This window comes from Lissotriton helveticus, chromosome 7, assembly GCF_964261635.1.
Source record: "Lissotriton helveticus chromosome 7, aLisHel1.1, whole genome shotgun sequence".
Classification (NCBI taxonomy): Eukaryota; Metazoa; Chordata; class Amphibia; order Caudata; family Salamandridae; genus Lissotriton; species Lissotriton helveticus.
In genome coordinates this window covers 1,922,503,484-1,922,625,379 of record NC_136068.1, presented here as the reverse complement: position 1 = coordinate 1,922,625,379, position 121,896 = coordinate 1,922,503,484, and the positions used below count along the sequence as shown (strand labels likewise).

The window sequence follows — 121,896 nt, the reverse complement described above, 5'->3', positions numbered from 1 at the left end:
GGCTCTCGGGTTCCTCCGAGCCCTCCCTGTCGACAACAAGCTGTTCCCGGGCCTTCCGCAGCCTCCAAGGCCCGGGAACCAATCAGGATGCGGCTGTAGGGCGGGCTTGGCCTTAGCGGCCAATAGCAGCGCAGCTCCTGAGGGCGCGGCAATGGCAGCCAATGGCTGCGCGGCGCTGGACGGGGGCACAGCCGATGACACGGCTGGCGTCCCCCGTCACGTGATGGGGGTATTCTTGTCTCAGGGCCTAGCGCGGCCCTCTCACACTTCGCGGCGGCCCTCTCCTGGCACCGGGGGCCGCCGCAGGGACTCTCCACGTTCGGGCTGGGCTTGCGGCGGTGACTTCGGCCCACAAGTGCCCTGAATGGCAGCGCCTCTTGCGATCGCCCACCTAGGCCGGGCGCGGCCTACAGCCTCTCGGCGGCGGCCCTCTCGTGGCGCCGGGGGCCGCCGGACAGACTATGGCGGGGCAGGAAGGCTCCGCGGGCTCCCACTCTGCCGGGGTAAGTCGGGCAGCCGCTTTCAGGGCGGAACGGCGCAGGGCAACGATAGTGCCTCAGGGCTCACAGCAGGATTGTGTAGGGTAGCGCTTTGCAGGGGCAGCACTTTGGGGCAGTCTCGGTATCAGCACTTCAGGGCAGCAATCCTCTCCCGAATTCCAGCGCTTATCAAGGGGCAATGACAGCAGTAGCGTCTCAGGAGTATAGCGCTTCAGGAACACCACAGCGCTTGGGTGAAACACGATGTGGGGGCACACCCAGCAGTTCGGGGGGCTAGCGCTACGCAGAGATAGCGCTTAGCAGACACTTCAGTGAGGGCACTTTCCTCAGGTAAGGCCACACAACAGTGGCAAAATAGCACAGGGACCCAGGTGAAGTCAGGGGGGTGGCGCAGGTGCAGCACAGTCCAGTACCTGGTCAGCGCAGTTAAACTTCTTCTTCTTGGCGCTTGATGGTTCCTGCGCCCTTGTAAATATCAGTTCCTTGTTTCTTGATTATTGAAGGGGGGGGGGGTTGAGTTGGGGGCTGCAGGCAGGCTTCCTCTGCAGGTCACTGTAGATGGTCCCTGGGTTCCCCTCTCGCCGGGCCATATCAGTGGGTAGTCCAGGGTACCTCACTCAACTTAAGAGGCAGCACCTAGGCCCTGTCACTCTCAGTGGCATAAGTCCCTGACTAGGCCCTACCGCCTAAAACTCCAGCGTGGGTTCCCCAGGTCAGTGATGCCCCAACTGACTGTAAAGTTTTCCCTCCCTTGCTTATATATGCCCAGGTCAGGTGGCCACCCTCTGAGGCGGCAAAACGAAGCTCCGCCCTTATTCTAGAAGGTGCCAGGAGCTTCCCTACTCTAACTGTGGGCAGGCTGGACTGGCAACAATATATGGGGACTCGGCTAGCTCCTGGCAGCTAGAATGCGCCTTACCAAGACCATGCTCCAGTAACAGGGGTCAGTGGCAGCCATGTTGAAGGTAGTGCACCTGTACCTAACATTGATTTTAATAATAGACAGGGCATTACAACCTCGCAGGGCCTATACAAGTACATTACAGGGGGGGACTTCCAGAATTAGGGGAAGCAAAAAAACAAAAAATGTCTGTGAAAAGGGCCAAGTCCAACACCTACCCACTGCCGTGGCCATCTTCTGGACCCGATATTTGTGAATTGGGAGATGCTGCACATTGAACCCCCTACACCCGTGGTATGGTCCGACCACTTTCTGATCTCATTTAAGGCGGCGGTACCCACAATCCCAACACAGGTCAAGCTGGGAACCAAGGATAGACGCAGGAAATGGGCAAACTGCTCCACAGAGGTATTTAACAAGGCCCTAAGCCAGGGTGGACCCCTGGGGGTCGGGGGATTGAATCCGCTTATGAGGCGCTGGATAAGTGCATAACAGAGGCACTGGACAGTACGGCGCCGTGGTCGAACAATGCACCCAGGAGACAGACTAAGTCTGCCCCATGGTTCGGGGTCGAACTCCGGGGTAAGAAAGTGGAATGTAAACGTCTGGAGAGACAATGGAGGAGAGGTTTTTCTGAGAAAGATAGGAAGGATTATAAAACCGTGCTTAAGGAATACCATGCCTTAATCAGGAAAACATGGAAATCCTACTACAGTAGTAGAATAGAGGGAGCAGATAACCTGGTGAAGGAACTGTTCTCCGTCTACAAAGAGAGCTCCATTCTCTCTAGCACCGCGGCCCCTAGGACCTGGTTAGCGGAATCCTGCAATTTGATGGCAGAGTTCTTTTTGCACAAGGTAGAGAGGATCTACTCCTCGTTCCTGGAAGTGGCCAGAGAGGGCCACACAGGAGCGGATACCTCCACTAATGTTAAGAGCACGGAATACCTCAATTTTCAGTGTCCCATCCCAGGAGATGCTTTGCACTACAGCTGGCAGTATTAATTCAGGCTCCCCTAAAGATCCTGTGTCACCAAAAACACTGAGAGGTAGTGTGGAGACTCTAGAGCCCTATATTAGACATCTACTAGAGCTCTCCTTTGAGTTAGGATAGGTACCAAAAACTTGGAAGGAGGCTGTGGTGCGCCATCTGGAGAAAAAAAACTAATATTTGTATGGAGCATCTTGAGAACTTGCGCCCCATCTTACTCCTGCCGTACTTCGCCAAAATTGCGGAGAAGGCCATCAATATTCAGATGACAGCCCACAATGAGGCTAATAGATTGCTCCATCCCACTCAATCGGGATTCTGTGCTCTCCATTCGACCGAGTCAGGACTGTTGTTAGCCACAGAAACCTTACGGAAACATGCGGATGAAGGCCATACGGCGGCTCTGATCCTGCTGGATCTTAGTGCCGCATTCGACAATGTGGCCCATCACATGCTGTTACGTTGTTTAAGAAGGGGAGGAGTGGTGGAAAAGGCATGGGAATGGTTGGAGTCTTTTCTGTCGGATCGCAGTTTCCAAGTGGCACAGGGAACTTTCTGGTCCAAAGACATCATATGTAGGCACTGGCTTCCAATTAAGGAACGTGTGGCATTGAAAGCCCTCTGTGTTGGCCACCGTATCCTACAGGGGAAAGGACCCACTTATTTTCACAACCTGCTTACGCCGTACCACCCGACCCTTCAATTGAGATCTAGCGGGACAGGGATGGTGCAGGCTCCTAAATTTAGCAGAGTAAGAATGGGAGGTCATTCATTTCGTGTCCTGGTAGCTCAACAATGGAACAGACTCCATCTGGGGCTCCGGCTGGAGAAGTCAGAGCTGGCATTCCGCAATGAGCTGAAAACATACCTGTTTCCTAAAGACTAGGGCTGGGCTGTGATATGGCCGGGGGGCAGAATTAGCAGCTGAGTGGCTCTACTCTGCCGTCCTTCAGCGCGGGGACACACTAGTACAGTGTAACCAGGCGCTTTACGAACTTAATTATTATTATTACATGGCTTTTAACGTGGTAATGCCTACCCTGCATACATTATACCTGGCACAGGAATAATGTGACACTGGCCTCTGCAAACTGAATTATTGGGCCCAATGAGTCAGTTTGTAGATGAGGAGCACTGATCGCGCTGCCGCTGCATCATACAAATGACACTGCGGTGCCGCTAGCTCCTTGTAAATATGCACCAGTGTGTGCTCATGAGTATGCAGGAGAGGGGATGTGGAATTTAAAGAGATTGTAATCACTTTTGCAACTTTTGTAGGTTGTGAATAGTAACAACAAAACAGCACACCCATCAACCCATGGTTCAGCACATCAAATCCCAAGTTTTCATAAACATTAAGGGTCTTGTGCAACCACTTCCAGAGCTTGCCGCAGTCAAGCTCTACTGGAAACCAGATATGCAATATTTGTACTAAAGGGCAGGTGCACCAAAAGTAGAGGAAATTTCCTCCAAATGTATCCAAAAAATATCTCGTTATTGTTCTTGATAGTGAAACATGGACATCAGCCAACGTGTTTCGTTCCACTGAGGGAACTTCATCAGGGCTCATTGGACAATAAGAGGGATAATATGTTTGCGCTCTAAGTCAAAGTGCATCCAAATAGGAGTAAGTAAAAATTATCCGAATTCCTGACACGTAGGTAACAAACTGTATATTCAGTGTGTGTAGTTCTTCACGAATACACCCCACAATAGGGGCGGCAAGTTTACCAGCCAGTATTCTTGATACGATACATCCACCAGCAACAGCAGTACTCTCTCTTTTGCGGATTTTACTTACTCCTCTTTGGATACACTTGGACTTAGAGCACAGACATATTATCCCTCTTGTCATATGAGACCTGATGAAGTTCCCTCAGTGGAACGAAACTCGTTGGCTGATGTCCATGAGGTTGTGTATAGTACCTACTGCTATACGTTTATGCCCAAGAAATACAATAACTATTGCTAGAGCAATCACATTTGGCTACCTTAGCAGACCAGAGCAAATATCAAATATGGGCCTCTTCCAATCCCTGGCTGCCCGCTGTGCCAACAGTACAGCTTCCTGAGGGGACAGCCGGACTTTAAATTTGGCGGTTAGTTTCTGAACCGGTTTGTGACTGCCAGTTCCTTGGGCAGAATGTATTTTAGGAGAAGATTTGATTGCCAGCAGAATGTATTTTATGCAAAACACACAGGAAACCTCCAGCTTATGTGAATTCTTCAAAATTGAACTCTTCTAATTTGTGACTGGCAGGGTCCCTTCTCTTTCCTGTTCTCTAACTTTCTGACACTGGTATCTCTGATTCCCATCACCCTCCCTACCCATCACTCTTCCTTCGGTTACATCCAGAATTGATTACGGCAACACCCTATGTTTTGGCCTACCAGAGTACCTGATGGACAAATTCAGAATGTGGCGGCTCGACTTCTGTTAAATGTTCCTAGGAGAACACGAATGTCGCCGCCTTTGCGGACACTTCACTGGTTGCCCATCAGGTGAAGTGTTACATTTAAGGCCCTTGTATTAGTGCATGTGCATTATATGGTCCAGGCCCACCCTATCTGAATGTCCGGTTCTATTTTCACAATCCTACAAGACAGCTAAGATCAGCCAATACACTTTTAGCAGAGATACCGAGGATCCAGCGTGTATGAATAGGCGGAAGGTCCCTGGTGCCCTGGCTCGGCTGTTAGGAATCTGCTCCAGTTAGAACCAAGGACTACGAGGGATGCGCAAACCTTTAGGAAGAAGCATAAAACATAGCTTTGGTATAAGTCTGAACCTCATCTCCCATTCTTTCATCACATCGCGGAGTAGCCGCGCGTGCTATAAAATGCGATCATCGTTCTACCACTCCCCTCTTAACAGTGCTTCTCTTCGCTCCCACCCCCACCTTATTAGTGGAGTGGTGTGGCTCACTGGTTAGAGGCGGCAGACCTGTAAGCAGAGAACGGCCCGGGACCAGGGTTCAATTCCCGACGTGGCAGGGTCTTGGACCAGGGTCAACGGACTCGATAATTCTCGCCTCAGTGCCTACTCTAACCAGGGAACACTCTGGGCATTAAGCTTGCCTCATCTCTACAACGGCCCCCCACAGACGCCGGGGATGCCTGGTTTCACACTGGAGATACCCAGAAAGGGAAAACCAGGACGGGTTCCCCAGCGGTCTACAGCGCCAGGACACTCGGGTAGAGTAACAGTGCGCTTTACAAGTATCCCACATTTACATTTGCTCTTCACCCTCCTCTCTGAGCCCCTTCGTCCCTCACCATCCTCCAGGGTCCTCACTTATTCCTCTACTCTCACCACCCTACCCTTGGCACCACCCTACCCTTGGCACATTCCCCCCAGTCTCCCTTCTCCATCACCAGGTTTCATCATAGTGCTCCTCCTTTCATTCTCGGTCCTCAGACCTTGTGGGTTGGACTCCTTCACTAATGTAACGAGAGAGCAAGTAGACTCCATACTAAGCCGTGTAAAATCAGGCTCGCCACTAGACTCGGCAGACCCAGCGATTATGGCGACTCTTAGTACAGTCCTAGCAGACGTTCTTGTCAAGATATATAACATCTCATTGGAGACGGCTATTTTCCCGAAAAGTGCCGGGTAAAGCCACTCCTAAAGAAGGTGGCAGCAGACCCGAATGCCTTACAGAACTATAGGTCGATCTCACTTCTCCCCTGCTGCTCGAAGGTCCTGGAAACTTTGGTGAACAAACGGCTATCCAACTACCTGGAACAACACAGCCTTCTGGAATACGGAGGCCGCATTGTTAGAGGTGACGGACACCTCAACATTTCTGCTCGCTCAACAGCTGTCAATAGCTGTCTTCTCTTCCTGCCCAGTCACCGATACTCATTCCATCCACCTTTCTTGACCACTTTCGTCTTTTCTTTTTCCTTACCCTCCTCTTTTTTTAATCCTTACGCCCTCCACTGCCCCCCTCAGTTTCTCTTGTCTGCACCCCCTCACCGTGTCCTCTTGTGACATTTCTAGAGTTCTTGACCATGTCTGCGTCTCCCCCTGGGTTTCCAGGACTTCTGATGAAAGGACGCGCTCACCCCCGCAGCTGTGAGTCCCTGGAAGCCTCGCAGCCTCCGTTGCCCGAGTGACGTGAGTGATGCGCTCTACCTTTCAACATGCTACAAAGCATCACGGTCATTGGGGGCTCGATTAACTGTGTATCCAGATCAGGGACCCCCAGCAGCTCAGGATGTTTATACTGAGGGCAGGGGGTGCTGTCCCGCACTTGTCCGGGATGAAAGGCTGAGCAACAAGATGCGAGATTATGAAGCTAGATTAGAAGAAGATCTTGGCAGCAAGTGCATTAGCCCGCTGGGTTATCTGGTCTGTTTAGGGTCTGACCTGCTCATGGGGCATACAAAGAGCCTCGCTTGGGTCCGAGTGAATGCAGTCCCCGCCGGCCCCAAGTGCGGTGTTTGTTCCTGAAGCCCCTGGTGGTTGCATTGGCAGACCCTGCCTTCGGATGGCACCTCTGGGGGTGAGTTGGCATGGCAGTGGTGGCACGTGGCCAGCACTGCCACAGGACAGCGCCAACCCTGGTCAAAGTGTGATGGTAACTTGCACTGCTCCAGCCCAGGCTGTGTCTGTGTTAGTAAACTTGGCAAAAGTCTTCACTTCAGAAAAGTCAAAACACGTGGCTTTGCCAGTTGTTTTTTTTTTTTACATACTGTCGCAAGTCAAGAATAGCTTTAATGAAGGCGGAAAATAAACCAACTACTATTGAGATATGAATCTTTACTCCACCGTTTCAATGATTGTCCTTAAGATGGCAAACTCCTCTCAAGTTGGTTGTTCCATCTGTAGGGTCTGAAGTGCTGTGATGGGGGCTCCCTGGTCCCTTTGAGAAACCGTCCCCACTGACGTCACACCTCTCCCCAGGCACTTCAAGTAGCCCAGGGCTTCGGTGTTTTTGGTGAAAGTTCAACAGAGAAGGCGCGGCTAAGACCCACAGGCATCACTGAGAAAAAGAGCAAAATCTGTTTTCCTATGTTTGACTGGCCCTGGTCCACCAGCCCCGCCCCCCAAGCGGGCCTTGTTCTGGACATCTGTGAACCCTGTTGCCATGGTGACACCACATCCACAGACCCCCAGCCCTCCCTTCTCGTTCTCAGTCCTGTCTGCACCGCCTCGAGGAGAGACCCCCCCACTGACATCCACATGGGATCCTATTGGTTCACCTGCGTGCCCTCCCGCTGCCAGGCAGCCCCACTCAGAAGCAAGGCTTGGGCTACACCAACACACGGTGAGGTGGAGAGAAGGAGGTTTCAACCAGGACACCCCTGCACGAGGGTCTGGGTGGTGATCTCCGCTCCCAGGAGGTCTCTGTGGTCCCCAGAGTCAACTGGATGTAATGATGTCCACAAGTGACCACAGATGTAGGGCACTAGGACCAGCCCGAGGGTGGACGAGGGCGGGCGAAAAGGGAGGAGCTGGGGCTAGGGACGACAGTTAGCCGTTAGACCACGACGAGGAAGGACAGGAATAAAGACGCTGTGACCGATCACCCTGTGTCTGTGTGTATATATGTTCAGCAAGACACTACATCTGGCAACGAAGGTGGGATGCGGCTAACTCGGTGCACGTCCCCGTAGAAGAGGCGTCCACCCCAGCAACCCGGCGGTAATCGACCTGCTCGGGGCTCGGCCCACGTGTAGAGGGCTCGAGCGTGCTGCACAAGCGCCCACCGGAAGCGGAAGGAGCGAAGCTCGCCCCACGTGTGGAGGGCTCGAGAGCATCACCAAAAGTGCCCTCGGGAGCCCACCCCGGCGGCGGAATATAACGGAGGAGCTCGCCCCACGTGGAGAGGCTGCAGCGCCCCATCCAAAGTGCCCACCGGGAGCTCACCCCGACGGCAAAAGTAAAAGAAAGCTGCCCCACCTGATCGTTGACTCCAGCGGTGGATCCTGGCTGCAAGCGGTGAGTGGAAACGCCGAGTAAATGTGACTCCGGTGAAGAAAGAAAGAAAAACGCCCAAAATCTCGCCAGAAACGAGATTCCCGCGTGGCCATCTTGAAGTCAGGCAGCAGTGTCCAATCCCCTGCGAGGGACCATTGGCGGCCATCTTTAAGTCAGGCAGAGGAGGCAAACTGCAAATAAGCATTGGTAAATGCAACAGATGTAACAAAGAAACATTGGTAAATGCAACAGAAGTAACTAACAAGCACTGGCGAGTGCAACACATAGTGTAAAAGAACACTGGCAAGCGCAACGAAAGCAACAAACAAGCACTGGCGAGTGCAACGGAGATAGCAAACAAGCAGAAGCAAATACAAGAGTCAACACAAACGAGCACGAGCAAATGCAAGGGGTACAAGAAAACCAGCACAAGCAAATACAAGACATAAATGAAGACAACGGTAAATAACGACGAGCAAGCAATAAAGAAACGTAACAAGCACAAGACAGTGTAAATCTCGAATGCGACAAACACAAGCAAATGCAGGTCTGGACCACAACAAGCACGAGCAAAGGCAAGGACCAAAAGTAAACCTTTAACGCTACGCGAAGAGAAATAAATAAAATAAAGAAGGTGAGAAAATAAATGATCCAGAATCATACCGAGATAGCGGTGGATCTTATCAACCTGGAAGGAAATGACTAGACCAAGGATCGCGGCCGAAGAGGGTCAGCAAAGGAGACTGGAAGCAAAGGAAACAGTCCTGTGACCGTAGCAGATCAAAATCTTCCTCCCTCATGGCGGTGGAAAAAGCAACACAACGATCCAATCCCTACATTGAAGTGCCACCCTCAGTGACACAGACTGACAGTCAGAGTTTGGGTCCTAAATGGAACCGGTGGCTGGAATCACTGGACGATTTTCTTGACACCACCGGTGAGCGAAGAGATGGAAAATGTCTGATACTACTGCTCCAGCTGGTGGGTCATGAGGGCCGATGCTTAATCAGAACATTTTCTGAAAAGGACACAGAGACCTATGAAAGACTCCAAGAGACGCTACACACGCATTTCAACGCAAAGGAAGATGTGGATCATGAACGCATCGCCTTCAACACAGCACGGCAGGAACCAAGAGAATCATTGCCGAACTTCATCACCCGGTTGCAAAGTCTGGTACAATGCTGCCACTTCAACACATTTACAAATGAGGACGCAGTTTGACTCCGGGTTATCGAAGGCTGTTCAAGTTCTACTACAAAGTACAAGATCCTTCGAGGACATTGGTCGTTAAAGGAAATCATCAGGAAGGCCGAAGCTGGAGAGCGGGTCAAAGCAAGAGAAATATCAAGAGAAGTGCACCCAAGTGCAAGACACAAAGATACCAGGAAAGAGACATCTCTCATGTCTGCGAATGAAGCCCCAGAAACAAACAAAAGTAGAAACGGGGAGGGTGAAGGCAGATCCGAGTCAAGACAATGGGAGAGACAAAGTGACATAGAATATTCTGAGTCAACAACACAAAAGACTCGGATGATCCAGGATTGCGACAGCTCCACTGAGACAACCTCAAGGAATTATTCAACCTCAAGGAGCTATTCAACCTCAAGGAGTGTTTCAACACATGGTGCAACCGACTGTGAAGCAGATGACGTGTCAAGTGCGACAGATCGCACCAATGGACCAGATGACAGCCTGCCCAACAGATGTGCAAGAAAGGCAAACTGTAGCAGACTGGACCAGTCACGTCAACACTGGAAATCGGTACACGATCACACCCGTAACACAGATGTCAGTGCACAGAACAAGCGGGAAGAAGAAGCAAACTGCGTAAGCCGGACTGATCCACTCCGACACCGGAAAGAGGAAGACAAATGCATCCACGACATCCGAGACAATGAAGAAACGGAAAGGAGGCCATTATCATCACACGAGAGAGGCAGAGACAAAATACCTAGGGATCAAACACAAGAAATAAACATATGGTTGTCAAACAACCTCTCCAGTAGGATGACCCCTAAGTCACTTCGAGAACGATACCCGGAGAAATATCCCAAAGAGAACTCCGACTCTAGGAGCAGCTCGTCACGACATACTTGTTTCAGAAATCCTCCATTCAAGACGCACTCAAAGGAACGTCATCAAAGGAAATCGACAAAAGACTCTTCTGATTTAGAAAGCACGTCTGTTCGATCCCTCGAGTCGACCGAGTCATGGTCCCGACGACGGCCATGGCGTCAACAACCTGAACACACCACAGAACAAAAGGACATTCTTCCCATCAAGAGTAACGTATCTCACACTAATGTCTCTAAATACCCAATCACTCCACAAGACAACCTGTCATGTCAGTCACAGGTAATTCAACACATAAATAATATACCTTCACCCCTGATGGGGTCAGCGAGGCTGACAAAGAGAGCCTACAGAAGAAAAAGCTATAGTGGACATTACCCACCGGATGGGAAAGGACTATCCAGTCACTCTGCATGGAAAGCCAGACGCGTGGACAGAGACAGATCATCATCAGATGAGAGAGAAACATGCACATGCCCAGACGGTCAAAGGGTTCACCAGTCCCAAACGCAAGTGGATGAGACAACAAGAGGCAGCGAATGAGTCCCCGAACCAAGCTAAGATGGTCTCTCTAGATAGCGCCTTACTGTCTGGCATACATGGTTTTGCACAGGAGCGCAGTGTTGTCCTCAACCGGACAAGACAACAAGAAGTAAAATCACATGCGGGTGCTCGGAAGAGAACCAGAACAACATCCCCTCATGAAGGAGATCGAGCGTCAATCGAACAAGAGCCACAAAAGGAAGACAGACTGCCGACATCAAGCTGAGATTTTCACAGTTACCTCAGAAACTGAAGATGAGTAAGATTGCCCGCAATGTCAACTAGTGAGCAGTCCAGATCCCCTGCACCACTACAAAATGTCTCCACTACCGGAGGGTGTCTGGCAACACGTTTTCATTGACTTCTTTGGGCCAGTCAAGTCGGGCCAATATGTCCTAGTCATCATGGACGAATACTCCCGATTCCCCTTCGCACAACTTTGCACATCCACGAAAGCATCCAGCCCCATACTGAGTGATACAACAGAACGGAACTATGATCACTGCGGAGGCTGACGGGAGACGAATTACCGGTAACGGGACGTACTTTAAGAAGTGCCGCCCCAATGTCAAGGAACTACTTACCGAATCAAGAGTAGAGAAAAGAGAACAAGAGACGCTACCATTCCACAGTCAGACACTGACAGAAACCACCGACGAGCACGAGCGTGACAGCGCTGATCTCCAATCGCGCCCTAGACGGGTCATCACAAAACTGTCCCGCCTGATTGAAGAACTACAAGTAGAGACAGTAACGACTGGAAAGAAGGGGGCAAACTGTTTGCTGTGTTATTTTGTTTTGTTTTATTCTTTCATTTGTTACAGAGGGGGGAGATGTAATGATGTCCACAAGTGACCACAGCTGTAGGGCACTAGGACCAGCCCGAGAGTGGACGAGGGTGGGCGTAAAGGGAGGAGCTGGGGCTAGGGACGCAGTTAGCCGTTAGACCACGACGAGGAAGGACAGGAATAAAGACGCTGTGACCTATCACCCTGTGTCTGTGTGTATATATGTTCAGCAAGACACTACACTGGAGATGGATGCAGCGGTCACTCCTTAGCTTACCTCGTCCCTAAATTGTGGAACGCCCTCCCCGCCGTCCTAAGATTCAACCAGGCCCAAGCCACTTTCAGAAAACTCCTTAGAACACTTCTTTTCTAGTCCCTGAGTGCATCAAGTGAACCGGCTGGCGGGTGGTTGGCGCTGCTGGGAGGCCTGGTTGGGTATGAAAGGCGCATCACAAAATCACCAGAATAGAATGATTCATGGATGAGCGCTACCCTGGGGGTGGTCCTTGAACCAAGGCATCCTCAAACGTGTGCCCGCTCCGCTCCTGAGCTCCACTGGTCATGAACCTGAAGCGATTCCCTCACAAGGACCCATAAGACCTGCCTTCGCCTTCCATCTGCAGCCGCCTGCTCTTCTGGACGGCTCCAGAACATTCTCCACATGGAAGCCTCTTAAACTAGGGTGACCAGACCTGGACAACCAAGAACCGGGACATTTTGCAAAAATAGGAGGACTGCAAATATACAGCAAAGGAGCTGAGCAGAATGACCACTCCCATCAACCTAGAACCATAAGGAAATAAATTGAATGTAATTTCTAAAACCAGCATCATACCTGTTCATTACATTGCTTCCTTATAACAGCTGCTACCTAGCACAGCTTTGGAACACCCAATACGTGAAGAACCAAAGCACTAGAAGCAACAGGGGGCCCTCGATGCCGCACCTCACACCAGTTCCAAAATGTTCCAGTCGCTGTGCAATCGACTCGTGCGCCAGCTGTTGGATGGCGCAACTGTGCTCCAGATCAAGAAAGGATTATACTAATTTGGGGGTGCACCGCTCACAAAGTCCAGGAAACCCGAGTTATATGAACAACGTCGCTTCTTTATTGGAAAATGATTTCAAATTTACGACCATCCCAATAAACTTATCAGTAAACACCCAATAAGTGCTTCTCACTGGTTTCAGACGACCCCCCCCCCCCCCCAAAAAAAACTGGGACATGAGCCCAAAATTGCCGAATCGTGCCAGGACAGCCGGTGGAAACCAGAACTCTCGAAGGAAAACTAAGGAGGGCCTGGATTCTATTACAGGACCGGAGGCTTCGGATTATGCTTCTCTTTCTTATATTTGCTACTCACAGCAGCCAATGAAAAACGTTTTGTATGCAAATAAAACTACATTTCCCATGATGCTTGCCCATGCATCACATCCTGTATACCCCCAATAAGAGCTGCTGCACTCTGTGTCTCCTCCTCTTTCTTTGCTGCTCACACAGGCAGTTAAGTGCTCAGAACATTATGTTATACTTTATGTCGTAATTGACGGTTGAATTATCTTGGAGATGTTACGATTAGGTTTGCGCCTCTATCGCGCTACGTTGAATACTTGTGTTAAATCTGTGTGTTGGCTGAGGGGCCATTACGCTTAGTGCCAATATCGGCCCGCACACCATCCCAACAAAATACATGTTGCGCATCATAAATAAGTAGACAAGACAACTTGTTGGGAAAAAGTAGCTGCAGGTTTATTAGCATAAATGCCAAAACATGGTGGGTTAACTTACAGATGATCCAAAGGCAAGCCGCCCCTCGCAGCTTGCCACCTGATAGGCCAAGTAGCCCGCGGCCTTGGCCAGACTGTGCACAGCGGTTGTGGTGAGAGGATAGCCCCTCACCTGTCCGGTGAACCATTGGTCCACCCTCTAGCTCACACCCCCCCCCCTACGAGGGGCAGAGCGTTCAAGCGACCCCCGGTTGTCCAGGTAACCAACCGCCCGTAGGATAACGGGGCGCCGTCGCACCCCCAGGGTCCACCGCACAGATCTCCCAGGGATATTGGGCCTCAGCACCCTTTGTGATTCTGCATAGGGTACTCCTGAGTACCTTTCGCCTCTGGATCATCCTGTAACTCCTCCACAGCCCTGGATGTGGCGACCGTCACAAACAGGGCCCCCCACCAGAGCTAAATTCCTAGATACAGCCTGCTGAGAGAAGGGCTTCCTGAATGTCCAACAAGAATAAATCCATGCCTACTTTGAAGAGGTGAGCTCCTTCATCGTCAAGGCAGCCAGTGGCTTTTGCGTGCAGTTCCCCATGTCGAATGAAGCCAAAGCCCATCAGCTCTGCGAATTTCCGCATTGCACAGTTTACCTTCCTTCGCGCCACTTCTATCGCTTGCCCAGAGCAAGCACCTAGCCAAACCCGGCGAGGTGTGATCTCAGACCACCATAGTTCGCAAGGTCCTAATAAATTGCTGATCTTGGTGATGTTCGCTTTCATGTCCCTCAGGAGGAACCTTTTACCTAGGATAGGCAAGTCATTCCCTCCCAGGTGCAGGATAAGCACGTCTGGGGGGGTGGGCATTCCCTTGTAATTCTCTTGTTAGCAAGCCCAGCACCCCGTTCCACCGCAAGCCAGCAATTCCTCGCCACACAAAATGAGTTTTTCTAAACCCATGATTCCACTTCTTGCTTTCTGCCCACAGGGCCAACTTGGAAACCCCCCTCGTGGCCCAGCACCCAGACCGTTGTTCCTGGTAAATAAAGAGAAGTGTTGTATGTAACTTATTTATTAAAACATGCAATAAAAACACACTGGTACAAAATTACCACACTGCAAAACCAACACAGCAAAACACAGTTCGTGGGACAGGGCCAAGAAAGCCCAAAATACACAGTTGCTGCCTTGCGTCCCAGAACAAAACTTAACGCATAACCTGTGCTCGCTGACCACTACCTGCTGCTGTCTGGTCTGATGTACCTTTTGTAACAGTCAGAAGACCATCTCCCTAATTGTTTGATGACCTCTACGCGAACCCCTTCAGAGGATGCGGTTGTGGCTGCACCTATGCGGAAAGAGTAGGTGCTGTACTTTTTACCTAGCTGCCGAAAACAAGCAAGTGCGCAAGACATGTTCCACTTGGTATTTAGTAAGCGGTGTGCCGTCTGAATGCAAGAGGAGATATCCCTCACTGGAAGGACGGATGGCAAGGTAGGCAGTCAGGAGGCTCACGGGGCAAAACTTGGGCGAGCCTAGGCTTTGTAACCAAAGTTCTATCCCTCTTCCCCTCTGATCAGTTTTGGATTGGCGCAGGGTGATCTTGAGCGTGTCCCCCAATACCACAACGTCCTGCAGAGACAAAGCTACACCTGACGTGTCATTTTTGGATTTGGCAACCAGCTCAGAGATCCTAAAAGCGCCAAAAAATGCTAAACTGAAAGCGGCTGCAAACAAGGCAGACTCGTGGGTAAAGGAAGTGACCTGAGGTAAACACAAGATCATTCTCTGGAGAGTTATAAAATCAATAGGTGATCTGCTGTCGGGCACTTTGGGTTCATCTCTAGCCCACCCTTTTAAAGCTGCCCTAATGACAAATGCCCTGGTAGGGTCCGACTGTCCTTTCAACTTGGCCTTGTGACTAATGGCTGCTAGGTGGCCTGAAATCCAAGAATGGCTCTTTTTGTTATCCTTTGCCCACAGGATGAAGGCCTGGACTTTCAATTCTGCTGCCTCCCTCGAGTCTTCCCAAGGCCCCACAGTGGCACATCATTTTTTAACACAAGAAATGTATCTATTGTTAGTGTTCGGCACCAGTGACATCTCCCCCAGGGCCCTCATCCTGTTTACCACTTCAGAAGGTACCAGAGGTGCGCTGGGAAGGGGGTGGCTTCCTCTCTCGCTCTCGGCCAAGCTTCTTGGAACCGTTGCCACTGAAAACGAGAGACAGCGTCAGCGGCGATGTTCTTGATACCCTGAATCTGACGCGCCCTGCATTCAACATTGTTATAAAGGCAAGTTCGCACCAGCTCGCGCAGCAGACCTAGAACCAGGGGGCAACTAGCAGAGTGAGAGTTGATGGCCTGTACTACTGCTAAGTTGTCTGACCACAGCAGGACCCTTTTGGCAGACAGGATAGCCGGCCATAGGTGGAAGGCCACCACGATTGGGAAGAGCTCAAGAACTGTGATCTTGGAAGTAACCTTTTTCTTAATCCAGGCGTTGGGCCATTTCTCTGCGCACCAATCCCTGTCTAAAATGGCCCCAAAGCCGTGCCTGCCTGAGGAGTCTGTGTAAAGGGCAAGGTCAGGGCTGCCCGCTCAGGGGGCCCTCCAAATCACTGCCCCATTGAAATTGCGCAGAAACTCAGCCCACATGGCCAGATCGTGTTGTATCCCTTTGCTCAGTTTCACCATGTGGTGCTTTTTGGTAATGTTAGCAGTAGCCCTGGCTAGTCTGCAGGCGAAGACCCTACCTGCTGGAATGATTCTGGCAGCAAAATTGAGCAGGCCTAGGATGCCCTGGATGCAGCCCAGGGAAGCTTTGTCCAGCCCTACCAGCGCTTGAATCTTGTTAGACAGGTCGCGCACCTTCTCCTCTGGTAATCTGGACTCCCCGCAACCGTATCAATCTCTTCCCAGGAAAGTCAGGATTTGAGTTGGCCCCACTGTCTTACCAGGGGCAAGAGGGACCCCCAGGTGGTCTGTAAGAAGAACAAAATCTGCCAGGGCCTGTGAGCACAGCTGCGTCCCGTCACTCCCGATAAACAAAAAGTCATCCAAGTAATGAGTCGCCCCCTCTACACCGTATGTGTCTTGGAGTGCCCATTGCAGGAAACAACTGAAAGCTTCGAAGTACGCACAGGACACCGCGCAACCCATGGGCATGCATTTGTCAAAGTAAAACATGCCGTCGAGCTTGAAACCTAGCAGGGGATAGCTGCTCGGGTGGACTGGTAATAACCTGAAAGCTGATTCAATGTCTGCTTTGGCTAACTAGGCCTCTCTGCCTGCTCTCCTGACTAGATCCAATGCTACGTCCAGCGTGGCATAAGACACAGAGCATGCTCCCTCTTCTAGCCCGTCGTGGACCGAAGTCCCTTTAGGGTAGGTAAGGTGGTGGATGAGTCTAGAGGCACCTGGTTCTTTTTTGGGCACGACCCCCAGGGGAGAAACAACAAAATTCTCTAGAGGTGGGTGCAGGAAAGGACCTCCTATCCTCTTTAGCGATCTCTCTTTTTCCACCTTCGCCCTCACCACTTCTGGTTGTTCCTTGGCAGACCTAAGGTTGTCAGCATCCCTGCTTCCCAGAGCACCTGTGAAAGGGATCCTAAAACCTTAGTGGAAACCAAATAAGAGCAAGCGGCTGTCTGCCTCTAAGGGATAACGCCTGAGCAAAGGATTGATGTTGTCAAGGATCACAGGGGACCCTCCCAGTGGCGCTAGCCGGAGTACACTTGGTGGAGGTGAGGGTGAGACTGTAGAAAGAGAGCGCCCAGAAAGCTCGCTATACTGCAACGGGGGAGGGACAGAAATCGTGAAAGGGAAGCCCGACCCGGAGACCTGCTGCCTGTCTCCAACTTACTGTCCCCCCTTGCTTTCTGGCTGGGAGCTCTGTTTGGAGTGTCAAGAGGCTGAGGTTGCTGGGTGGGGTCCCCCGCAGGTGTTACAGGCATGTACAAATTTGCATGTCTTCCCCCAGGAGCAAGACCCATTGTTGAAGAGGCGACAAGTGCCAGGGGGAGAACGCTTAAAGCCACCTCTGGCTCCACCTCCTCTACGGCCTCCTCGAAAGGAATGTTTACCCTTGCCCCGAAAATAGGAGGATCCCCCCGTAGAAGGCTGCCCACTGGGAGAACTGCTTGTTGTTCCCACTGCAATCTGGCCCCGTGCTCCCATGTGCTCCATCCAGAGCTGCACCTCCTTTTGATCCCAGTTCATCTCTGGGCACTGAGACATTTTCCTTCTGAACTCCCTGTCATAGTTGATCCATCCATTACCACCCCATTTCAAGGCCCCATTGTGGATGAGCCTGGAATTTTGTACCAGGCCTGGGCCCTGTTCCGGAAAACGTTCCATGGTGACAGCCTCTAAAATGGAGAAAGCTTCTAGCCAATTGGCAATGTTCTTTTCAGGCCATAGCTGATACTTTACCTTTTTTTTTTTAAAAACCTTTATTGAAGCATTCAAAAGCATTACAAGCACAGGCCTACCACCACAGGGGCCGGCTGTAAACTCAGCAAATCAAATAGGAAATTTACTTATCAGTCAACAGCCCTGGCACCAGCTGTGATGAACGTTACAGCGTACGGTAGAATGCGATATCAATAAACAGGATAATACAGAGGTTTCTTTTTTTCTTTTTTGAAGAAGCAGTAGTGGCATTACTATAAGAGGCGTCACATCATATAAGTTGGAGCAATTAGAGACGGGGGGATGTACCTCGCACTGCAATCAATAGAAGGTAACGAATAATATAGCCGTAGTAACTCCACGCCTAGGAGAGGCAGACAAGGAGTAAAGGATAATCGATTAGCGAGCGATCTAGTGCGAGTACCATCCAGAAAACCCACTCTTAGGACACAGTAAAGTAAAAGCTAGTATAGACGCCCAATAGAGTAAGAAGTAACTGGAGGATAAACAGCCAACCACCCTGAAAAGAAAGAAAGGAAAAGAAAGGGACCAAAAAACAAAACAAACTAAAATAACAAACCCCCCCCGTATCCCCCCACCCTGCACCCCTGTAATGGCTACGGCCTACCCCACTAACAGCGTGCCTGTCGCCCCGAAACTCGCCCTAAAAGAAGGAAAAGAAAAGCAGAGGAGGAGAACAAAAAACACACTCCCGGGCTCCCATACCCCCCGCCATCAGCGACCTCCCCACGACGTATTATCCACTGTTTGAAGCAAAGTATTAAACCCCAGCCTGGGGAGGACATCAACAAAACCACCCGACTCCCGTTACAATATAAGGTACAATCCCGGCACATATCACGTAAATTAGCAAACCCTAAAAGTCAAAATTAACCCTGCCAGTACGGTTCTTTACAAGAGCCCTTGTCGCCCAGGCCACAGTCACCATGAGGAAATTGAAGCGTTCATAAAAGTTCAAGTCAATGAAATCGGATCGAAGACGGGATATAAGTTCGCGACATCCACAAAACCGGCAAGGAAGAGTGAAGAAGAATGGCAAACCTCTCCGATAGTCACTGAAGAACTGTTTGTGGCAATCAAAACCTTTAGCAACGATGTTCCGCCGAGCAGGGTTCGAGCAGGGAAAGCTGACGATGGTCATAGGTGCGCTATCTATGAAGCCAGAGTCATCAAAGCGGGCTGAATCAGGCTTCCGCACGGGGACATCAAAATGGTAGGCAGAGTACTCCACAGGAACCACAGTTTGCTGGTAGCATGTCGGAGTGTCGTTGTCCGGTCTCAGACAGACGTTGTCCAGCGTTACAGACAACTGATGGTATATGACGGTGATTTGAGAGTGAAGCGCCCCAATGGCGGCCATTACGAACCTCAACGTTGGTGTGCCGTCCGTTCCCTCCATCTCCTCTCGCGAAGCGACGAAGCGGGACTCGAACCCCGGAGAGGACAACTCCGAGGCACCAGGCACACACGGAGCCGATGACAACAGTGGGCGCTCTCAAAACTGGCAATATCGACACCTTCGCCGCTCGCGGGGCCCAAGCCCGTCAACCCCGGCCCCCCCAGCAGGGTCTCCGGGCGTCGGACCTCCGACCGCGGCTACCGATGTGCACTTGCGTCACTGTACCGTGTCCTTAGCGGAAGCCGGTTACGAGTAGCCAATCGTAAATGCAAGTTTGATCCGAGTTCGGAAGACCGGATGCAACCCTGGTCCCACAGCCGATGTTGATCAACTCTAACCCGGATGGGCTAGAAATCGAGGCCCCGGCTTCAGCCCTGAAGTAGGCCGAACAGAAAACACGACATATCTTCGTCATCCGGTGAGTTGGAAATTCCGGGATTGCACCGCAGGAGTCAGGAGCACTTAATATGCACGGGAGTTCGGCGTGAGGAAAGGATAGAGAGCAGGATATCTGAGCTGCCGGCAGAGGTCGGCGGAGCCGGGAGCTTATGCGGCCATCTTGCTTCGCAGCGTAGCTCCTCCCCTGATACTTTACCTTTTTATCATCTTCCTTTGCCCCAAACTTTCTAGCATCCATGCCTTCCTGACCTAACATGAGAAGGGTAAAGATATCGATAAACACCCTTTTCCAAATGCCCTCTTTGGCAGCTTGGGGTACCTGCCAAGCCAATGAGCATCGCCCCGAAAGGAGCGGTGCAGTGGAGATCGCGGGGACAGGTGCAGGCACGGGAACAAGCAAAGGGCTGGTAGCAGGAGGCACCCCCAAGGGAGTGCTTGTGGCGGCAGAGGGTGTGATAGGAACCAGTGCAATGGCCGCGACAGGAGCGGCGGGGGAGCTCACCAGCGGCGCCCCGCTCGTCGCCCCATTCGAGACTGTGGGAGCCACAGGTGATGTTGCAACATGTACTGAATCCCCCTGCTTCGCAGCCTGCACCGATGACCATACCGTGGAGGCTGCCAGAACAGGACTCCCGCTAACCCCGCTTCTACCCCCAGCTTGTGGTGAGCTAGCAGCAGAGAAAAACCCCCTTGGAAACGTCCCATAAAATTGTTCAAAGTGTCCAATACTTTGGTCAGATCGTCTCTGGTGGCGAAATTACCTTGGGCAGCCTGATTGTCCTTGGAGAGGACCGGAGGCGGTGGCGTAGCGCTTGCCCCCAGTGACGGGACCTCACGGGGGTTCGCCACCGATTTGCTTCGTGTCAGCGGCAAAGATTCCAGGGGGAAATCCCTAACAGTGGGCTTTCTGATCTGCTTGGGCCTCGATGGAGCAGCATCGGTACTGTTCTGGGTGTCGGACGAAGGGGATTCAGCCGGGAAACCAGAATCCTCCGGCTCTGGCGTGTTCAACAAGTTCTGTGCCCAAGCAAGGCCTTTCCGCTTTGCCAGTTCCATAAAGTCAGCCCACACTGCGTCCTGGGAGGTGCCCGGCAACGAGTCCTCCACCTGGGTATTTTCTTGGAAGAGGGGAGGTGAACTTTGGCTGTCCATTCTCACTTCAGTACGCTCGCATGGGATCTGGGGATAAAATTATGATCAGCCACAGCACACACATGGAGAAAGAACCTGGCCGTCTTGGGTATAAACATGTGCGAGTCCCAGACCCTACAATACTTACATCACAGTTGTGCGACAAGCGGAACGAAAATTTTCGATCGATTCGGAGAGACTCCGCGAGTGAGAGTGAGAAGGGGCTATGGAGGTAAAAAGGGTAACGTTAGTTGGCGCACTTACAGGTGACAAATTTCTAGACAACGCATTGCCGTGTTTCCTGCCGCTTTCAGAGTGTATGCTCCCCCCTTCTGTGTCCACACCAAAGACTGGTCCTTCCCATATACCTGTCTCTGTCCCCACAGTTGCCACCTGTGCCGCCTCCTTGTCCTTTGCGTTGATTATTCTGCTTTGTATTCTGAAAAATTAAAAGAAATTGTCACAAAGTTCCTTCCATTATTTACAATAAGCTCTTTAATTCGCCGTTCTTCTTCTGCTTCCGGCGTAATCCAGCTTCCTTTAACCAGTCCTTGCCAGCTTTGTACGTACTCTCCTGAAAGTACACGCATGTTAGTGCCACCTTAATTGAACATGTAACAGCCCTGCTTGACCCCGTAGTTATTACCCAAACAAAACACCCAGGGCACATGGTGTCACTACAACATTCACACTAACTTGCTGCGAGACCTGTTGCATTGCCAAAGCTTGTTGAATAACCTGCGCTTCGATGATGCGAACCAGCGCACTGGCTTACCACCGTGCCTGCCCCGTGGACGCTGTACCTTGCTCACAAGGGGGGAGCTGCCACTGCATTGAAAGCTCGCGAAGTAGCCCAGGCCGAGTCGTGTATGCGTGCACACCACAAACCCAGGACAGGGCAATGAACAGCCAAACGTGAGCTATACACGGGGAAAGGGAGAATGCCCAGAAACACCGGGCGTAGGGCGCTGTGAGCAGAGCTCGTAACAGAGCTCCAATTCTGAGGACGAGCGCTCCAATAGAGGCCAGCCTGTATCCCGGGTGCCGCAGGCCCGACGGATGGCATGATCTGAGGCCAGGCGAGCTCACAGAACCGAGGAGAACAGACCGGGGGGGGGGGCCTCATAGGGACTGGGACAAGTAGCCCAAGGCCGTAAAAACCCGTGGTCACCCTCACAACTGCGCGAGGGGGAGCGCGCAGACCAGGCCCGCATGAGCCGCGTTGCACGTCCGGATGGGTGGCAAGAAAGGAGCCAAAATAAGGTCCCCGGGCGCCAATGCCTGCCAAGGTACGCCAAAGCGAGCTGGCCTTACCCGGATGGCAAAGCGATCACTGTCCGTCACTCCCCGCACGGGTGCAGTGCAGGGCAGGCGAGGGAAAGACCCTAAACCCGGGGGCGCCCGGCAGGAGCAGCCCTCAAGCCGCGCGGCACCAAATTGGACGATAAAATATGAGGCAGATATAATAGAAACATAAAACCATCCTGCCACGCGATGGCGGGAATCGAACCCATGCCGCAAGCTGTAGAGACACCGGCACACCGCCGTGCTAATGGCACTGCTCAACTGAACCCCGGGAGAGGAGGGATATGGCGGCCGACACTGCATGGCCTCCCTAATTCAGCCAGGCTAAACGAAATGCAAGAGCTACTCGGACCCTGCTACTCGAACCCTGCCCGTCTGATGGAATGTACCACGCCCAATAAATCAGGCCACACAGACACGAAGAACACACGCGTGCCTGGCGAAAGCTCCGATGGAAGCACGCTAGAACCTCTAGGGGGGGGGGGGGGTCGATGGCCAGCGAAACTCTTAACCAGGCCCGACACAACTGTCTCCGCCGGAACGGCGATATCGGGAGATGAAAGGAACGTGAAAATGCAGGCAGGAACTACATGGTACGACTGAGGGAGAGTGTATACCCATGCGGAAGCGGTGTAGCCCAGTAACACTCCAGCCCCTGCAATACTTGGTGGGCATGGAAGAACGCTGCCCAAAATGGCCACACACCCACGCCCCTCCCCCGTAGCACCAAAAGGACAGACTGCCCCCTAAAAATGGCCGCTTGGGCGCCCAGACCCATGCGGCCGGCAATGGCGCCCTTAAAGATGGCCGCAGCGGACCCCATGACCCGCGGCCTATGGGGGGTACCGAGGCACAGCTAGACTACAAAAGTGCGAGCGAGGACTCCTAGGCCCGGAGGGTCTGAGGAAAATGTATTAATGCCAGCATACATAAAAAGGGATGCCTACGCCGAGGCTCGAACCCGAGTCTACAGGCCCAAAGGCAGCCGCTTAGTCCACCACGCTATGGCCTCTCCCCAAGAGACCGCCTAGGAAAGATCGCGGTCAGCCAAGCCGCTCCTCTAGCGTGCCCGCTGGCTGGCAAATAAACATTGAGCCCCCCGCGAGAAAAAGTAGGTATATAAACACTCGGAAGGGAGGGGGCAGCTGCGACCCACTGCCTCGCTAGGGAAAGAATTAGGAGCGAGACGCTGCAAAACAATAAATGATCACAGATAATAATACTAAATACTGAATCCATTATGAAGGTAGTCAAAACCGCATGGGGAATCAAACCCCGGACCACAAGGCCGGAGGCGCGTGTGCAGGGCCTGAGAAACACCCACTGCCCAGCAAGGAGAACTCCTTCGGAGACCCGACCCTCAGGTCGGAAGAAAAACACTACGAAATGCATGTTGAATAATACATAACCCCTACAATACATACATACATACACGGGCACATAATATCGAAAGTCGCTACCCCATGGTAAGGTACCCCGCCCAGTGCCCAGCCCCCCCGAACACAAAACTACACAAAAGAAGATACTGTGCAAAGTCCTGACATGTACATGTCCCCGTTTCAGCCGCCCGATACTAAGCGGGCCGCCTGGCCCATCTCAACCCCCCTAATGGGGGGAGCGAGCACGAAGGGGGGAAAGGCCACTCACCTTTGATCCCGAAGGTCCCGGGCACCAACGTCGAGGGCAGCAAGAGCACAAAGAGGCCGCTCGGAGGGAGGGGGAAGCCTAAATACACCTACCCCCCCCTCCCCTAGCGGAGTGATGTCACAGCAGCGGCCCCCAGCCGCTGGACACCAGAAGGCTGGTGCGCTTTCCATCTTGTGGCACTACGGTGTCCGCCCTCTTATGAGGGTCACCTACGGCGACGAGTCGGGCGGCCTGCATTCCTTGTGAATTGCCACATTGTTCTTGATTAGCGCTCGCTGGCGCTGTGGCTTTCAGACTATGGACGACTTGAGTGGCTCCCACTGGGAGCGGGGTGATTTGGTAGGGCACCCACACTGAAGCATTGTATTTGATTCGGGCGGCACCTCCGGGCATGCTTCCTTCCCCGAGGGCCTGCTGGCAGTTTAGAGGTTTTTTTCCGCTGGCAACGGCGTAATGGTGAAATTCTATTTAAATTATATTTAACCCCTTCCATGCTGACGACGAGCTCAGCTCGTCATCCGCGTTACCTGCTGTACGCGGATGACGAGCTGAGCTTGTCATGTATCGCGGTAATTTAAAAAATGCCGCACACAGCGGGAAAAGCCGCCGCACGCATGCGGTTAAGGTACAAATTAGGATTGATATTCCTCTGTTGGATGTTTTCAGTGTTTATACTACAATGGTTGGTGTGCGCGTGGTAGCGCTGTGGGTTTCAACCCCAGAGTCCACAATACGATCTCCTGCGGGAGTGGAAATGTCGCGCTGATGATACCGGCGACATACCTGATTGAACCTGTGCTTACCTTCATGACAAGGGCTGGGCTTGGCTGCACACGGAATCAAACGCTCTTTCAAGAGCTGCGAGACTGCGCTAGCGTTGCAGCGCTACACACTGGGTCACTGTGGTTTGTGGATAGAATTTTTGCTCAAAGATTAGGTGTTTCACTGATTATGAGTTCTGAATTAACACTATTCCTGTCACTTCCATAGGGTTGTTCTGATCATGGCGCGGTCCCGCGCTTTCTCCGCCAAAGGCTTTCCCTAGTAGCTGAGAGCGGTTATGGAGTCATAACGCTCCGGTGTGCGTAACCCACTTGAGCTTCATGTGGGCAATTTGGCCTACGCACGTCGCACGCGTCCCCTGTTTGTTTCGGGGTCACATTGCCTCGTGCTCTACATGAGCACATTTCCTCAATCCTATGCAACTCAGTTGTTGTACGACCCAACCTACAGTGCTAGGAAGAGTTTTTCCAATGGAATCAGTGCTAGAGTTTCCATTCGGGTGAGTGCCAGAGTAGCGGTCCATTGGGCACTGCCACTCGACAGTTTTTTCAGATCTTTCAGTTATTCTGGTTCTGTATCGTGCAGGCCTCTTTAGGCTTCTGCTCAGCAGGCGCAGTTTCTCGACTGCGAGAACCTTCAGCGGGTATAGGCATGTACAGCACCTTCTTAGTGGACTTGTTCCAGGACTCAGGCCATTCTGCCGAAATTCTCAGTTTAGGGTTTCTGCGGCATGCCTCCTTTAGCATACAGGACAGTAAAGGACTGGGGCCTCGGTACCTTCAGAGGGCTATGGGTGGCAACTTCATCTGAGAGACAGTCAGTATTTGTAGGCCCTTTTGAGTCCTTCCTCTTAGATCCTTTCGGGGCAGGACTGATTTGTCAGTTACAGGCGTTCCAGTTGGAGGTCAGTACCATTACATAAGAAGGTAGGTCTGGTCTCACGAAAGTCGAGGAAAATGATTTTGTCCCCTCCGATTTTCCGGCGTCTGGGGTCGCAACTTTCGCGCATGGAGGTCTCCATTTTGTTTTTCCAATGCTCCTTGGGTCGGTGGTAGACGGCCCAGTTCCTACCTTACCTTACAACTACCCCTTTTCTCATGCAGGCACTCGTGTAGATCCGGGCAGATGTTTCATGATTCACCAGGGAGCTACGGTTCGCAGGTTAACCGTTGCCTTTAATAAGCAGGGGTCAGGGTTGACACATGGCAATATGGTAAGTACAGTTTTCCCCAGGTGGTATATATGCCAACCTTGCTTTTAGTTACGATTACGTTTCCGGTCTACATTACTTCCAGGTTTTCGAACGCGCTGAGGTTTCGAGGTCACATTGCCTCGTGCTCTACATGAGCAGATTTCCTGGTAGCCTCCAGGCAATAACAATAGGCTGGCCCTCGGAGTGCGCACACGCTCCTGGTATTTTACGATGACTCTGACGCCCATTGGGTTGGTATAATGACTACAGCTTTGCTGAGGAGCCGATTTTTATTCATTTCTCTATTTTAGTGTGCACAGGGTTGGCTCCCCCTCTACTCCTCCATTGAGCTGTGCTTTGCACTATTATATATTTTGAATACGGATATCCCTCGAAGGTGATTGGTGGGATATATATTGGAGGATGAGAACTAATTGATAGGAGCACAAGAGTCTACTGAACTAATTATGTTGACACTCAGGTTCTCCACGTTCTTGTGTGGTCAACAGGGCCCCAGGTATGACATTCCCTAACGCAGGGTTACAGGGTTTGTTGGACGCCCATCATCGTTCTCCTACCACAAATCCTTGAGCATGATTTTATTTTGTTTTATTTTAATTCTATTTATTTTTGTATTTTCCTGTTTCACCAATACGTAAGTCATCCGCGCGTGCGACGGGAATTAGACTACGGCGTTGCGACTCCCCCCCCCCCCCATTTTTTGGGTATGGTTGATGAATGGCCCGACGGCGTCGCCAGGCTTATTCGTTTCTAGTCGTCTAAGAATGGGATTTTCCAGACTTGACAGGCTGCACAGCATTATCCTAGTCAGCGTCTGCCACGATCGGTGCTAGGCGTCGGTATGACGCCATTTGCGCCAGCTCTTCCGAGAATCGCGAATCCTTTCGCTAGGCTGGGCACCTTGACACCCGATCCAGGTAGGCCCTTTGTGACAGATCCCTCTGGGACAGATTCGATATTGGTTGTACGCGGCTTCTTGCATATAGCATTCAGGAGTGAGTCTAGTGTCTCCTCCTTCCTTCGTTGGCGGTTGTTCCGGTGTCGGTTCTGAGGGTTGATGCTAGGTATATGTTATCCCAGCTCTCTAGCGCTCCAAGTACCAAGTTATTCCACCTTTCGAGTTAGCGGGATATATATGTAAGGATAGGTCTATCTTAACATTGTCATGGGCCTTGGCCTCACACTTCCAGACATTGGATTATGTTGTACTGGACTAGTCCGGTTATAACCTTCATACAATGATGACTCTTAGATTAGGTTTATCTCAATCCTATGCAACTCAGTTGTTGTACGACCCAACCTACAGTGCTAGGAAGAGTTTTTCCAATGGAATCAGTGCTAGAGTTTCCATTCGGGTCAGTGCCAGAGTAGCAGTCCATTGGGCACTGCCACTCGACAGTTTTTTCAGATCTTTCAGTTATTCTGGTTCTGTATCGTGCAGGCCTCTTTAGGCTTCTGCTCAGCAGGCGCAGTTTCTCGACTGCGAGAACCTTCAGCGGGTATAGGCATATACAGCACCTTCTTAGTGGACTTGTTCCAGGACTCAGGCCATTCTGCCGAAATTCTCAGTTTAGGGTTTCTGCGGCATGGCTCCTTTAGCATACAGGACAGTAAAGGACTGGGGCCTTGGTACCTTCAGAGGGCTATGGGTGGCAACTTCATCCGAGAGACAGTCAGTATTTGTAGGCCCTTTTGGGTCCTTCCTCTTAGATCCTTTTGGGGCAGGACTGATTTGTCCGTTACAGGCGTTCCAGTTGGAGGTCAGTACCATTACAAAAGAAGGTAGGTCTGGTCTCACGAAAGTCGAGGAAAATGATTTTGTCCCCTCCGATTTTCCGGCGTCTGGGGTCGCAACTTTCGTGCATGGAGGTCTCCATTTTGTTTTTCCAATGCTCCTTGGGTCGGTGGCAGCCGGCCCGGTTCCTACCTTACAACTTCCCCTTTTCTCATGCAGGCACTCATGTAGATCCGGGCAGATGTTTTATGATTCACCAGGGAGCTACGGTTCGCAGGTTAACCGTTGCCTTTAATAAGAAGGGGTCAGGGTTGACACATGGCAATGTGGTAAGTACAGTTTTCCCCAGGTGGTATATATGCCAACCTTGCTTTTAGTTACGATTCTGTTTCTGGTCTACATTACTTCCAGGTTTTCGAACGCGCTGAGGGCGTTCATTTTGTATTTCTGGGTCCCACTCATGCAATACGTTTCGGCAACAGAGGGTCGCTTTGTTGGTATGAACACCATGTGGCAGTTTTGTGAGGACCGGATTCTCTGATTTGTGAATTATTTATTGAATAATGTTCGGGGAATTTAGTAGTGTTCACGTTACAGCGGCCAGTTCGGCCGTTTTCTGCGGCTCACTCTCGGTTCAGGGCAGGTTGCTGAACTTGCGTCGGGTTTTTCTTTCAAGTTCCTTTTTTTTTTGTGGCGTAAAAGTCCCAGCCTGGGATAATTCTCGTGATTTGCTTTTTTGCCAAAAGATAGCTAACAGTATGTCGACGGACATTAACTATTGTCAGGCTGTGTTATGAGGCATTTCACCTTTATGTGTTCCTACGGCGAGACAGGTCACATTTTACAGGTACAGTACCTACTCTAGTAAGTTGCTCTGTAAGCAATGTCTGGACTGCAGGTGGTCAGGGCCTGATCACATGAATTCGAATGAATGCACTTTGTGGGTGTTTCTTTCCATTCCTTACAGCATGCAACGATGATTATCGGATTTATTATCTGAGGTTTTTCTCGTATAATTATTCATATTATTGTTGATCATTACTGACATTTTATATGTGGGTCCAAGGCTAGTATAGCCGATGGTGAGGGCATATTACCAGGATTGATGTTCAAAACCAATTGTGAGACTCAGTCCGTTCAAGGACCATACTTATCATTCTTGTTTTTGATGATTTCCATTGTTTAGCAAGTTTCAATTCTACTGATTGATTTTCTCAAACTATATTTAAACAGTTTATTATGTACCGGTGGGAGATATAAGACTGTAGTGTGCGGATAAGCGTTAAACTAGCATAATCCGAAGCCTCCGGTCCTGTAATAGAATCAAAAATTAGCTAGCATTCGCGCCAAGAATTTTCAATTCTATTAATGACACGGAGGCGAGGATTATCCCACCCGGTTTATTACAGTATTGGTAATAATTACCCACCCGCATGTACTTGATATTCTGTATCAACAGAAGTTACAGGTTTTCTTTGTCTCATTCCTTTCAGCTTCGAGTAAAGAAGAAGGAGCAGGTGTTCTTCGGGCTTAGAAGACGTAAACTTTCCAGTGTGAAGATGGTTCTCCATGTTGAAGGATAATTATTGGGACTCATATTCCGCGGATTGGACTGGATTTATTAATGTGGACTGGATTTATTAATGTGTGGTCTATATAAGTTTGAGCAAAGAAAGAGGAGGAGACACAGGGTGCAGCAGCTCTTATTGGGGCTATACAGGATGTGATGTATGGGCAAGCATCATGGGAAATGTAGTTTTATTTGCATACAAAACGTTTTTCATTGGCTGCTGTGAGTAGCAAATATAAGAAAGAGAAGCATAATCCTCGCCTCCGTATCCTTAATAGAATTGAAAATTCTTGGCGCGAATGCTAGCTAATTTTTGATTGAATGCACCCCCAACAGTCAACGTGGTGATGTCGGAACGTGGCTGCGCTGATCGTGCGTGCACCCCCAGCAGTGTCTGTGTCCAGCTCTGCCCAGTCAACGTGGTGACGTATGAACGTGGCTGCGCTGATCGTGCGTGCACGCCCAGCAGTGTCGGCGTCCAGCTCTGTCCTGTCAATGTAGTGACGTCACAACGTGGCTGCGCTGATCGTGCGTGCACGCCCAGCAGTGTCGGCGTCCAGCTCTGTCCTGTCAACGTAGTGACGTCACAACGTGACTGTGCTGATCGTGCGTGCACGCCCAGCAGTTACCCCTCCTGATGGTTTGTGGCTCTTTTCTCTGGTCTTGTGATTGCTGAAGCGCCTGGATGTCCGTCCAGAGGACGTCCATGCTCTAGATAAACTAATATTCAGTGTCAGATTGTTGCTGCTCACCGCCTTCGATGGCCCAGAGTCTTCCGGGGTCTCTTGGAGCAGCGCCCGAAAGGTCTCCATCTACCCCCCTATTCTGGCAGTGAGTCTGCTGTGCGTCTGTGGGAGGGTGGGGCGGGGGGGTGTGCAAATGACTTTCCATGAGCTTGTAAGTAAAGCAAACCAAGGACATGGCCAGTAACAACAAGCATTGTCATAGCCAATAGGTCTAGCCTTTGGGGTCTTAAAGGTTTTTAGCTATGCAGCACACAAGATGCAACTTTACAAACATCAGAAGATAAACGGAACTACCTGAGGTAACAGTGGCAGGAACCGAATAGCTCCGGTCTAAATGTGCATGCCTTCTAAGCAGGATTAAACCAGAGCATTAACAACCGAGCTGCGGCGGGTGCAAAGATGACGTAAAGCAGCAAGGGAAAGGGACCTTCGAGTGGGAGTGACTTGAACCATGAAGCAGGCCTTATGTCTTAAGTGGCAGAAGAGTGCTGTACACGCTGCAGGAGCGTGGCAGCGTCTGGCCTGGATTCGGGGCCGGGGCTGGAGCCGCTGAACTAAGGTTGCTGTAGGGCCAATCTGCATTGTAGCTAGTCCAGTGACCAGCAGAGAAGCCCATCCACACGACCATCCAGAAGGTTCCTGCTGTCTCAGCTGCACCAGCTCACTGAGATGAACAGCCAGAGACCCCCACTGTAGCACCTGACCCACCCACTAACGAGATGCGAGAACAGAAAGCAATTCTTTGCTAGGGCATGCCAGCTCTCCCAGACACCATAGCCAATGGAGAACTGGCAAGCCTTCCTCCAGCAAATCCAAAGCAACGGTACAGTCTTGGAACCTAACAACCAATAAACAGTCATAACTGCCGGCCCAGTCCTTAGGTGACAGTTTACGTCTCTAAACTAATTTCCTTACTCCTGTCCCACTGCTAATAAAATGTTCCCTCGTAAATGATTGGGTAATTGCACTGGGGTGCCTGAGTTCTGCCGCTATTTGCTAGTTTATAAGAGCCTTCTGTGTTGTAGCTAGGGCAATGTCATGAGTAACGGGATTCTATCTGACAGTACTGTTGTAGGGGTTTTGGACAAAAGGTCACTGAGCATCTATCAAACAAGCCTTTAAGGGATGCAAGGAACGGGAGGTTGTAGAAATGGGATGAGGCTGTGTGTAGGCCAGAAGTGGGCTGCGAGTATCGGATTAATCTGTTGGATGTGGGAAAAGATGGCAGCTGCCACAACCCTGTGAAAGCAGGTGTTGTGCTGAAATTTTATGCCCGTATCCCATGTAGATGAGTTAGGAGTGTGACCGCCATGGTGAAAACTGAAGCACTGCAGCAACAAGGGCAGGGGTGAGGATGCAATAAAATACGGCCCTGAAGCTGAACACGCCCCCGCAGTGTAACACAAACAGACAAGAAGGAAAGAATAGTCCCCCAAGCAAACAAAGCGTAAAGATACAGTACTTGGTCCCTGCTCCGTGGAAAGGACTTTGAAAGAAACAAATGAAAACCAGTGGACAGACTGTAAACTTGTAAAGAAGTATATACAAAGTATATACACAAGATCTTCAAAGTTCAAAATAAAAAGATGCAGAGAGGGTGCCTCTGGAACCATTTGTACTTTATTAAGATTAGTTACAACAAGGTTACAATCGGTTAACTGAAGACTTTACTGCTAGAGACACAATTGGGCATCTTTGGGTTCCACAACCTGGAGCCATTCCTGAAATATGAGCACATTTCACAACAGCTGGATTTTAACCCATATATAATCTAGTTCACCGCTCCATCCTGTACTTTGAGGTTGGTGCTGGTCACTTCACTGCTGCTTCCTTCCGGGGTTCTTGTATTTGGAGCTGGAGACCACATTTAATTTTAAAGGCACATTGTTGGTCTCTGATGTCCTTAAATGACATTGCCTTTTGTTTAGGCTTTCTGGGGTCTGATGTCCTGGCGGTGTCAACTCCCCATCCAATATGTGCCCTGGTGATGGACTAACACGTAGCAGTCACAGATTCCAGCAGGAATGGTCAGATCAGAAGCACTGATAGTGTGTCTGGCAAGAGGGTGGGTCATTCCACGGACCGCAGACATCATCTGCATTGATGTGATATTGATTGCTTTGAAGTTTGTTTCAGCTCAAGTGTGGTTGGTCTTCTGAGGTCTCCTCTGCCTTCCTGAGCCTTTCCTAGGGCAGGGTTTTACTCTTTTCCTGCAGAGAAAAAGATAAACAAGTGAGGCCACATGAAGACACCTAGAGTTAGTTAATCAGCAGCAGGCTCAAATGTCTTCTATCCATCCCCTTCCTCAAGAATCCCACAGTTCATCATAAAAGTTGGGATCTCCCGGACCTCGTTGAATGTATGTGGTGTGAACATTGCAAGGACGCACGGGGAGCTTACCCATGAGTCGGAGCGGACCTTCACAAACTCATATAATCAGATTATATCCTGAGCTAAACAATAGTGTATCAATATAAGTGAAAGAAAAAGATAAACAATCTTCAAATCTTCTGTTTATTGGTTCCGTCTTTCTTCATAACCACACTAGCTTCACAAACCCATCACCGACTATTCTGAGCTGCAGTAGTAACAAGAGGAAAGGGCCAGGTGGTGTTAGACATTGGAGACCTGCTCAGACAAGGCAGCAGAACAGGTGTGAAAGTCAATGGTGTCATTTCTCCCAGGAGTCAAGAGACCATTTAGAAGATCAAACCTTCTGGCCGGACCCCACGGCAGGCGCTTGAGGTGGGTCCATGCGCGCCTGGGGACAGTCAACGCTGATGAGCCCAACTCTGGCACGTGTTCCTTGGCAGAAGATCATCTGACCGAAACATCAAGTTAAAGTCTTGTGCATTACAGGTAAAAAAAATGAAAAGATTTCCAGGCTTGGAAGAGTTAATAACTAAATAAAACTTCTCATCAAAGTCTGTCTTTAATGTCTACGATGAACGGGTTCATTTATTTTTTGTGTTGAAATTTTTTATTGAATTTTATCATGAAATACAGAGTAACACAGAAATAATAAAACAATAAATTATTGATAATATTAAATACATATGTTGGTGATAAATATGAACGAATAAATACCAATAAATAAGGAATCATATTTTATATAAATAGTAAAATGAATAAATAAGTGAGTAGATATATGGTATAAAGAACATGAAAAAGAATTTGATACCATACATATTATAATATATAAAATATTAAATCTAAATATAAAAAAGAGAATACCTTTGTACAAGATAAGTAGAATAATATCCGAGCACAAAAATGTATAAAAGAGGAGAACATTGATATGAAAAGTGGAAGAAAGAAGAAAAGAAGAGAAAAAAAGATAAACTGTAAAGAGAATGCGAGAACAGTGAGAGATAGTAGAACCAGAGTAAGGAGAGGAAGGGAGGGAAGATGGGAATAGGGGAATTGAAATGATGAAGGATAAAGGAAAGGGAAGAAGAAAATAAATACACAAAATATAAAATAATGAATTGGTTAATTCAAGTGTGTGCATTAGGAGAGAGAGAGTGGAGTTGGCATCATTGTTAATTTCAGTTTTTAGAAAAGAAGACCAAGTCTGGAGAAATACATCAACTTGATCTTGAAGGTTATAAATTGTGCGCTCATGTAGGGCTGTTTGCATCATTGCCACCAGCCATTCTTCCTGAGAGGGTGGAGAAGGAGACTTCCAATGACGCAAAATACAGATTTTAGCTGTAGCCAGTGCAGTGTGTAGTAGACGAATTTGTGGTTTTGAAAGTTTTGGAAAGTGTTGAAAATCATGCAAAAGGATTGTGGCAGGCGTAAATGGTGAAGATAATGGCATTGTGGAATGTAAAGTGTTGCCAACAAAGGACCTAAAGGACCTCGTTACTGGGCAATCGCAAATAATATGAACTATGTCACAACCAGAGGTGGAACATCTCCAGCAATTAGTGTGTGAGAGCAATCCAGCTTTATGTAACTTAGTAGGGGACCAGTGCCATTCATGAAGGATTTTAAATATACAAAATGTAAGCCTTGCTTCACGAACGCCTTTATGTAATCCCTCCAATATCTTGTCCCATTCAGAAGCCATATATGAAATAGATAAACGAGATTGCCATTTATTTTGAAGAGCATAGGAGAGAGATTGTGAAAACAAAGGAAGCATAATGGTTTTATAAAGACCAGAGGTCACTCCTCTAAACTTTCCCCACATATTTAGGTAAGATAGTATTGGGGACACCTGCAACACCCAAGGGGGAGGACCTAAGTGTTTTCTCAGACATTGTTGAAGTTGAGAGTATCTAGGGGAGTGTTGTATAGGAAGATTAAATTCCTCACATAATTTAGTAAAAGATTTAAAATTTCCATCATGAAGAAGTTGATCTGGGGAGTAGATACCAGCTGCTTTCCATAAAGGCCAGGATAAAGTGCACCCATTGATACGGATAGCTGAATTGTTCCAAAGAGGAGCCTTAACATGAATACGCACGTTTGAGCCTGGTATACGGTGCCCCCTTTGCCAAGATTTGTGCATGGCTGATAAGATCGGATTCTTGGGATCAGAAGAACTAGTGCCACTACCATATAAAAGAGAAAGATCTGAGTCCTTGGATAAAAGATGACGCTCAATGGAAACCCATTGTGGAACATCTTTAGTTCCTGGCAAAAAATAAGAAAATTGGGAGATGTGTAGAGCAAGGGAATAGTGTTCGATGGATGGAAGACTCATACCTCCATATAACTGATGGGCCTTTAATTTTGTTATAGCAAGACGTGGTTTAACTGAGCCCCATATAAAAATCTTAATCTTGGAATCTATTAATCTAAGGGTAGCTGAAGGAATCTGGAGGGGAAGCATGCCTAAAACATAGATAAAACGCGGAAGGGTGACCATTTTGATAGCTTGTACTCTACCCCAAAGGGATAAACCCAGAGCTTTCCACTTATCAAAATCCATTTGCATTTGAGAAAGTAAAGGAGCTACGTTATCTGCAACCATATTTTCCAAACCTTTCCTAGATATTTAAGATGTGAGGACTGCCAATGAAAAGGGAATCCATGAATCACTGCCCTTGTAGTGCCAGTAGAAATGGGTAACGCTTCACTTTTGTCCCAATTTATTTTATAACCCGAAAAGGAGGAGAAATCATTAATAATTTGAACAAGGGATGGAAGATATCGAGGAAGATTAGTAAGAGTAAGAAGAATATCATCTGCATATAAATAGATTTTAGAATGTTCAATTAGGAGAGGTACACCTATAATATCATCAGATTGACGGATAGCAGCAGCAAGTGGTTCCATAGCGAGAAGAAAAAGAAGGGGGGACAACGGGCAACCCTGACGTGTTCCCCTCCGAATTGGGAATGCATTGGACAAAAAACCACCGCAATTAACCTGAGCTGAGGGGTTGTCCTATAATAAACGCACTTCATTGATGAATTTATCCCCCAAACCAAATCTATGCATAATAGTAAAAAGGTATTCCCACTCAATGCGGTCAAAAGCTTTTTCTGCATCAAGCGAAAGAGCCAAGGTATCTTCTGAAAGATGTTTAGCAGACCACAAGGTGTGGGCCAGAGTGCGGAGATGGTTCCGAGAAGAACGCCCTGGTACAAAACCTACTTGGGTGAAATGTATTAAAGAAGGCAGTACTTTGCGGAGTCGAGACGCCAAGATGCTAGCCAAAATTTTAATATCACAATTTAATAAAGAAATGGGACGATAGCTACCACACAAAAGAGGGTCTTTGCCAGGTTTAGGTAGTACAGCTATAACTGCCTTATTAGAGAGAGGGCCCAATGATGATTCTTTATCAGCCTCAAGAAATGCAACATGTAACGTATCAATCATTCTATGACCTGCCCATCTGTAAAATTCAGCAGGGAAGCCATCTTCCCCAGGAGCTTTATGATAAGGCAGAGCAGCAATAGCTTTAGAGATCTCATCTCTTGTGATTTCACCATCAAGCAGAGCTCTACCATCATCAGAAAGACGCGAAAGACTCACCTTCTCTAAAAAAGAGGACATCTTACCTAAGTCTATTTGACTACCTGGGGTATATAAGGACTGATAAAAGGAGGCAAATTCATTAACTATCTCTTGGGGCCTTGTGAGTATGTCACCTTGAGTAGATCGAATAGCTGGAGTAGCCATTGCTGCTTCTCTTTGACGTAATTGTGCAGCTAACAACCTCCCGGCCTTCTCCCCTTGCTCGTAATGTCTTCCTTTCATCCTTTGTAAAGCAAATTCAGCTTTGGATGTAAAGAGACTATTAAGAGAAATACGTGCTTGCTCCAATAACTTGCGATTATGTAAGGTAGGATCTGACGTATATAAACGGGAATAGAGTTGAATATCTTGTTCTAAATCTGTCTGCTTTGCAATATTATTCTTATTAGCGAGTGCTGCATCGCGCATTAGTTGCCCTCTAATAGTGGCTTTAGACGCCGCCCAAACAATCCTGTTGGAAGTGACAGAACCCTGGTTAATAGAGAGATAATCCTGTAGATGGGATTGTAACTGAAGTTTACCCTTGGGCGTCCTGTGTCTTTGAATGTTCATACGCCATGGTTTACGCCCTGGTCGGGATAGACCTAAATCTAAAGATAAAAGGACAGGAGAATGATCAGACAAGGCTGCTTCTAGGATACGAGATTCCGTGACTAATTGCTTTGTGCGATATCATAAAATAGTCTAAGCGGGAAAATGTACCATGTGAGTGTGGTTCTGGAAATCTGGACCCTGTTGTTATCCCGATATCGAGGTCCAATACCCGTGTCACAAAATATCAACGTACCATGACAAATTTGGTGTCAACAGACCGATAATGATTAGGACATCATTCCTATGCATTTGCATCATAATCGAAGGTTGCTAACACCCCTAAATCATAGTTTCCGTCCCGACCCTTTAGACTCCATTTTGTAAACGACATCCATCTTACGTCTTGCCCTCATGATAAGTCAATTAAAGGTCGAGCTTGATCCAAAAGGACACGTCGACCTTCCCTGACTTCCCCCTGACCTGTCCCAACTGACTCCACTGCCTTCAGCCAGACCTGTTTGGGCAGCTCCTCGCCCAGTGGCCGAATACGATAGCATCAATGCATAACATTCCACAAACCATTCACTACATACAGACCATGCTTTCTGCAAACATGCACCTGTCCACGTTCCTTGTTTATGGCCAGTTTTATGACTAGGAGGTGCCCTTCTTTATTGTGGTTTCATCGATATCTGATGGGAGTTCCGGGCCTAACTGGGTAATCTATCAACGAGCTGGACATCTAAAATGTGGGCTTGCTTACATGACTTCGCTCTTTGTATTATTGTAGAAATATGTGTATAGCCATATCATAAACTCAAGAATTCTTGCTCGAAGCTATTATTTTTGTATATAAGGAGAAGGCTGGTTCTGTAAAAACGAACAGTCTCCCGAGAACCTACTATCCGTGTGGTGTACTTCTGGGACACGTGTTACTTGGTAGCTACCAATAAAACTTGATCTTTGACTGCGACTAGAAGACTCCGTGTTTCTGTGGTCCGGAACAAGGGAGAACTCAGAGGTCTTCGGGTGTTATCCCCTGGCACCAACGGGTCCCTAAAAACCCGTTACCTCAGTTGGCGCCCAACTCGGGGCGATATCAAGCGGCGACGGTCCAAGCCAGATGTTCGTGAGGAGCTTCGTGTGAAAATTCCAGAGGACGGCCAGCCACTTCAGCGACCCCTGTATGTCGACGTGGTTCCGAAGGTCTTTGCTGCGAGGTTCCCCGCGTCCCGACGGCTACGAAGGACTGCTGCCCTGACTATTGCCTTGTTTTGGACCCAGTGATCCTTGGTAGAGCGAAACGATAGACGAGTCTTCTAGCGACATCACAGATCTTCAAATACTTCAGTTAAGTATAAGTGGAGCGTCTCCCAGTCCTTAGTTTGTCCTTAGTTTTTGGTATCCTTGAGATACGCTTTGATTTGGTACTTGCAAGCCCCAAAGCCGAAGGACTCGTGTTTTCACGAGAAAATATCGTAACAGATAATCCTTTGAAGTTTGAAGCTAGACTAGTGAGCAAAGATGCCTGGTTTTAGCAGACTTGGAAACTTGTTTTGTCTTGGTTGTAGTAAGGACTCCCGATTAGAGGATTCTTGTCCGGTTCCTCCAATTGGAACTCCAACGTATGAGCTCTATGTAAAGCACGGCGTAGGTCCTATTGCATATAATGAAGTATGGATAAAATACACCCGCAAGGATGGTGTTTTAAAATGGCCCCAATATGGTAGTTTTGACTCAGAAATTTTAGATAATTTAGAGGTCAAATTGTTCAAGAAGAAAGCCCGGCCGGCGATGTTTGACTCTTTCCGTTTATGGCGTAAAGAGGCCAAACAAAAGGAAATTAAATTAGAAAAGAAAAATAAGAGAGAAAGAGGTATTTCGGTAATGCAAGCCGCGATATAATTTAAAGACAACGAAGAAGATCAAATGAGTGAGCAGTTGCACAGGCAACGTAAAATGGCAATAGATAAATGCTATCCTGTTTTACCATCTCTTCAGCAAGAGACAGTAAAGGAGTGCGAAAAAGATCCATTAATGGCGCATTTGCTAAGTTCGCCACCACCCTATGCGCAAAATGCCACAGCACCTCCGCAACCTTTAGTTGCACCTCTGGTAGCTGTTATACCGGCTCCTTCAGAGCACCCACCAGCTGTTCTTCAGCTGGCTTCTATTTCTCTGGTGCAGCCTCCTCAAGGCTCACCGATCACATCTACTTCTCCTACTGTTCCTTCTACAACTTCGCCTAGCGCACCTTCTATTTTCTCTGATACTCGTTCTACGAATGTTTCTGTTTCTGCTTTGCGTGACTCTGTTCTGCCACCAGTTATTCCTCCACTTTCACCTTCTGTCTGGCATAAAATGGCCAGCATTGTTACTAACATTCCTTCACCACTGTTTCGGTCGCCTAAAACGACCCCTAATACGGAACGAAGACAATTACGAAGCCAAATGCCTGATTATCAGGAAAGGGAGTCATTGAATAAGTTAGCACGGAATTGGGCTATGGATACAGCGAGATATGATGTAGAGTCTGTCATGAACGTCTTCCGTCAATGGGATGAACCAACGCAAAGATACGTCTTTGAGCAGATGTGTGTTTTTCTGTGTGAGGATTTGGAAGATAATGGTCAAGAAACCAACACTCGAGAATTGTGTAACGTACGATTTAAATTTGGGGAAGGTATGATCGTAGGTCCCGATGTCGAAAAAGCAGTTGAGATATTATTATCACATCGAAGTACGGGTGGTAATTCTGGATCATCATCTGAATGTGGTACATCTAGTAGGAAAAGAGCGAGACAGTACCCCATGAGAGAGGTTCCTCCGGTTTGGAGGGAAGGTGATGCGAATGCAAATCCACCAATTCTGCCTCATTTCCAGCGTGTATGGGTACATGTCCCCTGGAAAAGATCCGAAGTTTTAGCACTCAAGCAGACACTACCCGATCCCCGTAAAAACCAGACTGGGTATTATAAGGAGTTGTCGCAAACTGCAAGCTCATGTATAATGAATTTAGCAGATATAGACATGTTGTTTGGGAACGTTGTTCCCCATCCTTTATGGAGTAAAATCCGTCATACGGATCATGACCAAGAATTAGGTGACTCGTGGGCGAACATTACAACTACAGATGCTAGATAAGTCGGTGGTTTTAAACCTGAGCCGTTAATAGCTGAACTTCCCGGTAGGATTATCGCGTACATGAAAACAATAATGCCTGAAGTACGCGTAAACTGGGATAAACTCTCTGCGTGCAAGCAAAAGAAAGATGAGAATGTGTCTGACTTTTTCACGAGATTTGAGGAAACTTTCACCGACCATAGTGGTCAAGATATGGCTACCGAGGGTGGCCAAAGATTGTTCGTAGACAAAGTTGTACATAATTTGCTTCCTGAACTGTGTACTAAACTAAAAGATTCAGAAAGTGCTTGGGCTGTCTCTACGTCAGCGCAGATTTTAGCCACAGCCCAGTACTATGAAAATAGGCGCAAAGACGAGCTAGATAAGGCAGACAAAAAGACGAAAGATTTAAAAACTAAAGTTCTTCTCCAGCAGGCCTATCCGCCTCGTGTGGCTAGTCAGCCCAATTATCAGCAACAACAGCAGTATTCGAGAAACGCGCAAGGAAACGAGTTTCCCCATCAGCGTGTTCCGTATGGCCCGAATCAATGTGCGTATTGCAAGGAAGAGGGTCACTTCAAAAGTAATTGTCCGGCTCTTGCGCGACGCTTGAACGGTGTTTCAGGTGTAAGGGGAAGAGGTGTTCAACATGCCCCTAGAGGTAGGGGCCGTGGAAATTTCTCCCAGAACACAGTTTCTTTTCCGCCTCAGAATTCCATGAACAGCTTTGACCAACAGAATAATGCATCGTCTAAGTCAGCTCAGTACTATACTGACGACTATTACACCGAACACGATACTGAGGGTAACGATTGCTAGGACAGCCATGGACAAAGAGAGGGAGTTGTTTCAGTTCCAGTAGATCAGAATGGACCTTATGTCGAGGTAATTACATCAGGAGTGTCAGAGCCATTTCTGCTGGATACTGGTGCTACAAAAAGTTCTATTATGCACTCGAAACTTGCTGGCGCACCTTTGTCCGGCGAAATGAATGTCTCAGTAGGTTTCTCTGGCGCCCCTGTTAGAAATCCGATCTCAAGTCCTATATTACTTTCTGTTGGCCCATGCGAGTTGGAAGCACCCCTCATTCTTACGACAGGTTGCGGTGAAAATTTGTTAGGTTTGGATTTGCTAAAAAGGTTATATGCGACTCTATACTGTTCCCCCTTGGGAGTACAACTTACTTTAGGTAAGAAAGTCATTTCTCCAATATATTTGTCAAAGGAAAATATTCCAGCTGAATTGTCATCACTCCCTGATATACTTTGGGCTAATGGTTCTAATGATGTCGGTCGTTTGGAGATAGAACCGTATGTCATAACTTTGAAAGCCAACGTTAGGTTGCCACGTATTCCTCAATACAAAATATCTAGCGAATGCGAAAAGGCGTTGTTGACGCTCGTTTATGATCTGATCGATAAAGATGTTATCGAAGAAACAACAGGTAACGTTTGTAACAGTCCAGTTTTGCCAGTCTTAAAACGTACTGATCCTTCACAGCCCCCTGTGTATAGGTTTGTGATTGACCTCAGAGAAGTAAATAAGGTAGTTATCCCACAGTTTCCCGTTGTCCCCGACATTACTGCTTTATTGACAATGGTTCCAGCTTCAGCAGCTTGGTTCTCGGTGATTGACCTGAAGAACGCTTTCTTCAGCATCCCGATTGCTGAAGAGAGTAGAGACCTTTTCGGCTTCAATTTAGGAGGATGAATCTTCCGCTTCAAGTGCGCTCCTCAAGGCTACTGCGAAAGCCCATCAATATTCAGTCAGGCTCTGAAAACACAACTAGACACAATTGTGCTGCCAGATGGGTCAACTTTGATTCAGTACGTAGACGATCTGCTGATCGCTGCAGACACTGAAGAAATTTGCAAGCAAGCCACGTTGTCCTTATTGCATCACTTATGTGACATGAAGCACAAAGTCTCTCTTTCCAAACTACAATTTTGTCGACAAGACGTAACCTACTTAGGTCACATCTTATCGAAGGGGAGAAGGAGACTGACACCAGAAAGAATACAGGCAATCGCAGAACTAAGTGCCCCAAGGACACAGAGAGAGGTTCGAGCCTTCTTGGGCATTACATCGTACTGTAGACAATGGATACCAAATTTCTCACTACTAGCTAAACCCTTGCTGGCACTACTCTGTAAGGACACACCCAATCCTATGCCCTGGTCTGAAGATTGTCAGACGAGTTTCCACGAGTTGCGTGATGCATTGTGTTCGGCTCCTGTGTTGGGAAACCCCAACTACAGTAAGCCTTTTACATTATATGTCCACGAAAAGGAAGGTTGTGCATTATCAGTCTTAACACAATACTTTGGGGACAAACAGCGCCCATGCGCGTATTTTTCGGCAACTCTAGATCCTGTGGCTAAAGCCCTTCCAAGTTGTCTGAGAGCAACCGCCGCAGCAGCTGTCTGCATTCGACAGTCTGCTGGATTAGTCATGAATAATACTCTGATCGTTATGGTTCCGCATGCAGTAGACATTTTGCTAAATAGGACAAAGACACAACACCTCACTAGCGCTCGACTATCCAGTTACGAACTTACACTGCTAGCAAGTCACATCCACATAAAGAGGTGTGATACACTCAACCCCGCTACGCTACTTCCCATCCCGACAGAAACAGACACAGACAAGATTGATAACCATGACTGCTGCTTTAGGACAGAAGAAGAGACAAAAGGGAGAGTAGACTTACAGGACACTCCCCTTCCCGAATGCAATGATACTTTATGGGTTGATGGTTCATGTTTCAAATTGCCGAATGGTGATACGACTACAGCATATGCCGTAACTACATTACACACCATTATAGAGACCGCGCGCATTTCCCACAATTCTGCACAAGCCGCAGAACTTATTGCGCTTACTAGAGCATGTGTGTTGGTGAAAGGAAAGCGAGTGAATGTGTACACTGACAGCCAATACGCCTTTGGTGTGGCTCACAGTTTTGGGAGATTGTGGCGTGAACGTGGGTTCCTTACGTCACATGGTGCAAAGATACAACATGGTCAGCTAGTTAATAAACTCCTTGAGTCACTGACCTTGCCACTACAAGTTGCCATCATGAAATGCAGTGCACACAAAAAGATTCAGGACGATGTTGGCCGCGAGAATGCATTTGCAGACGAGGTTGCGAAAGAAACTGCAAGGAACACGATGAGTCGGATGTATGTTGTAGGTCCCGCTAGATGGGTTACTGATGTGGGAATGTGTGAGGACACCATTGACAGCGTGAAATCGATACAAGCCGAGGCCACTGAGAACGAGGTGAATGAATGGAGAGAAAGCACAGGTAGATTAGATGCGAATGGTTGTTGGGTCGAACTATCAGAACACCAGCGATGGCTATTACCTAATGCATATGTACTTGCAGTAGTAACAATGGCTCATGGAATTGCACACATCAGTTTGAGAGGAATATGTAAACTATTGGCCCCAGTATGGCAGAATAATAATATCCCAAAATATGCAGAGAATGTGGTCAGAAACTGTATGGTATGTTTAAAGTACAATCCCGGTAGGGGAACCCCAACTCCAGCTGGTCATTTTGCGCCTCCAACGTACCGGTTCGAGGTTCTGCAGCTCGATTTCATCCACATGGAGAGGTGCAACAATCTGAAATATGTGCTCGTTGTTGTTTGCGCCTTTTCAAGGTGGGTGGAAGCGTACCCCCTGAAGGACAATACCGCCTTGTCAACTGCCAAAGCCCTTGTCAAAGAGTTCTTCCCGAGGTTTGGTATGCCTAGAATTGTCTGGAGTGATAACGGAAGTGAATTCGTAGGATGCGTGATGAAGAGAGTGTGTGAGTGTCTAGGCATACACCAAAAATTCCACGCTGCAAATCACCCCAATCAGCTGGATTAGTAGAGTGCTACAATGGCACTTTAAAACTCAAACTAGCCAAGATCCAAGCCAGTACAGGTCTTAAATGGCCCGACGCCTTGCCTCTAGCACTCTTGTCAACCAGAATGACTGTGCATTCCAGATTAGGACTTAGCCCCCACGAAATAGTGTTTGGCCGCCCAGCCAACGTCTGGGGCGTGCCAAGGCCAAAGAAACTCAGTGAAATAGAACACCCCGTACTGCTTGACTACTTGTGCGAATTGACAACTAAATTGCGTGTTTTACACCAACAGGTTCACAGTTCCTCTCCGCCAGGTCACACCATCGTACCCGGCACGTGGGTTTTGGTGCGGAACTTCCAGCGCACCAACAACGAACAACCGAGGTGGACCGGACCGCACCTGGTACTTCTTTCCACGAGATCTGCTGTTCGGGTGGAAGGCAAAAAGTACTGGGTACATGGGACCCATTGTAAACGGGTCCCTCTGCCACTTCCATACGACCGGAGGGTCAACGAAGGACTTGCCGACTCAGAGACAGAATCCGTACCTCGCTTCATCCCTTTCAGCGATGCACGTTTGAAAGAAACTAGTACCGAAAAGGAGAGTGATCATATTTTACAAGGACTTGTGCCACCGTCTATGCAATTGGACACTACCGAACCCGAGACATTGTTTGAAGACCACACCGTACCTGGGAAACGACGGTACAACCTAAGGTCTAGACAAAGAGACTAATAAAAATGCAAACTAATGTGAATTTCTTTTCCCCTAAGAACTATTTTTGATTTTTCAGCTCTCTCGTCCCAGGGAACTTGCTCATTTTTGATTTTCGAACCGCCATCCGGTTCTGCTGCTAGGGTCGCGGTTGAAGTCTGGGGAGTGCAACTGGGGAAGTTTTAGGTCCACGGTTCTAGTTGGTCCACGGGAGTTACCCCGGACTGAACAGAGCGCGCTCCCTGGCAGAATCAATCTACCACCGCGGGCAGCAACTAGAGGATGGAGTTTCCTAGGGTAGAGAGACCTATCAGACTCACGAACTTTGAAAAACAGTTATGCACGATACTGTCCAAAAGAAGATTCCTGATAATATGTGTTTTAATGTTATGTAGCATAGTTGTGTTTTTGACTGGTTATACTCTATTCATATTTAAAGTTACCTTTTCGAATGACACCCAGCCACCACCTCCTCCTACTATTTCTCCACACTACTTTCACCCTCTACCTGAACACGAGTCTGCCCGAAGACTCGAATTTGTAAATAACTCTTTCATTCAACTCCTACACCAACACCAATCCATAATGAACACATCAAACTGTTGGATATGCGGACTCATGCCACACACAACCGATAAGGGGATCCCATACTTCATTCTGCCATTCAGTTATTATGGTTCTCTGTGGGCTTTCCAGACCATGTTCCTATTCGCCCTAGAACCATACCCGACCCGTTCCACTGAGAGCGATTCCAGTAACAAGGCACTAATTGCAGGGATAAGAAATATGAGTAGGGATATCGACACATATCTGACAATCCCCAAAGATGAACTCAGTCCCTACACCCGTTGGAACGTGACCAAACATGGGGTTTACCTGATCAAGAGCCAGGCAGCAAAGAAATCCCGCCCAGTTTGGGTAGTGCCCCACCGAGGTCATTTATGTTTACAGGGTATTGGTAGGGATCCCACAGCACAGTTAGGAAAGAGCATTTGCACAGAAACATACGTGTTCGCTTCCCGAACTTCCCCTATACTCTTAGCAGCCAAAGGCACGTATTTCATCTGCCACGACCAAGCCTACACGTGGTTGCCCCCTGACTTCTCAGGTACATGTTTCATCTCATTTCTGCTGCCTCCCACCTACACGGCCAGAGCAGATTACCATCGGACAAGGACAGCTAGGGGTGTCGTGAGTAAAGACGACACCGCAAGTCAGGAATTCGCTGACTTTGCAAAGGGTTTTCTGCCATTTTGGGGGCCTATGGTGAACAGCAGGAATATTCGTCAATTAGCAAGGATAGTTGAATCCGCCGTGATTGAAACGGCCGAAGCCCTTGGCAATTTGACAACCGAGCTTCAGTCGGATCGACTTATGACCCTTCAGAACCGAGTTGCCCTAGATATCATACTCGCCGATCGTGGTGGTGTGTGTAGAGTGATCCAATCCAGTTGTTGCATTTTCATCCCTGATAACGCACCGACAGTGTACCAGGCCATCTTTAAACTACATGAAATATCTGGTTCCCTTCACGTTGAGAAAGGGGATTGGTCCTTGCTGGGGTGGTTCTGGGAACTGATCACCGGCTGGGGATGGAAAACACTGATCTTCATTGGGATGATCTTAGCGCTTCTGTTTATGTTCTGCCTATGTGTACAGTGCGCTCCTGCACTATGTGGCCTCTGTGCTACTTCGTGTGTACGGAAGCCTGTGTCAAGGGACGAACGGAGTAACAGAATGATGCTACAGCAGCATCTCCACGAATTTCTTCATACCGATTTGGACTCAGATTAACGTGAGTTATTGCCTTACATAAGGGCAAAAGGAGGGTCTGTGGTTCTGGAAATCTGGACCCTGTTGTTATCCCGATATCGAGGTCCAATACCCGTGTCACAAAATATCAACGTACCATGACAAATTTGGTGTCAACAGACCGATAATGATTAGGACATCATTCCTATGCATTTGCATCATAATCGAAGGTTGCTAACACCCCTAAATCATAGTTTCCGTCCCGACCCTTTAGACTCCATTTTGTAAACGACATCCATCTTACGTCTTGCCCTCATGATAAGTCAATTAAAGGTCGAGCTTGATCCAAAAGGACACGTCCACCTTCCCTGACTTCCCCCTGACCTGTCCCAACTGACTCCACTGCCTTCAGCCAGACCTGTTTGGGCAGCTCCTCGCCCAGTGGCCGAATACGATAGCATCAATGCATAACATTCCACAAACCATTCACTACATACAGACCATGCTTTCTGCAAACATGCACCTGTCCACGTTCCTTGTTTATGGCCAGTTTTATGACTAGGAGGTGCCCTTCTTTATTGAGGTTTCATCGATATCTGATGGGAGTTCCGGGCCTAACTGGGTAATCTATCAACGAACTGGACATCTAAAATGTGGGCTTGCTTACATGACTTCGCTCTTTGTATTATTGTAGAAATATGTGTATAGCCATATCATAAACTCAAGAATTCTTGCTCGAAGCTATTATTTTTGTATATAAGGAGAAGGCTGGTTCTGTAAAAACGAACAGTCTCCCGAGAACCTACTATCCGCGTGGTGTACTTCTGGGACACGTGTTACTTGGTAGCTACCAATAAAACTTGATCTTTGACTGCGACTAGAAGACTCCGTGTTTCTGTGGTCCGGAACAAGGGAGAACTCAGAGGTCTTCGGGTGTTATCCCCTGGCACCAACGGGTTCCTAAAAACCCGTTACCTCATGAGGGTGAAAAGAACGTATATTCTTTGTCTTGTTGATGACTGAGACGCCAATGATCAACCAAACCATTATCGGAAAATATGTCATTTAATACCACTCTATCCGCTGCATTGGCCTTATCAAATGAACCAGTTTTATCTAGAATAGGATCTTGTACCAAATTCCAATCCCCGCCAATGAGGTATTGCGAGGCATTAATCTCTGTAAGAAGGCGATTCAATCGAAGGAAAAAAGACTTTTTAGTGCCAATCGGAGCATAAATGGACCCAAGACAAATGTAAGAATTCCCGATACGTAATTTGGCAAATACATATCGACCATCAGGATCTGACCAGGTCTTCGAAATTGTGACTGGAAGTGATCTGCGGATTAGAATTGCAACTCCACATTTGCGGACAGGGTTAGTATCTGTAGGGTCATTTTTGTGAATGCTGCTGTGAATGACCTTCCCTACCCAATCCCTACAAAGTTTGTCAGATTCAATCTCATCGAGTTGTGTTTCTTGTAATAAAGCTATGTCTTCATGTTTGGACTGTAAATAAGAAAGTACCTACTTTCGTTTAATGTAATGAGTGAGGCCATGAACATTCCAAGTAATGGTAGATAAAGGATGGATATTATTCATGATGGGATACAATCAAAAGAAATTGAGAATCAAAGTAGTAGTCAAAGTGGGAAAAATAAAAGGTAGGAATACAATGGGAGGGAATAGGGCTGTATATGGAGGGAGAGTACTCTGGTTGATAAGAAATATAAAAGTAAGAAAATAAGAGTTTTACCGGTTAAAAAAGTTTAGCATATGTAAAGAAAAAGAGAAGAAAAGAAAAAGACTTGTGGAGGAGAAACGTGATAAAGAAGTAAAGAAATAATATAGTAAAGTATTGTATAGAACAATAGAGAAAGATATAAGAAATTGTAAAAGAAGGTTGCTATTGATATATATTAGAGAACTCAAACTGTTCTATGTAAGCAGTATATATCTGGCAGTTAAAATATAAAAGAGAATCTAAAAAAAAAAAAAAATACAGATCAGTTACCTACAACTTTTAACTTTTAACCGCGGGTCTGGGCTCACTGGAGCTCCACTACAAGTACGAACCCCTTAAGGAGGGTAAATAATTTATATGAATATCAGCTTAGACAATAAATTAGAAAAGCAGTAAAGAGTGAAAACTCCTGTGACCCAAATGCATATAATAGTATGCGTTAAGAGGATAAGCACATTTCATTAAGAAACATAGATAAGCATTAAACGGGCTTAAAAGCAATACATGAATCAGAATGAATTTCAGTAGTTAAAGTAAACTATGAAAATGATCATTCATGAATACAATTCTCATAGTATTGACATAATAAACAACATTTGATAATTTAAATTTATAAATAAATATAAGAAAAAGCATTCGTATTATTTAAGAAAAAATATCAGCAATGTAAAGATGGATAAAGAACCTGTTCTTAAAAAGTGAGATAGTAATACATTAAAAGCACATATCATAGTGTATAACAGACGACCAATGTGAAATAAAATTATAAGTAATGTTTAGAATACATTTTTTGATAAAGGGACTGAAATAAGATACATGTTAAAATACATAGTAAGTATATCCACAAGGAAAAACACTCGGTAATATATTATAATCATCTATAATAAATATAAGTAGAACTCATTCATCTTTCTGACCGAAGAGCAAGATGTAAGTAAACACAAGGAGTAAGCAATACCTGAACTTAAAGAGTCAGGTAAGTTGATAAAACGATAGTAACTAAGACCGTAACTGTGAGGACAATAAATAGCGACTCAACTCAATTTGCCATCTGATGCAGATTTTAAGGGAGATCTGGACTTATCTCTACGTCGATCTTGTGTGAAAGTAACTATAGACCACAAGACGGACGTTTGATCCTCATGTGTACGAAAAGATCGCTCTGTGTCTCTACCTCGAGGACGCACATCCCCAAGGTTGCGACGCCTATTATCTGTTGACTGTTGAGGTTGTGTAGAACTTTGACCAGACTGCTCGTGAGAAATATGTTGTACATCCATGTCCTGAACTGATAAACTGTCAAGAAAATGCTGTAAGTCTTCAGGGTTGTAGAAGTCTTGTGATTCACCATTTTTAGTAAGGCGGAAGCGAGCTGGGTCAAACAGACCATACTTGATATCTAACTTCCACAGTTGTGGCCGCATAGCTAAGAATAGTTTCCTTCTTTCGTTGGTTTCTCTCGAGAAGTCAGCTGCCATATGTATTTTATGACCATCATAGATGTAAGATCTTTGTGTGCGCGCTGATATTAGTATCTGTCTGACTTGCTCATGTCTCAGAAAACAAGCGATTAGAGGCCTTGGTCGAGAATCCAGGTTTGTTCGTGGAGGACCAATACGATGAGCACGTTGAATTTCCAATGTTGGGTCAAAAGTAGTACCAAGTAATTTGGGGAGAATTTTACACAGAAATAACCGAGCATTTTGGCCTTCAATTTTCTCCGAAAATCCAAAGAAGCGAACATTGTCTCTTCTATTGCGATCTTCCAAGTAAACAAGCTTACTGCGAAGAAGTAAAAGATCCTGGTCCCTGTTTTGTACTGAGTCAAGCCTCTTTTTCCATTACAGTTAATCGTCGATCCAGCCCATCAGTTTTTTGATGAAATTGCGCAATATCCGCTCTAATGGATTTGGTTTGTGTCGTGAGGGAAGAAATGTTATTATCCATTTCTGTCAGACGGCAGCTGATAGTTGAAAATTCCTGCAAAATACGGTTCATAGTTGCTGCTGACTCAGCAGTTGAGTTGACCAAAGATGAAGTAGGTGGTGATGGGGGTGAACCTTTAGTAGGCATGGTGCGCAATTGCTTATGTGTGTCTACAGGAGGAGAATATTTAGAATTTTTGTTGCAATTTTTGTGGTTAGACATCTGTAAAATGTGTCTGCAAAGTGTTGAACAAACCAAGACACAAATGAAGCGATCAACAATCAGATGTGAACAATTAGAGCACTTAGGCGTTAATATGAGAGTGAAAGAGTAAACTTATCACACTTAATCCTGCAGGCTCTCGTAAATAAGTATTCTAGGGCCCGATGTAGGTGGCCATTACCGGTCGGTAACGGACGAATTCGGCCGTTACCTACCGGTAAATGGGTCATTGAGAAGTAGGGGGCTATATTTTACAGAATCGGTAAATTTACCGAATCGGTAAATTTACCGATTCAGTAAATACCGAATCGGTAATGCCCATTGATTCCTATGGGCTTCAATGCCCATAGGAATCAATGGGCATTACCGATTCGGTATTTACCGAATCGGTAAATACCGATTCCTTCCGATTCGGTAATTGTAAAAATACAATTACCTACATCTGCCCTCCTCTTTTTTACCACTTCTTAAATAGCGATTCGGTATGAATCGGTATTTAAGAAGTGGTAAAAAAGATTTACCTACATCGGGCCCTTAGTCCCTTACCGATAATAATGACAAAAATAGTCAGTCACAAATGAGAATATATGGCATCCTATGACATAAAATATTTAGCATTTGTAACTAAAAAACATCAGCATAAGAAACTAGTAAGATACAAATTATAAGAAAAAAGAGCTCAGTCTTTTACTGCATTGTATATAAAATCATTAAACCTTCATAACATGCAACAGAACATTGAGCGAAAAGCGCTTAGTATGCCATAGAAATTCCTCATAAATAATAATGCATAGGCGGAAAAATATTTTCACTAGACAGTGAGGTGGTATTCAGTGAAGAAATTGCGCATTACCAACATGAAAGGGCGCTTTGAAATGAATATGCCACAGGAGAGAAAAAAAAACATTAGTTGACCTGTGAACTCCATTCTTGAATTTTACTCTCTGTAGGTGTTGCCAGATGAAGGTTGGAGAATATATATTAAAAAAAAAATACATTGAAGAACTTTAACATGTCACACATTAATTGAAACGCAAAAGGTTGTGTGTGAGGTTTCAATGAACAGCTGAGAGTCGATACTTCAGAAGTATTTGTTGAAAGAATAATTGTTCCAGTCAGAGATAACCTTGAAAAGGGTCATTTCCTCTCAGGAATTAATCACAGAAGCAGAAGGCATAGATACTTCTTACCAGCTGAGAAATACTGCCGCTCTGAAGGAAGAGAGCCTGTTTCGCTATGTGCGATAATAAAACCCTCTCAGGAATGCCGCCAGAGAGGCTCTCCGGTTACAAGCAAGAACCGAGGCTTCGACAAGGTGTGAGGCCCAGGACGTGCTTGCCGGAGCAGAAAGTATTCCAGTCAGAATTAACCCTAACAAGCATTTACAATGCAATGGTCTCGGCAATATTATAGGTAGAGCTATTGGTATTGCTCATTATTTTTTTTATCTTTTTTGTTTCCCTAAATAAATGGCATTAGCTTTTTTTTTGCATATGTGATACCTTTTTGCATTAGCATAGAGCGAGTGAGGTAGTGCGATAGAGACAGAGAGAGAGGTATAGAAATAGAGAGAGAGTGAGGTAGATAGAGAGTGAGGTAGTGATCTAGAGAGAGTGAGGTAGTGAAAGAGAGTGAAAGTGAGATAGAAAGAGTGAGGTAGTGAGATAGAGAGAGAGAGTGAAGTTGTGAGCTAGAGAGTGAGGTAGTGAGAGAGTGAGGTAGTGATGTTTTAAGAGAGAAGTTGTGAGATAGTGAGAGAGATAGAGTGGAGTAGTGAGGTAGAAAGAGTTATGTAGTGAGAGAGAGTGAGTTGGAAGGTTTCTGGTTTGTGTCTACAACACACCTTCTCAGCCAACAACTGACGCCCCTCCCCCATTCTTTCCCTGCCACTTCCCGTTCAACATGAATACTAGAGACGGATGGCAGACACCTGATGGACAGAAACACAGACACAAAATAAAAACGGACGATAAGTTCCTGTACGAGTTCCTCTAAAAATAACACGCATCGTAGGTATACGTTCGCCTTCTACTACTCACTTATCTACCTTCATCTGTACCAAACACGTCTCTGGGCTTTAAGTGTCCATTTTATAAAAAGGAAAGCACAAACCAGAAACATTGCTGCGAGTTACACTGTTCACAATAAGAAATAAACACGGAAAGATAAAACAGGCGAAATGTAACCTTCTGTGGCTCATGGTTACATTGTAAACATTATCATGAACTGCGACCCGAACTTCAGTCCTAACCACAATACTAATCCAAACACCATCCATTACTCAGACCCTAAAACCGTACTAATTCTAACCCGAAATAATTATTTTTTTTGGTCATGTTCAATATTCAATAACATGTAAAAACAAACATATAAAATGTTATTTTTAGAAACCCTTCTGAAAAATTAAATTAGCAGAATACCCTGAGTGTGACTCAATCAACAATTCTATCACCACTTGTTTTAACGTAACATTTGTACTTCGAACGTTATGCCTGTGTGGACCTAAACACATGCAGTAGATATTAACCGCAGCGATTCAACCCAACCTTCATATCACAGAAGACATTTTTGAGAATAAAGACATTATTCTGACTAACCGAGAACTTCTCTGAATGTTCGAGTGCAATGCATTTATATTTTGCTCTACCTGAAAAATGGATGCACATACGAACGCACTCCTGCAGAGATGCTACAAGCAACATGTTTTATTAGGGGGAGCAGGGGTAAGTACATCTCATACAAAGTCAAAGTCAAAGTTTTTTATTTTGTTTCGGTACTCTTTCGAGGACCACAAAATTGTTTAAAAGAAAATACATTTTACATTTACGTACAACTTAATACATTTTCAGTGTAATTTAAAAAAATTTATAAATCTTATTACAAACATATTCGTTAGGTGGCTTAACGCATACGGAGATGAAGTCTCTTGCAGTAGCGGTCCGGCAGGACCGATATATAGGTTCTAGACATGATAACCTAGCAATGACAACGTCTTTATTCGGACATATAAAGAGCAGATGCTCTAAATTCTGTTTACCCCCCAAACACAGATTACATTGTGAGGTACTGTTTTGTTTCCAGGAAGAGGTAAAGGATAACAAGGGGAGTATACCCAAACGTAGCATCATGATCGTACGCCTTGCACCATGGGTAAGAGTGTATTCCAGATAAGGCAATTTTTGCTTATATTCTTGGGAATCAGCATAAGTTTTATATATAGATAATTTTGTGCAGTGTGAGTGATCAAGCTCATAACTCAATTTTGGTGAAAATTTTTTTAAAAATAGTTTGAGTTGTGCGGGAGTCCAGGATGATAACATTTCTGCACTAATTTTTGCTAAACAAAAAGCCTCTCCCAAGTTTTTGACAAATATAGAGTTAGTGGTATCCTCACTAAAAGACTCGATTTTTAGCAGATGTCGTAGGGTACCCTCTTTGGAATGCAGAAGGTTATAGGCCCACCTAATGAGGCTTGCTATTGATATCGCAAATGCGCTGGTGATCATACATTCCAGTCTTAATGCCTGTACTGGTGTTGAATTGGAAACTTTCAATAGCTTTTTTAATATTTTCCCTTCATTTAAATCCATATAACTCCATTGTTTTAGGGGAATATGTTCAGAGGCGTAAGATAGGACCGGGGAGATCTTGGCTCTATAAATTTTTATTAGTGCTGAGAAGTGCCTGCTTCCAGTATTCGTATACAGGCGTGATATTGCCCCAGCATGTAGATCACATTTCCTTTTTAAATGGGTAATTTGTTTACTATTACTCATATTATGTGAAAAGATTCTTCCGAGATAGGTATATTCCTTTGTCTGTTCCAAGGTCTCTCCTCCCAGTTTCCATTGGTACTTCACATCTTTTTTTGTGTTTGTAAATGCAACTACTTTGGTTTTACTTATATTCGGAGTTAAAAAATGTTCATTCGAGTAGTTGTGTAAGATAACTAAAAGATTTTGAAGACCAAAGGGTGTCAAGTCGAACAAGACTATGTCGTCCGCATACAGCAAACAATGTATCCGTTGAGCTGCCATTTTCGGTGGAGTACATAACCCTTGTTGTAGATGCGACGGTAGGTCACTCAGGTATAGGGAGAATAAGATCGGGGCCAAAAGACACCCTTGCTTTAGTCCATTAGATGTATGTATTACCTTTGACAGGCCCTTCTCACCCCCCATTTGGACACGACACCAGGTTTCACTGTGTAAGTTCACAATTAATTGTAGTAGAGGCTCTGGGATACCCATTTTTCTCAATTTCATCCATAGTGTCGGCCTATCGACCCTGTCGAATGCTGTAGAATAGTCAATGAAGGCTGCGTATATTGTTTGGGATTTCCCAGTTACGTATTTGTCTAATAAAAATTGAAGGGTAGCTATGTTATCCGTAACTGAATGGTTCGGCCGGAACCCAGCCTGAAACATGGGGATTAATCCCTTCGAAAATGCCCAAAGTTTCAGCCGGTCAAGTATTTCTGCCGCAAAGATCTTTCCGCCAGCATCCATTAAAGCAATTTGTCTATAATTGCCAGCTATACTCCTTTTTCCTTTTTTATATATTGGAATTATTGTACTTCCTTTCCACGAGTTTGGAATGTTCCCAGAGTCGAATATATAGTTGAATAATGGCGCTAGCATCTGACCCCATGCTTTTTTGTCAACTTGATAAACCTTAATCGGGATCTGATCAGGACCGAGTGCGCCCGTACTTCTTGCCTTTTTGATATTCAAAGCAATTGACACTGCCGAGGCCCTGGAGAGTTTTATATCTTTGGTTATCTTTTCTTGGTCAGTATCCTTTCTCACCAATCCATTCATGTTGGGTTTGTACAGATCATTTAAAAATTTGCCCCAGTCTTCTTCTGAGACAGGAATTGCTTCAATCTTCTTTGTAGTTCCCGTCATCTTCGCTATCAAAGACCAATATTTTCGTTGATTGCATTGCCTTACTGCTATTTGGATATCAATCCAATTACGGTCCTGCTTCAACCTTTCTTGTTTGGCCCATTGTCTTCGAATTTGATTCTTCAGTTTGTTTACTTCAGCTTTATATGTTGACGATTTACTCAGATACTGAGCTCGAATCATCCTATTAAGCATTTTTATAGTTGGCTGATTGCAATTTTTGTACTTGCTAACACACTTTTTTTGTGGTGGTCTGTCCTGTTTTGATTTGCTTAGTATAGCGTATTTAAGTTCGTCTAATACAATTTCATAATTCTTGATTGGGTCTTCTGAGTAAGTAACGGTTAACAATTGAGATTGTGTGATTAGTTCATTCAGATAGTCCAAATTTTCCGCACCCCAAAAGATCCGACGTTGGACTGGATTTACTTCTATTTTGGGTTTACTGAATATTGGATCATTCTGGAAGGTGGTTTGTGGCATCCAGATTGTTGTTAAGCATAGAAGGGCATGATCACTTTCCTCATTAAACTTGATGGACAACTCAGAAATTTGTTCTTTTAACTCGTTCCCACATATAAAGTAATCCAAAATAGAGGAGACTCCATTTCCTTGTCTAGTAAATGAAGCTGGCTTATCTCCATTGGTGTTTCCATTTAATATTATCCCGTTTATACTTGGAAGGAATGATAATAATAAGCTACCTCTTTTGTCCAACTTTACTCCTTTTGGAAATTGCGGGAGCGCTATTTCCAGTGATTCCTCCTTGAATAGTGTAGACCATTTCTTTATTTCACTATTAGATATTTTAGCATTTAAATCGCCCATGATGATATAGGGTAGATGATGTTGATCTTCGAGGATGTTAAATATGGTCTCTAAGAGATGATCGAATAAAGGGTCAAGTTTTTTACTTGGTGGCGCGTAGATATTAAAAAGTAGTATTTTCTTATGAGCATCTGCTGGTTGTAGTTTAAGTTGTACTTTGATACATTGTAGATTGTGCGAATAGGTATCAATTATTTCTTGTGACCAAGAGTAATCTTCTTTCAGCAGGATTGCCATACCTCCTTTCGCGTGACCCCTTTTAGATTTTTTTGCTAGATTTTCGTAGACATAATATCCTTTTTGCGTGAAGGGAATGGTGAACCATGTTTCCTGCAAAGCAAGAATGTCTGGGTTATCTTTTATTGCATCTTTCATTTTATTGGCGGTTTTCCCGGCCATATTCCATAATGATAATTTCAAACCTTTGCTAAACTTGACGTTGTTGCTCATTATCCATTTTTTTGCTGTTTAATACTTCTGGTAACCACGTCCAGGATAGTAGGTTATTCTCCTTTTCTTTTGGATTAGTTTTCCGGGACCAAACCGACCTTTCACCATGCGATACTTGTATTTTTAATATATCTTTACTCATGTTGATTGATGTATATTCTTCCCTTTCTAAACTGAGTTTATTTTCAGTATGAGATTGTCTAATTACTACTGCATTTTGTAAGTTAGTTTTGATTTCTGGAATTTAAATTACATCATACCCATGCTTTTGTAGGATTTCCTTATCCCTTATAATTATTCCGGGGAGAACTGGGGAAAAGAATATCACTTGTGCAAATTTAAAATTTTCTTTTTTTGGAAAGCGTACTAGGTCTATTTCTTTACTTGTCAAGGAGTTCAGGGAAGGTATTTCTTGTGATAAATTAATTATTCTTCCTCGATTGAGCGGAATATTGTCAGTAGGAAACAGTTCCTCTATTGTAAGGTGTTTTGATTGATTTCCATCCCACTGCCAAATTTTATGATCTTGTAGATCTTTTGTATTGTTAATTTTTTGCTCAGTTAATTTTCTTACTGTTGGCTGGCAATATTCTTCTGCTTTTGGATTCAAAGGCTTCACCAGCGTTGTTATTTGAGTCGGTGAAGTATTCACCAAATTAGCAAAAGTATGTCTTTGAAATTTGAGTTTGTTCCCTTTTTTCTTTTGGATTCTTCTCAGAGGTCGTCCGCGCTTTTTCTTTCCCATATTTTCCTTCACTTCTTTGTTTTTTATGATTTTTCCCGTCTGTTTTGTTTCATTTTCTTTGATATCCTTTGTTGAATGTAATTTATTTTCAGGGGATATCGAACCTTGTCCTTTCTCAGTTTCTTTATTGGAAAAAATAGGATAGTGTTTAATGCTATTTTCGGAGGTATATTCCTTTTCTTCTCTGAAGAGCTTCTTCAGAGAGTAGATTATGGGAGTTTTTTCCTTTATTCGTAATTCCTCAATTTCAGTCTCGATTATTTTCGCATCTGATGTTTGCGTACTTGCGTTTTGCATTTTTTGAGGTCTTGTTCTTTTTTTACAACCATCTTCAGACTGTACTGGGTTAACCATTTCTGGTTTATCGGATAAATCTTTAAGTAATTCTTTTTTCTTTTTTTCCTCCACCAAGAATTTGAGAATACCTATTTGGACGTCCAAAGTGTCATCTGAGTTGGCTAAAATTTGACCTAGATGGGTGAGAACTGATTCCAAAATGTCTTGAAGGGAAAAGAGTGCTTTTGACAGGGGTGGAACGGTAGCTGGCTGGGTTAAATTAGAAAAGTAAAAGTCAGTGAGATTAGTTTGATTAATATACAATTTAGGTGATTTATCTGGGGAACTGGTAAGAGGCTGGTTTTGTCTTAACGGAGTCACTGATTTCTGCTCTTCGATCTTCGTATTATTACTTACTGAGACCTCCTTGACTAAATCATTATCCTGCTGTTTAATTGGTGTTATTTGAGACATCTCTAAGATTGATTGATGGTACTCTTCCGAGGGGAAGATCTTTGACAAATTAATCTCTGGATTTGATAGTACTTGATTTTGGTTACTTAGTTCTAAGGGTGGTATTGACTGATGTTCACAATTATTGATTGAGAGATTTTGCTTTTTTTCCTCTTCCGAAATACGAAAAAATGAGTGGTTTTTCTCTGAGAGAGTAGAAAAGTATTTAGTTATTGCCGGTGTATTGGAAATTTGACCTGGTTTCATAGCTTTATCGACAGAATTTCTAATAGCTGCATCGGTACCCATGCGTTTCATATAAATTGTTCTTGAGCGCAGTTTTTTTAAAGCCATCATTAGGGAGTTTTGTAATCCTAGTGGTCAGATGGGCCTAATCTCCTGGTTTCGATGTTAGTGGGGTGGCCCGTCCCGTCCTCGGTCGTCCCCGGACGGCCACAGACGGCCCGCCCTTTGCCCGGGCTTGGCCCCGCGCTTGGTCCCGCGCGCGTCCCGCTACGCGCGAAGCAATTGGATTTTTCTATGTTTCATCAGTGGGCGTGTCAGTGGGCGTGTCGCCTGGTGGAAGAGGAACCAGCTGACCCCAGCTGGGGTTTCTGGTCCTCGCAGTCCCCCGGGCTTGGCGCACTGTAGTTTGTTCTTCCTGGCCTCGACCCTACTGACTCCAGCTGGGAGCGATGGACAGAGCGTGCGGATTGCAGCTCACGCTCACACCAGCGAGTCAAGGGGAGGCGCACCACAGGGCAAAGAGGAAAACGAGCGTCAGCTCTGGCAGCAGAAACAGGATACAGTTAACAAGTAGGGATAGAGATCCCTCGGCAGGCACTAGTGAGCAGCACTTCCAATTGATTAGAATACCGGTGAGTGGCGCCCGCGAAGCGGGTGTCACAAAGCTTTGTCCTGCCTCGTCAGTGGGCGTGTCAGTGGGCGTGTCGCCTGGTGGAAGAGGAACCAGCTGACCCCAGCTGGGGTTTCTGGTCCTCGCAGTCCCCCGGGCTTGGCGCACTGTAGTTTGTTCTTCCTGGCCTCGACCCTACTGACTCCAGCTGGGAGCGATGGACAGAGCGTGCGGATTGCAGCTCACGCTCACACCAGCGAGTCAAGGGGAGGCGCACCACAGGGCAAAGAGGAAAACGAGCGTCAGCTCTGGCAGCAGAAACAGGATACAGTTAACAAGTAGGGATAGAGATCCCTCGGCAGGCACTAGTGAGCAGCACTTCCAATTGATTAGAATACCGGTGAGTACATCTCATACAAAACGGAGTTTTTCCGATCCATATACACTTCTCAGACCCCCAAGAATGTACACAAAAGACTGAAGTTTCTCCTACTATGCCACACATTTGGGTGGTGCCGGTCGCCACATATCACAGCACGCACTGAGTATTTAGTTTACAGGGGGGGGCGGCACTACATGTAAGGATACCTCCACAACATCTCATATCGCCAGCATTTTTCTATGCTAGAGGACTTAGCTCACATTTTACCAAGATATAAATACCACTCCACTCCCATAGTATTCTTTGGATGTGCGGACTACGATCCATCAATGCTAAAGCGCATCAGCCTCTTCTCTTTCTGACAGTGCAGAAGGATCCCTATAGTTAATGACGTTGATGGGTATGTCTGCTGCTGTGCAAACCCTACACAAGCAGTGACAGAGTGGATGGAGTCGGTGCTGTCAACCCCGTTTCACCATGAGGGGGTGGGTTGAAGGGGGGGCACAACTTCTATTTGGATGGATGAGATCCTATTCCCTCTCTTCCATACCTTGAGGTGTTAACGCAAGGACTCTATAAAGCAAGCCCCAAGGGCCTCCGAATCTCCATGCCAACTTGCTAAAGTACCACATTGGCTGCATATAACTCTGGGAGGTGCCAGCTGCTCTGCGGTCGGCCAAGGTCCGCCAACGCATACCCCGAATGGGGAAACGTCGACTCTGCTCCCAGCCCATCGCACCCATGATTGTAGTTTGCAGGGGAGCTTTTGGGTCTACCACCCCTCCCCCCAGGCTATACCTGCCCTACTCTTACCTGCAACTTTGCCAGTTCCGTCTCCCAACGACATTTCTCAGCCTCAAAGCGCGCCCACTCGTGCTGGATGTAGTGCAGGATGCCAGGCACGCTAAATTCCTGCCGTCCTCCAGGATCTGGAGCTGCTGTCCCCCGGTTAGGCACGGCCCGGAAAGCCGCTCTCTCCTCCATCATGGAAGCCGTGGCCTTCTGCCTGTGTATGCTACAAAGGGATCCATCCAGGGAGGCACTGACACTATCTGTCTAAGCGCTATGTAGAGTGGCCGCGGTCGAAACTCAAAATGTGTATTTTATTTTTTTCTATTATTAACCTTTTGGGGTGAATTGAGATGGGAACGCAAGAAGCATTGATGTGGTGAAATTGGGGCTTACTGTGAGTTAATTGTGTGTCCTCTCCCCCACCCCCTTTTTTTGCCAAGTGCAAGCATGGAATGATTACATTCCACCTCGTGCTCACGAGATCACCTCTCGGGCACTTGGATTTAATTGTCGCCGGTCACTGACGCTGATCACATCAGAGCCTTAAGGGGCCGACCTCTTTCTTCGTGTGCACCAATTTTTAGGTCGAGCCTGTCCCATTCCGCAGGAATGGATAGGATCGAATTCAAGTGCTTGATCCGACTCGTGAAACCACTGGCGTTTCTTCACAGTGCATGTGAGGTCACGTGGCCACAAAAGCGGGTCACGTGACCACACAAGCACGCGCATCTCCCTAATCCGCCTCCCACGGCCGTCCTTTCTGCCCACCAGCACTTCAGTTCCGTCCCTCCTCCCCCCTAATTACATCCCTGTTCACGCCCTTGTCTCTCTCTGGCTCGCACTTTACTTTTCTCTCTCTCTGCTCTCTCTCTCTTTCTCTCCCTTTGCCCCCTCCTGCTCACGCTTTACTTTTTCTTCCAAATGACATACTTTTTTGCCAATCCAACGTAAAACACGCATTCCTTATTAATATGTATGATATCAGCAAACAAAAAAGAGAGAATGTAATGGTAATGGAAGTCGCATTCAAGCCATTGACGGATGCTATGTTGAAGCTCGGATAATACAGTGCAGCAAAAGCGTTACTTTTAAATCGCATTAGTGCTTCGTCCAGAACGCTCTTTATTTACTTTCACTACAATAGTGTTTTTTTGCACCCAACCTATTTATTTCCCTTAATAAGGCGACAATGCCTCTTCAATACTTACTCCTCCCTTGCATCATTTGCTGATTGGCTGTCCGAATGCAGCAGACATTGTACCTCAGACTGCAAACAGATTCGCACCCCTGCTGATTCCGGGAACTCCGCCTCCCTGCCCCCTTAATGCAGCCAGCGCCAGAGCATTCCAAATCCTGTTCCGACAATTGGACAAATAATTAGAGAAACACTCTTTTTTGGGGAAAGGTCACATTGGGCTGTTTAAAGAACATGTCTGTCATTAGAAGAAAGGGCCACTAACCAGATGACTCCCTGTCATCAAGGACACCGTGTTGTAGTCATGGGATTTTATTTAACTCTGCAATGAATTCTGGGACTTGTAGTCAAGATGCTCATATGGTTGCTCACAATTTTTACTACCTCATGTATTTTGTTTGCTCACAATTGTCACTATTACCTTATGTAACGTAACGTATGCTTTTGTAATCTGTTCTTTTGTAATGTTTCTCATTATGTTTCATTTCTGTTCCTTTTGTGAAGCGCTCTGACACCTTCGGGTAAAGTCCCCGCTATATAAAAATGCATAAATAAATAAATAAATAAAAACATGACCGATAGTGAAACGACGGGGGAGGGGTCGGTGGGGGCATGGGGAGGGGGCCGGTGTTTAGGGAAGGATTGCATGTCTTTCTTTGCTTCTTAAACTTTAATGTTGCCAGCAACATCTCCGAAGGGGCCTCGGAGACGGAGAACGCTATCGGCTTCCTTCCACAAACAAGGCTAGGATTCCCAGCTGGGACCCCTGAGATCAGCATTACCAGCCTCCCCCGGTAAGGAAGCGCCGAAGCTTAGAGGGTGATCAGCAATTAAGGGGGGAGGGGAGGGGTGGGGGCAAATGAATTAGGAAGAAGTCTCACCAGCCTGCTAAAGTGTTCCTTCAAAGTGCTGTCACTTTTATCGCAGGGCCACCAAAAGTTCCCTTCGGTGTGACTGGGGGAAGCCAACACCTTCTCCCTTTAATTGGAGCAGGCCGACACAAAGGCAAGCTCTGCACACACCAGTGGGCGCTATAATATCACACCCCCTTCACCAATGAACGGGAAGCCCACAGGGGCCTTGTGAAAAGAAAAGGCAGTGGTGAGTTTTGGATTGTGGTTGCAAACTCCAGCTTTACAGTTGGGCTTTTCCATGATTATCATTTTGGAGCACTGTGTGCGTTCACACTTTTGGTTAGGTATTGTATTCGCTAACATAAAAGTAAACAAGCATTGGCATAGCCAATAGGTCTCGCTTTTTGGACCCTATAAGTATTTAGTTATGCAGCAGAATATCCTTGGTGCAACAACACCAACTGTTGCATGGCTAAACACTTTTAAGGTCCCAAATGCGAGACCTATTGGCTATGCCAATGCTTGTTTGTTTTTCTTCCCCACACTCCCCCTGAAGTGTGAATAATGCATGGTTGTAAAGAGAGTGGGGAAAACTGTTTTTCCCCCTCACCCTTGTAGCACAGATTTTTTTTTTTTAAACTCTCTGTAAATTGCATGATTGGGGAGATAGCCTGCTTTCAAATAATTTAATTCATGACAAAACCTAATTACTGTCAGGTAATACCCTGTCAGCTTTAATGCATTTCATCAGTCATAATGAAAAGAAGAGCATTTTATGACCCATCTAATTATCATTGCATTTTAAAGGGAAATGAATGGCGTGGCGCTGAATGTTAACTATTGACTTCATTATATCCTCTTACGCACGACGTTCGGTTGATTTTCGAAGTTTTCTCCCTGTGCCCCCTTCTTATGTTAGATAAAGCAACTGAGATTGCAGGGGTCGATTTGCGGGCGCTAAGTACTGAACTGGGAGATTTGAGCCTGTTTAATGTGTGGTGCCGGTTGGCTGTTAATACCAGAAATCTTATTGTTGCCACACTCCAAGTGGGGGGCTTATTGCTGCGAATGATGTCACCTTAGGCGAGGAACAATGCCGTCATGTAATTAGTTAAATGATTTAAACAAAGATTTGCATAGAGGCAGCAATCAGTTGCCATGAATTAGCGAGCAGCAGTTGCCAACGAGTAGGAGCGGATCGGGGAGGGGGGTTGCAATCCCATCTCCTTGAACATAACTAATTTAATTGTCCTCATTAGCTGTACCATTTGTTTTGCTGTTATTTCTCGCTTTCCTCGCGCACGCGCAAACAGCGGTTTCTTCCTCTGCCTTTTAAGAGCTTTGGTAAGGGGGTGTGCAGTTCGGTGTGTTTTCCTGTGCAGACAGCGGTGGGCAAACACTCTTCTTCCGGGTGTGTGAGTGAAGGAGTCCAGTTGGTGTCTTCTGAGGAGAGAGAGGGGGGCAAGCTGATGGACAGACACTTCCTCCCAGGGGCCTCTCGGTAGTCTGCTTTCTCGGCCATACCCTGCCTGCTCTCGATCAGGTCGGTGCCCGCGGATGCTGCCGTTTCGGGGGGGGGGGGGGGGGGGGGTGCTTTACGCAATGATCGTGAGTTCCCTTAGTCCATTGCGTGAGGTGTGTAGTGCCTCTTCTGGGCTGAAACGAGGAGCTACGTGTTCTGAGTGGTCAGGCACGGGTGGTTGCTATGGAATGCTGGGAGAGAAAGGGGTTGTTAGGGGTAAGGGTTACCAGGGGTGAAAGGAATGGGTGTGTCGCTAAAGGCCTGCGAGCACTTATATGTTGACACTTGAACTCTTGTTACCACAAGTCGCGACTTGGGGTGTATCTTTCCTATGGCGACTGAGCTATGGTTTTGCTGGGGCTTACACGTCACAAGAAGGAGCGAGGTACGAAGATCATTGGAGTTACTGAGAACCTGGGGGGCCTGCGTCGTAGATAGCTTAACTCCAAGATGAAACTTTTATTAGTGGAAAGTCTAGACTGTTGGTCAAAGCAGTGTGACCTCTGGATTGGAGTGCGCTTCCGTTCCGGGCATAGAATCATCCACAAACATTACAGAAAGACGGCTGACTTTTTCGACGCGCTTCCTCCAAATAGGGCCCTTTAGAAAGACTTCCAGCCTGGTGTTCGTGAAGGAGCTCTTATAGGACAGCAGCTGACTCTAAAGTGTTATCGTCGGTGACGAGGGGACAGAAGCATTTGCCCGCCTGCCGTATTTGTAGGTGCAAAGGCCTTCCCCTCCCCGAAGGATTGAAAAGGACATATGTCTCTGGAACCTTGTCTGTGTCTAGTGCGCGCGCTTTCACTGACTTCACAGCTAACTTAGTACAGTTGCATTATGCAAGCCATCCTGCTCTTGATTGGGGGGGGATGATTTGCTTGCATAAGGATGTGCCAGCGTTTTGATAAGGAACACCTTAAAGGGGGTATTAATGCTCCTGGGAAGAGGCAGGTGGATGGTTACCGTTTAATGTGTGGGGTGGTTATAACGCCATTAGGGGAAGATCTCTTTTAGGCGGTAACAAAGGTCAGAAGGCATAGAATACTGCGGGAGGGGGGTCTCGACGATCGTGGTGGGGAGAGTTAACCGGGATAGATAACAAGGCCGCTATGAAAATGGAGGGTAGCGGATGCGCTGAGAAGAGAGGTGTGTATATGGGAGGGGCGTACTGGGGCCACTAGGAAGAGTGAGGTAAACACGACTCTAGAGGAGGGGGCAGCTGCAGGAGCGGGGGCGGGCGGGGGTGCGCTTAAAGAAAGGGGCTGCCGACTGCCATGGTATTGTTTGACCCGCCGCGTGCCTGCCTGTGTGCTGCCCGAGCTCGGCCGCCTCTGCTCCGCTGGTGACCTGTCCTCCACACCACCATGCCTGGCTGGTGAGGGACCGAAGGCACAGATGATCAAGCCCAGGGCCTCGCAAGCTGCCCCTGCTGCCGCTACACTGGGTGAGTTGTCTGGAGCCAGGCTGCTCGGTGGGGGCCAGGAGCACAACACCTGTAGCTCGGCAATTACGCGCAGCTCCTGGCGTAGCTCATTATTTTAAAACTTCAGCCTTGCCGTGGCCTAATCAAAACGTTTGGGTACCAGACTTTATTTAACAAACATACCCCCTCTACCCCAGGCTCCACGGATGCCCTCTCCACAGAGGTACGATTACGAATGCGGGAGGGAGGGGTGGGGGCCGGGGAGCGGCAGAGCACAACCGAGGAGAGCTGCAGCAGAGGGAGGGGGGGGGGAGAGGCGAGAGCAAGACGGAGGAGGGCAGAGGGAGGGGGGAGGCGAGCGGAGCCGAGCAGCTCCTAAAAGCAGCAGGGAAGGGAGGCGAGCAGCTCAGAAAACACCACCACGTTTCTCCGAGGCAAGGAGACAATGCCTCGGAGAAACGCACGGCCATTTTCGGATTCGGGGGCCTGTTTTTTGCGCCCTGAGTGACAGACGACGTCACAGGGCTAAAGAATGCAAAAAATCACGCCCCCGAATCCGAAAAAGACGGAGCTTCTTTGGAGGGACGGCTCTCTCCTCCAATGGCTGGCCTCCTTTTAGGAAGCCAGCCAATGGTGGAGAGACAGAGCAGGGAGGCGGGTTCTGAAGCCCCACTAGAGGACATTATTTCTCCGGACCGGAAGCTGCTTCGCAGCTTAACGGTCCCTCGACCTAAAGGAAGCCAGCCAATGGTGGAGAGACAGAGCAGGGAGGCAGGTTCTGAAGCCCCACTAGAGGACATTATTTCTCCGGACCGGAAGCTGCTTCGCAGCTTAACGGTCCCTCGACCTAAAGGAAGCCAGCCAATGGTGGAGAGACAGAGCAGGGAGGCGGGTTCTGAAGCCCCACTAGAGGACATTATTTCTCCGGACCGGAAGCTGCTTCGCAGCTTAACGGTCCCTCGACCTAAAGGAAGCCAGCCAATGGTGGAGAGACAGAGCAGGGAGGCGGGTTCTGAAGCCCCACTAGAGGACATTAATTCTCCGGACCGGAAGCTGCTTTGCAGCTTAACGGTCCCTCGACCTAAAAAGGGTTGTTTTCTCTCTGAAATTCAGCCACATGTAAAAGCGCTGCTGCAGGAATGCATAGCTGTCACAGGGGGGATCCTAGATGAGATGTAAAGTGCGCCGCCTCCGTCAAGTGTCCGTCTCGCATTGGAGCCTCACGTTCAGGCAGCCATCCTCCTTCGTGGCCAGACCACGCCCACGATGAACTGGTTCATAAACATAGATGAAAGAGGAGAGAAGACCAAACATATAAGGGGGAGGGAGGGGGGGGGTGATTCTTGAGTTTACAGGATGTTGTGTGTGGACTGGGTCAATGGGAAGGGGTGTTGAGGTAGTTTTGGAAAAACTGTTGAGATGATCTTTATGGTGGGGGTCCCTGGGATGGAAACAAGAGAAGGAAAATAAAGAGGAGGAAGAATAAACCGAAGTGGCAGCGTATTTACTACAGGGAGGCAAAAAAATGGATTTGAGAACGATTTCTCGACTAGGTTTGTCATATATGTTTAAAACACATAAGGACGCGTCTGGTTCTTATTTCTAAAGCTTCCTAACTATGGGGCATATTATCAAGAAACGGCATTAAAATTATCGCCGCTTTAGCGACAGGAAACGGCAGCTAAAGCGGCTTGATAATATGCCCCTTCATGTCATATCCCTTCATTTCACAGTTTCCACTTTTCCACTCAGCCATGTTGCTGGACTCTTCTGCATGATCAATACCCACGTCACTTCCTCCCCAGCCTCTGCCAGTGACAGGAAGTCATTAGCCAGCAGTCTAAATCTGTTGGCTTCTTACCAGTTAGCGACGGAGAAGGTACTTGAACAAGTCGGTCAGCGGTGGGTGGCGGCACACATAGGCGCAGACGCCCCGGCAGCAGAGTTTGGAGTCCAAGGCACAGTCCACGTCATTTATGCAGAAGCTGCCTGGGGACGAGAGCAGAGGAAGAAATAAGTCTACCTGCACACACAAGAAGTAACCACTGCTGGCTCAGGTGGAGCAGCGACACCTACTGCAAGCAGCGAGACATCGTCAGTAATGGATGTAAAGTGAGCCAAGTATGACGCCCAATGGAACAAAACCATGTTTACAAACATACAATTTGTGCATTATGGGGCATACAACCCTGCCATATTTCCCAGGTCCATGCGTGATATGCTGCTCCATTCCAGGTTTTATCTTTGAATTCAGGGACTTGTAGTATTGTTTATTCCATTATAAAGCAGGACTACAAGTTGCAGAATTCTCTGGAAAAAACCTGGGGCTTCATTTATGAGGCCGTGCATCACTTTTACGCCGCCGGTGCGTCACTTTTTGTGCTGCACCAGCAGCGTAAAAGATGTGCCTTGTTGCACCATATTTACAAAGTGACGCATCTAGGTAGACGCGTCCCTTTGTAAACCCCTGCGCCACATTATACCTGCGTCAGGTATAATGTATGCAGGGGGGGGCTTTTTGACGCAAGAAAGGGTCGTAGAAGTGACGCAGTGAAATCTATAAGATTTCACTGCGCCACTTCTATGACACAAATACGTCAGAAACATACGCCTTCCTCACAACAGGTGTAAGACTGACGCAGGCCCTTTCAGACGGGGCTTGTCCCATGTGAAATGACACATTGCTGGAGTTGCGTCACTTTTGTGACACACTCCATCGATGCGTCACTTTTGCGCCATACAGATACGTCAGTAATATTGATGTATCTGTAACTCCTTGAGCAATGATGCGTCAAACTGTAAATATGAAGCATCATTGGTGTCGGCAGGAGGGCGCAGTGAAAAGTGACGCATCGCTGTTTTCACGCAGGGATGTGTGACTTTTCATAAATGAGGCCCCTGGGTTGGAACAGTGCACTATGCATAGACCTGGTAAACTTGCTAACTATGCATATTTACAGGTCCCTTCTGCAGCACACACGGAAAGAGGAAAAACCCTCCCAGGATTGTTTTTGTGCAGGAAGGTGCCCCTTCCTTTCAGCTCAAAATCAATTCTGCATGCAATGTAAGCATCCTTGCAAGGGTGCCGGTATCGGCGCTAGGCTGCTGAAATAGCGCCAGAGCAGGGGGAAAGGACAGGAATGCGCTGTGTGCCATAGATAGGGAGCCTTCCTGCCCTTTCACTTTGATGCAGCGCAGCACTGTCCTTGCTGCGCTGTACCAAATCCGCCCCTATGTGTGCTGGGATCCCACTGCACTGCGAACAGACCTGCCCCCGGGATGCCTAAATCCCTGTGTATGACTGGTCACCTCAGTGATGGGAGGGGGTCCAAGGCCTTCCAGGAGGGCAGTAGGTTCGGGCTGAGGTTCGGGTGAACCAGCTAGTGGTTCCAGGGTCTGTGTCTGCAACAGCAGTGACTGGTTCAAACTCTCTCATTTTTTTCCCTTTTAGGAATTTTCAGAGTAAGGCAAGCTTTATAAAATGTCCTCGAGGTGAACATTGAGTAAAACTGATGCATGTTTCAGGTGCAGAAAACCTATAAGTCGTAGAAATTGGCATTTATAAAGTGTAGGCTGAGGTGAACCCACTGTATATCAATGCTGGTGTGAGGGAGACAATCTAAGATCATGTGAGTCAAGTGGAGACTCAGGCATTTAACCTGTTTACCACGGCGGACATTCCGCTGCAGTGCGGGCGTTCTATTGCAGCGTCGGCCAACGGTCATGCGCAGCACCCGCAAGGTAGTGCTAGCGTCGGCCGTTGGCCGGCACAAGCACGGAAGGGGTTAAATAACATTTCATATTTACATGGAGAGGTGACTCACACATTTGAATAAGGTTTCATATTTACATCAAGCAGGAACTCAAACATTTGAATATAATGTCATATTTGCATCAAATGGGGATGGACACATTTCAATAACCATTCATATTTAACATGTTTAGACACAGAGATTAACAGGCTCATGTAGGGCCCAGCCAGCTCATTTGGTCAGTGGAGGCCTGGGCCCCTTCTAAGTACCTCCTTGGGACTCAATACCTCACATAGGAGTCCCAGGCAGGAAATATGATCGGTGGAAAGCCTTCCCTAGGTAGGGTGGGGCATCTGCCATTGTGACTCACCGGCTATGTGAGTGATGGACCACCGGGTGAAGGGTCTAGGACCGCAGAGCGAGCTCATGTTGCATTTCAGGGATCCTGATGGGTCTTCCAGCTTTAAATGAAGTTGAGGAACCCAGAAGGACCCACATCACACCCCACCTCAGGAAACTACACTGGCTCCAGAACCAGAAGAGATTCCAGTTCAAGTTGCCGACCCACACTTACAAGGCCTTGCACAGCGAAGGACGAGCATACATCATACGCCTGACCTTCCACCAACCGCCCACACTGCACGGATCCGCTGAACCAACAGCAGGAGATGCTCTTTGGTGCACCTGGTGGCCAAGACATGGAACAACCTTCCTCTGCATCTCAGGACCGCACCATCGCTCCAGCAATTCAGGAAAGAACTCAAGACCTGGATGTTCGAATGAACAAATCACCACTCAGCAGCTAACATCTCCAGCGCCCAGAGACCGTCACAGGACATTTTCGGCTCTTTAGAAATGTTTATTGATTGGCTGAGTGATTTAGGAACCGCAGGTTTGGTGGGGCTGGAGTCCTGCTGAGTTTACAGCAGGTCTCCCACATACTAAACCCCAAATGACACATTCCAGAGATACTTTAGAACGTTCTAAGAACATCGGAGCCGATTCACAGAACTAACTTAAGACAAAATCCTACACTTACTACTTTTGGTATTCACAGAAGGCATTTAGTAGTAGTAAAGTTAGGATTTTGTCTTAAGTTTGACTTAAGACAAACTTAAGACATACTTAGGACAGACAAGACAGACTTAAAACAAACTTAAGACAAAATCCTAACTTTACTACTGCTAAATGCCTACTTACCAAAAGTAGTAAGTTTAGGATTGTGTCTTAAGTTAGTTCTGTGAATCGGGCCCATCAAGAGGTTACGGGTCTGCCACATGTCATAAGTATGACATGTCATAAGTATGACGGTGAGCTGAATGTGACATTCGATCCACTGCCATGGCTTCCCATCCCCCAAGTCACTAGTTTGAGAAAGGGTGCAAGCACACAAATAAGCACAGAGTAAGCAAGAGCTGCATTTACAGGTTGAAAAGGTATAGCTATGTTTTGCTTCAGTCAATCACCAAAGTACAGAACCCGCCTGCACATCTCACACAGGCACTCAGCGGTCCTTAATTTGAGCCGGTGGTAGCTGATGGGGCCCACTGGTACTTACTTTTGGTGACCGCCACCTATTTTTCCTCATCTGATTTTTACTGTTATCAAGAGAGCGAAAAACACACTAAGAGGAAATATGAAGGAAGAGAAAGATGGAAAAACCATCACAAAGGGAGAGAGCAGACACGTGTGAGCCAAGTGCCACCGCAAATTCACACGTCGGTGTAGAAAAGCCCTCACCAGGGATCGGGTCCAGGCATCGTCTGCCGCAGCTGGTTTGGCAGCACTTCTCATATTTGGGACATACTGAGTCCTCGCTGCAGCTCTGTGCGGTGACCATCGCACACTCCGGTGCAGAGGTGGGCGGGGTCCCCGGGCTGGTGCAGTTTGGCGCAGTCCCATTGGTTCCATTGGGGCAGTCAGGCGATGGTGTAGGGAGAGTCCCCCCGCTGGTGCAGTTTGGCGCGGTCCCATTGGTTCCATTGGTGCAGTCAGGCGATGGTGTAGGGAGAGTCCCCCCGCTGGTGCAGTTTGGCGCGGTCCCATTGGTCTCATTCACACAAGGAGGAGCTGACGGGGACTGGGTACTCTGGACATCGACTGTGACACTCTCCGCGGGGCACTGCCCGGGCCTCTCCTTGCTTTTTTCATCCACTTCGTTCCACCAGTCTACAGGTAAAGACAAAGAGAGTTGATTATATACTGTCAATGAAACCCAAAAGGGGAGGGCAACCTGCACTGATCTAAGGACTAGCCAGGATCGCTTCTGGAAGAGAGAAGCGAGCATCTCCCTGTAAAGGTGGGATGGAGCCGGGCCCAGGATACAATAAATCATGGGACAGAGTCAACACAAAGCATAAGAAAAGCTCATTTAGAAGTGAGAGTGATGGACACACCCTAGAACAGTGGTCTTCAAACTTTTTGATGCCAATACCCTCCCCGTCAAATGTTTTAGGTGTAAGGACCCCCTCGTGACAAAAAATGTCTAGAACCTGGTACTCCTTATCATTGACAACCATAAATGTTCTCTAGGGAACCGGTCAATCTGTGGTTGCACCTCATTAGTACCAGTTTAACATCCAAATATAGCAATAAGCAACAAAACGGTGACCAGTGCAGCTTTACAAAGGTCCTTCTGCTGAGCGGCAACACCTGTCGCTGCTTTTTAGTAAGATTTGAAGCTTTTGAGTAAAATAGGTTTTTTTTTTTTTTAATCAGCAGGTTATGCAGCAGATGATTGAATATGTGGCAATTGTAGCAAATCTATAACTATGCTAAAATCACTGCGGCTGCACAATCCCAGAATCCCAGTGGCCCTTGGTATAATAGCTGTAATATATGGGCTGCAACTTTATTGCACAGCATCAGAGGAAAACCATACCATATTTCATGGGATGCTGACACCTGGCATTTACATGGAACTGGAGGTTGCTGAACATCAATCATCATAATTAAAACATACAATTTACAATCATTAATGATGAACTGTAAGGTCCAAGTAGGATGCTTTGATTCCAGGGTAGGAAGTGGCCCCTTAATCTTCTTTCATACTGTTTTTCTAAAAAGGTTTTTATTTTTAATTTTATGAAAATAAATGCTTCTATTTTAGCAAAACCCGACTCCTGGTTATATTATTTAGATGCTGTTGTTGACTTCAGTCATGTTTTGGCGGGTCTGGAGGGTCTTGAGAGTCTGAACATGGAGGCGGGGTCACAGGTGTGGTTAAAAACAAAATATTCGATACATTCTTTGGTATTTCCCCATCAGGTAGCTACATTTAAAATAGTGGGCAGCTTCAATGAATAATAAATGCATTTTAAAAGGTTGTTAGTCGGTGGGAAATGGACAATAGTAAATTCTGAAACCTCTATTAGTTAATGCACTGCACAGGTCTGTGTGAAACCAGAGAGCCACAGAATTAAATTGTGATTGGTGCAGTGGAGAATAGTGACTTGTATTTTTTTGCTATGAGGTCATAGCCTGTGACAAAAAGCACTGTGAATATGTAAGTCTTTATTTGATACTTGTATTACACACATTATAAGATCGGCCACTACAAAATGCGCCAAATGTTTTACGACCAAATTGGTGCTTCCAAAATATAGTGTCTTAATTACACGTTCTTTGTGCTGCTGGTGTGTCACTTTTTATGATGCTCTGGTTGCGCAGAGTGCAGACCCATATGTACGAAGCCATGCAAAGTCACTATGCGTGGCTTATCGTGACCTCCTAGATATGGTGTAGTGAGGCAATGCTGCGCAATCCACTGTGTTGCCCTACACTGCGTCAGAGGGTCGTTCCATGGGCGTTGTGGTGGGTTTTCTCACACAACACCCATCCCATAGGTTTTGACACATTCCTACATTTACAAGGATCTGTAAACCTGAGGATGTGTCAAAACTGTACGCCACCCCAGGGGGTGCGTAACGAGGTGAAATATCGTCATTTATCCTCAATTGTTTCATCTCTCTGTGCAGCACCCATAGAAAGAGGAAAAAGCCTCCATGGGTTGTTTTTTTACAGGAAGGTGTGCCTTCCTGCACAAAAACAATCCTGCCAAGAATGCAGACACCCTTGCACCATGGTTCAAGGGTGCCTGCGCTGGCGCTAGGCACCAAATTATGCGCCGGCAGAAAGGACAGGAATGCACTGTATCTTATAAATACGTTCCATTTCTGCCCTTTGAATTGGCGTAGGGCAGTACAGCAAAAATACTTGCGGAGCTGCCCTACGCCTATTCATTGTAAATGAGGCCCATAGATTTTAGAAATACTCAGACCCTATGTAAAGCAATGTTGTTTACATAACTGTCCCTTCAAAACCTTCTCAGGGACAGTAAGCACTATGTAAATACAATGACAATCAAAAGCAAGCACCTCACAGCTCAGTTAACTCTATGCCGTGCCATTCAAAAAGCTTCAAGTGAGTCGATCAATTAAATGCACAGCACCCTTCTGTGCCGTGAAATCTAAGACAAATGCAAAAAGAACACTTGATGGACAGAATGCAGAACAATGTCATACATTCACCCCAGTACAGAGATCTGGGCCTAAATCCATAGTTTTTGTGCTCACCATGCCATTCCAGTTTGGACCCAGCCATATGCAAATCAGTCTTGACCCTGTGCCCCATGGGAACAGTCCAGCCCAAATTTCCTGGCCAGGTCCTCCATGGACTGGAAACAAGCTTCCTAGGACCGGTTTCGGGCTTTTGGCCCTCATCAGCGTGGATAGCTTGACTCCAGTGGCATGGAGAGCACGGGACTTACGTCTGAGCATACCAGTCCCACTCGGGGTGACAAATGCAAAAAGAATAATTGGTGGACAGAATGCAGAACAATGTCATACATTCACCCCAGTACAGAGATCTGGGCTTGTTTCCAATCCAGGGAAGACATGACTTGGCAGTTCAGGCTGGACTGTTCCCATGAGGCACAGGGTCAGACTGATTTGCATATGGCCATGTCTGAACTGGGGTGGCAGAGTGGGCTAAAGAATGATGATAAATTAAACCCAGATCAGTTGACTGGGGGTGAGTGCTTGCAATATTCAACACTCTGTCCATCATCCCGTTTGGTTTTGATTAGTTCGCCCTAAGTTGGCAGGGCATGCCCAGACGTGGGTCCCTTGCTCACTTTGCCACTGGATTCAAGCTAGCCTGGCTGATGAGGGCTGTGAGCCCTAAACCGGTCCTAGGTTGCTTGTTTCCGGTCCAGGGCAGACATGGCTTGGCAGTTTGGGCTGAACTGTTCGCATGAGGCACAGGGTCAGACTGATTTGCATTTAGCCATGTCTGAACTGGGGTGGCGGAGTGACACACTCCGTCCATCATCCCCTTTGTTTTGCTGTGAAATCTAAGACAGGCAGACAGCTAAATGCACCTTTCTACCAGTGTGTTGCTGGCCTGAAAGATATGCAAATGTGCACAACTAGGTAATTTGCAAATGTAAAAAGATTTGCATATTAACTTGTTGTGCACATTTGCATTTCTTTCAGGCCAGCAGCACACTGGTAAAGAGGTGTGTTTAGCTGTCTGCCTGGCTTCCATTTCACAGCACTGGAGAGTCCTTGAGTAACACTCCAGCCATATTGCATTGTCTTTTTTGAAAAAGAAGAGCGCGGCCCCTTCCTATGACTCCACAGTACCCCCTGGGGGTGATGCCCCACAGATTGAAAACCTCTGCCTTAGAACTAGGTCTCTCCATAAATTTGATTTGATTTGATTTGATTTTGGATTTGTAAAGCGCGTAGCTACCCAAGGGCGTCCCAGCGCTGTCGTGTCAGCTTGAAATGCTCCTGAGGGGGAGTTATTGGGGGAAGAGCCAGGTCTTTAGTAGCCTGCGGAATGGCAGCAGGTTAGGTTCTTTACCGGTGCTGAGGGGGAGGCTATTCCAGAGCTTTGGGGCGTTGTATGCGAAGCGGCGCCCACCCGTATGCGCTCCTTTTATTCTAGGGATGCTGGCAAGGAAGAGGGAGTCTGACCTAAGCTGTCTGGTGGATTTGTGGGGTTTGATAAGTGGTTTTAGTATGGAAGGGCCTTTGCCCTGGAGGATTTTGTGAGAGAAGCACAGGGTTTTAAAGGCGATGCGCTCCTGAATGGGAAGCCAGTCGAGAGCTTTGAGGGAGGGTTTAGCAGAGCATCTGGATTTCGTCCCCGTGAGGAGTCTTGCTGCGGCAATCTGAACGTGCTGGAGTTTTTTGATGACAGCTACTGGGGCGCCCAGGTACAGGGCTTTCCCGTAATCCAATCTAAAGATGATGAGGCCCTGGATAAGAATTTTTCTAGACTGGGGGGGATAAGAGGGAGGATTTTCCGGGCAGTTCGCATGAGACCAAAGCATGTGCCGGATGTCTTTCTCGCTTGGGCTCTGAAGTTAAGGTCCTGGTCAAGCCAGATGCCTAGGCTCTTGATTTCTTTTTTTGGTATAGGGGGGCGCCCATGCTGGGTGGCCTGGCGAGAGACTTGGGGAGTTTGTACGGGTCACCTAGGAGCATGATCTCCGACTCCATACAGGGCCTCCTAGGCTCTCATGGGCAATCTGTGTTCTGGAGAAAACACTATGGGCCACATTCAGAGTTTGGTGAGAGGAATGACTGCTTCAAGTCAGTGGTCCTCTCTCCCCCTCAAACTTGCAGCTCCCCCGCTCAGTTTTGAGTCTGCGGGAGGCCATGGCTTCCACCATCCTGGCAGGACACCCTCGATGGCCTCAATCACTTCCTAAGTGTTTACCTGACATTGATCAAAGTTAGTGCATCACAAGGTGCTACACACCTCCATTCCACACAGAGTGTTTATACAACTCTGGTTATAATACATTGAGTGTGCCTGCCACCAAGGCCAATGCCACAATGAGTGTGCCTGCCACCACTGCCAAGGCGACATTGAGTGTGCCCGCCACCACTGCCAATGCCACAATGAGTGTGCCTGCCACCACTGCCAATGCCAAATTGAGTGTGCCTGCCACCACTGCCAAATCCACATTGAGTGTGCCTGCCACCACTGCCAATGCCACATTAAGTGTGCCTGCCACCACTGCCAATGCCACATCAAGCCCTGCATCAGGTGTGCCTTCTTCACAGTAACCATTCTCTCATTCATTGTGATCACCGCTATTGTGACTGTTGTCACACCCTGCATCACAATGCCTGCCTCCTTCATAATCACTATCGTGTCACTGTTTGTCACAACCATTCTTACGACTGCTGGCGAACCCTGCATCACAATATCTGACTTATTTACAGTCGCAATTGTGTCACTCATTGTTGTGACCACGCTTGTGACTGCTGGCAAACCCCGCATCACAATCTCTGCCTCCTTTACAGTCATCATTGTGTCATTCATTGTTGTGACCGCTCTCGTGGCTTCCGTCAAATCTTTTATTCCAGTCTCAGTTACCATTGACTCACTCTTTGTCGTGACCATTCTTGTGACTTTTGTCATGCCATGCACCACAGTGGGTGCTTTCTTTACAATCACCATAGTGTCATTCTTTGTTGTGAATATTCTTGTGACTGATGGCAAACTGTGCATCACAATGTCAATCATCATTGTGTCATTTATTGTTGTGACAACTCACGTAGCATCTGTGAAAACCTGCATCACAATGTCTGCCTCCTTTACAGTCACCATTTGTTGTGACTATAATTGTGGCTTTTGTCATGCCATGCATCACAATGGCTGCCTCCTTTACAGCCACCATTTTGATTGTTGTCACCACTTTTGTGACTCCTGTCAAACCATGCATCATAATAGCTGACTCCTTTACAGTCACCATCGTGTCACTCATTGTTGTGACTAGGCCTGGGCAGTAAATTCCGTTCCGCTCGCGGAATTTGGGTCATTTTGCGTTTGGCGGAGAACGCAAAATTGCCCAAAAATTCCGCGATCAGTGGCTTAGCGGAATTTTCTGCTTGTTCGCACTTTCAAAATGCGTGTTCGTGAAATATCTCTCCCTGAGCACGCAAACAGCATTTGCGAACAGAAAAAAAGCATCGTGAGCGGGCGGAACAAGCATTTTCCGCCCACCTCTAGTTGTGACCATTCTTGTGACTACTGTCAAACCATGCATCACAATGGCTGACTCCTCTACAGTCATCATTGTGTCACTCATTGTCAAGACCACTCTTGTGACTGCTGTCAAACCATGCATCCCATTGGCTGCCTCCTTTACAGTCATCATTTTGATTGTCATCAACAATATTGTTCCTCCGGTCAAACCATGAACCATAATGGCGGCATCCTTTACAGTTGCCATTGTGTCACTCATTGTCGTCACCATTATTGTGACTCCTGTCAAAACATGAATCACAATAGCTGCCTCCTTTACAGTCACCATCTTCTCAGACTGCTGTCTAGCTTTGCGTCATGATTTGCGTGTTGTGGTCCCACACTATCACATCATTTATCAAGACCATTTCTGTGACCGCTGTCGAGCCTTGCATCAAGAACTCTATGAAGAGCTCGGCTGGGCCTGTGCTCTGGGGCCACCTTCCCAGCATCAAATGCTGGAGTAAATGCATGTACTCACTCCTACTGGGTTCCTCACTGGGGCTGGAGTAAATTCATGCACTCACCCCCACTAGGTTCCTAGCTGGGGCTGGAGTACAATTTTCCACTGGGTTCTTCACTAGCGCTGGAGTAAATTCCTCCACTGGGTTCCTCACTGGGGCTGGAGTAAATTCATGCACTCACCTCCACTAGGTTCCTCACTCTGCTCCTCCTCGTGCTCCCAGGGGTGGCCGTGAGCCAGACCGACCACCAGGACCACCAGGGATAGTGCTAGAATCTTCTGCATGGTGGTGGTATCTCTGGTCTTCTGGCCTGTGAAGGAGCTCAGATCCATATACTTGCTGTGTCCAGTGGCTGATCCTATTTATGGCCAGCCACCCTCTACCACCCCTGCCTCTTCACCTCTCCCCTTACACCCCGCGGGGTACGGTAACTGCAAGCCCCAGCTCCATGGAAGGGTGCTCCGGTTACAGAACATCTTCTGTCTCTTGCAACAAATCTTCAGGCTTCACAATGGACCTCAGTCCTCGCCCTGGACTCTGTGTCTTGTCTTTTTGGCTGATAAGTGATGTAAACCTGCCCCACCAGGACAACCTGAGAGGAGAGGGGGTGTGAGTCAGAGAAAAACACACACCTGGGGGGAACCCGAGAACCTTTGTGAAGTGACCAGGACTTCAAGTTCTACAAGTACACAATGGCTTGAGGTGTTTCTTTCACAGGCTCTGACTTTTGTGTCTGAGGAACAGAACAATGTGATAATGGATGTAAAAGGTGTGAGGAAGGGAGGGGTGGCTAGGGCCAGAACATCGTTTATAGAAAGAGATGTGCGGGCCGGGCACGTGGCACACCTGTGCCAGGTACTGAGAATTCAGCTCCCCACCCCCAAGCCATCACCTCATCTCCTTGCTGGCACAGGGCAGGTCCAGATATCCTATTACATCTTTTCAGTTCACCAATGCCAGCTGATGGTGCCTATTAGGAGAAATATTTCATCCTCATAAGATGAACTGGAAGTAACCCCATGACCGTGGGCTGGCTGAGGATGGCTCGGATTCCTGCAGGATGAATCGCAGAGTGCCTTCGTGCTCCAACCCCTTCCAATGCTGCCAAATGTAAATGCAAATAGCAATTTTAAAGGTGCACCCTTTATGGGCAGTCAATTTTGACAGCACAGCTGTTAACAAGACAAGTCGCTGACCATCAGGATAGACTGGGCTTTGGGTACGGCCGAAGTCAACCATTGGCTGTCTTCAAACAGGCTCTTGTAGCCATTGGCTTGAGTTTGACAACCATGTCTGGGTACATTCGTCATGTTTCAAGTTGATTTTATTTATGATTACGGGACTCCGAAGAGATCCTATGACAAAAGGATGGAACAATAATAAGGGCTTGGTGGGTCCAACGTACACGCCCTAAAGGAACTTAAACAGAGAAAGGAGTACGAAGTTCCTCGGTGTAGTACATGATCACAGAACAAATGTCATACTTAGACAAGTGAGTTACAGGAAGTGAAGGAGGGGGATTCCTCCTTTCGGAACTAGGGCTCTCAATTACCCAGCAAGCTAGGTGTCATGCTTCAGCATTTGAGCCTGCTCCTCATCGGTCCAGCACTGCAATGCCCGACAGGCACCCTTAAAGGGGCTCTTTATTAGAGATCTTCTGTTCCTTGCCATAAGGGTGCATGCGGGTGTGTGGGGCCTAGTTATGTGTAGATGTATGTTAGAAGTGTAGTAAAATAGGTGAGGGTGTCCTCTAATGCTACTGCTTTATTCTGTGAGGGACCCTGCCTAAGTAAAATGAAAGGGGAGGGGTACCTAGAATTGTTCTTTATTGAGACAACTTGCGTACCCTACTCCCTACAGGTCAACATGTTTCTCGCCTGTGAGGAGGAAACAGTGAGGGGAAGGACGCTTACCGAACTGACCTCAAAGGGGGGGCCAGCATCGCGGGTGCTGCCTCCAAGACCCGTCCATACTCCTCTCATCTGTTTTCACAGGAGCGCGTCGACAGGCATATCCCGGAAGCACCGCCTACCCAAACCGGAACAGAAACCCAGGGACCAATAAGAGACAGGTGGATGAGGAAAGGAGGCGCGGAAAGTATTCGGACAGAAGAATGAAGATGCCGAGGTGGTGTAGCCGAGAGCAGCAGAGAAGACGCGGGACCCTAGAGCAGCAGAGAAGACGCGGGACCCGAGAGCAGCAGAGAAGACGCGGGACCCGAGAGCAGCAGAGAAGACGCGGGACCCAAGAGCAGCAGAGAAGACGCGGGACCCGAGAGCAGCAGAGAAGACGCGGGACCCGAGAGCAGCAGAGAAGACGCGGGACCCGAGAGCAGTAGGGAAGACGCGGGACCCGAGAAAGAAGACGCGGGACCCGACCTACCAGAAGAAGGCGAGGAAAGCTGGTTCGAGGACTGGTGGTGTCCGGAGGATGCTGGGGAGCGGCCGTGACTCAGGAGAGTTACGGCGGGAGCCGGTGAGTACATACGGCTCGGGGTTGCTAAGAAAGGGAGGGGAGGGGAGAAACGGGAGGGAGAACCAACAGGAGGAATAGAGTGAATGGGAGGGTCACACAGGCGAATGTAACTCTTCTCGTTAAGACCTATGCCATTCAAAGTTAAACGAATACTGAAAGCAAGTACCTCTAAGTTGAGAATTGCGCACTTTTCCTTTTCCTATATCCTAGGCACTAAAGACCTCTTTAACCACTCCTTTTATCCTCGGTTTTCTTTGGGGCTATGAGCCTATTCTGTTGACATATGCGGGCACCAATGAACTAAATAGAACACCATGATGTGGTGAAGGCAGACTTGACCCGAATAGCAACAGAACCCTTTTCTGACGGCTCCTTTGTTTTCTTTTTCTCCTCCTATGAGCCTCCGGGGAAACCATCCCGGTCCAGAGGAATCAAAGTGCAAGACAACATCGTTGCCCTTATCAACCCCCTCCAGCTCACAGGAGGCCTCAGAAGAAGACGACCACCCGGGACCCTCAGTCCATCCACCTACCAACCCTCTTCTTATTAATAAACCACTTTTTGTTAAACCCCTGATACAGCCTCCACGCCTGTTTATCAAACCCGCACTCCCACAAGTGGTGTCAGAAGTGGGATTTGAAGGCGAAATGGAGGCTGCCCTAGAAAGATGGCTGGAAACCAAGAACATTTGGGTAAAGTCATGGAACGCTTTTTGACTGTAGTAGAGGAAGATCGGAGTAAATTGCAACAGGTACTTACCGGACAGGGGCAAACCCATGGAGCCGCTATGGATAAACTCACTGAAGCCCTAGGGCAACAACGAGGCCCCACCACCTTGCGATCTGTAGTGCTACAGCGGTATGTAGCTGGGGAAGATCCCAATTTTTTTTTCAGTAACTTTGAGCGAATGGCAACTGTGGCCTCATGGCCTGCCGACAAATGGGGCCAATATCTGGGACCTCTTCTATCTGGGGAGTTGCAAGCAGCCTACCAGGCAGCCACCCTACAAGGGGCGGTTCCCTATGCAGAGATAAAAAAATGCATTTTGGAAAGATTAGGAATAGAAGATGAGACATATAGATTGAAGCTAAGACAAATGAAAGAAGGACCTCAGGAGACTCCTCGCGCCTTATACTTCAGGGTGAAGGACATGGTGGACCGTTGGCTTAAACTAGCGACTACTGATGAGGATGGAATTATGGCTAAGATTTACCTTGAGCAATATTTGACTTCTCTTCACCCACCCATTCAACGCTGGGTCTGACAGGAAGCTAACCTTACTTTGGAAACAGCAGTAGAGATAGCCAGTGCATATAACAGGGCACAAGACTTTCAAAAGGGAAGGGAAGAAGCTATGGGGAAAACAGGGGGACATGCATCCCATCGCCCATCCAGACCCCCATTGACCAAGAAACCCGAACCTCTGGCTCTAGTTCCCAGTTCCCCATTGCCTAGTATCCCGTTTATTCGACCTCCTACAACAGGACCACAGTGTTTCCAATGTGGCGGGATGGGGCATATAGCTAGGTTTTGTCCACAAAAAGAGGAGCCCATGGAAATAGGGATGGCCCGTAACTACTACTGTTCTCCCCCAGAAAGGAAATTGCCTCCGTATAAATGTACCGTCTCTGTAAATGGACAACCTGTTACCGCTTTAGCTGACACGGGGTGCTTGCACAGTGTAGTCAGACCCCAAGACCTTGGTAATAGTATAGGTCCCATAGAGGGAATGGTAGCTATCAAATGTGTACATGGTGACACCAAACCATACCCCACTGCCAAGGTACTCATACAACACCCTCAAGATTCAGGGACATCATTAACTGTGGGACTGATACCCCGTCTACCCGAACAAGCGATTTTAGGCAATGATTACGCCAAACTACCACAGTTGTTACAGGAGTCCTCTTCGGTGGAAGACGCGTGGTTAGCATCAGCTCCGTTCTCCCAAGAGACAGACAGGGAATGGTCGTCTTCTAAACCCAGGAAAAGCCGAAGACAGAGAAGAGCTGAAAAAGGGAGAGACCCCCTTGTACTGCCCGTCACTCCAGTAGAGAACCCATGGGAGACAGACAGAAATTTCCATGCTGCGCAGCGAGAGGATCCTGTACTACAGGAAGCCTAGAACAAGGCACTTGAGGAGGAAGACCCACAACATGTAGGTCCTTATTTTTTTTATTAAGAATGGCTTGTTGTATAGGAAAGGTAATCCTGACCAAAAGGCACAGTTGTTAGTTCCAGAACCATTTCGAGAGAAAGTGTTGTATCTTGCTCATAGTCATCTTTTAGGAGGTCATTTTGGAGCTGACAAAACAGAGAAAACTATCTTAGAAAAATTCTACTGGCCAGGCATTTATCATCAAGTGAAAAGATATGGCAAGGAATGTCCAATTTGTCAACGGCATAGCCGTTATCACCCTCCACGGGCGCCTTTGCTACCCCTTCCTATTATCGATGAACCTTTCTGTCGAGTTGGCATGGATATAATCGGACCCTTGTTACCCTCTAGAAGCGGGTGTAGATATGTACTTGTCATAGTTGACTACGCCACCCGCTTTCCCGAGGCGATACCACTCCGCCGACCGGACACAGCCAACATTGCCAAGGCTATGATCAGTGTTTTCTCTAGGATGGGTTTCCCAAAAGAGATCTTGACTGATCAAGGGACCCCCTTTGTCTCCAAAATAATGAAAGACATATGTATTCAGTTAGGAGTAAAACAAATTAGAATGGCTGCATATCACCCCCAAACTGATGGTTTGGTTGAAAGATATAACGCCACTATTAAAGTAACCCTAAAGAAATTACTGGACCTAGAAGCCCGGAGATGGGAGGACATCCTTCCTTTGGCTTTATTCGCCATTAGATGTAAGGAACAGAAAAGTACAGGGTACTCTCCTTTTGAGTTATTGTACGGACATAAGCCTCGCACATTGCTTGATATGGCCCAGGAACAGTGGGAAACAACAAAATGACACAAAACCCATTCCTGCCTATGTCTCAAACCTAAAAACGCATTTGAGGCAAATAAGAGACATTGTCAGAAACAATCTAGAAAACGCACAGACAGCCCAAAAGAAACAATACGACAAAGGTGCTAAACTAAGAACTTTTCAAGTGGGAGACCTTGTGTTACTTATGATGGCATCCTCAGATCAAAAACTATTAGGGCAGTGGCAGGGACCCTATAAAGTACTCCAACAAATCACTCCGGTAACCTATAGCATAGAAATAGACAGCAACAAAAAATCATCTCAAATCTATCATGTGAATTTACTAAAAAAAATGGGAAGGGCCTGTTCCAGTGTCAGTCCATAGTGTAGAACCACAGGATCCGCTGTTCTATCAGTGTATTGATCCCGAGTTACCCTGTTCTTTGAGGGAGAATTTGACCAAAGTGTTAAAACCCCTGGACACTGTCTTTTCCACGACCCCAGGGAGAACCACTCTTATTGACCACACCATTAAAACCCCACCAGGTAAGCGGGTAAGACTAAGACCATACCGCATTCCTGAATCTCGCCGTCTGACTATAAGGGAGGAAATACAAAAGATGTTACAGATGGATATTATATGACCATCCAAAAGCGAATGGAACTCTCCCATTGTGCTAGTACCGAAGCCTGATGGGTCGGTGAGATTTTGTATTGACTTTAGAGAAGTAAACAAAATATCTGAATTTGATACATATCCCCTTCCACGTGTGGATGAAATGGTGGAAAGAATAGGGCGAGCTAAGTATATTAGTACCCTGGATTTATGTAAAGGGTACTGGCAGATACCTCTAAGAAAAGACGACAGGGAAAAAACGGCCTTCTCAACCCCTGATGGGTTATACCAGTTTAAGATGTTACCTTTTGGCTTACATGGGGCGCCGGCAACATTTCAAAGAGCCATGAACATGATATTGAGACCTCATGATACATTCGCTGGGGCATATATCGATGACATTGTGATAATAGCGACACCTGGGAACAACATTTGTTACATCTCTGTCAAGTCATTCAAACACTAGGATCACATGGGTTGAAAATCAATCCTGCTAAGAGTCATTTGGCTGCTCAAACGGTTAAGTATTTAGGATACCTATTGGGAGAAGGAGTCATAAGACCACAGACGTCCAAATTATCGGCCATTTCACAGATTCCTTTTCCCAAAACCAAAAAGGACTTAAGAGCCTTTCTGGGGCTGTTAGGGTATTATAGAAGGTTTATCCCTAGGTTTTCACAAATGGCATCCCCCCTAACCGATCTACTTAAAAAAAACAGCAGAACAGAAGCGATATTGCAATCACCTTCTACTGAAGTAAGGCGCTCTTTTGAGTCTCAAAAAAAAATCCCTAACTTCTGAGTCTGTCCTGATCAGCCCTGACTATTCCAGACCCTTCATTTTGCAAACAGACGCCTCAGATCAAGGTTTAGGTGCTGTTTTATCCCAAGACACCCCACAAGGAGAAAAGCCGATTTTGTATATCAGCCGGAAGCTCTTCCACGAGAGAGGAATTATACTACAATTGAGAAAGAGGCCCTCGCTATCAAGTGGGCTATAGAGACCTTGAGGTATTATCTGGAAGGAAGAGAGTTCACCCTTTTCACCGATCACGCCCCGTTGGAATGGTTAGCAAGGAACAAGGGTCACAACGAGAGGGTCACAACGAGAGGGTACTGAGATGGTTTCTCTCTCTACAACCATATAGGTTCAATACTAAACACAGAAAAGGACAAGAGCAAGGGAATGCTGATTATTTGTCTAGATATCCTCAGGATACCGACCCTAGAAGAAAGACAGCAAGGGAAAGGGGATGTGAAGAGGAGACAGTGAGGGGAAGGATGCTTACCGAACTGACCTCAAAGGGGGGGCCAACATCGCGGGTGCTGCCTCTGAGACCCCGACAGGCATAACCCGGAAGCACCGCCTACCCAAACCGGAACAGAAACCCAGGGACCAATAAGAGACAGGTGGATGAGGAAAGGAGGCGCGGAAAGTATTCGGACAGAAGAATGAAGACGCCGAGGTGGTGTAGCCGAGAGCAGCAGAGAAGACGCGGGACCCGAGAGCAGCAGAGAAGACGCGGGACCCGAGAGCAGCAGAGAAGACGCGGGACCCGAGAGCAGCAGGGAAGATGCGGGACCCGAGAGCAGTAGGGAAGACGCGGGACCCGAGAAAGAAGACACGGGACCCGACCTACCAGAAGAAGGCGAGGAAAGCTGGTTCGAGGACTGGTGGTGTCCGGAGGATGCTGGGGAGCGGCCGTGACTCAGGAGAGTTACGGCGGGAGCCGGTGAGTACATACGGCTCGGGTTGCTAAGAAAGGGAGGGGAGGGGAGAAATGGGAGGGAGAACCAACGGGAGGAATGGGAGGGTCACACAGGCGACTGCAACTCTTCTCGTTAAGACCTATGCCATTCAAAGTTAAACGAATACTGAAAGCAAGTACCTCTAAGTTGAGAATTGCGCACTTTTCCTTTTCCTATATCCTAGGCACTAAAGACCTCTTTAACCACTCCTTTTATCCTCGGTTTTCTTTGGGGCTATGAGCCTATTCTGTTGACATATGCGGGCACCAACGAACTAAATAGAACACCATGGTGTGGTGAAGGCAGACTTGACCCCAATAGCAACAGAACCCTTTTCTGACGGCTCCTTTGTTTTCTTTTTCTCCTCCTATGAGCCTCCGGGGAAACCATCCCGGTCCAGAGGAATCAAAGTGCAAGACAACATTGTTGCCCTTATCAACCCCCTCCAGCTCACAGGAGTCCTCAGAAGAAGACGACCACCCGGGACCCTCAGTCCATCCACCTACCAACCCTCTTCTTATTAATAAACCACTTTTTTTTAAACCCCTGATACAGCCTCCACGCCTGTTTATCAAACCCGCACTCCCACATCGCCCTATAATTGTCAGTGATCAAACAGCGATTCTTCAACACCGTGCAATATTTAGAATGAAAAAACTATCTACAAGTGAGTGGTAAGTTGCTTTGCTACCTACCACCGGCTGTACCCTAGGGATTCATCCTCTAGGGTAATCTGGCATCCTGTAATCAAAAAGAAAAAGAGAACATGCAGTATTCCACATAAATAACACATTAGGCAATGGGGTGGTGTTCATTATATTTGGTTTAAAAGAAAAAAGGCTGTGTCCCAAGTAGTACATCACAATTGTTGATGACACCAAAGAAAACTCAGCGTGACTTGTTTAAAATCCATTAAGAGCAAATGGTGACAGCACCCACACGGTGAGTGTAGTTGAACTCACCTAACTGAGTTTAGACTTATGCCTCATCAGGTGCAGCGGATTTAGACACCCAAAGTTAGTGTCTCTGTAGAATGTAGAGAGGATACAAATACACAGAAGTAAGCGATGGTACTCGAAGTTAAAAATGTAATTTTAGGGGGGCGTGGCTAGCAGCCAAGCATGGCGGCAGCCTAGAAGACCAGCTCCGGCAGACGAAGCTGCCTCTCCATTAATCCGTACCATTATCCGTGGCTGTATCAGACCTCAGTCGGAGGAACCGAAGGCCCGGGACCGGGCGGCACAAGTGGCGAGTATCCGGATGAGAATTGGACACCGGGTGACGGAGATATGACCGACTGTCTGCGAGACCCGAGCACGGGCCGGTAACCAGGGAGCCCAGTGATTAGAAGCGCCAACCGGAAGTGAGACCTGGCCGGCAGAAGTGGACCGGAAGTGGCCGAGGACCCGGGAACGGCGTCGGGAGAGTCCAGCTGACGTTTAATATCTCCCCTGTAGTGCCCGTGTCAAGATCCGACGGACGCAGTGCGTCTGGAAGGCCCCCCCCCCTCCCACGCCAGAACTGGAGGGACAACGCGCCTGAGTGGCGCCTGGAGGTAACACCGTAAAGCGGACCGGGGGGGCAGCGGTGCACGAAGGGACACATGAGACGCCGACCGTTTATTAACTGACCCCAGGCCTGGGAAACATTGGTGTCACGCCTTGCTACGCAACGTTGGCCCGCTCCAAAACCACTAGAGGCGGCCAAGGACGTGAGTGTCCCCAATTACAACCGGACACTGCTTGATACAGCCCGGGGGCTCCACGCATTACCGCGGCTGCGACTCTGAGGGATGGGGGACGCGGGGGGGGTGCGATTGGAGGGGACGGACCACCGAGGCTCCAGCTTCATAGAGTCCCAGATACAGACCCTCATCTGATTTGAACTGGTGGCCTGACTTAAGCACTACAACTGTACCACAGGCTGGACCACAACCGAGACTGGTCCGCCCCCTCCCCCCTCTCCATAGTCTGTCCTTACTACAGGCTAACTATATAAACAACTAACTGACCAATACTAGACGTCATGGCGGGAAAAGGTTCCAAAGGCGGCGCAACGCAAACACGCATCGAACGCTACACATGTGATAAAACCGCGTCCCCTCCAGCAGACGGAAGGCATGCCTCCGGAAAAACGATGGATGGCGCGGGGACTAAAAAAGCGACACTAGACGACGTGATGCGAGCGCTTACGCAAGTCCAAACCACGGTAGGCTCAATCTCTACCGAAATAACCCTTATCAGAGCGGATCTCCACAAAATGGCTGAAAAGGTGGGTTCGCTGGAACTGGTTACGAAATCACTGGTGGAGGATGTCTCGGAACTTCAGACGGCGATGGAGAAAATAACGGCAGAAAATAAAATGCTAAAGGAAAAGCTCGATGACCAGGAATGGCGCTCTAGAAGGAACAATATACGAATTCTTGGAGTTCCTGAATCGGAAGGAACTAGAGCTACTGATCTCTTCGTGGAAGAAGTAATCCAGTCACAACTCCAACCCAAAGGACTGTCGGCGTTCTTCTCGGTTGAAAGAGCACACAGAGTACCGGGTGGCCAACCAAAACCCGGGGCGCCTCCGAGGCCTATCCTGGCAAGACTGTTTAACTTCCGAGATAGAGATGCCATTCTGCAGGCGGCGCGGGTGTCCCCCCCTGTGAAGATTCAGAACTCCACGCTGGCCTTCTTCCCAGACTACACGGCGGAAGTGGCCCGGAAAAGAAAGACGTTTCTGGACGTAAAACAGGAGCTCAGGAAGAGAGAGATCCAATATTCCATGTTGTTCCCGGCTAAACTGCGTGTGGTGGCGGAAAACAGAACGAACGTGTTTTTTTGATAATCCGGAGGTGGCCCGGGACTGGCTGGACGGCTGGCGGCCTGCCTCTAAACCCCGCCGCGTGGGACGAACAAAAAAGGGCCCGAATGTAAGGGATCAAGAAGACGTCCGAACAGAGGGACCGGAAGACGAAAGACGCTCGCCAATGAGAGACAGTGCGACTGGGACTCTGGAGGAACAAGATTAATAACCCGGAAGATACAAGACACCCCTTGTTTATTATTAATGTGACTGCCGCTCTAGCTGCCATGGACACTGGGCTGTGGACCTCTGCAGAGGGTATGAGGGGTCGCTGACTCCGGAGTACTCTTCACCCCCAACGAGCAAGTAACTCTGTGTTTCTTTTTGGGTGGGGTCAGGCACTCTGCTAAATTGGGGTGGCGGGCAGTTCTGAGTCCGTGTAGCAGGGGAGCATGGAGGGGGGGAGTTCAGGGATTAGGGGGAATGGCAATGTTTAACTGTTTGAAATGTTTAACTCTACAGAATGCACAAAAGGCAGCAATAGTCACAGTACGCCGTAGATTACACACAGGCCAGGCCGGCGATTGCCCGGGGAGGGAAGACCCATCTCTGCATGCGAGTGAGTGCGTCCGTGGGGGTGGGTGCAACACAGATACACTGACACTACACCCTGTCGGACTCATGTATGTATTTGTAGGCACACAATGGCACACATGTCACAGTCCGATACCGTAGTAGACAGTCCTGACACGGGGCCAGTGCCACCGTTGCAATTAATGTCCTGGAATGACAGAGGTCTGGGAGACAAGGTGAAGAGAGGGTTGGTGCTCCAGAGTATCAAAAGGATGAATCAAGACTTGGTCCTCCTTCAGGAAACTCATCTAGTGGGAGCGGCCAGCAAGGCTCTGGATAGACGAGGGTACCGCATGATAGTACACTCAGACTTCACGTCAGGGTCCAGGGGAACGGGCATTTGGATGAAGAAGACATCCCGATTCATTTTACAGACTACTAAGACTGACGCTCATGGCCGCTTTGCAGCAGCATGTGGACAGTGAGAGGGAACATCCCTTAACGTGGTGTCTGTCTATATCCCACCAGCGCTACATGCGGCCGCACTTCCGGACCTAGGAAGGTTCCTGTTAGAGCTCCCTGACGGAGATCTAGTGGTGGGAGGAGACTTTAATGCGGTGGCTGATGCTGCGCGAGATAGGTTCCCGGCTCGGGCGCCCACTTCCGGTCCGTCCCGATTCGGTGAGTTCCTAGAAGCACAGGGTCTGGTAGATATATGGCGGTGTCTGCACCCCGAGGTTCAGCAATACTCTTATTATTCAGCCGTTCACAACTGCCTGTCCCGTATTGACTATTTCCTTACACTGGGGGACGGCCGACTCACGATTACTGATGTGAAGATAGGGCCCCGAGGTATCTCAGATCACTCCCCTTTGACGATGAACCTGACATGCTCGGCGATAGCCCACAGGAGAATCTACCCAATTTACCCGGGGTATCTTAAGGTACCTCACATCCGTAAAGATCTGAAAAGAGCGACTAGATACTATTTTTCGGAGAATTCAGACTCAGTGGCCTCCCCGACGACCCTCTGGGAAGCGTACAAAACAGTGTTAGGGGGGGCAGGCGATCGCAACAATAGCGGGACACAAGCGCTCACAAAAGCTGGAGCTGTTGAATCTGGAATTGAAGCTAGAACAAGCAAATGCGGCCCATATGGCACACCCGTCAGAGGACACACTTCACTCACTCCACCTTTGCCAGCAGTTACACGATGATCTCCTCAGGCGACAAACACTAGACAATATTGAGGCGACCGCACATAGGGTATATGATATAGGGGACAAGGCCAGTAAACTACTAGCATGGCTAGATTAAAAAAAAGAGGGCACTAGGCACATTTTGCAACTGAAGGACTCAGAAGGGGTACTTCACTCACGTCCCTCTAAGATTATAGAAATCTTAGCTGACCACTTCCAAGATGTCTACACCCCTAGAGACATAGTTACGGCTGAAGAGGCAATGTCGGCGCTTCAGGATGCGCGGGTCGAGACTCTACCGCCGGAGGCGGTGACTGATCTAGAGGCGGACCTGACGGAGGATGAGATTCGAGCGGCGATTAGCGCATTGCGCACAGGCAAGGCGCTGGGCCCTAATGGGATCCCGATTGAGTGGTTCCAGGCTATGACGGACACCCTGAGCTCTCCTCTGCTGGCCATGTTCACGGAGTGCCGGGAGGTGGGGACTCTACCCCTGGATCAACGGGTGGCAACCATAGTGGCCATCCCAAAACCAGGTAAACCGCCCATAGACTGTACGTCATACCGCCCGATCTCCCTGCTTAACGCCGAGGCGAAGATTCTGGCGAAACTGATGGCGAACAGACTGATCCCGAACTTAACACACTTAATCCACCCGGATCAGTCAGGCTTCATGCCACATAGAAGCACAACACTGAACCTCCGGCGGGTGCACTGAGTACTGGCGCGAGCCCCTCGGCTGTCGGAACCAGCGGCCATACTGTCATTAGATGCCAGGATGGCGTTTGACATGGTGGAGTGGCAGTACATGTTCGCAGTATTGGCTCGTATGGGCTTTGGCCCCAAGTTCCTTTCCTGGATTAAATTGTTATACGCGAACCCTGTAGCACATGTAACGGCCAATGGCCACATCTCCCGAGCGATCCCCCTGGCTAGGGGGACGCGCCAGGGGTGCCCGCTATCCCCCCTATTGTTCGCACTAGTACTGGAACCACTGGCTTCCGCCCTTCGGACTACCCCATTATTGAAAGGACTGAAATGGGGCGATGGATGGGAGGATAGAGTCTCCCTGTACGCTGACGACATGTTGGTGTACCTATCAGACCCGATGACTGGTATTCCGAAGTTATTGGCAATATGTGCCGCTCATGGTCTGACCTCCGGATACACAATCAACTGGACAAAATCTGTCATTTATGTCCTGAAAGGTCCGGCACCAACTCTTCCTGGTAACTGTCCGTTGATGATAGCCGACACCTCATTTAAATATCTGGGTATACACGTTGCTTGTGATGCGGATGTGTTCTATGATCGGAACCTGCTGCCCCCGCTTGCCCGCCTGAAGGCGGATGTGAGACATTGGAAAGCCCTGCCTCTCACACTACTGGGACGCGCGGCGTTATTCAAAATGATGGCACTACCGCGCCTTCTATATGTACTGGGAAACACTCCGGTCTTAATACCGCCTTCCTATTTCTGAAAAGTAACGGCGGTGATGACGGACCTGTTGTGGGGAGAACGCCCACCCAGAATAGCACATGCCAAACTCAATCGTGGGTGGTACGACGGAGGGATAGCTTTGCCGAACATGCAGCTTTATTATTGGGCATCACAGCTCAAAGTCATTAATCAGTGGATCCACGCACCGCATGCTGACCCAGCATATTTAGCGGATAGAGCGCAATTAGGAACACACAGTATGTTGGCTCCACTCTACAATTCTAGCCAAACGGCGACGCTGTTCGGCCCAACCAAACATACTGTATCGCTGTGGCACAGGGCACTGACGCGACTTAAATGGAAAGGGGTCATAACTAAGCTCACTCCATTATGGGACACCAAACGCCTAGGCTGTCTTCGATCGTACAAGGGCTTTAATCAATGGGACACCATTGGAATCTCAACAGTAGGAGATCTATGGACCGCTACTGGTGTGATCCCTTTCTTCCAATTGCAGCAACAGTACGAGTTGGGCCCCAATGAAACATATAGATACTTACAAATAAAACATGCATTAATGGCAGTAATTGAGCCAGGGTCGACTGTCCCGGACTCATCGCCTCTGGAAGACAGACTGCTCACAGACTTTATGCAAACAGGCGCCACCTCACTCACCTATCGTAAATTGCTGAATAATCTCCCGGACCCTCTGCTCAAGCTGAGGGAGAAGTGGGAAACTGAATTAGGGGCCATGGATGAGACAGACTGGAACGCCGCACTGGCGTCGCCACGAGAGGCGGGCGTTTCGGCTCGAATCAGACTGACACAATTCAAAATACTGCATAGGGTATATTACACCAGAACCGCCCTGCACAAAATGCACAGGGCAGAACACCCGTATTGTCTTAGGGGGTGTGGGGAAGAGGGGACACTACTGCACACACTTTGGGAATGTCCACTCATTTTGACGGATTGGCAGCAGATCATGCGCACCATCTCCCAGACCCTCGAGACCTCATTGACGCCAGATGCGCGTGTGTGTCTGCTGAATGTGTGGGAGGGAACCGACTTGACGCATCGAAAACGGCAGTGGATAACTATTGGGATCATGGTGGCCAAGCGAGACATCACGCAGCGGTGGGGAGTGCCTGACATACCTACGTTGACACTGTGGTGCAGAACGATGGACAAACTCATGTTGACTGAACGGGCGGTATACAAACTGAGAGCCAACCCTCGCAAATGGAACGAGATCTGGAAAGCATGGAATAGATATAGAGGGGGAATATGCGAACCTCTTTCTGAGGAAGTGGAAGACAGTTCAGGAGATGAAGGGGAACTGGATGAATGAACATTGGGAGGTGAGAAGGAGGCAGAAGAGAAATAGAGACCATGTGCCATAGGGAACGCTCGGCCTGGAGTTCAGGATGGGGTTGGGATACATACTGAAACACCTGCACCGGCAAGTGACAATAGAGATGCTATGAAATGATTAGCGATGACTATTTGATCTGTAAGAGTCTAAAGTTTTGTTTGATTTCTATAAAAATGAGACAATGCATGATCCACAATTACTCCTGGAATGCCTATGTACATTATCCAAATTTGCTGCCGGACCGGAGAGTTGTCGGCTAAACAGCTGTGTAACTTCGTGGAGGTGACACTGCATGTGTAACAGTAATTGTTGATTCGTTGAATACTACTCTGTACTATTGGCATACTTAAAATAAAGTCTTATAAAAATTAAAATTAAAAATAAAATTTTAAAAAAATGTAATTTTAAATCTTGGAAGCGCATTGGTGGTGATATATGCATGGCGGTGTCATTATTATTGTAGTAAGACTTGGGTGAGGAAGGCGTCAGCCCACTGTACGATTTTCACAAAGGCTGGCCTTGGACCCAATTTGCAGCCCGTCTCGAGCCCGTCTCGAGAGTGAGACCCGCGTTTCTAACTGTTAAAAGCTCACTGGCAGTCAACTTGGCCCAAAGTGAATTTCCGTGAAGCAGAATGCTGAGTACACTCAAGGTTAAGGCCAGTAGTTTGGGCGGAAATATCCAAGAGGCCCCCCGGGGGTGGAGAAAGGTAACCGTGGGTTTGACAGCGTCCACTCAAGCCATATATACACATGGAGACAGAGTTCCCTATAAGTCACCCATAGACGAAGGCCTGCAAAATACATATTAGCGCTCCATGTCACGCTTACCTGTTCCGCGGTGGGAACCGTCCAGTGACCTACCCGATCCGCTGCCTCCAGGAAGGTACCGAGACCTCGTCCAGCGAGGCTTTATGTATCCTCTATGGAGGGCATCGGCTCACGGGTTCCGATCAGACATACAGAGATTTGATAAGGAGAAGGTATACCCCTATCTCAAATCAGACTATACATCGAACAAAAGCGGCTACTTGTCAGATGAAAATAGCGATACCAATATCAGGAGGGGCTCCTCTAGCAGTAACTCGAGCAATGGGAGCTGGAGTACCTCGAACCAGAGAAAACAAACCCAACGCCACTACCAAAACTATAACATGCAACAATTCCAGGGCTTCCATCCACCCTTCTGGCCTTTCCAGTTGTATCCACCTAACCCGGGAGACCAATAGTTTCCGGGATTGGATCTCTCCTAGAATCGCTCTCTAAGTTCTGCATAGGAATAATTTTCTAAGACCTATGCTGCGTCCTATCATGTGTTAGTGGCCTTATTGCCAGTGGCAGACCTACATCTGCTCCTACCAATAACCCACTTTCCAACACTCCGAGATCTGAAAGGGTATACCATCCAGGGTGTTGGACAGGCCTTCAGCCCACACCCCCTTCCAATTTCTTAACCTGGTCTTGGTCCTAAGAGGCGGACTACTTCTAATTGAGGATGGGGATGTTAAAGGAAAAGCAACTGAGCTATGGTCAGACCAGCTAAGGTGGGGTAACTCATTGATAGGACACCCTAGTATCATTAGAAAATATTGTGACCTGCCTTGTGTGTAGGAGCTAATACAAACTTGGTCATTCCCACACTCGATAGGGCTTTAATAAGTGTATCAGATTCTGTGTGGTTGTTCTCTTCCAAATGGAAATTAAAATAACCCATAATGGTCAGACATCTATTAGTTATAAAACATGCCTGGAGGAATCAACCTCCCTTTTCTAACTTGATACTCCTCAGAAATGCCAGAGCCAACTACAAAAAGCACATCTTCAGGGAAAAAGCCTCCTTCCTTTGTTCCCAACTTGATAAGGCTAGAAACCGTCCCAGAGAAGTGTTTACAATGTCAAAAAACAAACGCCCTCTGGCCCTCCAAAACTATTAGCTACTGTTGAGAGATGTGAAGAAATTTCTAGCTTCTTCTCTAACAAAGTCAACAAGATTGAACTATCTTTCTCCACCCCACCACTTACCCAACACCCCCTCATACCTCACCTCCCCTCAGCCAACACACCCACCCTAGCATTCCAACGGTACCTCTGCCCACTTCCCTCCCCTCGCCTAACCCCCCTCAAACCTCACTCTCTCGTTCCCATTATGACTCCAATTCCATTGACCTCCTGCCAAAAAACAATGCTTCTTGGAGTGAATTTCGCCCAATTTCTGACTATGATGTTCTCAAAATCATCTCCAAACTCAAACCTTCCTCACATACCAAAGATCCTCTTCCCGCTCACCTGGTTCAGGAACTTAAGCACATCATTGCCCCTCTATGGACCAACATTATCAACTCCTCCCTAGTTACTGGCAGTGTTCCTGCTTCCCTCTAACTAGGTCAAATCACCCCAATCCTCAAAAACACAGCAGAGGACCCTAACGACTTAAACAATCTACGCCCGATCTCAAACCTTCCCTTCCTTTCCAAAGCCCTTGAAAAATGTGTCCTGTCACAACTGGATAACCACATCGACACATTCAATGTCCTTGACGCTTTCCAATCAGGTTTTAGAAAGGGATGCAGCACGGAAATTGCGATGCTCAACATTACTGATGAAATTCACCGCTCTCTGGACAGAGGCGAATCCTCCCTGCTCATCCTCCTTGACCTCTCCGCGGCATTTGATACTGTTAATCATGTTACCCTTCTGAAAACTCTCAAAGACCACTTTGGATTAAATGGCAATGTCCTCAAGTGGTTCACCTCTTATCTCCATAATAGAACCCAACAAATTAAACTGAATGGTTGCCTCTCCAAACCACAACCTGTCTCACTGGATGTCCCACAAGGCACTATTCTCTCTCCTACTCTTTTTAACCTCTTCATGGAACCCCTCACAACTATTCTCAAACAAGCGAAAATCAAGTACCACCTTTATACCGATGACACGCAACTATATTACAAGATCAAATCACACAACGACATCTTACAACTCAATGATACCTTGTCCAAATTTCAAACCTGGTTCCATCTCAACCACCTCAAACTAAATCCCCCAAAAAACTGAAATCATCCTTTTTGCTCCCAAAATCAACCCTTTGTCTATCCAACACTGAGTTGCTGATATCAAAGCACTTAATTGCCCTCTCACCACTTCCAACTCTGTCAAATCCCTTGGCATTAGCGCCGATCAGAATCTCAATCTTATCCCCCATATTAAAAACGCGGCTAAATGTGCCCTCTTCACTCTACATCACCTTAAAAAAATCAAACCCTTTATTCCAATCGACGACTTTAAAACCATTGTACAATCACGTGTCCTCTCCAGAATTGACTATGGCAACGCCACCCTTGCTGGCACCCCGAAGGCCATCTTGCCCCGGTTAAATCTGTTCTCAACCTGGCGGCCAGGCTTATCTCTGACGGTAAGCGTTATGATCACATCTCCCCGGTCCTCAAAAGTCTCAAATGGCTCCCAATTGAAGGCAGATCCACCTACGAGATTGCGTGTATCACTCACAAAGCCCTTCACAAAAACACCCCCTCGTACCTTTCTGACAAACTCCAAAAAGCAGGATGTACTAGATATTTGAGGAGCACTAACGCTCTTGTCCTAATACCCCCTCAGACCAAAAAGAAAAAGACTCACTCATGTTCATTCTCAGGTATTGCCCCATCTATTTTGAATTCTGTTCCCAAAGACCTTTGCTGCAACCCTTCCTACCCCCTTCTCAAGAAAAACCTCAAGCTGCTGCTTCTCAACAAATATTGGGGTCCTTAATCCTATTGAACAATCTGTTCATCTACTCTTTGCAGTCCTCTACACTCTCCCTTCCACTACTTTGCCTACTCTCGCTCTCCTTCTTTCTCCCTCTAACTAACTATTTAACCCCCCATTTACTTTTTCAACAGCCCTCTTCTCCTTTACCGGATCTCTGAATTTACTTTCTTTTCCTTTTACACTCGGATGACTTTATCGCCTAGCCTATGTTAACAATTTGCCATTTATTGATTTTCTTTTTCATGATGTGTAAAGTATCCTGTAAAGCGCTCTGATACTCTTGGGTCTAGCGCTATATAAAACCTTTTAAATAAAATAAATAAAATAAATAAATAAAATAAAGTAGCCAGACCCTAAGTGTACCATAGTTGCTCTTTGCTAGGCCCATGGCTCAACGCGCTACCCCTGCGAGACCCTGCACCGAAGTGCTTCTCAACCCAAATTCTTGCCTCAAAGTGGCCACAAAAAGAGCCGGGTGTACTGAGGCCATGTTTCTATGAATTTGACCTTCCATTGTGTTTAAAACCCCCATTTTGATTCATCAATCAATTCTGTGCTATATCTTGGCACAAAAGATTTCCAATTGAGGTGAAATATCTCTTCTCCCAGTGTCCCTATAGAGGGAGCCCAGACATTTAGCCTGGGAAGTGGTTTCAGACATATTATTATCTATATGAGCTTTGTCACTTAACTTTCTGTACAATACCTTCCCCAAAAGAGGATACGATTTTGCAATTTACAATTTTTGACCACCAAAAGACCATGCAAAACGTCCATGTTTCAGCTTCTTCCTCCCATGCATACACATTGATCCAGCGCCCCTACTAAAATTTTGCATAAATGACTCTACCTACTACCACTAAACTTACCATACAATACTAGGCCCATATCAACAACAGAGCGTCTGAATCATAAGGCGATTAGATCTATATATGTTGTTTAAACTATCCACAATAAACAAGACTAGCTTGTCATTTAGTAAGTTTATTTAAACATATTCATGGAAACTTAGGTTTGGAACTTTATTAAACAAGCATTTGAAAATGTCATAAAGAAAAGTTTATTCAGCATTTATAAAAAGAGCTTAATTCAAGAAATATTATTCATTAACAGAAATAAGTGAAAATAAGTATTTCCAAACCCTAACTAATTCCCTTTTCATCATCTGAAAATAAAGCATTTGTTAAAGGCTGCTTTCCTTACGTGCATTCATCTATCAGCAGAACACGACCCTCTGGAATCAAAAGCGTAGGCAAAAAGTCTGCTCTTTGAGCTAATTCTTATACCCTAAAACTAAAGCTGAACTAACTATTTTCACATTACAACAGCTGAATTCTGGCTCTCCATTGGCTGAGCCACCTCATGCCACATTAAATTGTGACATCTCCAACCTCATGTCCGGGCTTTTTCACTAACCCATTGTTCATGCACAGAGTCCTGGCGACACTTCCTTAGGCTGCTACATTTTGTAGCAAAGATGTTCATGTATTTCAAAAAAATGTCACGGCTCTTCCTTCTAACCTTGAGCCTGTCCGTTCTGAGCTCCCCGTGGCACAATAGCAAACCTCTCCACAGAGTCGCCTTTGGCAGTTCTTTTCAAAACTTTTCACAATAAAAGTTTATAGGCTTCTCATCTTTTTCAAAATAAGTTTTCTCTTGTGGCTTTATATCAGTAGGCCTCTTTTTCAGAAAGCGTCAATTTTCTGCGCCACCTTTTCTTGCGTCACTTTTTAAAATGTATTATTTTTTCTGCAGCCAACTCTAAGCTTCATTTGGAAAACTATTATTTAAACAAACACAAAACATACATTAATTTAAGAATTGACATTTGTTCTGTTACCCACCCACCTTTGCTAATTAGTTAACCCATTAATCAATGTTACTTAGCAGAAGCAAATAAAGCAACAAAACAGATTCATGCAATATTTAAGACAAAAAGACAAAACATGAGCACACAGAAAATAAGCACATGCCATTATTAAAAACAGCCGCATTTAATTCTGACAATCAAAATAGACAGGATTAGTTAATTATTTCTCACATGCAAGCACCTTGCACATAATGCACATATATGAGCACACATATTAGTTTCCCGCGTGTAGTGATTTGTAAGTTTAAATCTAGGTTGATTAGTATTTCACACTGTACACCTTGTTAATATTATTATTCGTTATGGAAGTGTAACTTTGCGAGTTGAAATAAATATATTTCTAAATCTCGCTCCATCAACATCATTTTATTTTTAGATATATTGATCTTTAAGTAATGTGTCTCAGCAAATTTTCGGAGTTCCTGCAGGTGGCTATTTAGACCCTTGGGGTTAGATCCAAAATTATTATGTAGTCTTCATAAAGTTGGCACACAATAGGCTTTCCCCAACTATCGGGGCAATACCCTCACTTTGCGCTGAATGATCATGGAGATCTGAAATATATAGGGAGAAAAGAAGGAGGGCACGCAGGCACCCTTGTTTTAGCCCATCTGGGGAAGGGATAGCTTGCGATAAACCCCTATCCACACCCAATAAAACTCTACACCAAGTATCAGTGTGAAGGGCGCAAACTAACTCTAAAAGGATACCCGGCATACCCAAATTTAAAAGCTTACTCCACAGCAAAGAGTGTTCTACCTTATCAAATGCTGTGAAGAAGTCTCGGCTCTGGCCATTCGAGGATTCATCTCTCTCCTAATGTTACTGGTGGGTGTAACCTTTGAACTCCTCTCCTGTGATTGAATTGAACTGCATTAGGGGCTACTTTCCAACAATAGCCGTCTCCGTCTGCTTCTCCTGCCTCTGTCCCCTGTGTCTCACTCCAGTGTGCTAATGTTGCATGCCCTAGCACACTAAACCCAGACCTGTTGCATTTGCCAATGCTTATTATGTTTACCTCTCTTCATTGTATGCAAATTAAGTCCAGTCTTAACTGAGATGGATCAATACAAGGGTTTAATGTGACATATCTGAGCTTGCGAAGATCGCCATAGGGCCGACCAATTTGCGGATACAAACCTTCTCCGCAACAGCACAATCCACTCACGTAAGCCTGCCTGCCTCACACCCTTTATACCATGCTTCACTTCTGCCCTTCAGGACAGAAAAAACATGATTCACTTAATAATGCCATATCTCACTTTTTACCAAAATGCTGAAATTCACACTTCTAAGAAATCATATAGCAATGTGGCAGAGTGACGTGTTGCTCTTGTGACAAACACTATTTACAATTACATATTTTACTTACAAATGGTTCCATATTGACCACTGCAAGATCAATAATCATGTGTGGCACCTCCATGCGCGGTACCTGCACGTGCATCTGTGCGGTGCATCTGCCCTCTACTCGGCTCCTCCCCTCACCAGGCCCTATAAAGTCGCTGGCAGATCGTTGTGTCGCTGCTGAGCACGAGTCTATCTGAAGTGTCCTCTCATCCGCTGAGAACCCCATTGGGGAGGTCAGGGTGTCCCCCGTTCCACACCGGCACCCTACTGGTGGGCAGAACATATAAAACCACACATCACTCTAATGTGTGGTCTGTGTGACCCCCGTTCCACACCAGCAATCTCCTGGTGAGCAGAACATACAAAAACACACACCGCTCTAATGTGTGGTCTGTTTGTCCCTGTTCCACACAGGCACCCTACTGGTGGGCAGAACATATAAAACCACACCCCACTCTAATATGTGGTCTGTGTGTCCCCTGTTCCACACCGGCACCCTACTGGTGGGCAAAACATACAAAACCACACACCACTCTAATGTGTGGTCTGTGTGTCCCCCGTTCCACACCGGCACCCTACTGGTGGGCAGAACATATAAAATCACACACCACTCTAATGTGTGGTCAGTGTGTCCCCTGTTCCAAACCGGCACCCTACTGGTGGGCAGAACATATAAAACCACACACCACTCTAATGTGTTGTCTGTGTGTACCCCGTTCCACACCGGCACCCTACTTGTGGGCAAAACATACAAAACCACACACCACTCTAATGTGTGGTCTGTGTGTCCCCCGTTCCACACCGGCACCCTACTGGTGGGCAGAACATATAAAACCACACACCACTCTAATGTGTGGTCTGCGTGTCCCCCGTTGCACACCCGCACCCTACTGGTGGACAGAACATACAAAACCACACACCAATCTAATGTGTGGTCTGTGTGTCCCCGTTGCACACCGGCACCCACCTGGTGAGCAGAACATATAAAACCACACACCACTCTAATGTGTGGTCTGTGTGTCCCCGGTTCCACGCCGGCACCCTACTGGTGGGCAGAACATATAAAACCACGCACCACTCTAATGTGTGGTCTGTGTGTCCCCTGTTCCACGCCGGCACCTTACTGGTGGGCAGAACATATAAAACCACACACCACTCTAATGAGTGGTCTGTGTGTCTCCTGTTCCACACCGGCACCCTACTGGTGGGCAGAACATATAAAACCACACACCACTCTAATATGTGGTCTGTGTCTCCCCCGTTCCACACCGGCACCCTACTGGTGGGCAGAACATACAAAACCACACACCACTCTAATGTGTGGTCTGTGTGTCCCCCGTTGCACACCCGCACCCTACTGGTGGACAGAACATACAAAACCACACACCACTCTAATGTGTGGTCTGTGTGTCCCCGTTGCACACCGGCACCCCACTGGTGGACAGAACATACAAAACCACATGCCACTCTAATGTGTGGTCTGTGCGTCCCCCGTTACACATCAGCACCCTACTGGTGGACAGAACATATAAAACCGCACACCACTCTAATATGTGGTCTGTGTGTCCCCGTTCCACACCGGCACCCTACTGGTGGGCAGAACATATAAAACCACACACCACTCTAATGTGTGGTCTGTGTGTCCCCTTTTCCACACCGGCACCCTACTGGTTGGCAGAACATATAAAATCCCACTTATGCCATTGGATACCCTCACTGTGAGCATTCGTCCAGTACACAATGAGCACATCTGCCTCAAAAATAGCCTCCTTCAATGCTAGGGTCTGGTGGCCCCAGGCACTGAAATAACAAGCATTTGCAATGCAATTGGTCTCGCCTTTGGGAAATTATATGTATTTAGCTATGCAGCATATTAGCCTGGGTGCTGAAACATCTATTGTTCTTTAACTTTGATGGAAAATAAGCATCAAACTGTGGATCAAGCCAGGTATGGGAACACATGGAGAGAAATATTGCCTTTCAAGTGGAAATGATATATAGTCCAAAGCTCTGTTTTTATTATAAAAGCAGAGCCTTCGGTGGTCATATCACTGAACATACAAGATTTGAAAAAAATATTATTGTCTACGGGTGCTCGTGGAAGACATTCTCTATGGACGGGAATCCAGAGATTGCTAAAGTGATGCTGGGATTTTACTAACCTCTGCTGGTCGTTTTCTATCAAAAAAGGTAGATAGAGGCAGTTGCAAAAATATTTTTAAAAAGAAAGTCCCTCAGCAGAAAGCAATTCTGGTACTTTACTGACCTCTGCTGGTTGTTTTCTATCAAGACAGTTAATAGAGGCAGTTGAACAGAAATAAAAAAAAGTCCCTAAGCGGAAGCAGACAAGTCCTTGGGCTGATCTCCAGAGCCCACAAAGTACGTACACATATAAGTATATACTAAACTAAATACAAGAGTTATCGAATGCTCGACCTACAAATTTATAAAGGGTAAATATATATATATATATATATATATATATTACCTACTGGCGGTCGCCAGCATCCCCTATGCCGAGTGCCTCAGAATGAAGCGCAACTGTAGTACACAAGATAGTTTTGAGACATCTAAAGAACAGTTGTTTACAAGATTGCGCTCTCGAGGTTATTCTGAGAAGACTCTTAAAACTGCAGAGACCAAGAGCATGACCAAGAGTAGGGACAGTCTTTTATTCAAAGACACTACATCAGAACAATCCAGCAAGAAAATTGAGACACCACGTATCATTACTGGGTACAATGCCTATCATACACAAGTACGTAAAATTCTGTATAGGCACTGGCCAGTAGTACGCAGTGATCCCACACAAGGAACATCATGTGCCAAATTGCCGCAGATAACATACAGAAGGGCCAAGTCAATGAAGCAGGAACTGGTATCCAACATCCCGAGCCAAGTCAGTAATATCGACTGGCTTCATAGTAGAAAGGGATTCTTCAAGTGCACTGAGTGCAAAGCATGTCAACATGGCATAAATACCAGCAAAGTGCAGCTCCCACTTAGGAAGACCCCATTAGACATAAGAGGGAACTTCAATTGTAAAACGGATCACGCCATCTATGTTTTACAATGCACATGTAAAAAGCGTTATGTTGGTAGTACACTGCATCCAGTGCATGTAAGGATCTTACAGCACTTACGAGCGGTTGCCAACAATGACCAAAGCTACCCTGTGGCACGCCATATTAACGCTTTTCATGGAGGGAGAATAGAAGACCTGCAATATTATGTCATCAACAGTGTTAGCAAAAATACAAGAGGAGGCAATAGACTCCTAGCACTCAGAAGGTTGGAGTCAAGGTATATCCTCATGCTTGACACCAAGACTCCTAACGGGTTGAATTCAGAGGAAGCCTTGAGTGTACACTTATAACCTAACACCCAAAGAAAAGTCCTGTATCTGTAATATCAACAATAATTTGCTCCATTTGATACTGTCAATCCCACTCCTCTGAAAACTTAGTGGGAAGGGTGCTCAAATAAGTATAACAGCACCAACAATTGATTTAATTTTTCACATTTTTGTATATCACTTTTTGGAGCTTATTGGGCAATTTACGTTCTCACCAATTCACACCCACAAAACATATTAGCTACAGTACTGCGAGATCCAACATCAGGCATAGAGAGCTAGTTGGATGGGCAAAGCACTATTAATTAGGGATGGGAGGATATTAGTAGTCCATAGTCGGTGCTAAGCCCACTGGGGCAGAACACATGATGTAAAAATGGTGACAAATGGTTTACGGAAATTGATATATGTTTGCCACATGAAGCTCTTAATGTAACTCAGTACTGTGTTATGTATCTTTTGAAATTCATGATTCACAATTTTATATTTTTTTTGCACAAAACAAAAGGTTGCGTTTTTTGGTTATCATTTGATGCCCTCCTATGATAGAACATATATACCATGGGTGATTTATTATCAACAACATCATTTGAAGAAAATATATGTTCATGTAAGATTTTCGTAAAATTATTATTTTTTGAACCAAACATAATCAATTACATACATATGGTTCACATGAATAGCTGTTTTATTAGATGTTGTGTATAATTTAAACGAAAGATTATATGGTATGTAATGAATTTTACGTAGAATGCAACATACCTCTTCCATGGTCATCAAAGGGAGGAGGGGTACCATAGCAACCGATGCACGTCATCACCAAGCTCCTAAATCTTGTATATATTCCCGTAGCACCTACTATGAAGTTGTTGTGAACAAGGCGGGTTCCCCGTCGAAACGCGTAGAGCCATTCTTCGTTGAGAGAATAAAAATTCCTCTTTGTTGAGAATCCCACGGTGTCAGCGCCTTTTTTCGTACCAAGACTGAAGGATTGGATGATATATATATATATACATATATATATATATATATATATATATATATATATATATATATATATATATATGTATATATATATATATACATATATATATATATATATATATATTACCTACTGGGGGTCGCCAGTAGGTAGTTATAGTTAGGACCTAGCTACCATAGGAAATCCGCAACATTCTATTGGGAATAACTATGGCGCTGGTTGAGGAATTTGCGTGTAATTTTCCAAAATTATGGCCAGCTCCGCTCTGCTCCTTCCCTAAAAGTTTCGGGGGGATTCGTGAAGTGGGGGCTGAGAAAAAAGGGGGGACCCAAAACGTGTTTTCCCCATGTTAATTTCCGTAGGACGGTCTGACAAGTCTACAGGCCGAACGGCTGAACGGAATTACGAGAAATTTGGCAAAATTGTAGGGACTGGTACGCAGATGTGCCTTTGCTATATTTGGTGAAAATTGCTCCAGTGGTTTTTTTGAAAATTAACTTCAGAAAACACATATATATCTATAGGCGCGCTACGAGCGCTCACGGGTACGCGTACCGGGGAGCGCACCCAGCGCGCTACGGGAGTGCGCGAGCAGAAAGCTGATTGGCTGTCGGATGTCTGTCAACATTCTAAACAGTTCGGAGAGTCCGCCATCTTGTGTCTCGGTAGAATCGAGACACAAGAGGTGAAAAAAAAAAGGGGGAAATAATTAAAAGGGGGCAGAGTAGACACCCCTTAACCCCCTAGGTTTTCTGAGGGGGGCCTAGAAGGATGCATAAAGGATTTTTTCAATGGTATCAATTGGTGGCATCTTAATCCTCTCTGTCCAATCCACACAATGTCCACATTTGGTAAATCAAGGTTGTAAATTCCTCTGTTGCTTGCAAATTTTTCACTCCAGAAGACAAAGCTATAACCCACAAACCAGACTTTTGGCATCTTGAAGGTAGATGTGCTTGTATTCATATGAGTTGTGGAAATGAAATGGCAGTTTGATTATGATAAAAAGTGGTTGAGATTCAGTGCACTTGAAAAACCAGAAATGATTGGTGCTTTCTTAAAAATCTCCACTGAAAATTAGGGTGCATGCTTTTTTTTTTAAAGAAGTCATTTCAATGGTTGAGAAAAAGAGAAAAAGTCATTTACAGAAACATTGCATTTGATTAGATAGTACATTGAGAGGTCAAACACCCTTGATGGATTCTTTTGCAACATAGTATGATGAACTTCTGAACTGTGTGCTGGGTTAGGAGGGAGTTACCATGGTAACAGTGGAATGAGCACTGGGGGGATGGGTGAATGTTATGTGAATTTCAAAGTGTTCAAATGTACAACCAATTAAAATGTGCAGTTTGGTTTTGAATTTGTGTGGGAAGAATTTTGATTGGTTATGTACAAGAATATGGGTCTCAAATGAGAAAGAATCCGTGCCATTATTCTAAGGCTCAAGTGAAAGAAGCATTATTCAGAGATTCTGCTTAAGAAAATCTGTTGATGTGACTGACACTGTTCTATATCTTCCAAAGCATTTTTAAAGGTGAGTAATGATTCTTTTAATAAAGATAGAGTGCTGTATGCACTATGGGGAAGATTAAGAAGCATATTGGGCTTCTTTATTCTTGCATTTTGTGTCATGTTTTTTGTAATGCTGTTTAAAAATAGAATGGTGCATATTGGAAATGTATTTTGAAAATGAGTTAGGTTTCTGCTTTGTTTCTGTAGTGGTCATTTAAATGCGCTAAAAACGATTTAGTATGGAAAATATTTTCTGGAAAAAAAGTCTGCTTTTTAAATTTTGGTGAAGTATCACACTGCCTTTCTGTTTGAAATAAGCGAAAACATTTTCACATTTTTCAATAATGTCACCTGTGCCTTGTAACAGTTGGCCTCAATCAGCTTAAAGAGTATTCTTTGCTTGTGTCTCACGTTACTCTGTGCCTGTGTGTTATCTGATATATGATTCATTTAATGAAGATACACTGCTGTATGCAGTATAGGGAAGATTAAGAAGCATAGTGTGCTTCGTTATTCTTGCATTGTCTGTTATGTTTTTTGTAATGCTGTTTAAAAATTGTATACTACATATTGGAAATGTATTTTGGAAATGAGTTAGGTTTCTGCTTTGCTTTGTAGTGGTCATTTAAAAGGGCTGTGCTTTGTGTGAAAAACAATTTACTATAGAAAATGATTTCTCGTAAAAAGGTATGCTTAGTTGATGTATTTAAAAATATGGAAGCACATGTTTTTTAAAGACATGGTATATTACATGTAACGTCCTGGTGATGTGTCTAAGATCACACTGATGGATGAATCAAGCTTCCCTCACAGTGTGATCTTAGGCACATGATCAGAATGTTAGATATAATGTACCATGTCTGTCTCTGCCAACAGTATGTGTGTCTCTGCCTAAGATCACACTGATGGGTGAATCAAGCTTCACTCACAGTGTGATCTTAGGCACATGATCAGAATGTTAGATATAATGTACCATGTCTGTCTCTGCCAACAGTATGTGTGTCTCTGCCTAAGATCACACTGATGGGTGAATCAAGCTTCATTCACAGTGTGATCTTAGGCACATGATCAGAATGTTAGATATAATGTACCATGTTTGTCTTTGCCAACAGTATGTGTGTCTCTGCCTAATATCACACTGATGGATGAACCAAGCTTCACTCACAGTGTGATCTTAGGCACATGATCAGAATGTTAGATATAATGTACCATGTCTGTCTCTGCCAACAGTATGTGTGTCTCTTCCTAAGATCACACTGATGGGTGAATCAAGCTTCACTCACAGTGTGATCTTAGGCACATGATCAGAATGTTAGATATAATGTACCATGTCTGTCTCTGCCAACAGTCTGTGTGTCTCTGCCTAAGATCACACTGATGGGTGAATCAAGCTTCACTCACAGTGTGATCTTAGGCACATGATCAGAATGTTAGATATAATGTACCATGTCTTTCTCTGCCAACAGTATGTGTTTCTCTGCCTAAGATCACACTGATGGGTGAATCAAGCTTCACCCATCAGTGTGATCTTAGGCACATGACCAGGATGTTACATGTAATCTACCACATTCGTCTCTGCAAACAGTAAGTGTGTCTGCTCATATTATTTTACTAATCAACTAAGCATATTATTCAGCCAGATCCATTTAAATTCAACATATATAACACACCCTGGATCTTGATTGCACAGGTTTGAGTCTATTTCAGAAGAAAGAGACATAACAGACATGCTGCCTAAGATTTCCTACTAGTACATGTACTAAGCAAATTATTCATCCAGATCCATTTAAATTCAAGCTTGACTCACAGAGTGATGTTAGGCACATGACACATATGTAATGACAGATATACAAAGAGAGAAATTACAAACATAAAAAGAGAGACTATGCACATGCATAGGGACATGAGATACTGACACAGAGTACCTTTTAAGCTAAAAGAGACAAACTGTTCGAAGGCACAGGTGATAATATTGAAAAATGTGAAAATGTAATTCCTTATTTCACACAGAAACTCAGTGTGATCTTTGACAAAAAATGTTTAAAGCCAGACATTTTACCAGAAAACTTTTTACATAGTAAATCATTTTTGACACAAAGCAAAGCACATGCAATGTAAATCAGCTTTTTGTTCTATACTAGTGTTTATATCGTTTACTTATTGTAATTGCTATGTAATATGTTTGTAGTGGTCTATAATATGTTATTTTTTCTTTACCACAGATTATATTCATCTCTACAAAGGAAAAATAATATGCCGTCTAAACAAAGACGTGAAAAGCAATACAAAAAGAATTTAAGGTCTAAGGAAAGAAAAATACAAGACTCATCTAAAATAAAATCTTCAGTGAAAAAAAATAATGCTCCTGGTAAGCAAACTAAAAAATTTCTCAGGAACTTATTGAAATGTCAAAAAAAAAAAAATGTGACTTCAAAGAAAAGTAAGACACCTTTAATTACAAAGAAGAAAGTATGTCCCTCCAAAAAGGTTAGATCTCTAGAAGGAGATGATATTGTCTATGACAATAGACGGAGAAATCAATTTATTGAAATTCGTAGACAAATGTTTTATAACAGAATTATATCTAATTTATTAAAAAAGGTAAAAAGGTATAAAAAAAACCTCTTTTTACAAGAAAAAAAACATAGTTAAGATTGTGGATGAAGCATTTAAAGTGAAAAATAAGTTATATGGATTAGTAATGAATAGAATTCGTACACTAGATAAAGTAATCAATGTGTTCAAATCAAAATGTAAGTGGAAAAGAGTAATTAATCGGACTAATTTTTGTGATGTTTTTTCTGCAGAATGGTAGCATAGCTCAAGTTGTGAGCCATTTTTTTATGAAGAAAGTTACTTTCAGGATAATGATTTGGTGCATGCAGTTGACACCAGTGGTCGAGAATATGAGGTGAAGGACGGTTGTCCGGTTGAAAAAAAAAAGATTGCGCCCAGAAATACAGAAGAGGTGTTAACTGATGAAGTTTTAGGGAGATGTCCTACGGCTCCAGTGTATACTTGGAAATATAGTAGTATTTGTAGTGTGCAACAGGATTCAATTGATTTGTTTCGCAGTTTCTTACGGACATATACTAAGAAAAGTCTAAAACAAAAAATTAAAATTTTGCAAGAGTTAGATCCTTGTAGAGTGAGAGAAAAAACAGGTTTGCAAGGGTATTCACTGGCTTGTCTTTCAAGAAAAGTATTGCAGAGTGTTTTTCATCATTTTAGGATGTTAGCAGTGCATCATAATAAAGTGAGGAAATTAGTGAGAAGGTTGTATTATGTAAAAAGTCCAGCACTTAAACTAAAACAGTTAAACAGTGCTCTTTTGCATGGAACTGAATTAGATGTGAAAAACATTTGTGAAGAAATTGAGTTTTGTTACTTTGGTGAAAAAGAGGTCAGTGCAGAAATTGATACAGTAATAGAAGGTAATGTAGAAGAGAATGTAGACATTTCAAGTACAGAAAAATTTGAACATGAAATTACAAAGGTTAAGGTCAATTCAAGTGAAAGGCCTAATTTTACTTGTGTGTGTTGTCGACAAACTCATTATAAGCATCAAACTAGATTAGTTGATTTATATGTAAAAAGCGAAAAGATAAATAATAATGAGTGGAAGGATTTTGCAACTTATTTGTTGGTAGAAAATTGTTTTGATTTGGGTTTTGATCGACGTATTTGTAAATATTGTTATAATAAATTAAATGAAAACAGAATGCCTGCTAGAGCTGTTCATAATAATCTGGAGTTGGTAGACATTCCTTCTGAATTGATGGATTTAAATACGTATGAGTCTATTCTGATTCAATGTGTGCATCCTTTTCAGGCTATTGTTCGCATGGAGCCTAAGACAGGGAAATTGCCTCCTTCAGATTTACAGAGAGGATTAAAGGAAAGAGTTGTTTATTTGCCTCTAGATTTTAAGAAAAATATTGATACAATTGGTGTCGAAAAAGTAGAAGAGGGACCTCTGGTTATTCTAGTTAATGGTGTACCAACAAAGAGTAAGAAAATCTGGCAAGAATTAGTGGATGTTAGGAAAGTCAAGAAGGCAACGTTGTATCTGGTAAAAAATAATCAGTACTATAAAAATGTGTATGTGGAAGAAGAGGAAACAACTGTAGAAGACGACACTGATTTCTCAGCTGGGCAAATTGAAAAAGTTGATGTCTCTAGAAGTGAAGAAATTTATGAACTTTATAGTGTTCATCCATTGCATTCCAAAGAAGTAATGGGGAATGCTATTGACTTGTTTCAAATTAAAGAAGCCAAAGGAAGTCCCATTAGTGTATGGGAAGAAAGTTTGGAAGCTCGTCGTTTTCCACAGTTATTTCCAACAGGCCAAGGTGGACGATATGATGACCGACCTGTTCAAATTCCTGCATCTGAATACCGGACTTCCAGATTATATGCAGAAGATCCAAGGTTTTGTCAATGTATTCCATATTTGTTCCATCTACTGTTTGAGAGTGATTTGTCTGGACTTTCCTATGAAGTAAACCATATACTGAAAAGTGGAACACATCTTCAAAATGTTTTGGCAAGGGATTTTATGGATAAAGTGAAACTGCAAGACAGTGTTTTGGAATCTCAGCTAATTAATCTCATGGCATGTCAGCGTGGCACTAACGAGTATTGGTACCGTTGTCATGGGGAATTGAAATGTATGCTAAGAAACTTAGGAACTCCTACATGGTTCCTCACTCTTAGCTGTGCTGAGTATGCTTGGGAAGACTTACTTGAATTTCTACGATAGGCAAATAAAAACATTGAAAATATTGAATACAAGACACCTGGAGAACTGTGCTCTTTGGATCCAGTTAATGTATGCAGATATTTCAATCATAGGTTTGAAGCTATGATGTCTTTTATTACAAACAAAAAAAATCCTCCGCTTGGAGAGGTGTTGGATTTCTTTTGGAGAAAGGAGTATCAAGCAAGAGGTGCTCCTCATATACATATGCTGCTATGGATTAAAGATGCACCAAAATTTGGAACAGATTCAGATGAGAAAGTGATGAGTTTCATTGAGCAGTATTCTACATGTGCTGTTCCGAAAAGTACAGAAGAAAACAATTTAAGACATCAAGTTTTACGCTTTCAAACCCATCGTTGTGGGAAATACTGTCGTCGAAAATACAAATCCAAGGACAAGTTCTACCCGAAATGTCGTTTTGCATTTCCACGTCCAGTAACATCGAAAGGAAGAGTCAACAATTTTATGTCTTCTCTGCGACATACTGTGACAAGAAAATCACCCAAAAATACATACAACCTAAGAAGAAATGAGGAATCCAAATTCATAAATTACTACAACCCAGTCATTTTGTCCATGTGGAATGCTAACATGGATATTCAATATGTGGCTGACAACTCTATTGCTGTGGCTCGATATGTGATGTCTTACATCACAAAATCAGAAAAGACAGAACTGAAGGAAATGTGGGAGGAAGTTTCAGATGAAAGGAGTCTAAGCAAAAAATTATACCGTTACAGTCTGAAGATGTTGTCGCATCGAGAAATTGGAGCATATGAATGTTCTGATCGGTTATCATCAGCAAGTCTATATGCCAAATCTAGAACCATCATTTGGGTGAGTCTAGGTCTTGCTGCAACACGAAACCGAGTTTTGAAATCTGTACAAGAAATAGAGTATTTGGCGGAAAAAGAACCAGACAGAACAGATATTTTGAAGACAAACATGTTGGATACATACTATCCAAATAGAAGTACTCACCTTGAGAACGTTTGTCTCTATGAAGTTCTGCAAACCTATACTTTTAAAAACAACGTCACAGAAGACATCAATAAAGGTGTATATGCAATAATTGGTTGTGAAGGCTGTCTAGTGAAACAAAGAAAAGGCCATTTGATTAATCATCGAAAATTGAGTTGTGAATCTCCAGACAAAAGGGAATTTTATTACTTAGCTCTTTTGCAACTCTGTAAGGCTTGGCGTACAGAAGAGGAACTACTTGGAGATTTTCTTACTTAGGAAGATTCATTCAATGCAACCAAGGATACCATAGAATGTCCTGTTTTTTCAAATTATCTGCAAATGTTGAACGAGGAAATACAGCAAGAAGCTACAATTGCAGAAGAGATTGCTAGAGACAGTTCTCAAGATAGTCAGAGTTCTGCTTCATTGAGTCAGGATCCACTAGGAGGACCAATTATACAAAAGGAAGCTGCAACTGCCATGGATGAAGTTGAAAGAGCCATGGAACAAGCTCAGGAGGATGGAGTTCACTTAGAAGATTTAGAAAAAGAACTAAACGTTGAGCAGAGACAAATATATGACGAAGTCACAGAACACATTGAGCATGGTTTATCTCATGACAAAAAAGAGTGCTCATGTACATCATTTATACCTGTCCGACTGTATGTGAGTGGAGAAGCAGGGACTGGAAAACGTTTCCTGATTAAAGCGATTGCAACATATTTGCAGAAAACAACGGAGTCATCGCTCTCTTGTGTTGTTACTGCTCCAACTGGGTTGGCAGCACACAACATTAGAGGGATTACTTTACATCGCTTATTGATGCTGCCAGTGGAGCATGATAACAAATTACAATACCACAAGCTATCTGGAGAAGCTTGTTGTGAAGTTTCAAGAGTCCTAAAGGAAATGAAACGTCTTATCATTGATGAAGTAAGCATGGTATCAAATGTAATGCTTGCTTTTGTGCATTTAAGAATGCAAGACATTCTTAAAGCAGAGTATGATGTGTTATTTGGAGGGAAACACATCATCGTTTTTGGATATCTACTGCAACTAACTCCAGTGAAAGGACAGCCAGTGTTTAAAATGCTTACGCATGAAGATACCAGGAAGTGCCTAGGAAGCATTGGAAATGTTAATGTCAATGGGAGGGGGCTAAGATGGCGGCGGCGCTCTAGACCGCTGCGAGAAGCTCCGCTGACCAGTACCCCTTGGCAATGATTTGAGAGGTGCCAGTTATGAAGCTCAGAGGAAAACATCAGACGATGTAGCCAAACTTAATACGGGCTCAGCAGAATGAATAACAAGCCTGGTACAAGCCTGCTACAAAGTGATGCAATAATGTAACAACGTAGCGCCTAAAAACTTACTCTCGGAGTGTTTCCGACGGCTTTGAGCCGGATGGAGGGGCTCCGTGCTGAGGATTCGGCGGATTCGGTGGATATAGCGGCAGTTTTGGTATTGCGATCTCGCCTGTCTTTTCTGTCCTCGCTAATTGGCTTCGCTGTGTTGAGACTTGCTGGACGCACTCGATTTGCTAGGGACGCTGCTGATCGCAGCAGTGTGGGCGGCTCGCTGGCTGGACCCGTGGCCGTGATCGACTCTGCCTGTCCTGGGGCTGATTTTGCTGACTTTGCCTATCAAGCGAGCACAAGCGGAATGGCCCCAAAGAACGCTGCTGCTACGGCTGCCGCTGCTGTTTCTTTAACCCGAGCGGCGAAGCTGGCTCTCCGTGATCGAGAGCTGGCGCTGAAACGAGCTGGAGCATTAAGCACTGATGAGACCCCCGGCTCTGACATCGCTCAAGCTCCAGCTCCGGGGAAGCAATCTAAATCCTCGAAGCAACTGCCATCCACACCCGGACCGGGCCCTTCGGTGGTTGAACTCCTTAGGAAGATGCCCGCTTCTCTCCCCCCTCACCTGTCAACGAATACAGCGCCGACTACGGTGGCTTGATCCATGATGGCGGGTCTCTCCCCCCCGGACTGGAGAGTGTAGGTAAGACGGGGAGAGTGCTGCCAGGAGGTAGTGCTCTCGTGTCTGATCGAGAGGGGGGAATGTCAGGGAAGACTGACGCTGAGTCTTCAAATGGAGATTCGATCATCTCAGTAATAAACATGACTAATCACCCCCAGATTACTGAGAAACAGCTGCCTGTGACCCGTGAAGGTATTGATTTACAGGTATCACCTTGTGCTCTCTCTGCTCCCATCTCTACCCCTGTGGCTTCTGTGTCTATTTCTATACCTGTTCAGAGCTCGGTTTTGGAAGACCCCAATTTATTACCACCTCCAGTAAACACTCTGACAATGATTAATGAGCCTGAGCCCGAATTTGAAATTGAAACTAACGTTGAAACCACAACTCAATCTATGGTGCAAAACACAGAATGTACAGAACCTAGGGGGAAGATATCTAAGGCACGCAAGGACTGTACTATTTCTGACTCGCTGGACACAGATAGAGATCCTTCTGATTTCTCTTCAATATCTGAGGGACTTGATGATCTCAGATGGTCACATGAATCAGACTTGGAATCAGAGGTCAATACTGGCTCTGGCTCTGATACTAGTGCAACAGAGAGTGACCATGACCCAGCCCGGGATGAATCTAGGGGAGGTAGGAGAACTGTACGGAGGAAGAAAAGGACCCACCATGGTGCATCAGGACTATTATGGGATTATTCTCCAGCATCTGCACCAGCCCTTAATTCTCAGGAGCATGCCTCCATATCTCAGCCTGAGTCATCCGTCTCTCTAGATCAACAAAGTGCTACACTGACTACTGTAATGGATACAGTTCTCCAAGCGATCGCCTCCCATCGGGAACAGACCTCAAGGGATGGTCGAAGGGCACAACTAGCATTACATAAGGTACAGGGCGTAGTCCGAAAACTTTCCAAATCTGTTGCAGCTTCTAATGTAAGGATGACGGAGATGGAGGACCGCATAGTAAGCAACGAAGCAGAAGCCACAGTCACTCAGGAACGAGTGAAATCCCACGAGGAGGAACTAAAGGATGTAAGATGGTAGTTGGAGGACATGGAAAATCGTCTTCGAAGCAATAATCTTCGCGTCCTTGGAATTCCTGAAAAAAGTGAGGGCGAGGATATACGTACTTTCATTATCCAGTTATTTAAAGATACACTCCCGGAGCTTGCCTCTTGGAATTGGGATATGGAAGTGCAACGAGTCCATAGAGTTCCATCTACCTTGAAGGCCTCTTCACCGCAGGGGAGATATCCCCGTGCAGTGTTGGTATATTTCGGAAACTTTCTTCTCCGCCAGGCCATTGCAGACAAAGCAAAGCCCGAAGCTCGGCGCACCAGAAACTCTATCTCTTACTTTGTTAGGCCTGAGGTTTGCCACACTACTGTGGAGAGAAGATGGCACCTTCGCCAGATGATCAGACCCTTTTTGGACAAAAAGGCTCAGGTGTATCTTAACAACCCTGCTAAGCTGAAGGTTATTTATAATGGCCAGGTTACATTTTTCAGCTCAGAGATAAAAGCTAAAGAATTCTTAGATAGTCTGACCTGAGTTTTGACAGTTTCTTGTAACAGTAGAGTAACTGACTGTGTAGAGTAGTCTGAGACTGAGCAGCGATAGAGATTTCACATGGAAGTAGTTAGTTATCTGGCATATGTCAGTTATATATGCAGATATAATTGTGTGAATTATGTTATTAGGATTATAGACGTTAAAATAATCATCTCACTTTCTTACTCAACTTTTTTGATCTGTATTTCTTTCTATTTTTTTTTAGTTACTATTTTTTGCACTATTTATTGCACTTCCTCATTTCTATCGGTTTTTGAACACACACGTTTAACATTAGTGGTACTGGTCAGGGAACGTCTCACCATCACCAAAGACTCTTTTTGAGTCTAAAAGCCTTGATGGTTGGTGTGTGGGGGGAGGGGGGTGGAGGGCAGGGGGAGGGGAAAATTTATAAAAATGAGCAACTTCAATCAAATAAGACAATGTCAAGCATTTTTTTTTGTGTATGGGATCAAATGATAGTAAAAAAGAAAGGTAAGATTATGAACCAGTGGCTCAATATATGTGCTTACATGTTTTACCGTGATGTAATGACTAGGTTTGGGATCTACCATCCTAAATGGGGAGAATAAAACTCTGCAGCTGGAATATCGCAGGTCTTAACGATAGAAATAAAAGGGCGCAACTATATCAACTACTTCAACAAGATCCTGTTGATATTCTATGCTTACAGGAGACCCATATTACAGAATCTGATAAAGAACTGTTAAAGATCCCAGGTTACAATGTGATCGTAGCCACTTCTCAAACATCTAAAACAAGGGGGGTTGCTATTTTAGCAAAAACTGCGCTTGGTGATCTTAGACGCAAATTGGCCGACAAGCATGGCAGAAGGGCTATAGCTCAATTAGAATCAGGTCCCACTATATGTACAATATACGGATCAAATTTAGATGATCCCTTATTGTTTAGCGATCTAGACATAGAATTAGCCTCCTGGCCTGGTCCTCTCTTTTTATGTGGAGATTTTAACATTTCTTTAGGGACCTTTATAGATAACCGATTACCTCAGAAATACAACGGAGGTAAGCCTAAGGTATATAGGGCTATACGCCAATTGATGGATAGCCACAATTTGCTAGATGTTTGGGACTTGAGGAAACACCTGGACTCTGGTTTTACTTTTTTTTCATATCCGCATAACAAATATGTTCGAATTGATTACATTATGACTTCTTTGGCGGACTTGGATTTATTGGATATAATCAAGTCTCCAAAAACAATCTCTGATTATAACGCACTTACCCTTATTTTTGATTTACCTAGTTTTATTAGACCTAAGCCACAATGGTCCTTTGACAAAAAGCTACTTGTCAACTTGGAATATATAACCCATATAACATCTTGGGCCCAGGGGTTCTTTGACTGCAATCAATATAGCGCACCCTGATTGATTGTCTGGGACTGTTTCAAAGCAGCATTAAGGGGTGAAACTATATCATCTGTTGCCAAAAATAAAAAGATAGAGGATAACAACAACCTTGAGCTCAAGCGGGAATTATCTAATCTTGAGGCTTATCATGCGCCCCAGATCCACCAAGGAGAACTAGCTACTGACACTCTTCATAAAATATTAGTGTTGAAGACTGAAATCAACAGCTCCTTAATCCGGAAAGCCGCAGAAACTTATCAAGCAAACAAAAGCAGTTTATACGAATCCGGAGAAAATGTAGGTAGGCAGTTAGCCCTCCGTACACGCCAAAAACAATCCTATAATAATATAAAGCTCATTGAGTATGAGGACCAGCAATACACGTCCTCACAGGATATAGTAGAGGCTTTCCGGAAGTATTATCAAAAGTTATATCAAAGTGAAGATTTATATTCCGGTAGAGATTTAAAAACCTTCCTTAACAACTGGTTGTCAGAGATAGACCCCAATTTAATGATTGAGGAATCAGTCAAAGAAGAACTTGAAATGGAAATCTCAATTACGGAGCTGGAGCTTGCATTGGCTGAGCTCGCAAATGGCAAAGCCGCAGGTCCTGATAAAATCCCTTTGGACCTATACAAGATACTGGGTAAACAAATACTTCCTTATTTATTGGATCTGTTTCTAGGGATCCAATATCATGCAATACCGCCTGAGTCCTGGAAACATACCAATATAGCGATTTTTGCTAAAAAAGGTAAACCGCCCCAGCTTCCATCTTCATATAGGCCCATATCTCTTATAAACTCCGACTCAAAACTATACGCCAAGGTCTTAGCTAATCGGCTCAGTCGGGTCATCGAGCGTCTTGTCTCCCCGTGGCAGCATGGCTTTATTCCGGGAAAGGGCACCACAGATCATACCCGTAGAGCCATTACCCTCTTTGACATCATGGGTGCCACGGGGGGCAAGATGTCGATGATCCTTCTCGATGCCGAGAAGGCATTCGACCGTGTCTCTTGGCAGTTTTTGTGGAACATCTTGGAACTTAATAATTTTGGGTATAAGTTCATCAAAGCCATAAAAGCCTTGTATGTAGGTCCAAAGGCAAAACTTTCCATCTGTGGTTCTGAGTCGGAGTTTATTGAGATACAAAGAGGCACAAGGCAGGGTTGTCCCTGCTCCCCGATATTATTTGCCCTTTATATCAATCCCCTAATTTTAAAATTACTTTCTTCACCCGTTATTCAACCTATCACGGTGGGCCAATTCTCGACGAAAATTTTGGCCTATGCCGATGACGTGGCCCTCTTAACAACAAATCCAACAGAGGCAATCAATGAAATTGAACTAATCACTCACACTTTTGGCACTTACTCAGGCTATTCCCTTAACAGGGATAAAACAATGGTCCTATGTACAAATAATACGACATTTGAGAGCCCTTATAAAGTGAAACAGGTAACATACTTAGGTGTATGTATATCCTTTGATGTGAATGAAATCAACCATCTTAATTACACTCCCTTGATTAACAAAATAAAAGAAGATCTTAGGAGAGTGGATAACTTACATCTGTCTATAATTGGAAGGGCCAACTATCTAAAAATGAATATCTTTCCAAGAATACTCTACTTGTTCCGAACAATTCCGCTATTGGCTGTAGGAAGCTTTATTAAGATTCTTGACTCCTCCATGTCTAAGTTCATCTGGAGTTTTGGGAAGGTTAGAAGAGCCTTACCATTCCTAACTTTACCTATAGATAGGGGGGTTAGCTATCCCTAGCCAAACTTTATATCTATGGGCAACACTCATTCAACACATGGGTCCTCTGTTAAATTGTAAAATATCCAGTCCAACTACTAGAGCATTTTATATCCCTTCCATTTATGAGTTGAGTCTGGGGGCCAAATGCCAAGGGCTATTTTTAAGGCAGGTTGAACCATCGTACTTTAAAAAAATTAAGTTAAAGGTAGTTACTGATGCGTGGAAGGTTTGGAAATCTGTATCTAAACAGCTGGATATTCCAAAATGTACAAAATACACCCCCCTGTGGAGTAGTTCGATCCTACCGACCTGCCTTAATGATAGTACCTCTCGGAGGTGGGAACATTTAGGCATTAAGACAGTGGCAGACTTTTTTTGCCAAGAAAATACTACCACCTTTGATTGGCTTCAGCAGAAGTATAGTATTCCTGCTACCGATTTTCTTAAATACTTTCAGGTGCTTATGAGTATTCGCAATTGTGTTCCCAGAATAGAATTGGATAATATTCATCTTTTCTCAGTCATTGGAAAATGTTCTACTAGTATAGGTAGTCTATATCGGTTATTGATTGAAAATACTAAGGATGATGTAGAGCGGGTTGAACAAGCTTGGGCTCTAAGGCTTGGGAATCCAAATATAGATATTGATTTCTCTTTGGCCCTTTCATCAAAACTGTTCATTGCCTCCAATCTTAAAGCCCAATACTATAGAGTTATATACAATCTTTACTATACACCGGCAAAATTGTTTTCCTGGGGTTTACGGGCTGATGACAACTGCCCAAGATGTAGACAACCTCAAGCGAATTTAATTCATATGTTCGCCGAATGCCCCAAGCTAGATCTATTAAAAGTAATGATTATGAGATTCTGGGCCCAGGTTTTTGGACGGAATATACGAGATTCAGTAACCCTCTATGTGTTGGGCCATGATGATTCTCTCGGTCATACTATTGAGGAGCAAATGTCCATGTATTAGCTACTGCCATTTTCCGTATTATTCTTGCCGCCCATTGGAAGGACCTAGAGCCACCTACATTTCAGATGTGGCTTAGTCGATTTCTGGCCACTTATAAACAGGAGATCTCAATTTATGGCACTAGAGGTAAAAAAGCTAGATGTCTTGGTACCCAGATCTGGGCCCCAATCTCTAACTGGTATTCTAATGTGAGGCCTTCTGCTCTTATTGTCTCGTTTTGACCTGATCGGATTACACTTTCTAATTTACTGAAATATATGATATAGGATATATTTAATTCTGTTTTTTCTCTCTTGCTATGCTATTATATTCTTTCATTGAGTGATATAGTTATTAATATGCTTGTTTATTCTTTTGATGTCTTAATATGTTTGAAGTACTTTTTATACATTTGATGAATATGTATTGATGTATCCTTTGACTGAATGTTGCTCAATAAAAATAAAAAAAAAAAGGAAATGTTAACATATGGTTACATTTCAAATATGCAGAACTGCTTCAAAATATGCGACAGGCAAACGATGAAGATTATAAAAATATTCTACAAGATGTAAGAATTGGAAAACTAACTGAGCATGGCAAAGAAGCTTTACATGGACGATTCATTTCAAATTTGTTTCCAAAAGAAAACATTCTCCCAGAGAATATTTTTATGAAAATTCCTGAAAACAAATCTGTTATATGCTTGATGCCAACTCTAAAAGAATGTTCAATCTTCAACAACACAATGTTAAAGTTGGAAAATCAAGAGATTGTGAAACTGGAAGCTATTGATAAAATAGAACATGAAGGAGCAACTATTGTTTTGTCTGAAAAGTTGAAATCAGAATTGGACTCTTTAGAGAAGACAATATCTAAAACTGCTGGTATGGAAAAGACTCTGTATGCATCTTTAAATTGTCGTATAATTTTACGACATAATTTACATGTGGAAAGACGTTTAATAAATGGAGCAATGGGTCATGTTGTGGATTTTGTGAATTACCGAAATAGAGATGGATTTGAATTTATAAAAATTAAATTTGATGGTATTGAAGAAGTACAACAAATCAGTCGTTGTTCTGCCCGATTTTTGCTTGTGAAAGATGTATATGTCCGCAGAAAACAGTTTCCTGTTTCTTTGGCATATGCAGTGACTATTCATAAATCTCAAGGTTTAAGTGTTGATAGTGCTTTGGTGAATATTGGAAATTCTGTGTTCAAGGAGGGTATGGCATATGTTGCTTAATCTCGAGTCAGAACTTTATCAGGATTGTACTTGATTGATTTTGATGAGACAAAGATTAATGCAGATCTAAATTGTGTAAAACAATATAATAGGTTAAGAAGAGAGTATGCTCCAAATTTACCTCAATATCCTCTATTTGAAAAGCGTGTGGGAGGCCGAAAAAGAAGAAATGAGAATAATTGTAGTGAAGTTGTAGCAAAAAGAAAAAAGCTAGATGAACCAGTAATTGTAAGCAGAAACTAAATGGATTCAGTTAAAGATGTTGTTGGATTTCAGTTTGAAAATAGTTCTGGTGTCAACTGCTATGCTAATGTAGTGGTTAATGTTGTTTTTTTCTCCAAACTGTACAAGCACAGATTGCTGAAAATCGTGATCAAACATTTTGTTGTTTGTTGTATTCTGTGTTTGACAAATGTAGCAGTGATAGAACAAAAATACAAAGTGTTTCTGAAATTCTAAATGTTTTAGACATATGTTCTGGTCTAAATCAATTTTCACAGAATATTCAGCAAGATTGTCAGGAATTTCTAATGTATATGCTTGTTGTTTTGCAAGATGAAGGTGTAGACGTAGAAAATCTTTTTGGCCTTTCTTATAAATGGCAGCATGACTGCGACAATTGCTCCTTTACAAGTAGTACTACAATAGACACCGAAAGATTTATATATTTGACTTTACCAGACTGCAAATCAGTGTAATTTAATAATCTAGTTAGACAAGCAAATCAAAGCATGGTCTGTACTCAATGTAAATCAGCAATGCTATCAACTTTATTTTTACAAAGATATGGACAGTATGTTATTTTAATGTTCCAACGATGTAGACCTGATGGAACTAAATTGACAACATTAATTAAACATTTTGTGGCTTCTCAATTATCAATTTCAGGAAGAACCTTTACAACTGCAGCAATTATTTACCATGATGGTCCTTCAACAACATCAGGACATTACACAGCTTATTTAAAATGTCAAAAAGGATGGAAACACTGTAATGATACTCAATTGACTTTCAAACAACGTTTGCCTTCTGACTTACAAAATTCTTACCTAGTGTTCTTACAACCGAAATCTTAGGGAAGGTAATTGGCCTATGAAGATTGCAGCAGTTAATATAACTTAGTTTGCTGTTCAAAGTTACTTTCTGAATGAGAGTGATGAAGATAATAAAAAACATGTAGTTCTCAGAGAGATAGTATATGTATATCATATAGTGTGTGCTGTGCTGTGAGTATTATACAAAATATTTATAAAAAGTAAGCTAGAGGTGGAAAAAAAACCTCTTGTTTCATAATGTAAAAGATGTTGAAGCTTTTCTTTCAGAAAGTCGGGTAAATGAGAAATTAAGAATACTCTGGACTAATTTCCAAAGAAAAGGACTTTCCATATACTATTGGCCTCGTGGAAAAGTGGATGGATCAAAAGTGAGTTTAGATATGTTTTTTCAAAATGTTACATTATTTAAGAAAAGATTGTATGGGTTTTTTAAACACAATCATTTTAGTGTTTTTTTTTGCTCGCTGTTATATGATGAGTACTATTGAAGTCACTGTTTTAAGTGAAATTCAATATATTCTGAGAACAGCAAAAATTAACCATGTAACATGTTGTTGAAATTATTTTGTATTTTCTATTATTAAATATATATTATTTTCCCATTCTCTTATGCTCACTTACCTATTTCCACCCTCTATCACTCCTCTTAACTCACCCTCACTGGCCTTTTTTCACTCTCCCCCACCTCCCTTCCCTTATTCCACTTTCCTCACTTATTCTCATTAACCACTCCTTCACGGCCCTTTCCCTCTCTCCCATCCACTACTTTCCAGCTGTCAGTCACTCTACTTCACTCCCCTTCCCCTTGTTTCCTTTCTTTGTTCTCCTCTCTCACACTCACCTTCTTTCAGACCTTCTCCTTTACTTTCTTTCCTCTCTCTTCTCTGACTTCACTCCTTTACTCTTTTCCCTTCCCTTACTCTCCTTACTCCACTTCACTAACTCCTTCTCTTTCTTCCTCTGTCCTCTTAGTTCTACACTCCCCTTCCCTCATTCTCTCTCTGTTAGCCTCATTCTCTCCATTCCCTTAGTCTCTCACACCTCTTCTGTCACACTCACTCCCTATAACTCAGCCATACTCACACACTCACCTTCTTTTAGACCTTCTCCTTTACTTCCCTTCCTCTCTCTTCCCTTCCTTCACTCCTTCACTCTTTTCCCTTCCCTTACTCTCCTTACTCCACTTCACTAACTCCTTCTCTTACTCCCTCTGTCCTCTTACTTCTACACTTTCATCAGTGATGTCATCAGTGATGTCATTTAAGATGTCATCAGTGATGTCATCAGTGATGTCATTTGAGATGTCATTAGTGATGTCACTGACCATGTCATGAATGATGTAATATGTGACATCATCAGCAGTGGATTGCGGGCGCGCGAGTTATAGTGAGTCCAACTAACTATAACGTGGGAATTTCAATGGTTTTGTATGAGTAAAATGTTCAGCTAACTATAACTGGTGTGAAACCTATGGTTTTTTCAGTGAATTTCAAATGTTTTTTAAATGCTAATTCCTAACTATAACGAGTGTTAAACCTATGGTTTTTTCAGTGAATTTCAAAGGTTTTTTAAATGCTAATTCCTAACTATAA

The 121,896-nt window shown here is 45.8% G+C and overlaps 1 protein-coding gene and 1 long non-coding RNA gene across 2 annotated transcripts; one reads left to right on the top strand and one right to left on the bottom strand.

Annotated features, from left to right (window-relative positions):
* Window positions 1-231: 231 nt before the first annotated feature.
* On the top strand, window positions 232-29,314 carry LOC144767880 (uncharacterized). The gene is made up of 2 exons (XR_013598371.1): window positions 232-503; window positions 28,984-29,314. It is a non-coding gene; the product is annotated as an uncharacterized LOC144767880 (long non-coding RNA).
* A 2,452-nt stretch (window positions 29,315-31,766) lies between these two features.
* Window positions 31,767-76,921, bottom strand: LOC144767879 (uncharacterized). Its single transcript, XM_078651233.1, has 4 exons — window positions 76,806-76,921; window positions 69,855-70,283; window positions 66,224-66,351; window positions 31,767-32,016 (listed from the first exon to the last, which is right to left on the bottom strand). Exons 1-3 carry the CDS (start codon window positions 76,906-76,908, stop codon window positions 66,227-66,229), a joined length of 657 nt encoding a protein of 218 aa, XP_078507359.1. The 5' UTR covers window positions 76,909-76,921; the 3' UTR covers window positions 31,767-32,016; window positions 66,224-66,226.
* Between the last annotated feature and the right edge of the window lie 44,975 nt (window positions 76,922-121,896).

Bases quoted from the DNA above. Each gene is read 5' to 3' on its own strand.
- LOC144767879 (XM_078651233.1), bottom strand. From the start codon at position 76,908: ATGCAGAAGATTCTAGCACTATCCCTGGTGGTCCTGGTGGTCGGTCTG. The intron at 70,284-76,805 runs GTGAGTGCATGA...CTTTACCTGTAG, and splicing joins GAGTGAGGAACCTAGTGGAG to ACTGGTGGAACGAAGTGGAT. The intron at 66,352-69,854 runs GTGAGGGCTTTT...TCTCGTCCCCAG, and splicing joins ATGCCTGGACCCGATCCCTG to GCAGCTTCTGCATAAATGAC.